The sequence below is a fragment of the Emys orbicularis genome, chromosome 15 (assembly GCF_028017835.1).
Source record: "Emys orbicularis isolate rEmyOrb1 chromosome 15, rEmyOrb1.hap1, whole genome shotgun sequence".
Lineage (NCBI taxonomy): Eukaryota > Metazoa > Chordata > Testudines > Emydidae > Emys > Emys orbicularis.
Window position 1 is genome coordinate 24,808,162 of NC_088697.1, and position 144,179 is coordinate 24,952,340.

The 144,179-nt window shown below is 47.2% G+C and overlaps 2 protein-coding genes across 2 annotated transcripts; one reads left to right on the top strand and one right to left on the bottom strand.

Moving 5' to 3' along the window:
- Positions 1–15,239: 15,239 nt before the first annotated feature.
- Positions 15,240–51,648, top strand: GLB1L2 (galactosidase beta 1 like 2). The gene is made up of 18 exons (XM_065417191.1): positions 15,240–15,364; positions 16,787–16,855; positions 19,284–19,379; positions 22,541–22,649; positions 23,125–23,217; positions 26,498–26,579; positions 30,860–30,921; positions 35,693–35,777; positions 37,919–38,056; positions 39,372–39,452; positions 40,057–40,163; positions 41,217–41,363; positions 41,810–41,881; positions 42,776–42,854; positions 44,230–44,317; positions 49,090–49,204; positions 50,950–51,066; positions 51,562–51,648. Exons 1-18 carry the CDS (start codon positions 15,255–15,257, stop codon positions 51,646–51,648), a joined length of 1,737 nt encoding a protein of 578 aa, XP_065273263.1. The 5' UTR covers positions 15,240–15,254.
- A 4,428-nt stretch (positions 51,649–56,076) lies between these two features.
- B3GAT1 (beta-1,3-glucuronyltransferase 1) lies at positions 56,077–74,752 on the bottom strand. Its single transcript, XM_065417157.1, has 4 exons — positions 74,641–74,752; positions 70,615–71,123; positions 64,108–64,404; positions 56,077–56,163 (listed from the first exon to the last, which is right to left on the bottom strand). The coding sequence occupies exons 1-4, from the start codon at positions 74,750–74,752 to the stop codon at positions 56,077–56,079; spliced, it is 1,005 nt and encodes a 334-aa protein (XP_065273229.1).
- Between the last annotated feature and the right edge of the window lie 69,427 nt (positions 74,753–144,179).

Here is a 144,179-nt window from a genome sequence, read left to right on the forward strand (position 1 = left end):
TGGGGGAGAGGGGGTGGTGCTGTGGGAAATTGTGACTCTCCACTGCAGAGGTGGGCTGGGCAGCTTGGTATCCATTGCTGCCTTGTCGCCCCCCCCCGGGGTGTCTGCTACATACAAAGCTTGGTGTGTGTCAGCAATGGGGGGGTGGGTTCTTCTGGGGCTCTGTGGGCAGGGGTGGTGGTTGTGCCCCAAGTTGGGCACTGGGGCACAAGTTTAATAATACTGTGTAGGGCTCCCTAAATCTGAAGGACGTCCCTGGATTCAGGGATTTGGCATGAGGTTTTTAGCAGATAATTGTAGCTTTTACTGAACGAACACCCGTTTTGGGAGGAGAAAAGCTTGTCTCTCCCCCCAAGAATCGACTCGGTCAAGTATCAGAGGGGTAGCCGTGTTAGTCTGAATCTGTAAAAAGCAACAGAGGGTCCTGTGGCACCTTTAAGACTAACAGAAGTATTGGGAGCATAAGCTTTCGTGGGTAAGAACCTCACTTCTTCAGATGCAAGTCAAGGACTCGGTCAAGGGCTTTCCTGGGGCCTGACTCCTGATTTCTTAATAAGTGGGTCAGGTTCTTGCCCCCTAGTCTCCAGGGCTGCGGTCCCAGTGCGTCCCCCGGGGGCGCGCCTGGGGCTTTGCAACCACCCCCCAAGGGCCGGGGGGAGGGGCTGACTCGAACCTTTGCCCCCCTGCCCCGTGCAGCAGACACGTGCCCCGCCTCTGCCAGCCGCTAATCTCCAGCACCTGCGGCGGTGGCGGGACTCGGGAGAGCGGGAGTCGTACAGCGGCACAGCTGTAGCCAATCAGGAGAGGGCTTGGCCTCTGACCCGCCTGCCCAATCGACAGGTGACCCCGCCCTGTGGGCGGCAGGCCGCGGCCAATGGGGGGCCGCGAGGGCGTGTGCTGAGGGGACGGTGCCCTAGTGGGAGGAGCAGGGCGGGGGGGGGGCCGAGGCGCCGCGCGCCCCAGAGACCCTAGGAGCGGCGTGGAGGCAGCGAAGTGGCGGCAGGGCTCGAGGCAGCGCGCGGGCCCGGGGCTGGCTGGGGAGACCCTGCGGCCGCCATGTGGGGCTGCGGCGGGCGGAGGCGGCGTCGGCTGGGAGCGTTACTGCTCCTGCTGCTGCTCGGGGGGCTGCTGCTCCGCAGGTGAGACCGGCCGGGGCCCCTCCCCCTCCGGCCCTGCCCCCCGGGAGCCCCTCCCTCTCTGCCTGGCCCCCCTGGGGACACGCCCCCTCCTACCGTTCCTCCCCGGGGGACACTCCCCCCTCCGGCCCTGCCCCCCGGGAGCCCCTCCCTCTCTGCCTGGCCCCCCTGGGGACACGCCCCCTCCTACCGTTCCTCCCCGGGGGACACTCCCCCCTCCGGCCCTGCCCCCCGGGAGCACCTCCCCCTCTGCCTGCCCCCCGGGGTATACGCCCCCTTCTACCGTGCCCCCCCCCCCCGGGACACTCCCCCCTGGACTTCTTCTCCTCCGGCCCTACCCCCCTGGGGGGCCCCTCCCCCTCGGCCTGCCCCACCCGGACACTCCGCCCCGGGAAACATGCCCTCTCCCGCCCTGCACCCTTGGGACTCCTCAGGTCCTGTCCCCAGGGGCCCCTCCTCCTCTGGGTCCGATCCCCTTGGGCTGGTTCCCCTCTGACACTCCCTCCGTGGGACACGCCCCCCGGGACTTTTCTTCCCTGGGGGACACGCCCCCTCCAGTTTCCCCCTCCCCCCCGGGGCAATCCTCCCCGTCCCCCGGCCCTCATGCCCTTCAGGGGCCTGCCCTGCCTGGGACATCCCTTCTGGACACACACACGGGAGGGTCTAAGCCTGCCCCTAGACCGCTTCTCCCACCCCAGAGCCCTGTCCCCCAAGATTCTTCCTTGGAGCACCCCACCCCCAGGACCCTCTCCCTATTCCTATGGGGTCCTGACTCTCCTGTTCCCCTCAGCCTGTTCTGCCTCTGGGATCCACTCCCCAGGGCGCCTGCCTGCCCTCAGCGCCCCCCCCCCCCCCAAGTGCCTGCCCCCCTGCCCATCTGCAGGGCCCTGTCCCCTGGGACCCTCCCCGGTGCAGTCCAGCAGCGGTTCCCAGTCAAGTTGAAATCTACTTGAGCTTGGAGCTTGTGTTGGAAGCAGCTCTAGGACCTGCACCACCACCCCTTTTCCCTGGTCACATTCTCCTACATCTAAGTTGTTCTCTTCCCCCCCGAAAGACCTCCAGGAACAATATGGGGAACTGTCTGGCTGACTACACAGGGGGAACAGCGAAACTGACTATACAGAGTGTTGGGGGATCCACAAAACCAGATGCAACAGACAAAAATGCACTCCCCCTACTCCCTGCCTGGAATTGTTGCACCTAAAAAAAGTTTTCAGCCAAAAGAGTGTGTGTTTTTCAAGTATCTTCAGGGGATTCCCAGTATGTTTTTGTGTAGCCTTTAAAAATGCCTCTCTGCTTGATAACCAAGACATGCTGATGCTTTGGTCTAATGTGAGTTTGCCAGTGAAGAGAATTGGGATTGTTATTTAGCGTGTGTCTCATCATTGTTGGTCTGCTTCTTTTCTCCCTACTACTCTTTGTCAACTGTGCTGTTTCTGCCCCATTAGGTTCGCTTGCTGCTGGATTTACTCTCTTCAGGGAAGGATTTAAACAGCTGTTCTTAGCCTTATCAGCATAGTCCTCCTCTGCTGAGCAATAGGGCCCTGAGGTCACTGAGGTCGTTCGTTTTATGACTCCTTTTAGCTTAGTGTATTGGGTCAAGATTCATTGCCATTTAAGTGAAATTGATCTCTACTGGTTTGTCCCTAAGGGATACTGTTGAGTACTGAAAGGAATGCTGTCAGGTTAAATTCATGTAATAGGCTTCTTTAGCTGGGTTACTAATAGCACTGGAAATCATTAAATCTGCAGGTATGTCGGCCTTGAACCTGTTCATTTACTGCACTTCTCTAAGCTTAGGCAGTGAAAGTAGACTGGCTAGTTTTAACCTCTGCGTTTAGTTGATTCCATTTCATGTCTCTCTCAAACTAGCTTTATGCACCTGTACTTAGGTTTCAAACACTGCCAGGGGAATGCTATTCCTCCAAAAGTAAACTTTCAGTGGAAAGTTTAATAACAAATATATTGCACTGTGTAACTGTTTACATATTCTCAATTTGGAGCCAAAACTGACTCCACATGTCCCTTTAATCCTTACTACATTCACGGTTACTATATCTCAGCAGCAGCAGCATTCAGTTTTAAACAATTCATATGCCTGTGAATGGAGACACAAAGCTGTACATTAGATGTACCAATGAATTCAACTGAAGTATTGATGATAAATTACAAAAAGACAAATCTGAATATTTCAAGATGTGAGGTTATAGGGTGCTGTGCAGTTGGAAGGGACTGGAACTCTCAGACCTTTTCACATGATTTGGATTAGCAGAGCCTGAACGTTACCACCACCATCTGCTGGCTACTCGGTAACCTGTGTGCAGTGAGTTTGATGGGTCTCAGTCAATTTTTCACTGGACAAATGTCCCTATCTCAGAACATTGTTGCAGTTGATACTCATTACCCCACAATTCCTGGCCCTCCTGCTTTGCTGGCAGTCTCAACAGAGCGACCAAGGCCTGAATTGGGACCATTCGGGCAGAACTCCTCTCTCCTCCTACAAGTGGTCTATTCATTGGTGTATGTTGGTGGGGCAGCTCGCCCATCAGTGCTGGTTTTGTACCTGTCTTTTGGATGAATAGATGATTCTAGGACTGTCAATCCAGCCTCTTCTAATTAGCACTAATATTCATGAAAAGTGAGATTAAATGGCAATACTTGAAACTGGGTTGTATGACAGTAGCGCTCACACTGTGCTGTAACTCCAGGTATGCCAGTTGCTGCTTGCCACAGGGTATGCTTGCTTGCTGCTTGCAGGTGTAATGTCAACACTGCACTTAAAAGGCAATCTTCTTCTGTTATCATTGCTGAGTAATGTTTCTGCTTAAAGGTCTACCTCTCCTCTGTGTTAACATGACTCCCATTAACCTTAGTGAGCGATTGCATTCAGATGAAGAATAGGACTCCTTTAATGTGGAAACATTTACAAACTTCATGCTCCCTCCTCACTGCTTTTAAAAAAAAAAAAAAAAAAAAAATCTGCTCTTGATTCATAAGAGCTCAGACCCGATAAAACTGAAGCAACATCTTCTTTTATTGGAATGCATAGAGAGAAATAGCACCACTTGGAATCAATCACTGACGCTGAGCATTCATCCGGTGGGGGAAGCATGGAGAGAGTAATGCCGCAACCAGATAGAAATGATTTAAAAGCTTTAAATAAATGTTACACATAATATATAGCAATTCCTTGTCTATCATAAAAAGTAATGGATAAGGAAAGACCAATTGCCGGCACTATAAATCAGCTTCTGCGTTAAGCTAACGTTATCCCCATTGACCTTGGCTCTTGGAGGGTTTACTAAAATCGCTGAAGCTCTTTGATGGATGACATGCATTTACAAATCAATCACTCTCTGTCCTGGATCTAACCCATCTTTGAAACTGCCAGGGGTAGCTCTTGCTTTTTCGTAGCAGGGCTCTATCTTGTTGTTTGTGGTTTTGGGCATATCCTGCTTATTCTGGGACTGATTATACCAACCCTGCTTTGAGTAGTACCTTGAGACCAATGGAATTACAGGTGGAGTAATGTACTGCTCAGCATGAGTAAGAGGTGGGCTTTATCTAACTTTCCATTTAGCAAAGTATTAAGCCCTTTCTTCCCCCCGCCCCTTGTCTGTCATGGGCCAAATTTTATCCCTTGTGTCACTCCCACTAAAGCCAAAGAAGTTGCACCTCAGATTAATTTGGCACTGTGTGTTTCAGAACATGTCCTTTCTGCTATTAAAGCCCTGTACTGGGTGAGTGGATTTTGTATTTCAGTGAGAGCTACAACATCACTGTGAAATAGTGTCCCGAGGGAAATTCAGGGGAGGCTCTTTACTGGGGGTATTAGAATGTAGGTGTACAAAGCACTGGCGAACATACTCAGGCTTGGGAGGATGCGCTTAGAACATATAAACCATTTGAGGTTTTTAATTGCCAGATTTTTCAAAGACTAGTGCTTTACATTGGGCTTCTAAATCCATATTAGGAGTTAAATTGAATGTGGCCCGATTTCCAAAGCTGGTGAGAACCCTTGTCTTCCATTCACTTCATTGGGAGCAGGGTTGTCCCATAGCCACTCCTGTTTTTATGCCGTGGTTTGTATTCTGAGCAGAAACCTCATGAACTGTAATACCTTGTGAAAGCATACCGGTCTCTTCCTTCTTGAGCAGTGTTTATTTTTGAACGTGTCTAAGGAGTCCAGTGTGTCTCATGATTGTCCCTCGACTATTCAGTTGAAAATAACCCGTTATAAAACTTGAGATACTGGATCAGAAAATAGAGCTTTTCCCAGTGGGGGCAAGATCTCTGTCACAACAAGAAATGATGAGCAGCATGTTGAAGTTGTGGTTGCTAGCTTTGACCATCCTCTTTGGGGGAAAGCCCAGAATGAATAGAACTGGATTTTGTGGAGTCCTCTGTAGCAGGAATGAGCAGGGTTTAAAGTTGAACCATAAAATCATCCCCCGCCCCCCAAGTGTGCCCTTCAGTGCTGCCTTGTGCAAATAGCCTCAACTACAGCCCCCACACTACTTTGTTTTTTTCATATTAGAAATATCAGGTCTTGATTTCCCTGTTCTTGCTGGGTGGTAGAGACCTGGACTGGGATCACAATAATGCAGTAGACTGAAACTTGGGCTATGATATTTCATGCCTTTAGTTGAGGCACAATGGGGACATTTAGCCAGATTTTGGCTGTTCTGGATTTGTGTTTGACAATTCTTAACATGAACCAACTACAGTAGAGCCTCAGAGTTATGAACAACTTGGGAATGAAGGTTGTTTGTAACTCTGAAACGTTTGTAACTCTGAAGAAAATGTTATGGGCAGGGTGGATTTGATTTAAATCACTAGTCAGGAAGACTCAATTTTTATCATGGATTTCTACATAAAAGTGCATCCTTGTTGGTTGTTATAACCCTAATATGTATTCTTCACAACTCAGAGATAGACGTAGGTTTCATTTTTAGAAGGTACACACTATACGTTTTTAAAGTGATTTATTTTGGAAATTTTTCAGATTAGTTTTACAGCTATATCAGAAAATGAATGATTGGTTATTTCATTTACCAAAGCAGATAATTGAAGCAGATATTTATGAAGTCATTGGGAGGTGAACTATCTCCAATTCAACAGGTTAATCATTAATATTTGGAGGATTTTCTTGCCATGCTGTATTAGGAGGAGAACATCACCAGATAGACATTGAAATTGTTTTATTTAACTAAAACAACGATGTTATGTATTCTGGATTTTTTTCTTCAACAGCAAACATATAATATTTTAACAAAACAAGCATATGTATTTTTGAGTTTAGTTAAACATTCAAGTTTTTTAAAATCGGGTTTGTTTTTGTTAAAATTGTTTTTAACTAAAATAGTTAAATGAAATATTTAAAAAAAAAAATTACATTGACTCTGTCAGCCAGATCAACATGAGAAACTTAAAATACTGGCTTCTGCAGCTAACTCAGTCGGCTTCACCTTCGTTTTCCTGCTTGTTCACAATTTGGAAAAGAAAAACAAGCTATCCTGCTTTTTCAGGTCCCAAACGATTTCTCAATTTGGAATGAATTAGTCCAAAGGAAGAAAATATTCTTTCTACACTGGCAGAAGAAGCTACTGCTATTAAAAGTGAGATTATCACTTCAACAGTCTCTGAATCCAAGTGCTTAAGTGACTTCCACTGGTGTGACTTTCTTTAAAACATCATCAGCAAACATATATTTCTTGAATGGTTCACCCTTAGCTCTGAAGTTTATTATAGTTGGCATTATGGAGGAATGATTGCTGGATGTTCATGTCATCGCCAAGTCCTCTTCTTCAGCAGTTAAGGTTTGACCCTGAATATTTGCAAGAAAATGAGCTAGAGATAGTGCTTGTCCCATTTGTTTTTTTAATGCTTGTAATTTAACTCTGTCATTGCATATTTCTCTAAGATCTCACTCAGTTTCTTCCAAATTTCAATAGCGTCAGAAATAAAACAGCTATTTTCCTGCATTTTGTTCAAGGCTACAGAAATAAGCTTCAGGGTACTCAGCATGTGCTCAACATTTCTCATAAGCCCAATGTTGAGAACTTTGGCTGTGACAGTGCCATCTGTTTTTTCACGATTTTGTTCACAAACTGTCATCAGATTAGACCAATTCTTGATATAGTGCTCAAAACAGTCCACTACTGAGTTCCATCGCACATCTTGTGGGAGAATTAGCTTGGTGCCTCCCACTTTTTTCAGAGCAACTGCTGCAAAGTGGTTGTTACGGAAGTATTTTGCAATTTCAACAACATTAGCCTCTATTACTGGAACACTGAAGTCTTTGGCTAGGAGGTGCATCAAATGAGCATTGCAACCATATGTTATTAGCTCGGGACTCTCTTCTAAATAATTTCTTCTCATCTTGGATACATTTGCAGCATTGTCTGTGACCAAGCTGCGTACTAGACATTTGAATTTTTTTTCACAGTTTGTTATAGTTTTTACTGCTACTTCTTATAAGTATTCTGCTGTGTGTGCATTTCCTGATGGATCAATTGTTTCTGTAAGGAAGACATTCCTTTCTTCTAGTGTCACCCAAGCACATACAGCAGGATCATTGTGGACATTGCTCCACCCATCAAGACTCAGGTTAACAATTTTACCCTCTAGACCTTTTTGCACACTGCTCAATTTCTCTTTCATACACTTTATCCAGCAATTTACATGCTATATCTGCTCTATTGGGTGGACTGTATCCTGGTCTTAATGACTGAACCATGTTAATGAAGTGTGGATTCTCAATCATATGGAAAAGAGAGTTTGTTGCATAAACAAACCAGGCAAATTTTTTCATCTTTTTGTAATCTGCTGTTTCTTATTACAAACTTATCTATGGTTGTTTCTGGATGATGGAGATTATTTTTTCTTTTTGCTACAGGTGATATACTGTGGCTATGTGACATACAAGATGTAACTGAAACACTATATCAGTGGCAGATAGGGTTACCATACGTCCGGTTTTTCCCGGACATGTCCGGCTTTTCGGCAATCAAACCCCCCGTCCGGGGGGAATTGCCAAAAAGCCGAACATGTCCGGGAAAATGCCGGCCGGGCACTTCCCCTCCCGCGGCTGCTCTGCTCCTCCCCTGACTCTTCGGCTCTGTTTAAGAGCCGAGCTGCCCGAGCGCTATGGGCTTCAGGCAGCCCCCTTGCCTCCGGACCCCAGCCGCCGGCCGGGCACTTCCCCTCCCGGGCTCCAGCTGCTCTGCTCTGGCGGCGCAGGGTCCGGAGGCATGGGGGCTGCCCGAAGCCGGTAGCACTCGGGCAGCTCGGCTCTTAAACAGAGCCGAAGAGTCAGGGGAGGAGCAGAGCCTCCGGCCGCGGCGGCTCTGCTCCTCCCCTGACTCTTCGGCTCTGTTTAAGAGCCGAGCGCTATGGGCTTCGGGCAGCCCCCATGCCTCCGGACCCTGCGCCGCCGGAGCCCGGGAGGGGACGTGCCCGGCCGGGGGCGCAGGGTCCGGAGGCATAGGGGCTGCCCGAAGCCCGAGCACTACCGGCTTCACGGTTTGCTGGGCAGCCTCCAGACCCTGCGCCCCCGGCTGGGCGCTTCCCCTCCCGGGCTCCAGCTGCGCTGGGGAAGCGCCGGCCGGGGGCGCAGGGTCTGGGGGCTGCCCGGCAAACCGTGAAGCCGGTAGTGCTCGGGCAGCCCTTTTCGCGTGGCTGGGAGTGGGAGGGAGGAGGGGGCGGAGTTAGGGCGGGGTTGGGGCGGAGTTGGGGCTGGGGGTGGGAAGTGGGCGGGGCCAGGGCCCTGTGGAGGGTCCTCTTTTTTTATTTGTTTAATATGGTAACCCTAGTGGCAGATAACTCTGAAACTATAGAAAATGATGGTAATCTTGAAGGTGGATAGTCTTCAAAATCCTGTATGTTGAGGATGGATTCTCCTAAACAAAATAAGTCAATGCAGTTGTTTAATTATTATTACCATACTGCTCATTTAGTATTACTCATTGCATTCACTCACACTCAGTACTACTTTAAGGGTGAAATTGTAAAAGGAAAATCTGTCTATTTCAGCTATTTATTTTTTATCACAACTGCATCTAAAATGATAGTACCATAGAGTAACAACTATATTTTTTGCTCAAACATGAGAATTCAAGAATAGTCCAGAAGGAAGACAGGCAGTCCTTATGAAAGAAGTATGAAATAAAAAAGTTTACCAACCTGAAGATCCTGCATGTTCAGACATGTTCCTTTCATCATCTTCAGCGCAGCTTCCTCCTGAGAAGGAACACTTATCGTGATGTTGTTTCATTTGGGCAACCAGGCCTTGCATTTCTTTGATGCACTGTTTGCATTTTGCACGCATGCCTGTCTTACCCACAGGTAGAGGAACTTAATTAAAATATTCCCAAACTGGATCTCTCTTACGGCCTGCTGCCATTATAGGTTTTCCCTTCTAGTGAGAGAATGGTATGGTAGATCTCAAATCAATGAAGGCTACACTCAGAAAGACCTCAAGACTTCTGGAATATGCTGCTCAAACAGTTTCACTTTTGTTTCTACTGCCTGTCCTTCCCTTCTCACATTTATCTTCAGACGACTTCTCCTTGTCCAGGTCTATTCCGCCCCCAACAATCTTCTATTCATTGAACTTTTTGAAACTTTGCACTTTTAGAGAGAGGTAAGGGATTGACTCTGTGTACGCCAATTTGCAGAGGGACAATAGGTTTGAAGTCTGTTATTTCTCACCTCTATGTATTATTTATTTATTTAAAAACATTTTTGCTGTTAACAAGCATGTTATCTCTGGAGACACAAATCCACAGTTTGAGAACTGCAAAACTAAGCATCTCTGATGGTATCTTCTAGACTGATCACTGAGTCCCATTGGATAGATAAAAAGCTTAGCCTAAATAATTTATACAGAAGCCCCTGGAACCCCATAAGATTGGGTCCCTAATCCATGAACTATTGGAACTCATTTACAAAACTTTTCTTAAACATTACATGAATATATTGTCTCATACTCTAGAATTAGAATTTATAATCCCTATTCCATGATGAGATATCCTTGAGCTATAATGTGTCTTAATTAAAACCATCTTTAGATAGGTTATTTCCTCAAAAAGCATTTTATCAAAAAAATCAGATTTTTTATTTTAAAAAAATCATTGATTTTTATCCACCCTGGCCACAGGTAGAGAATACGAAGGACTGGGGTTCACGAGTGTCCAAAGCACCTGCAATGGCAGGGATTGATTTTGAGAGACCCAGATAAACCTGCCAAACAACCGACACCCTATGCTGCAGAGGAAAATGGGTGTGTGTTTGGGGGTGGGAGAAACAAAAAATAAAACAAAACCCCTCCCACGGCCTCTGCCAATCTGACCTGGGGAAAAATTATTTTTTGACTCTGAGCATGTGAGCAAAACCCACCAGCCAAGCATGAGAGAGAGAATTCTCTGTATTACCTCAGTGTACCGGCCACCGTTCCTGGTGTCCCATCTCCACCTGTAGCCATGTCTAATGGTTCAGAAGAAAGATTAAAAAAAAAAAAAAAAAAAGACCCAGAATACGTCAGTGGGGGAAAATTTCCTTCCCGACCAGTGTTTAATTTGTAATGAAAGAGGTGCCAGGGCTCAAGCAATTTTTTTTACTTTCATAGCTGATGTGGAAGCCCAGAGGTGTCGGGGCTATGAACTGCTAAGCCTAGAGGTGCCAGGGCTCAGCCCTGGCAAGCCCTGGCACAAATCAAGCCCTGTTCCTGACCCTAGCAGGTGTCCCGCTGAAGAACTGAAGCATGAGATGCAGGACGTAAGAGAGGACCGGAAGAGAGCCCTTGGGCCACTGAACCCAACTGCCTGCTGTCACAGGCAACCACATCATACCATCCCACTCATAAACTTATTTCTATCTTAAAACTAAGTAGGTTATTTGCACCCACTACTTTTGGGAGGCTGTTCTAGAACCTTATTCCTCTGGTGGTTAGAAAACTTCTCCTAATTTCCAACCTACATGTATTCATAGCCAGATTTTACTCATTTATTCTTGTGTCAACTTTTCCCTTTAACTTAAATACCGGTAGCTCTTCTCCATCCCTGGTATTTACACACCGGATATATTTGTAAAGAGCAATCATATCACCTCTCCACCTTCTTTTTGTTAGGCTAAACAAGCCAAGCTCTTTTAGTCTCCTCTCATAAGATGGGTTTTCCATTCCTCTGATCATCTTTGTTAGTTTTCTTTGAGTATGGAAATAAGTTCTTCAACAATTCACATTTTTAGGGAGGGGAGTGGTGGCTTTTCTGCATAGGAAAGGAGAGCCCAAATGAATATAGCTATGTGGAGAGAAATTATTCTACCTAGAATCGCTTCCCAGTGAGCTGGACCCTGGAAACGTGTTTTGTTTTACAGATAATGTTGAATGGTTCTCTTTATTTATTTATTTTGGCAAGTCTGCCAAACACAGTGGCTTTGTATGGCTACAAAGCATTTGGGTGGGAGGCACTGTAGGAAGATACATAGATACTGCAGTGACAAGGGTTATAGGAAAGCCACAAGAGCAATATTGTAGTTATCTTGATCTACATTTTCAAAAGAGGTCACTGATTTTGGATGCCAAGCTTGTGACACTTTGGGCCCTGACTTTCAGAGGTGCTGAATGCCTACAGCCTCTGTTTCTTTTAAAATGGAGTGATGGGTGTCCAGTGCTTCTGAAATTCAGGCCAAAGATGTCTCATGTTAGGCACCCACAAGTCAATGCCTACTCTGAGAAACATGAGCCTAAGGGTAGGTCTATACTTACCTCCGGGTCCGGCGGTAAGCAATCGATCTTCTGGGATCGATTTATCGCGTCTTGTCTAGACGTGATAAATCGATCCCGGAAGTGCTCGCCGTCGACGCCGGTACTCCAGCTCGGCGAGAGGAGTACGCGGCATCGACGGGGGAGCCTGCCTGCCGCGTCTGGACCCGCGGTAAGTTCGAACTAAGGTACTTCGACTTCAGCTACGTTATTAACGTAGCTGAAGTTGTGTACCTTAGTTCGAAGTGGGGGGTTAGTGTGGACCAGGCCTAAGTCATGAGTGCAGCCAATGCTAGTAAAATCCTTTCTCAAGTTGACAGTTTATCAGCCTTGAGGATGAACCCAGTCTACCTCCCTTTGAAAATGATTTCTCTCATATGCAGTTGCATTGTGGAACAGAAGCAAATCTGGGGAATGCTGGGTATGAGTACTGAGCCGTCTGATCCATTTGGCATACTGGTCCAGCTGTAGATCTCCAGTGAACAGGAGATGTGAAGGTGATTAATTCTTCACACTTTGGTCTCTGGCTCTATTCACTTGCATATATGGATTGGATCTGTATCTCTGATTCTGTTTGCCTGCATGTGGGCTGTCTTTTAATGTGGCCATGTCAGACACTTCATGCTTGCTCCTCTTTTACTGTTATATGGGCTATTGTTCCTTTATTAGACTGTAGATCTATTATTATTGCACGAACGTACAGATCCTATGGATAACAGTGGTTTCTGACCCGTGGCCTGTCACATTCTCTGTTGTTCAGCTTTATTACTATTTTCTTTTAATGATTCGACAATAAATCCACTTGAGTGTTCAATGGCTAAAGACAGCAGTGTCTAATCCAGGCTTCCTTTTCCAGGTATTACCCAGGTTTGCCGTTTGTTTCTCAGGCTTGTGAGAATGCTGTGCTACAGAGGTACTGTCTGTGCTTGTCAGTCAGCCCTTGCAATGCATTGGAAGTCTTAGATTTAGCTCCCTTGTAGTGGCCTTGTCTTGTGTTCCAGGAGAGCTAATCACTGTAGATCCGCTCTGTGCAATCCCATATAAGCCATGTGTTCTGAAATGTCCTCTTTACCTTCTGCCAGCATCCTCTAGTTAAAACTTGACTCTTAGTGTAGAAGACTACTAGAGGCTTAGATAGTACCGCCTCTAAATGTGACCTTTCTTTCTAACGCGTGGGTTCTTACTCAGCACAGAATGGGAGCTATTTCTTGCATCTGACAGTGAGCTTGTTTCACAGGAACAAATTGCCATTGTGCTTGTGGGGCTGGGTTTGAAGTTGTGGAACTTGTGTGGGCTGAAGAAGGCAACATGCCCACTTCTGATTAGAAAGTCAAGGGATTTAAATTCTTTATAGTGACCTTTGAGAACTACTCATTTGAATCCTGCAGTAGGCAATTACACTTGGACTCCTAGAAGAAGCAGCTGAGGTTGGAGAAGCACTTCTGGGTGGTGTCTGGGCTTGCTTGAGGGTTACTGGATTGAGGCCCGGTAGATTAGAGGACCATGCTAATCAGTACGATATGGCTGCTTCTATGAAGGAATCAACGTGAAGGGAAATCAGATATAATTGTGACTATCTAAGCAGATAATTCAATAAAAGGCTTGTGAATGTGATGTCTGTTCTGTTTTTTGCATTGGGTGTTTCTGATGATGTATGGCAGGATTAGAACAGGGAAGAACATCATTGTCTGAGTCTTCTTGGCCACCTGCTGAAATGTCAGGTTTTTTAGATTTTAATGCAGAAAAATGAGTGAGATTTTCCTGACTTGAACCTTCCTGAGGTAGAAGAACAGAGCACAAGCTCATCTGTCTCAGTATCTCCTTATCTTTGGAAGTTTAAGCAAGTGTCTAGGCAAATAAATGCTTATTTTTGGCATCTAGATGCCAGTATGAGTCCAAATGTGGATATCCTATTAAGGTGCCGATATCTGGGAAAAATGGAGCTCACAAAGTCCAATTTCCCACTGATACATTGTTGGAAAATCACCATTTGAAAAGGAAAGGTTCCCTGCTTCAGTGCCACCCTGTAGGCTGTGATGACCTGTTCTTGCATCATTTTAGCCAGGTGGAAACTGCCTTTAACTCTTAAGTCACAGGTCCCCAAACTGTGGGGCATGCCGCCTTAGGGGGGAACCGAGGAACGTTCGAGGGGGTGCCGTGGGGCCCGGAGCAGCGCCCACGGGGGATGGGGAGGGAGCACCACCCAGCCCCGCTCTGCTTCCCGGCCCCGCCTCCCAGCCACGCCCCTGGCCGTGGCCCCATTCCTGTCCCCAAACCCGCCCCCTGGAACCATGGCCTGGCTCCAGGGAGGGCGCCAGAGGGGGCACAAACAGGGGTAAGGGGGGGGCGTGAGCCTGAAAAGTTTGGGGACCACTGTCCTAAGCATTCGATTCAGAGGTATTTCTGCACCTAGGATAATATCAGAGAAGAATTGGTGTAAAGTGACAGACTTATTTGTGTAAACTGATTGGACCTATTAAAATAATTTACAGGGAGCAAAGAAGATTTCCTGGAACAAGAAGAACTTGAAGGATGGCTAGTGGGAGACTTCCAGGCATTGGAGGTGGCTTGATAGACAGCATTATGATAGACAATGAGAGGATTGGGATAAGCGGGAAATGAGAGCAGTGATCATGTCGGAGTGAGTTTATAGGGATTATGGGCCCAATTTGTCCCTTTAGTGGAATGTATTGACGTTTAAAAAAAAAAAAAAAAATCTTGGAAATGCTCCTATCTTTCTTCTCTGACCAAAGTGAGCAGGAAAGGGACCCAACCATGACTTGAAATACACAGCATCAGGGGATGCTAATTCTTGTAAGTATGCTTAGACAGCTCAGTTCTTCTCCAGAGCTGCTAATAACTTAGGTTTGCATTGTGGCTTCTATCCCAAATGACCTCAAAGCACTCTGCACATTATACACATATGCAGCATGGTTGAAATGCAGCCACCTCTGGAATGGAGCCCAGTAAATCAACCTGCACATAAAATGCTAATACAAGAAGGGAAGTCTTAGCCCAGGACTCCAGGGGAAATCCGAAATTCTTACACAACAGGGTCCTGGGCTCTTTTTATGTCCACAGAGGACAAACAGGTTTTTAAGGGCTCATATGAAACATGGACATGCTAACAACTGCCTGGAGCACAATTTACTTGGGAAGGATTAAGGACTGAGTCGACCCTGCTGGGTGGGGTGAAATGAGCTGCATTGCCTGGGAGATCCTCTGCAGGAGTTCAGGTGTTGACGTGCTTTCCCTCCCATTCTAGGTTTAACTGGAGCAGTCTGGTCCCCCTGCAGCTGTGGGGCAGGACACTGGGCCTGCAGGCGGAGGATTCGGAGTTCCGCCTTGAAGGCATGCCCTTCCGCATCTTCGGGGGCTCCATGCACTATTTCCGAGTCCCCAAGGAATACTGGAGAGATCGCATGGTTAAGATGAAGACATGTGGCTTGAACACCCTCACCACGTAAGTGCTACCTTCACTAACTCGGTCCTGCAGAGTGGCTATTTAAGTCAGTGGGGATTTTGCCATTGACTAGAGCAAGTCCTAAAAGTGTCTTCTGTTCAAATCATGAAAAAAAGGTTGGATCCTTTCCCTGCTCCCCTGCACATGTTTTCCTGCCAGCAGGTCATCGGCCTTCCCCTGAATATGCTATCCAGCTAGCTAATTCCTTGCTCCCCTGAATGTTCTCCAGCTGATGGCTACCAGCTCCAGTCCAGCTGGTGGCTCTGAGTCCCAAGGGCACGTCCTGTTTATTCCAATCTTTCTGCTGTGTAGCAGCAGCCCCTACCAACCAGATGTCTCTTCCTTGTTGTTAGCTGCTTCTGCAGGGCTCCAGGCTTGGACGTCTGTAGGAGCAACCTGAAACAAGGAGAAGAGCTAGCACTTAAATGATGCAAGAGCTGTCCATGGAGAACCAGCAAGCACATATTTGAGAACTACTGCTCTAGACCAATATAATGCGGGGTCTTGAGCTGATGCTGGATTTGGGCCAGTTTAATCATGCTCTTAAACTGATACCCTCAATCCTGCATGGATCAGACAGATTGGGCTGTTGTCTTTGGGAGCCTGGGGGGTGTTGTACAGTGTGCCCTTTGTGTTCTGTCCACAAGGAGCAAACAAGGGCCTGCTTGACTTGTGACCTCTACTTTGTTAACCACCTTCAGTTCTGCCAGTCCACAAATCTGACTCTGACCTTCTCTAAGGTTTACAATACACCTCAAGAACCTGCTCAGTTAGTCCTGGCTTTCCAGGTATGTCTGAGGGAGTCTGATGTGACTGGTCACTTAGCACTGACACAGTGGCAAGGCAGGTCCAGGCTCTGCAGTTGCCAGTTGACATGACAATGTTTTGGAAACTGCTTCAGCCTTGGCAATGAAGAGATACCTGGACACCAAAGACTAAATTCCAAGGTGAGTCTAAACCTGTCCTTTCAGTGTGAAAGTCACAGCAACTTAGACTCCTTTTCACTTCATTACTTAGACTCCCACTCTCTTACCAACCTTTAACAGGCCTCCCTCCTTACTGATCCTCTGAACTTGATCCAGCAAGCCTAAGGGCGTCTGAGCTGGTGTAACTCACATACTGAAGGGCTGGAAGAAAGAAATGTAGGAAGAAAAGCATCTAACAGGAGAGTGTAAGAAGTGGGGTATAAAGACAGCCCCACCCTACTCGAACTACTGGCTCCTCAGTGTGAAGTAACATCAACATATAGCCCTTTACACAGGTGCACAAATAGCTGTAAACATGCCTGAATCTGTTCCTGGCGAGAAGTGTGTGTGTACAAGAAGGCAGTGTATTGGGGAAGGAGGCAAGGGCCCACAGTCCTAGCCCCACTGTTCAGTGTGTGAATTCCCAGTCCCCTGCTCTGACTGTCTGTGTTTTCAGGTATGTGCCATGGAACCTTCATGAAGCAGCGACTGGGAAGTTTGATTTCAGCGGAAACCTGGATCTAGAGTATGTGGTGCAATAAGTTGTGGGGAGGGTTTGTTTTGGTTTTTTACTCTATTGTTATCACTGGTTTGAGTATAGGGGACGGGGGGGGGGGGTTGGAACAACAGGAAGAACAATGAGCTTTGTGTGTTTGAATCTTTGTTTGCACCTGTCAAGGCTGTATCCCCACTTTGAACTTTAGGGTACAAATGTAGGGGCCTGCATGAGGACTTCTAAGCTTAACTACCAGCTTAGTTCTGGTCCGCTGCCACCATTCCCTACCCTGGGAAGCTTTTAGAAAACCTCTCACCAATTCCCTGGTGAATACAGATCCAAACTCCTTGGATCTTAAACAAGGAGAAATTGACCCTTCCCCCCTCCTTCCTTTCACCAACTTCTGGTGAATACAGATCCAAACCCCCTTGGATCTTAAAACAAGGAGAAATCAATCAGGTTCTTAAAAAGAAGGCTTTTAATTAAAGAAAAAGGTAAAAATCATCTCTGTAAAATCAGTATGGAAAATAACTTTACAGGGTAATCAAACTTAAAGAGCTCAAAGGACCCCCCTCTGTCTTAGGTTCAAAGTATAGCAAACAAAGATAAACACTCTAGTAAAAGGTACATTTACAAGTTGAGAAAACAAAGTAAATCTAGGACGCCTTGCCTGGCTTTTACTTACAATTTTGAAATAAGAGAGACTTGTTTAGAAAGATGGGGAGAACCTGGATTGATGTCTGGTCCCTCTCAGTCCCAAGAGCGAACAACCCCTTCAAACAAAGAGCACACACAAAAGCCTTCCCTCCCCCCCTCCCCCCCCAAGATTTGAAAGTATCTTGTCCCCTTATTGGTCCTTTGGGTCAGGTGTCAGCCAAGTTACCCGAGCTTCTTAACCCTTTACAGGTAAAAGGATTTTGGAGTCTCTGACCAGGAGGGATTTTAGTACGGTACACAGGAGAGCTGTTACCCTTCCCTTTATAGTTATGACAGCACCCCAGGTGGCTTGTTGGATTTGCATGTGATTGTACTTTGAATAAAAGTACATCCCTGATCCTGTCTGGTTGTAGGTTCACTGCCTCTCCCTGAGCAATATCTTTAGGATGCAGCTTCTGTTAAGGAAGGATAAATTCGACTGCTAGAGAAGTGTTTACATAGTAAGCATGTGCTGCATAGATAGTTTTATAGGGACATGTAGAGAAATGTTCAGATCGCTATCCCCTTCCCTCTCCTCACCAAATCACCACCACATCAGGCAGTCCTGGTTTGTTTAGTGCCTCCTTCCTCCTTTCTAGGCCTGCAATGAAAACTATGCTAGAAGACTGTGGTTTGACACACTCTTTGTTTTTGGTGTCAAGGATAGTGGTCAGGAACTCCTTTCACAGTTGATTCTGGCAGGTTTCAAGGCTGGTTTGCTTGTCTAGCATGGAGAAGAATGTAGGGTTTTTTCTAAGTTTCGCTATAGATAACATCTATAACAGGGATCTGACACATTCCCTGACCATATCATTGAGGCAAACTCTATTGGGACCCTGCTCACAGCAACCATGTTTAGCGACTGTTTTGTTGAGCATGGAGCTGTTCCCAACCCAGATATCATCTTGGGTAACCCCGTCAGTGTAGCCTAGTGGTTTAGAACAGGTGACCGGGAGTTGGGAGAACTGGCTTGACTCTGCCACTGACTCTGTGTGACCTTGAGCAAAGCACTCAGTCTGTTTTGTGCCTCATCTTTCTCATCTGTAAAATGGGGATGTTAGAGAAGTGCCAAGTAATAGTATCTTACTAGACACTTCTAGGTTGGAGCAGCATTTTCTAAAGTCTCAGCTATGCAAAACATCCACAAAAAGTGTGTAGTTAGTCTGTGTTTGTGTTGGGGGTTTACCTGCATGCTTGTTAAGATGTAACAGGCCCATTATAAATCTCTGTTCGCCTTCAAAAAGCCCTCCTCTCCCCATATGCTGTCTTACTCTTGCCCTTCCCCTTCCGTCCTCAGCAACAGTGAAGGTCATCCATTGTCTCTCAGCATCACCCACTGACTTTCCCGTGAGTGGGAAGTTGGGGGAGAGTGGTGATTGTGCTTGGTGCCATCTGTCAAGTGGTGAATCATTTCTCTCTTCTGGGTAGAGGCCGCTCAGTTCACTCTCTGGGCCAGTCTGCCTTCATGGTTATGTCAGAAGCTCTCTGTTGTGTGGAGTCAGGTGATGGGCAGTGCCAGTTAAATGGAATAATGGTATTGCTGCCGATCATGTGACTGCATTAAGCCTCTGCACCCACTACCCCTCTAATTTTTTGAGGCCTTTGAAACCCACTGATATGGAATCTCCTCCTATTGTTGCTACATCAAACTATTTCCTTTGACTTTGCTGCCTAGACAACATGGTCATGGGTGCTTTAGGAATGCACAGAAACCAGGTGTTTTTTTAGCGAGACAATAATTAATGTTGTCTGGATCTCCTAGGGCCTTCCTTACCTTGGCAGCTGAAGTTGGACTGTGGGTGATTCTGCGTCCAGGACCCTATATCTGCTCTGAATGGGAACTTGGTGGTCTTCCCAGGTAAGAGTATGCATGGTAGTCACGTGGATTTGGGTTCTTTGTTTGACTCAAATGCTCAGGCATTCAGCCCTTAACTCGAGACAGACTGTGTATATTTTGTAAGACCATAGGAACACACAAGCTCTCTGGGTCATGCAGCCCAGCCTCCTGCAGAGATTCAGAAATAATGTTAGGAAATGATCAAATGTTTCAGCCTGTTTATTCCAAGGAGATGGTCATGTCCCATAGCAGAAAGATTCCCACTCAGTCATTGGTCCTTTCAGAACATTACAAACAATAGACCTGGAATTAGAATTCGGCTATGAACAGTTTGTTTTTTAAAGGCTGTGGTGTGTAATGGTTAGAGCAGAGCATTAGCATTGGGAGAGCCATGTTCTATCTCTGACTCACTGTGTGACTTAGATTTACCTTCCTTATGCTTCAGTTTTCCCATCTATAAAATACAGATAGTGATAGTTGCAACTTGATGTAAGGATTCATTCACCCCTGGGCTCATTTTAATAGCCCTATGGGGACACACACATGATGTGGATGGGAGCAATAACGTCCCATGGTTCCCTCATCCCTCTTTTAAAGCTTTGTCCTCCTGAGTACCTTTTTCCCCCCAACAAAACCTTCACTTCCAAGCAACTCTCTAGATCTGTGAGGCTATCCTGGCCAGCGGCAGCTCCGGCTGGTTCATAAGGTGGAGTCAGCACATTTACCAGTTATCCGGCTGCCACTGCATAAGTGGAGTCTCATGTTTACAGCAGCCTGGTCATGGTAAGAGCCTCTGAGAGTCAAATCTAACCCGTAAGCACTGAGAATCTCTCCTGGTTACCAGATCCCAATGGGACAGCTGCCAAGAGTCAGTCCCACTTGTTTATCTTTCCTTGTCTTGCTCACCAGAGCTTTAACCTCAGTGGAGGAGCTTGGCTCAGATGAAATTTTGGGATGATCTCTCCCCATGTTTCTCATCTCACTTTTGCTGCAACTCACGCTCTCCCTACTCTCAGACAAAATGAGTTCAGAGTGTTTTGGCTATTTCATGCAATTAGCATAATCTTATCAGGAGACTGAGTTTGATTAAGGCCCCTGGGGTATCCTCCTGCAGCGATGTGAGGCTTTTGCCTTAACACTTTGCCACAACATGCAACAAACTGTTTTGTGCAAGCCTGGGGGCCCAAGTGGCAGCAGGATGTGCTGCCGCCTGGGAATCAAAATTAAAGTAGAGTTTTGAGATTGTGAATGTCTTACAGAGATTCTCTCTTGTCCCATCCTTTCACCATCACTCATGATGCCACAGCTGCTTGTGATAACAGGAAGCAGTTGGTTAGAAATAAAATTAGTCGAAAATGACAGCATTATTAGCTGATCACAGGTCACTGTTGTAACATGTTTTGCGCTCATAGAGCCCCTTTTGCCTGATTAAGTAATAGTATCCCCATTTTACAGTTCAGGAAACTGAGGCAAAGCATGGTTGTGACTTGGCCAGAGTCATACAGTTGCAGAGTGGGATGTAGAACCCAATAATTCTGACTCTCAGATCCTTGCTCTTACCATTAGCCCAGGCTTTCTCCTGTAGGGACAGGCAATGAGCAGAGTTACTGAGGTTAGATTGTAATAACTCTGCAGTATACTGCACTTGGATACACAGTGATTGTTGCTTTGTTATCCCAAACAAATCAATTAAATCCTGTAAACCTGCACTAGAAGTGAAGGGACAGATCAGCTGAAAGGATGTTGTGTGTTGGGGTGGTGATTTGGAGGTGTTGGAAGCTTGGTTTAGGATGTATTTTTATGAAGGAGCATTGGTTGTAAGAATGCAGAAAACTCAAGAATACTCCTCTTCCTCGCTGTCACTATAGACTTTGGAGATCATAGGCTGCTCTCACAATTCACCCCCACCTCTTTCTGTCAAGGGCATTTTTTTCCCCCCCCACTGATAGCTCAAGAATGATCCAGCTCAAAAACAAAGAACCTCTTTATCTTCTGAGATATAGGGCTTAGCCCATGAGATATCATGAATGTGAATTGGAATGAGACCGAGTCTCCCAAGTGCATATTCCAAAGTACAGAGTTGACAGAGGGGGTGACGGGTGATTAGAATCCAGAATCTTGATTTGGACTCGTTAACAAATGTAAGTGGAGGTTTGCATTGTAAACATACTTAATAGGATTATGGTCAGGAAAGCGATTCTTTCTTACATGAAACATGCTCAAATGTCCCATGGGATTCCTTTGCCATTCATGGCATAAATGTCTGTGTAATATTGCTCTGTGCTGCTAAATAGCTGCTGTGTTCACCTCCAGGTCTCCTCCATCCTGCAGTCATGGGTGAAGGGATTTTAAACTCTCATGCCCCTTCTGCCATAAAAGATGCTAGATAAATGTAAAGTGACTGTCATTATTCGGCACATCTGCCCCTTCTGTGTCTTTGAGTCATTGCTGCTGAACCGATGGCAGAAGCAAGCGTTTTCCTGTTAGCGCTGCAGAGAGCACACAGAGAGCAAACTGGCTTCTGTTTTGCCTCTTTTATTATCCACACTAATGTCTAAACTTCTGGTGCAGGATCTTTATTATTGGGACTGATGTCTGAAACAGAGATAATCCAGCTTGACATTGAGATCCCAAATGCTTCTGCAGAACTATTGCTAGGAAAAAGCCTTTTTGACTGGGAAACTGTGTGTTTTGATCTCGGAGTGAGTTAAAGAGAGAATAAAGCAAACTTTACAATGTGTCATTTAATGAGTCACTTGAACTGCACATTGGATGCTACAGTTAATGTGAATCCAGGACAAAATCACTAATATCTGTGTACATCTGTGTGTGAAGGCACTGGGTAAAAGTACAGGCCATGATTATGTCCTGAGTATATCTAGCTTAGAGTCTGATACTGCCGTGTGCTTTTGGAGAGATGTAGAGTACCTTCAGCTCCCATCTAGCTCGCTGGGAGCTCAACACCTCTCAAGAAGCCCTCAGCACCTTGCAGGATGGAGCTGTTGCTGAGCCAAATGACCTAAAAATGGCAATTCTTTCTGCCTGAACTCTGTGACGTGTAAGCGAGTGGCAGTAATGCACGCGGGCTGGAGCAGAAGTGGGTCCCCAATCGATTCCCTCTGCTGCTGCTTCTGCTGAACAGTTTCTGGTTACTCTAGGATTCTCCTTCTATTCTCTCCTAGCTGGCTACTCCAAGACCCAGAAATGCAACTGAGAACAACCTACAAGGGCTTCACGGAGGCTGTGGATGCCTATTTTGATCACTTGATGGCCAGAGTGGTCCCTCTTCAGGCAAGTAAGATGCATCACCCTCTCTTTCCAGGACTTGGCTGCTGTAAGCATTAGAGTCCACTCATGCAGCGGCAACAGGATAACTGGCAAACGTGCTGACTCCACCTTATGAACCAGTCTATACTGCAGCTGGCCATGGTAGTCTCACAGATCTAGTGAGTTGCTTTTAAGTGGGGGTTTGGGCAATCCTAGCTCATCTTTTACTGAGTTCTGTGGAGGAGCAAGGTGCGCAGTAGGATGACGCTCCCATTAGATTACTCTCTTCCTCTCCCCGCTCCTCCCGCCCACAGCAGCGACAGTGCAAGTTTTCCCTAGCTTGGAAGGCACAGGCTTTTCCACCTTAACTGCTGAAGTGTGAGTCCCCTCTCCTCCTCGCAGACATTCGTTTCTTGAGCCCAGGGCTGGTATAACCCCACTTTCAGCTGGGTTAGAAACCATGAACCTGGTGATCAGCTTCTCCCCTCTCTCCCTACAGTACAAGAAAGGAGGCCCCATCATCGCGGTGCAGGTGGAGAATGAATATGGTTCCTACGCCAAAGACCCTCAGTACCTGACCTACATTAAAATGGTAATGTTGGCACTCCCAATCTTTCCTGTAGCAGGCACTTCCTGAGCCTGCTCTTTAGCTTCCTCCTTTCCTGCACTCCTACAAACCTCTGCTGACACCTGAGCACACCTGGAGAACCTCAGCAGGGTCAGTGTCTGATCCAGCTAAGCTCCAATACCCGTGTCCCTGTACCAGGTGAAGTGATCCACCCTATATCTCGATGGGGGTTGGGGTGGGGAAAGAGATCATGTTTAACCCCTTCACTGCAGACACTGCTGACCGTTGCACTTCCTGAGCTCTTCCCAGAAACACAGGGTTACCCACCTGGCCCTGGGCAAGGCTGTCCCCTGGCTGTGCTCATTCCCATTCTCCAGATCAGAAGCAGTTTTGTGGTGGTTCTGAGGCATGCCAGATCCAGTGCCTTCCCTGGGGGAGAGATTTCTGTGAGCCAGAGACAAGCCTCCTCCGAAACCTCTGTAATCTGCTCAGCATTGGCCAGGCAGGCTAATTTGACTACGGCCTCCCTCATCCTCATCAAGCAGAGACTGTGCCCCAGTCTGGACTTCTGAGCTGGGCTCAAAGAGCTGGTGTGGACTTGAGGAGGCTGTGTTATCCTGGTGGATCAGATATGAGCCATGCTGACTTGCTTATGTCTGCTGCTGGCACAATACCCATGCCAGTGCAGACAATTAACTGGGGCCACTTTATAGCTCAGAGGGTCATCTTTCCGTGAGAATCTAAAAATCCTGTTATGTATAAGAGGGAAGTTACTTGCTCAGTGTCCTGCTGTGTGTGTGTGTGTTTGTTATGGGGGAGGTGTTCTGTTTTCAAATGCTTGTGCTGCAAATGTGTAAGATTCAGAGTAACTATTAAGATCTTGGGTTGGGTGGATAAAGACTGACCTCCTCCCACACATCCCTTGGCTTCAAACAGGTGGCACAGTCCTCTTTTTGCCCCTAAGACCCCGCTCCCTAGAGTATTGTGTTTACAGGCCCAGGTTTGCACCATAAACTCAATGTGTCCCCTGCTTTTCTGCCATGGCATTGGCAGTTCCTGCTTTAACCTTGCAAGTATTTCAGTCTTGTGCTAGAAGCCAGTTGGAGAGTTAACTGGATTAGTTCTGCTCAGGTCATCTTATTCCTCCCAACTAGCCTGCAAGTATTCAACTGAAGGAGTCACGTGGCGAGGTTCCTAATCCTCTTTGAATTATTCCCCTCCTACGTTAACTCAATCTTCACCTCCTTGGAGGGTTAAATATGACATGTCCTGGTTAAGAGGTTAGAAGGTTGATTTCTAGCCTGAACAAAGAATGTGAGAGCCATTTAAAAAAGTCTGTCTAGTTCACACTCCCACTTCTTATATCAAGTGATGAGCATGTAAGTAAATGGCTGTTTGGGTCCTATACCACTCTGACATGGAGGTGGCACGATTGCATTGCTCTGAGATCAGCCTTGACAATTTACCAGCACAGGTGTAAAGTCTGCTTGCTCACCTTTACCATTATGATTATGATGATGAAAGAACTAGTGATATTTCACTCACCTGTCAAAACAAATTACATGCCCCAGATGAGTGGGTGAATAGAATTTTTCAAGGCTATTTCCTTCTGGTCTGGTATTGCGTGTGACACCTCCTGTCTGAGGCTGCATTGTCTAGTGGTTAGAGAGGAGGGACTAGGAAATCAGGACTCCCGGGTTCTGCTCTTCGCTTTGGATGAGTGTGTGGTATAGTGTTGGTGCAGAGAGACTCCTGGGTTCTGTTCCTGGCTTGGTCCCTGGGTTTTGAGTGTGATGGGCTGGTTACTTCACCTCCCTTTGCCCATCTGTGACTGTAGACTGACTTGTGTTTGTTGTTAACACGGTGCAATCATAGTAAAATTCACATTTAAATTAAAAAAACAAAAACAAAAAAGCCCCTTAAGTTCTCGCTCTCCATCACACCCTGTCAGGTGCTGCCTTTACCCCTCTGTGTCCTTGTCATGACTTTCTGTACCAGCAGCTACCTTCCTCAAGGTACATGAGCATACTGCTGCTGTGATTATCTGAATACATACACCTGTGCCTGCCTTTGACTCTGTTTCTAATTCTGGTTTTCCTGTTGCACCCTGAAATCCTGTAATGCATTTCAATCTGCAGCGACTCACTGCTTTTTTTTACTTGCATCCAAGTAAAATAAATAAATAAATACAAACCTAACATTAATGCAGCACTCTAGGACTATTAAATAAGTGCAAGTGAGAGAAATTCCAAAATTCCCACAGTAACTGAATTCTGCCCCACTACAAGTGTCCATTAAGATCTAAACATGATAGCGAGTGCAGTATAATGATGAACAGAGATTGGCAAAGAAACTGGAAGCAGGCCAATGTATCTCTGAAATTTGTCTCTTTAAGTTCTCAGTCATAACATTGATTTAATGTAACCTTCCTTTGTGCAATATGTAAATGTTCATTGTGTAAGTGCTTTACAGACATTAGCTAATGAATCCTTGCAGGTAACTGGTTCAGACTGATATGTATTTATCCCTATTTTACTATGTGGTAAAAGTAGAATGGAGAACTAAGAGAAGTCACCATTCAGAGCTTACCATTCAGGGATTCCCTTGGCATAGTGACCTATGACCTTTGCCCAGAAATGAATGAGAGCTGTGTCCATTACTTGATGATTCTGCTAACCCACCCTGGTCTTCTATATTAAATGGTAGGAAGGCAGACTGTTCTTCTTTGCCTCCTTCCCCTATATTGCCCTTGGAGTTGGAAGCAGCGGAATTACCAGATATGTTCAAAATATTGCCCAACAGGGATACGTAATCCTGAAATTTGGGAGGGCCAATCCGGTCAAATAAAGAATCTCACTGGGACAAAAAAATGAAGGGAGGCAGAATAGGGGGCTGTGGTAGCTTCAAAATATATATATTTCAACCACTTCTCTTCTTGTAGTAAAGTTTGACAGCACGTCAAAGGGAAGGCGCCTGCTCCCATTGAAATGAATGGGGATTTTGCCATTCACTTCAATGAAAACAGGAATAAGATGTGGTTTGATATTTACCTAGCCCGTTTTGGCCAGAAAGTAGCACAGTGCTTTATTGTGAAGTCCACAGCTGTGGCCCCAGATGAAACTTCCTCCATTTCTTTCAGTAGATGGACGAAAAATAGTTTGGAAGCGTCCGGGTAAGAGGTCTGTCCCCTATCTTCCTCCCTCCACCCCGAAGAAAGATGATTCTGAACTGTACCTCCTTAGTGTGCTGGTGAAATGTTACATTCAGGTCCCAGCACAATGTTTTTTTTTTTTTTTTAATTTAGGCCCTGTTAGACAGAGGGATTGTGGAACTGTTAATGACTTCTGACAACAGGGATGGACTGTCCTCTGGCTACGTGGAAGGAGGTATGTGGCATTGCCATGCTTTTCAAGGGGAAAAGTTAAAGCTACTCTTCTAGTCTGGAATGGTGGAAAAGACTGATGCCTTAAATGAGGGGAGGTGCATTTCCTTAGGTACAGCTTTATTATTTATTAATTTTTGTGTTGCGTTAGCTCGTAGGAGCACAAGTCGAGGACTAGGGCCCCATTGTGCTAGATGTTGTACAAACAGAGCGAAAAGGGAGTCCCAAAGAGCTTAGTGCACACTCATTTTCAGTGTATGACTGGGATATGGATGGCAGCAGAGGTGCACCATGGCTATACAACCCGTTGAAGCACTGAGGAGCTATATAGCACTTTCCAGACAATGTGGAGGAGTCAAGGACTGATAGGGATGAACAGCTTGGATATAATGAGGTTTAGCCATATATAGCTACCTCGTCCTGTTTGGTGAGGGGCATCTGCAACTTCCATTAGAGTTCTTTGGAAGATGTAAGAGATCAGATACCAAGAGGTGTTGAGCAAAGAGGTTGAAATTGCGGTTGATGCTAAAAATACTGCCCTAGTTATTTATTTCAATTTAACACATTAAAAATGCCTACATATAAGCACTAGTTACCCTAACAATTATTAAAAGTGCGATCACCTTTTGTTAGGATTTTGGATTTTAGGTTAAAAGTCAGAAGGCCTCATTAAAAGCTAAAATGGGAGACTGAAATTTACCATTCTGAGAGGGTTGAAAATAGTTTGTGGAGGGGTAGGCTGGCTAGCCGTGGGTTACTGTGGCATCTGTGCGCTTGTCCCTAGAGCGTGGAGCTTTTGTGGTGCGAAGAGGAATGGGGAGGAACAAGTTGACTTTTGTGGTATAAATCACATAAAAAAATCAATCCTCCTAATGAGCTATAATCTCCCTGAAAATAACTCCTAGAAACCCAGTTTAGCACCTATCCATACAGAAACCCAAGTGCATGAGCTCCGGTTTCTGTGTTCTGCATTTGATGGTGTTTACAGTGTCATATTGAGATGTTGCTTTTTCCGTGCCTGATCCTGCAGCTAGCCCTTAATCACTTCACTGTTGACTTCAGCGGGGCAACCCACCTGAGTAATGATTACTCACCTGTGTAACGGTTTGCAGGTCCCAGGGCTATGTTAGTCACAAGTAAGGCAGCGAGTCTTTCACTGAGGTCACGGACTCCATGACTTTCCAGGCCCTCCGTGAGTTCTGCAGCGGCAGGTGTGGCTGACCCCAGGGCTGCCCTAGCAGCTGGGCCAGCCTGGGGCCAGCCACACTGGCCACTGCTCAGGCAGCTCCAGGCAGCTGGCCCTGGGCGCTGCCCCAGAGTAGCAGTCCAGGAGCAGCGGCAAGGCCCCGGGCCACCCCTCCACCCCCAGAGCAGCAGCAGCGGGGTCCCAGACCACTCCCCCCGCCCCCCAGCAGCAGTGGCGCGCTGGAGCCTCCCCCACCCACTCCCAGAGCAGCAGGAGCGCCCCCCCTATACCCAGCAACTATGATTTAGTCGGGGGTATTTTTAGTAAAAGTCACGGCCAGGTCACGGGCCGTGACTTTTTGTTTATTGCCCGTGACCTGTCCATGACTTTTACTAAAAATACCCGTAGCTAAATCATAGCCTTAGTCACAAATGCTGCTGATGTTCAGTCCAGAGAGAACTGCAAGGAGATCACAAAATAAGAGTGATCTTTGCTCTTACGTTTTAAATAAATATATAAGGAGGCGGGGGGGATGCATTCTTGGTGTAACTCTGAAGCTTGTAGAGTTGCACCCCGACTTAGTGTAGCCTGTTCCAGTTTTCCTTTCAACTACAGCAGTTTCCAGCCTTGTCCACACAGGGTCACTCTCTCCCTGCCAGTGAGCTCAGCATTTGGAAGGGGTGGGGGTGGAAATCCCCCTTTTAGCACTCGTTGCCTTCCCTGGGAATGTTTACTGCCTTGGAGCTTTCTCTTGTGCGGAGTTGTCTTTTCCAGAGGGCTGTGTGATGAGAGGGCTTTGATACCAATTCGCCTTTTAGATGTCATAACAATCTGCTCATTAGAGTCAACATGTCAAGTAATCAGGAATGCGGAATAACTAGGGCTTCAAGTGATGCTGCAGCAGCAGCAAGGTGGCTGAAAGCACAAAAGGGAAGGTAATAGAATCTGCTGTAGAAATAGGCAGAAAGATGAGAGGAGAAACTGCTGTCATGAGGCTGGAGAGGAATATAAAGCCATGGTCCTGAGGCCTGGTTCACTCTTCTTGTCAGTGGAGGCTTGGTTTCCTTTTAAAATGTGTGCATGATTCCCATTCATGCTAGTGGCTGACAGGTGCCTTGCAGAGAAGAATATCCATTATGGAAGGGCATCTGCCCCAGGGTGTCATAGCCAGTCTCGTAGTTCTCTCCTAGCCCCTACTCTGTGGCTGTAAAGGGCCCTGCTGGCAGCAGAATCAGTGCAGTGGTGGGAGCAAGGCTTCTCATGGTGTGCATCCCCTCCACACCCATGGACACAGCATATGCCATATGCTGCAGCTCTCTGGGGGTAGCACTGAAGCCTGTAGCTCGCTGTCTGTATGGATCCATCAGCCATCGACCTGGGCTAAGGAAGGAGGTGCAAGAGCTGCAGAGGCTCCTTGAACCCTGAGGCTGGCGTGGCAAAGCTTCAGTACTTCTCCACAGGCTGGAGTAGGGTAAAGTATCTCCCGCACAGCAATTCCCAGCATCCAACCCAGTTCATCAGGCAGGGAGATTATCTATTACAATTTCCACCAAGGGGGTAGACATGGGGCCGTGGGTGGCTGTTGTTGGGCCATCCTAGCAAAAGCTGCCTCTTGTACTCCCTGAAGATGGGAGGTGCTCTGGACAGGGAAGGAGAGTTTCCAGAGAACCTAGTTAGCTAGCTCACCATTATATCTGGGTTAGCTGTGTCGCTCCCCAGTGTCTTTGATAGCTGCTCAGCAATATATTGCTAATTCCTAGTGGACTGGTGGCCTCTTCCCATATAAACTACCGTCACACTCTGCACTAATTGGCAACCTTGTTGGCAGTCTTGACAGTGAACCTAAGGGCTAAATGGGCCACAGAATCCAAACTCCTGGTCCCTCCAGGTCAGGACTGAAGTGCACTAGGGTGGGATGTATGTAAAGCTTACCCTGCTGCTGCCCATGCTTTACTTGATCTGAGGCTTTGGGCTTGATTTTGTTCTCCCTCCAGTTTCAGTGGAGTTCTTGATTTGCACTGAAAGCAATACTGGGCACCTTGTCTCCAGGGCTTTCAACCAGTGCGTTCCACCAGCAGTAAACTCATGTTTTGTTCTTGCAAAAGAAATGACTTACTCATCTGTACCAAAGTCTCAGGGTTTGCACATTGGTTACAGAAATCTGTGAAAATCAAGGTAAAAATGGTGAAATGCTGGCTCTGGCTCTTGTAAATATTCTGTTTGAATCATTGTGCTTGACCGAACAGGGGCTGGAGCTGATGCCAGCTCTCTTTTAGATTATTGTGGAATAATGTACTTCTGTATTAACACTACTTGTACCACTGCTCCTTATATCGCCGAGCTCTTGGACTGGAGAGTCTTAAATGTCAGACAAGGGCAAGAGAAGAGTTAAGGGTTCTTCACACCACAGCCCCTGCTGTGTTGAGGAATATTGGTTACTGGGCAGTGGTGTACGCTGTTCCAAAGACAGGTCCTTGTCAAAGAGCTATGTGCACTAGTTCTCCTGGACTATGCAGTGCCTTTCACCCAGCATGCAATGAGCATAATCTAGCTGTCGGCTTGTTTCCGGTGAAACACTGGTGTGTCTCCCTGCTGAGATGTAGACTTTAATTGGGAGATCTATCCAGCTCATTCGTATTGCGGTTTCTGAATCCCTGCTCTTGTTCACCTACCCCCACAGAACCGTTAAGCTGTAAGCCTCTGCCAGGGATAGAGTATCCTGCAGCAAAAGCCTGGGAGATCAGAATTGCCTCCAGATATGATTTCTAATAATAACAGTTCTCCTTTGTGGTGCCTTTCATCCAAGGATCTCCAAGTGCTTTACGGACGCTAATTAAGCCTTGGGATACCCCATGAGGTGGGCTATTCATTGAAGTCCACAAGCTGAGAAGCTTCATGGTAGGTCAGGACTTGGATCAGAGACCTCCAAGGAGCACCCAGGTGTGCTGCAGGATGTTGTGTTAATGATTCAGTAATTGGCTTATTTTCCCTCTGAGTTGGTGATGGGTTGATGCCCCATCCTGGTATATGGAAACATTCCATCAGTTGAGGGGATTGATTACTTTTCAGCACTACTGAAGACTCTTCTTTCTCGACAGTTTTGGCCACTGTTAACTTTCAGAAGGATTCCAGCTTCCTGGACTATCTGGACACAGTACAGGTAAGATGAGAAGATTTGTCTTTGTTCAGCCTATTCTTATCATTGAAACAGTGGCATCCAAGCACTGATCCCTTGCTTTTATGGTGGATGCTCCAGGCTCTCCTTCCCTTAGGGCCAAATCCCTTTGAAGTCAATGGAAAGTTTCCCATTGATTTCAGTGAAAGTTGGATGGGATCTTAATGAGGCTGCACCCCAATGCTCACTTACTGCTTGCTTTCCCGTATGGTTGTGGAGCTTGGCTAGAGTTTGCAACCTGGGATCTATCTTTGGGAAAGCTGAGGGATAGAGTGTGTGCCATTGCATCAGAATTTCTACAGCTGAGGTCTGGCTCTGGTATGATGCAGAGAGAGAGGCTGCAGATCAAGCTCTGAATTTTGAATGCCTCAGAGATGATGGATGTTTGGATCTAAGGTTCTGGTTCAACCCATTATGGGTGAATCCTAATTTCATAATATTCATGGATACTCATGAAATTGGAGGGTTGGGCAGCTGGGAGCTTCAGAACTCTTAAGAGCTTAGTTTCAGCCTCACAGGGATTAGATGTTCAGGACAGAAGCCCACAGCTTTTCAAGAGCACAGCTGCAGTCATTGCAACCCTGAGGGGGGACAGCCAACCTCCAGGTTACTGAGAATATGGCAAACGTGGGTAGCACTGTATAAAAAGGTACAGGCTGTTTGCAAAATGCAGATTTAGATATGGGTTGGGTATTCAACAGCCAGCCCTCCGCCTTCCCTGTTAAATTATATGGTGTTTGGATAGCGGGGCACTAGTCCAGCTGCATCTCGAGGAAATGGCATGGTGGGAATGAGTGTGGTGCAAAAGCAAGATGCTGAGATGTCCCCGATAGACTTGCTACATCACAAAGCCACCAGCGACATGCGATTAAATTATCCCCCCCTGCCCGGATTGAATTTGCAGCATGAGGTCTGTGTTTGTCTGTCCTTTTTAGTGCTTAACAGATTCGAACGTCTGGTAATTCCTTTTTCTAATATTGAGTGATCGATTAAACAATTAAAGTGAACAAGTTTTGGCAGGAGAAGGCAGGACTCCACAGCAGCCTTTCTGGCAAGCGTGTCCGTCACAGCCATAACCGAGTGCCTCTTGCTTACTGGTGGGGAGAGGGGATGGCATTCTGAAGTGTTCTGCTGGTTGAGCCCTTGGGATCTGTGAGCAGATTTCCTATTTCCAGGTCCTGATCTGACTCCCCTCACCTGGGATTCCATTGTTCCATGACATACGCAGCTATTGATCCACTGAAGAGAGGCCAGAATAATTTCACTTTGGCAGCAGGGAGTTGGGCCTGACTGCTTTGGCAGCATTCCTATTCTCCGCGTTCTCTCTGCTTCTGAGTATTAATGTGCAGGTACCACTGGATCTTGGAACTGGAGACCTTATTACCTGCAGCTTGAGGGCTCTTTATGCAAGTGGAAATAGCCTGATACTTGTGGTTTCCTTTAAAGAGGATTGTGCTGTTCTGGCTGACCCACAGGAGCCTGGGCATTGGTCTGTTCCTGGCTTGAAATACCTTCTCTACTGTCCTGTAAAGGTTAATTGTAGCCAGCTATCTCAGAAAGCCAGAAATCTTATCCCCTCAAGTGTTTGTTAATGGGGAGGTGATGGGAAGGTTCTTTGGACTTGTACTAAATATCCGAGGGATTAAGGGTAATTTAAAGTTTAAATTCCCTGTGTATAAATTTTTTTTTTTGGGGGTGGACTAAGTGTTTCTTAAACCAAGTGAATTCACAAAGCTGAGTGAAGGCTCCTTCTTGTTTGCCAAGCTGCTTGGTTCACACACAGTCACAGCCATGTTGAGATCAGGATAAAAATAAGTCTTGTGCCTATGACACAGCCAGCCAAGTCAGGGTCAGGCTGAGCAACGTCTTTTCAGAAGTATTTAATCATCGGGGGGCTAGTGAGCTGCCAATCAGGCTGTGCTGCGTTGCAGTCCCTGCGGTGGGGCCAGTGCACAGTAATAGAGGTTTCGGTCTCCTCTGATAAAGCAAATTCAACACGGCAGCTCATTACAGCAGCTTCAGTGGGAAGTTTGGGTGCATGATTCCATAGTTGATGGGCTCCACCAGCCATTTAGGCATGTCTCTAAATGTTCCTGCTTGTCAGTTTGAGAACTGGACTCTCTAATTTAGCCACTCAAGCTTGAAAACCAGGTTCTCTATTTAGGTGCCTTTTAACAGCAGGTTCTGGCAGTTGAAAAAGGGATCTGGATTATAGAGTTCATGGAACGGACTCCATGAACGGGTTGGGCCTGGTATGTGTCGCCGCTGTTTGCTCTCTCCTCTATTATTCTAGCTTTGCCATCCTACCTCGCTCCTCCCCTGCTATCTCAATCTTAGCTGCTATACAGCTTTGCCAGCAAATTCCAGTCTTCACCTGCAATGTCCCCACCACCTGCTGTTCCAGTCCAGGGTCCCACCCAGCTCTGCCAATGCACCTCAGTCCTGACCTGCAGCCCTCACACCTCCATTCCAAGCCTGAACCTCTCATAAGCCTGTAATGCCAGATTTATGGATAAGCTAAGGTGGTGAACTGTATTAGATTTCTGACTCAAATCAAATTTAAGCAAAGGACACCAAGCACTGGATTAACCCATTGTGTACTGTACCTTGTCCTTTTGTAACTGATATAGTGGGGCGGTGGAGGTGATGTCTTGAGTCTGTTTCAAGCAAACAGTAGTAGCTTCGTTCCTACCCTCACCTGGGATGATTCACCATTCTAACAGTCTTTTCTCTCTAAAGACTTGGGTATCCAGGTCCAAAACTGATCAGAAGGCAATTTGACTCAATGGGATTCTGTCTCCTTGCAGATATGCCTGCGTATTAGCTTCATGGCAGCACCTTGTACAGGATCCTGTCCCAGGGCACCCCCTGCCATCCCAGCAACACTGTCTGCATGGCATTTTATTTAACACTGCTCATTTGCAGAGGAGCACTCCAGTCTAGTGTCTCACCTGAGTGCCCCAGATGCCCTGCAGTGTCAGCGATGTAAGAGATGTAAAGGGCTGGGGAATTGGTGAGTGAGCCCTTCGCTCAGATTGCAGCCTGGTTGTGAGATGCCACAGCAGCGAAATGGGACCAAGTTTTATTTTTTAAATGATGACAATCTCCTCTTTGATTGCACACTCTTCCCTCCTCCTCCTCCACCACTTTCCCTTCCTCCCCTAAATGCCAGCCTGGAAAGATTTGCAGAAATGCTTTGTGTCCCTGGGCTGTGGCCTGTCTGTTCTCTCATCTCCCCGTTTTCCAGCTGGGAACCTAATTGGGACTTCACATTCTTGGAAACTTTGCGAGGCAAATCCAACCATTTTAACCTGACCTTATGACCCACAGACTAGAGAGGTTCTGCTGTAATTGGCCTTGCCATTCTGAGCTGGCACTGGAGCAAGAACTAGCATGTTCTCCACCAACCTCATAGTCATTGCTGATCACAAGGTACAGCGTGACCCTTGGAGAACAGCACTCCCTCTGCAACACTAGTTAATTATAGGGGTTGGAGGGCTGACCGTGCGTGTTCTTAGGGAGTCTGAGGCTAGGTCTACACTACCCGCCTGAATCGGCGGGTAGAAATCGATCTCTTGGGGATCGACTTATCGCGTCTCGTCAGGACGTGACAATCGATCCCCGAATCGACGCGCTTACTCCACCAGCGGAGGTGGGAGTAAGCGCTGTCGACTGGGAGCCGCGGCAGTCGATTTTGCCGCCATCCTCACAACAGGGTAAGTCGGATCTGATACGTCGAATTCAGCTACGCTATTCACGTAGCTGAATTTGCGTATCTTAAATCGACCCCCCCCTGTAGTGTAGATGTAGCCTGAATCATATTTTTGTTTGTCCTTGATATGGTCTCTATTCCAGGTGCCGATTAAATGCCCTGTTTGACTGTTTTGTCTGAGACTGATTGATACTGTATTTTATCAAGAGCTGGTCTGAACCTGGAGCAATTAGAACATTACAGGCACCTGCGATTGTATTCTCCTAATGGAACATGATTTTCTTTAATTCTACTTACCGTATCCCTTTCACATAGCATCAGATAACCCCCACCCAACAAACACAAGGTGAAATTGCCTTGACTAGAAGTAAACATCCTGAATGGGGAGTGCTGACAAGTCTGATCGCACATGGTACTGTCTGGTGTGATGGGGCCAAGCGGAATTCCACAGGCGGTAAAGGAGCTGGCAAGCCATGACAAATGGGAAGAAATTGCTTTTTAATGAAGACCTAATTCCTGCAAAGGCTAATGCTTTCCTGCCATCGCCATATGCAGCATTAAAAAGGCATTAAGTCGCTAAGGTCTGCTGTTCCCACCTTGGCAAGCATTGGCTACAGCACACCTGCAAACTTGTAAACTGCAGTGGCGTGGCTGATAAATAGACATTTATAAATGTGAATTTCTAGTAGAAACTAAACCATGGCAGTTGGCTTGTTTTTTGTTCCAGTTGCTCAAAGCCTTGATATGTGGAACCATTTGGTGTCACCTGTTCTTTTGCGTTGCTTTGTGTTTCCCTTCTGGTGGTGTGATCGTAGGAGACTGTATATGCTGCAAGCTCTGCTTTGCCCATCTGTCCTAGGTGTTTCTATGTCTTGCTTGCCCAGGGTTTTATCTCTAGATCTTTTCTGTCAGCTTGGGAAGAAACCCTTTTAAGGGCCTTTTCCTCCAACAGCACTCAGATGATGGGCCTCTGGAAAACAAGGGTGAGCATTGGATCACCATACCACCCCATCCATGTAATTCTGTCTTTTGTTTTTATAACAGCAAAATAAGCCGAAGATGGTGATGGAGTATTGGACTGGATGGTTTGATAGCTGGGGTGGCCCTCATAATATCTTTGATGCAGATGGTGAGCACCATATATTATCATCACACACTTAGGATTTATTGCAGTATAAACTGCTGTCAACAAACGTGGCACAGTAATGCTGTCTCCATCAAGTTTCCTATCCAGCGATGTCCCTATCTCTGAGCAAGTGCCTGTAAATTTATAACCTTTTTAGTGGATTCACACATTGCTGTGTTGTTGGTTTTTTTTGGCTTTTTTATCCCTGTCAATGTCAAGTTAGCATATCAACAAGCTAGTGCAAGGAGTAGTTGCATAGATTCCAAGGCCAGAAAGGCCCATTGTGATCATCTAGTCTAACCTCCTGTATAACGCAGGCCAGAGAACTGCCCCAAAATAATTCCTAGAGCAGATTTTTCAGAAAAACAACCAATCTGGATTTAAACATTGACGTTAGCAGTTGATCTTTATATTATGGCAGTGTCTGAAAGGCCTCAACTGGATCACAACCACCCATTGTGCTAGGGGCTTTACAAACACAGAAAAGAGACAATCTCTGCCCTAAAGAATTTACAGTCTGAAGAGACAGACAAAGAGTAGGCGATGTGGATACAACATACAAGCTAATGAATATGGTGAAGAACTGATAGTTATGTGGATTGTTGAAGACTTTTTAAATTGGGGTTAGAGATAAGGTGGAAGGGAAAGGAAAGAAGGATAGTCACTGTGAGGATATTAGAAAGGACTCCTGGGTTTTATTTCACCTCCTCCACTGTTTCCTATCTCCCTACCTTTTCAGGGGTGTGGGTCATCATAGGGGCAAATCATTGCCCACTGAAATCAGTGGGAGATTCTCCATTGACTTCAGTGTGCATTGGAGCAGGCCCGTAAAGCACTTTGAGATACCAAGATGAAAGGTGCTTTAGAATAAGCTCAGTATTGTTGCTTGGGAAAAAAATAATTGATACTGGACTAGTGAAAATGGCCACCTATAGACCATCTTGCCTAAATTTTCAGTGTTGCATGGTACTTAACACCACAACCTGCCTTAAAATTAACAGGAGTCAAATGGCTTTGTTCTAGTGATCTACATTTTTATGTGGCTCCTGTCACCACAGAATCTGAGTGCCTCACTATCATTAATGAATGTATTCTTCCAACACCCATATGGATAGGGAAATAGTATTAGCCCCTTTTTAAGATGGGGAACTGAGGCACAGAGAGACAAAATGACTTAGCCTAGGTCACAGAGAGAGTCTCTGGAACATTTGGGAATAGAACGCAGATCTCCTGACTCCTAGCCCAGTTCCTTAGCTACTTCGTCCCTATCTTGTGCAAATTGGAAATTTCTAAGGGACTCAATTCTGCATATGTATGCTACAGCAGTAGTAAAAATGACATGAGGATTTTGTGATAGCTCTGTCATTACATTATATGCATAGTAAATAGATTTGTTTTCACTCCAACAAGATTATTTTATCTTTTGTGGGTGATATGGTCAACATAAACCTCATACAAGCCTAGTACTTCCAAAAGTGTCGTGTCCCACTTCAGTTCATATATTAAGGAGCAAGGTAAAAAAATAAAGGAAACTTAAATAATTTGGTCATGACATAATGCATTTAAAATAACCTGTCTCCTCCCTGTGCAATTCTCTGTGTAACTCTGTAATCAGTATAGTTGATCAAGGTCCTTGCCTAGGCAGAATTCCCACTGAAGTCAATGAAAACTTTGCCTGAGTTGGGAATGCAGGCTCTCTCAGACAGGGTGTGTATGAATGATTCCTGCAGAACATTTCAAGTGGAAAGGCTGCCCTATAGAAGGTACACCTCTACCCCGATATAACGCTGTCCTCGGGAGCCAAAAAATCTTACCGCGTTATAGGTGAAACCGCGTTATATCGAACTTGCTTTGATCCGCCGGAGCGCGCAGCCCCGCCCCCCGGAGCGCTGCTTTACCGCGTTATATCTGAATTCGTGTTATATCAGGTCGTGTTATATCGGGTAGAGGTGTAGTTGTAAGTGACTGGAGTTACCCAAGACATGAATTGGGCTCATGAAGCATTGAGAGAGGAGGGTGATTTTAAACAAAATGCTCAATTTGAAATTCTTGAATTGTTTGCATGTTCAGTCCATACTCTGTTATACTAGCTTCTTGATTCGTGGTGCTCGGAGCCCTTGTTGGGAGTTTTCCTTCCTTTACAGATATGGTGAATTCTGTAGCAGAAGTCCTCAAAACAGGAGCATCCATCAATCTCTACATGTTCCATGGGGGCACCAACTTTGGCTTCATGAATGGTGCTCTGGATAGTGATGAGTACAAGCCAGATGTCACGAGTTACGGTGAGTTTTCATTCAGTGCCTCGCTTGCGTGCCCATTGCAAGCCTGCAGCCTTTGAGCCAGCTACAGCTGATGGAAAGCTCTATGCCCATCACTTCCTTGAAGGATCTAGGATCACCCAAACAGGAAAGAAGAAAGACCCTGATCTTGGCTCATCTGGGAAGATGGTGTGACTGTGACAAAGGGTTTCCTTTAACACTCCATATTTCTAGTCCAATTTCAGTATTTGGGGGATCCCTTCACTATGAATTGAGTCAGAAACCACTGGGTAGATAAAGACATATAGTTAACATCAAGTGGTGCTGTTTTCTCTATAGTCTCTCCCCCCTTTCAATTAATGATTAAGGAAAGACCACCTGAGACCTCTGACACCAAAATAGTTGGTTGTTTGGCTTTGACTTTTAACAATTTGAATAGTGTTTTATAGCAATTTTAATCCCAAAAGTCCTCACTAAAACTATTGATTTTATCCTACATGGAGTTGAAGGCAGATGCAGAATGGGACCCTCGGTATGTGCAGCCAACACTGGGGAGGAGAGCAGCAGCCACAGTACAGTAGTGAGGGCAAAGAGGAAATGTTAGCATAGGATGCTGTGCTCATATGGAAAGGTGTCTGGGACCATGCAAGGCAGATAGGACCCCTATCCGTTTACCACATGGCACTATTCTCAACGTATTTGTGTTGCATGGAAGAAGGGCTGACTTGAGCTTGCTGTGATTTGAACCTCTGATTGCAAGAAGTGGAGAGATTTCATACCTGAAACATAGGCCTTTAACATGCATCCATATTTCTTCCCCTCCTCTTTGGCTTGCAATAACAGTTAAGTATTTTATTTGTCAATCAGTTGTATGAGGCAGGGGAAAGCCCATAAAGCGTAATGGGAAAATGGATGGGAGAGGAAGGGTATTGGTTAAGAGCCCTGTTGTGTCCTCAAACTTTCATGCACTGTTGCCCTTGACTTCAGTAGGGCATTGTAGAAGTGAACGCGGGGGGCAGAATTTGACCATACACATTTATTATACCAGGAATAGGTGTGGGTTCAAGCTGTTTCTCTTCACTTTTATTTTACGCCCATCTTCAGAATCCCTTTACTGTTAAGTAACTGTCTCTCCACACAATGGGACAGTGTCTCAGGCCCTGTCTGCATTAAGGAACTTTGTGCTTGTGTAGTTAATCAACCAGTGCAGGTTTCCTTAATGTCCACAAGGCCTGAGATAAACACGTTACCCCTTTGGCTCTGACCTCTTGCTGTGCTTTACATGAGTACTTTCCTAAAGCTGACGATGCTCTGTAACAGGTGCATGCTTGTTTTCCAGACTACGATGCGGTGCTGACAGAGGCTGGAGACTACACGTCCAAGTTCTTCAAACTCCGTCAACTCTTCACCAAGATCATAGGTGATGTTAAACCTCAGAGCTGCTTCTCTACCTCTTAAATGCTGGCCTGTGCTATACCAGAGAAGCTTTAAAATTGGCCACCAAGGGTCTCTGCTGGATCCCTGCTGCTCCCCACACAGATATGTCCCGCTGATTAGTTGGAAGCATTTTCTGAAGCATAGGAGGCCCAGGGATGTAGAGCAGCTTGTTACAGAAATGGCTGTTCAGCTGACTTCCCAGCAGCGGGAAGGACGCATGTATTTAACAGTCTCTGCATGCAGGGGAAATGTGTCACGCCAGCAAACTTAAAACAAATGCAAATCTGGGGAGGTGCTTTTGTTGTACAGATCCTGTTTGCATTCTATTCTCTCTGGAGTTGGATAGGTGGCTCTCGCCGCTGAATAAATACACCAGCCCTGGCCCAGCCTTCAGTTTTGCTTGAGCTCTCTTTGAGGTGGATACAGTGCTCTGTTTGATCCCATAGGGAGGTTGATTAAAGACATTTCCAGAGGCAGAGCTGTGGTCTAGAGGTAGAATCAGGGAGTGCCCCTAAACCCCCGACACCTTCTGTAGCATCTGTCTAGCAGAACTGAAATATAACACCTGTCTTGTTTCTGCATTGCAGGGCAGCCTCTGCCCCTCCCTCCTATGATCACAGGCAAAGCATCATATGGCGCAGTCCTGCTGCCGCAGTATGTCTCTCTCTGGGAGGTGCTGCCATCTATTGTAGAGGTAGGTACTGTCCTTGGAGCTGGAAAATGTGCCAAGAGGATGGGATGATGCAAAGAAACACATTGCACTATGAAATAATGTAATCTTATTCTGAAGGACCTCAGGTGTTTCACAAACTTTGAATATATAGCCACAGTGAAAGGCAGCCACCTCTGGGGTGGAGGAAGTCAACCCATTTGTATATCACATGCTGCACAAGAATGGGGAGGAGAGGGCACATTTTGCCCAAGGATACTAGAGCCAGTTGTCTCTAAAGTGCTACATGATCTTTAATGTCACAGGGAGAGGACCTGTGTTTTAAGGTCTTGGTACGCTGTATGGAACTTCCATTTATTTACCGAGAAGGAAGACGTGGGGCTGCTGGGATTTGGTTTCAGAGATGCTTGGTATTGCAAATATGAGGCTTCACCCACTCCATTTACTAATACTTCACGCTCATTGGAGCTCCTTCCATCTGTGAACTTCAGAGCTTTACAAAACCCTCAACCATCCCTCTGGGCCTTAGTCCCCCAGAGTGTAAAATGGGATAATGATGCTTTCCTATTCACAGGATGGGTCAATATACTAGGACGAGGTCACACAGCAAGAGAGACAAGAATAGCATGCCAGGAGTCCTGATTCCTAGTCCCTGGCCCTAGCCGTTACACCAAACCTACCTCCTACATGAAGAAAGCAGGGATCAATTACTCTAATTATTCAACCAAGAGCGCACAAGAAGTAATGGGTTTAAGATGCAGCACGGAAGAAGCTTTCAGAACCATAGGCAATGGAGCAGGTTGTTAAGGAAGCTATGAAATAGCCATAATTGAACATCTGTATTTGATGAAGGCTTAGACATCCAGCTAGCAGGGATGGGGTGTCAGCAGGATTGAAACTCGTCACTTAGCTGCAGTTCTTTGCACCCCCAGGAGCCCTTTAAGAGGCAGCTTTTGCATAGGATTTGAGTAAATGTTGGTTTGTGGGACATAGCAGCTACTTGGCTGATTGATGCTACCCATCTGTAGCCTGTCCCCTTAGAAAGGATCCCTCTAGTTACTTGTTCTTCCTTCGCAGCCCGTTAAGTCAGAGTTCCCGGTTAACATGGAGAACCTACCAGTGAATGATGGCAACGGGCAGGCCTATGGGTATACGCTCTACGAGACGGTCATATCTGGCGGAGGACAGCTGCATTCCAGGGACAATGTCCGGGACCGAGCACAGGTAAAGAGTACAGAGCAGTTGTTATTCTGACTCTACAGAAGGGAAATAGCTTGGCTGTGGTAGTTGATGTGAAATAGGCCAGCTACGAACCAAGGTGGCAGGCTTTCCCTGAGCAGAATTATGATTCCCTTGTGCTATTCATAACCAAGCCCCAGCCTACATCCTCCCTAAATCCCAGGCTCAAGGTCCAAGTCTGTTTAAACTCCAATAATATCAGCTCAAATCTATCCGCAGAAGGTAACGGTAGGAAATCACGGTGCATTTTTAGAAATGCCTTGATTTGCCCAACATTGTAGAATGAGTCAGTGGCGGAGCTGGGAATAAACCCCAGGAGTCTTGACTTCCATTAGACAATGCTTCCTCCCCCGTTATGGCCCTAATCTCTTGTCTAACTATATTCTGAAATGGTTTCGAATTCGGCTAGTCTCCTGTGCCCTCTCCTGCAGGTGTTTGTTAACACTGTGTTCGTTGGATTCCTTGATTACAACACCGTGGAGCTGTCAATTCCCGAAGGACAGGTAAGTAATGTGAAGCCACTCACGAGCGGTATGTGGGTAATAGAATTGCAGCTCAAACCGCCCCCGAAAATGCAGAGCCCAGAAGTGTGTCTGCTGCCAGCTTCATGCAAACCAGTGATGCAGCAGCATGAGACACACAGCAGTTATACTCAAACCAGAAATGACTCCCCAGTTGGAGCAGAGAGTGGCTTAAAATGCCAAGGTATCCTTTTGAGAGGGAAATAGCTAGACAAAACTCCAGTCAGCAGGTTCACTCCAGAGTAGCAGCTGATGCTCTAAGTTTAACCCCCTTCCTGCCACACCCACACACTGCAGACACCCATGAGATGGAACAGTGGGCTATAGGGACCCTGCCTATGTAGGCTGTTCGCTCATAGGCACAAAACATGCTTCAGTCTTTTTACTTCTCTTAGGTCACAAGTGAAATGAGTTGGATGGTCTCGTGTGTGTTCTGAGCTCACACTTGGCTCAAAGTGGCTGTATGAGTAACACGTCTACTAAATGTGCACTGGCAGAGCTGTGCCTAGCTCTAAAGACTGGAATTGGGTGAGTGGGAGGGAATATTGGAGGTCAGGAATGTGACTCGTGGGTAGAGCTGTGTGATGGAAACCTGTGTGGTGGTGGACATATGTTGTTTCTAGCTCTACATACCACTTCAAGCATTTAAAATGTAACAGTAAAATATTACGGTTTCATGAGAAGGTTGAGCTCAGTGATGCAGTTACTTGCAGCTGTGGCATATTCCTGTAATTCATAGTCCTGTAAACAGCTGCCAAAGCTACTGGTGCAAACTCCCTCCTTGAGTGATCCCACTGATTTCTCTCTTTGCCCAACATGGCTGACCTGGCACTTGGCTGTGCACTGATTCAGCAGAGGCTGATCCATTCTTTACAGGGCTTCAGGCAGCTCAGGCTTTTGGTAGAGAACTGCGGGCGTGTCAATTATGGACTTATGCTGAATGAGCAGCGGAAAGGTAGGTTAAGTTGTCTCTTTCCTTCCAAGCTGGTGCATTGGGCTGAGAACTCAGATAAAGGCCTCTTTTTGAGTCTCTGTTTAGCAAGGACTTTGAACACTGAGGACAGTTTTAAAAATGGCTCCCACCCTCCAGAAACAAACACTCCAGATCGAATGTTAAAATCCTGTGTGTTGGATTGAGCAGTATAAAGGCATGCAGGAATTTCACTGTGCCTGGCTAATGCTATATAGCTTTGCAGTCAGGCAGTAGAAGGCAGACAGTGCGGGAGACTGATAAAAGAATATAGTTCACCTCTTAACCATAAGTTCAAACATGTCCTGGGTGGTGATAGGCGATGAAAATAGCCCACTTCATGGGAGGTGGACATATCTTAAAGACCTTCACAAGTCGTCTCCCCCCCCCCCCCATAGTGGTTGCCAATACCCAATGGTTCATATGACGATGGGGTGCCCCTCCTCTCACTCCATGATGTCCATATGCAATTGTGTAACGTCCTACATGGGAGGAAAGAAATTGCTTCCTGATCCTTGTTTCTGCTCTGAGATTTGGAGAGCAAGAGACTCTCAGTGTACACAGGGTCCTGGGACTATGGGCTGTGTCAAGCTCAGTAGAATGCAGTAAAATGTTTATGCCAGTAGAGCTGGGGACTGGGAGTCGACTCCTCGGTTCTGTTTTTTAGGGGGGAACTGTAGGCCGCAACGTTCAGAGCAGCCTAGTGAATGTAGAGACCTGTTTCATTAGCTTTAATGGATGAGTTGTGCCTAACGCCCCTGGACTGCTTTGACCATCTCAACCATCGTCTTGTAGTTAATGGTCTGGACTGGGAGCCAGGAGAGAGGGGTTCTGTTCCAAGCTCTCTCCCAGACTTCCTGTGTGACCTTTACTCTTGTGTGCCAATTTTCTCCACCCACAAATGCCTCACAGGAGGCTGGTTAGGCTAAATTTGTTTGTGGGGTGCTTTGAGATCCTTGGGGGGAGGGGAAAGCAGTGGATCAGTGATACCAGGATGTCACATTTTCCTCTGAGTATTGGGGAAGTAACTGATCTGCTGCTTTAAAAAAAAAAAAAAAAAAAAAAAAAAAAATCCATGTATGGGCAGCCAAACAAAAAATCAATCTGCTATGTGTGCCAACAGTACGTTCTGCCAGGACAGGGTTTCTGAGCTTAGTGAGTTAAAGCAAAGGATGGAGAGGAGAGGGCAAAGTGTGGCAACGTTCCCTGCTCAATCTGGATGAGCAATGGGACCATATGGGCTTTAATGCCATTGCAGAGCATGACTACTTTCTGTATCCTGCTGTTCCTTCTATTGAAATAGGAAGATCCATCAGCTTAGTTGCTTCTCAGCTCTTTATTACCTCTATTGCTCTTGCAGGCTTAATTGGTGAAGTCTTCCTGAATAAAACTCCCTTGAGGAACTTCAAGATTTACAGTCTGGAGATGAAACCTGGCTTCATGGAAAGGTTTGGGAGATATATGTATATATATCTAAATTGTTTGTGCAGATGAGGAGGGCATATATATCTCCTTCGTTTGCACAGACAATTTGGCATAGGTGCAAAACCTAGTTAGCAGTTACATGTCCCGGAAAGGCAGCACCTGTTGAATCTTCATGCTGACAGATCTCTTCCTGATAACTCCAACTAAAATTGTACAGAAGGTTGCAACACTTATTTTTGCACCTTTATTTAGGAGCCAATTCAACCCCCCATTGAAGGGGATGGAAAGACTCCCAATGACTTTAATAGGTGTTGGATTGGGCCTGTAGAGATGTGGCCAATCCAAACCCTCTTGAATTTTGTAAAAGTTTGGGGCTTTGTCTGGATCAGAAATTTGGGATTAAGAAACACTTTAGCGAAGGACACTCCCTCCTCCTTGGATAGAGAGAGGAAGTAATTTCAGGAAGCTCCTAACACTCCAGATGGCTTCCCCCTATTTCATGTTTTTAAATTGTGTTCTTCAGTATTAAATGCTAAAGCAAAATAATCTCGGTGGATAACTAGCCAGGCTGCTGTCGTTTGAGCAACAGAGCATAGGTCACTTTATGGACTCCTGCCAAAAATCTCAAGAGGGTTTGTTGTTGCAGTGCTAGTATTGCCAAATAATGTAACACATTTGTGAGGACCGAGGACTTCACAGCGGTCATTCTGCTGCCTGTTGTGGTCACCTGGAACTTAATAGTGTCAAAAGTATAGAACTCCAGTACTTCTGCTATAAAGTTGGAAGCCCCTACCGCTTGAGCCAAAGGAGAGAGAATCTCTGTTTGTTCTGGACACTGCAGGGCCTGTGACACACACAATTGTGGTGTTATTCTGTCCAGTAGATGTTGGCCATGTGTATACTCTCTCTAGTCAACTTATTGCAGTCATCCTCTAAGGACAGTGCTAACAGGTAGTGTTAAATATTCTAAGTGAAGGTTTTGCAAGGATTCTCTTTGGCAGGGTGAGCTGTGTCAGCTTTGTGCTGTAGGATCATTAGAGAAGGATATTTACAATCAAAGGTATGAAAGCTAGTGAGCTGCCATGCAGGCATAAAAGCAAGATTAGCCAGCAGTATGATCAGTTACTAGCAACTGGCCATTAGCAATGAAACATCATAAGGTAGAAATCTCTGAGTAGGGAGCCAAAGTACACTGTATTGAAAATGGGATTGTGCCAGTCTTAGCTCAGCAATACAGTGGAATTCATATTGTACTAGGCCAATAATTCGCTTGAATCTAGGGATGCTGATGATCAGCATTGGAGAGAACATGTTCTGATAAGGTTTTGAGTCTCTTGTGGAACTTCTAAGCTCCTCACTTTCTCTCTGATTCATCACCACCCCCAACCACACCTGTGGTACCAGAAGGCAAGAAATGATGCAAACTTCGAGGATACACAATAACTTGCTAATACCCCCTGATGTGATCAAGGGTGCCCTTCCATTATATATTCCAAAATAGACTTGATGCATCTATACTGGCTCAGATAGTGATATCTGATCCCATGAGCTAAACAGGACTGGACTTTGTTAATACTTGGATGGGAGACATCCACCAAAAACCCAATGCTAATAGAAGTGATGTGTTTTGATTCAGTAGGTGGCATTCACTAACCCCTAACCCAATGTTCCAGTGTAGTTTAAGGGGGCACTGGGCCTATGGAGGAGCTGTTTGGGCTGAGTCTTTAAAATTGAGGCTCAGTCTACTTGAAGGCAATAAAGATCCTGCAATATTTCTCATAAGAGCAGAGCATTCACCGGAGTGTCCTGACCAAAGTTCCCCCCAAGTATGTAATTACATTTGGCCATCATAACATTGCACCCTACAGTACGTCTTGGGGGCTTTTTAAAGGTATTTCTAGAGCACCCATCACTATAACATCTAAATGCTAAATAGAGTGGCCTAGGTTTCCATAGCATTCTCCACAGAATGTGTCATGGTGGAATTTTCATTGCACCTCTTCTAAGGTCTAGGAACCTTCACTTGCCTTCTGTGTATGAGTAGTTCCTTGGTGGTGGTGATGGCAGGAAGGCTGTAGCAAATAGGTTTGTATTGTGCTCTCAAGGCAAATGAGTTGGTTCAAAAACTGGAGGGAAGGACCTTGTGTGCTGCAAATTATTGTTACACTTGCTGTGTTTCTCCCCAAAGGTGATTTCATTATGGTGATAGGTGATGTAGGTTGTTTAAATAAACTGGTCAAGCACTTTAGAAATTGTTGAGTTGAAGGGTGCTGCATAGATATAAAATATTACAGCCGTTAGTCTAAGAGGAATTGCAGCCACCATTATAGTTAAGGTTGCATGGCTGTCTCTATGCTCACTCCCTGTTTTCAGTTGCTCATAAGTTTATTTCTTTTTTGAAACTGTCGATTTGGCAGAATTTTCCCAGTATGTGTGTCCCCCAAAATAATCAAGATAAGGCAAAGTTTGAAGAAGGAGGAACTGAAATGGTTCAGTAGTTTTGAGTATGTGTACACTTTAAAAAAAACAAAACACTTTAATGCTGGGGAGAACTTTTAAACAGCTCTGTAATGCAAATAACGGGGTCCAAAAGGTGAAATGTAGCCTGCAGATAGTCCTCTCTGAAGTGCCCTTCCTTGTTCCAGAAGTTTTGATTTCACTGAGTTACGAGCCTTTGGAAATTGTGCAGTACTGTAGGTGGGCGGTGGTTTTTGCTTTGTTGTGTTATAAAACCTAGGCTTGTAACATGTACCTGGGGCAAATATTGGCTGCACAAGATTATTTGGCTAACCTAGCATGCTGAAGTGCTTTGCCGAACTGGAGTTCTGTCAAGAGAAGTCTAGATAAACACATGGGAAGGTTTGCCCAAAAAGGGAAGGGATTGAGGAAGGACTCTAGCAGACTCCTGAAAACTCTGCCCCTCCACAGTTTACAAAGAGACTTTGTCTCTGTACCTGAGGCCAGCTGGTAAAGTGTTCAGCATTAGGCTAGATTGTGCTGGAGACATTAAAGCCAGTCTCGTGATGCCTGTGCACAAGGGAGCAGAGCGAAGGCTGAAGTGAGGTCTGGTCTGTACGCTGGTTTTGTACTGGTTAAAACTATTTTGATTAAGGGTATGATTCTTTTACCAATAGTTATACTGGTACAACCCCAGGTGTGGAGTTTAAAAGGTGCTTTTTATACTGGCATACCTTATTCCCCTACTTGTACAGGAAGGGAAATAAGCTATACTGCTAGAAAGCACCTTTGACTGCATCCGCACTGGGGCAGGTGCCACTAAGTATAGCAGTCTAGTAAAACCAGTATTTTCTGGGTATAGACAAGCCTTGAGAGTGCAACCTCACCTCAGGCATTTTCTTTTTTCTTTTTTTTTAGCAGTGACGTCTGAGCAGCTTTTCCCAGGGAAGGGTCTATTAGATCACAGGGCCTCGTGTTTTGCTTCATATCACTAGCCTCTGGGCATCTTTATAGTCTTTTTATAAACATGCTACAACCTAGAGAGCGAAAATGGATCAAAGTCAACTTAAACTCCTAAGCTTCAGAAGAAACTCACGGCCTCTCACGCCATTCACTCAGGGTGTAGATATAAGCGTCTGAGCATACCCTGAAAGTGGCTCTAGCTTTGTCAGACCAATGGAGGAAGAGTTTCCAGAGCCTTGAGCCCATTACCATAGAGTGTGTTCTTCACTTGAGTTAGCGAACCATCATTAGCTAATGGAGTCAAAGAGAACTGAAGACATGCCAACACAGCTGCTTTGTCACATTAGGCACTCCAGTTCAGCCCCAGGCGCTCGGGCGGAGAACCCAGGTTAAACAGAGTTGCTGTGCCTCCACTGCTATTTTAACCTGAGTTAAGAACACTTTTTTGGGGGAGGGGCAGTGTAGATGTACACCAAGAGTAGGTCTATACTTACCTCTGGGTCCGGCGGTAAGCAATCGATCTTCTGGGATCGATTTATCGTGTCTTGTCTAGATGCGATAAATCGATCCCGGAAGTGCTCGCTGTCGACGCCGGTACTCCAGCTCGGCGAGAGGAGTACGCGGCATCGACGGGGGAGCCTGCCTGCCGCGTCTGGACCCGCGGTAAGTTCAAACTAAGGTACTTCGACTACGTTATTAACGTAGCTGAAGTTGCGTACCTTAGTTCAAAGTGGGGGGTTAGTGTGGACCAGGCCCAAGAAGGCACTGTCCCTAACTACTTGCCTATGCAGAGTACAAATCAGGGGTCTCAGTATCCCATCTGTTCTCTGCTGCTACGACGACACCTTGGGACTGGTGGGCACTTCAGCAACACCCGAGATAGAGCTCTCTAGTTTAGGATTAGCGCCTGGAATGCACCAGGAGACAGGTTGGCAGCCAGTGTGGTTGGTGAGATCAGAAATGGGTGAGTTTGAAGCAGGGATTTTCACTTCTAGCAAAGCAGAGAGCAGTACCAGCACGTGTGTATCTCACTGCATTCACAGTGGGGACCTTCACCTTGCTGACAGAGAAAGGTGAAGGCCAAGATCTCTCTCGCCAGGGGATTAACTTGGAAGTAAGGAAAGAGGTAAGCAGGTGCCTGCCTTGAATGAACAACCAAGTCCCCATGCTGATTATTCGTCCCTCAACCAGTGCCTGTGGGCAGCAACTGCTGCACATTTCAGGCAGCAAAGTGAATAGCTACTTCACTGTAACAAATGGTCCCCTATGATGGCCTCCTGTTTGAAATGATCCTAAGGCCAGCCCTGGACCCATGAATAGCTCCTGTCAGGAAGCTGCTTTCCTTCTGTTAACTGTGTTTGTCTTTCCCTCACAGCTTGCGAGGTGTTACTGCTTGGAGCACGATCCCGGATTACGCCGTGGGTCCTGCATTCTTCCGAGGAAACCTGCAAGTGCAATATCTGCCTCAGGACACTTTCCTGAAACTTGAGGTGAGTCGCTCAGCTATCGTCTGTTTGTTTTCATATGGCTGGAAAGAGACCCTGGCATAACAGCTCCAGCGGTGCCACCATGCCTGAGGGCAGGCCCAGGCACCACATAGCACTCTTCATGCATAGAAGTCTGCTCCTAAAACTGGCAGCTGGCATGTTCAGTTAAACACAGCCTCCACCATCGCAGGCCCTGCTGGGACAAATACGGGTGATTCTGGCCTGCCCCTCTAACAGCAGCCAGGCAGAGCTAGTAATTGACCCCAGCTTTACATAAATTTAAGCTGCTATTCCTCTTCCGGTAGCAAAGGGTTAGTAGCCGTGAGCACAAACCTGTGAGTACCTGAGTCTTGTGAGACGTTGGGCAAGTCATTTCCCTTCTCTGTGCTATCTGTAAAAGAGGACAGTGCTGTGGAACCTTTGGCCATGGGGTTTGAGGGTGGCACGATATGTGTACAGCACTGAAGATGACGTACTGTGTGTATTGTTAAAATCTTGAACTTCTTCCTCTTGTATTTTATTTCAGTCCCCCAGTGCAATCTCTGTTCTTCAGGTCTCAGTGTAATTTACAAGACAAAGTATATGGATAGTTAGAGCATGATGACTAACAGGTGTTGCGTGAAATGGTAGGGGAAGGCCTCAAAGAGGCTCTGAAGGATAGGATATTTTGCCTTGGGAAGTGTTGTTGGTTGGTTTTTTTTAATAAACCTGCTATTTGTTGCAGTCTGGCCCATTCAGAAGAGCAAAGCTAGAACAGTTCAGCATTTGCTTTTAGAAGTATTACTTTGAGCCTCAGGGCTAAGCCATCTCCAGCAGAAATGACTCGACAGGAGCCAGAGAGTAGGTGACTAGCAGAGGCAGGGGAATTGCCCCAACTCCCTTTGCACTTAGGTGGTGGCCCCCAGCACCTCATTACCATTCATGTGGTTGCACAGGGGTAACTGAGGGCAAAACTTGCCCTGCCAATGGAACCAAGCAATGATTCTCCTGTTGATGCATCAGCTTACTCTCCCTTAGTGGTGTTGGCACTGCAGTACCCACAGTAGTACAAAACCCCTGGGGAGGATGAGAGAATGAACCAGACATGTTAGCCACAGTGCTTTCATGCACTACTGGAAGGCCCTCAGATGTGACACCGATGAGGGCTGCAGGATTGACTTATTTGTAAAACTACTCAAATTGTAAGCTCTTTGAGGTAGGGCTAATTGTTTTGTGAGAGGAAGAATGGTCCAGTGATTATTACACTAACCTAGGACTTGGAAAGAGCAGGTTCATTTCCCTGCTCTGTCACAGCGTTTCTATATTACTGTGGGCAAATCATTTACTCTCTGTGCCTAGTCATGATTTTATAGATGGGGAACGAACTCTCAGGGGTGTTGAGAATAAATACACTAAAGATTGAGACTTACTGTAGTAACGGAGGCTGCGTACCACACCTAGCACCATAGGGCTCCGATTCCTGGTGAGGGCCTCTAGCTACTACTGCAAAACAAGTCATTTTTTTTGGTCACTGCCCTTGGCAGATCTGTCTTGGGGACAGACCTCCTCAGGTAAGAAGGTACATTAGTGGCAGGATTGGAGTGGAATGTGAGGGGTTTGAACAAATTGCTTTAAGACCAAAAGCGTGACGGTTAGCAGCAGGTGGCCTGAAAGAACACTAGGGTGTTAGTGGGTGAGTCCTGTGAGTGAGTGCTTTGGCTAGTGAGAGCAATTGCTTCAGTAACCCTGCTCTGCTACCTTTATTGTAGGGTTGGGAAAAAGGAGTTGTGTTTGTCAACGGAGAGAACCTAGGACGCTACTGGAAAATCGGACCCCAGGAAACACTCTACCTCCCTGCAACTTGGCTGCAGCCTGGGAACAATGAGGTGAGAGGCTCTCTATTAAACATGCTTATCAGATTCATGTCTGTCTAAGGCCAGCTAGGAATGCTCAGTGCCTTAAAAACTGACCTTAATGTGACTCTACAAAGCATGGGGGGTAGCTCTTTCTGAAGTTGAGATTCAAGTTAGAGCAACACTGTTCCTTGGCTGTCAGTAAAAGAAAGCAGCTGTGGTGAACATCAGTAGTGTATATAGAATTTGAAGGGCAGCAGAACTTAAATAAAATGCAAGACCACCTGACTTGGGATTGGTGTTTGCTGTGAAGTCTTAATACAGCCCAGGATGTTAAGTGATGGGAGTCTGAGTGGAGTGTATGGATCCAGCATTTGGGTACATACTGGGACCAGTGGGGTAGTATATTGACGACTTTCCCTTCACTGGGAGCCTCCTGCCCCCAAAATATTTCCCTGAAGGAAAGAGCAGTGATTGTCATTTTAAAGGGATTTCCCTCCTCCCATCCCCAATCTCTTTATTCCCTAGATTATCGTTTTTGAAGAGCGCACCGCAGGCCGGATCATACAATCTGTAGATATGCCTTATCTAGGAAGGACCCACTATATGGACTGAGCAGGAGAACTGCCTCCCGTTGGGTTCATCTTGGATATTCCTTGGTGTATGTGTGGGGCCACATCAGTCCAAGTACAGACTGGTTTGTTAATTTCCACTAGACCTGTGTAAAGGATTTGCTCCCTGGCAACAAGTTTAGGGGATAGACTTGGAGCACCCTGAGAGGTGAGTCCATCACTTTCTCCCAGGACATCTAGCTCTCCAAATTCAACACGACAGCTGGCTGCCAGCTTGGATCAGTGGCTGTGATGTAATGGGCAATCCAGGGATAACAAGTAAAATAGGGTGTTGTGGGGGAGAGAACCATCTGAGATGAGCCCAGCCCCTGCCTGAGATTAAGGCATTCTATGTGGGCATCTCTTGTTTGATTAAAAGGGGAGAGGATTTCTGTGATAAATAAAAAAACTGGCTGAGGAATGCTGTGCTGAGCTTTCAGGCAGAATTGAAACAGCCTTTCTGTGTAGAGAAGGGGCTTTGTTTGTTCAGTTTTTGGAATCCTGATTGGATGTTAACAGTTAATTTTTAATATTCCGAGGTTCTCTTGTGGAAAAAAGACAACATTTCTAATGTTACCTGTGTTTCTCCTCTGTCAGCCTCCGCCAGAGCAGGACTGTCGTGTCAACCTAAGGTTCCAATTCAGGCAAATTATGAACCTTCCAAAGAGCAGGTTCAGAAGGGGGAATGGATAAGTAGCCCACTGCTTCACAGTTTAATTAGTGGATTACTTAGTAAAAAGTTTGTATGGTGAGTACATGGCTATCAGCTGTAATACTCCATACCATAAGGGGCCCAAATCCCATCTACCCTCAGGGAGAAGGATGCATGAGCAAGGTTAGCCTTGAAAGGAGAAAATGTCCTCCTGTGTGTGAACAGGACCCAGACTTCAGCTGGTAGAGCTAGAGTGGTTACGTGGGAGAACACAAATCAGAGCGCCCATTGTTACTGGAACCTAACACTTTTCTCTGGGCTTCTTTTTAAACTGATGTAAACAACCAGGAATAAGGGATCCTGGGAAAGAAGCACAGTGGGGATTATGTTAACTCCCCACCCTGGCAATCTCCAGATGGGTTCCTGTTTGACAGGTTAAATATTGAAAAGAGCCATTGCTGTCTCTGAAAACCTGCTCACCTTCTTTCCCCCGCTTAAGGTACAGGGAAGATGGTTTAAATACCCTCTGGCTGTCAGTGTAGAATTGGCGGTGTCCAAGAGCTGCTCATCTCTCCTGCAACCAACATGCCCTCTGGCCTAGAGGAGTCAGGTCAGTACTTATGGGAGCAGTTAGACCTCACTACCATAACCACCTGGCAATGGCAGTGTAAATCAATTTCAAGGGAATTTTAACCATTAAAAACCATATTTAATTTTATTTAACAAATTAAATACAGTTTAATTAAAACTGAGAACAGACAGTGCAGCTGTAATACACTCCATCCTCCGTCCAATCAGTGCCTGTCTCGCCACAGCATCTGTACCTCTGCTCTCCTGGCAATAACCACCACACCAGCTGGAAAGGCCTGGCTCCTGTAGCGGACTTTCTGAGGAGAGTGGAGCATATTTGTATTTGCAGGGTTGTCTTTAGGACTTGGTCCTTTGCATTTCACCAGGAGTTGTTCCCTACAGAGGATGGAAGGCTGCAATCCAGCAGGGTTATTATAATAAACAAACAGACATGCAGCTAGGACATCAGTTGAAAACAACTTGAATATCATGAAAACTTTGTATCCCTTTTGAAAATACCTCTTTTTCCCCCTTTAAGATACACAGACTGAGCGCTGCACTTGGGAGGCTTGTAAAATAGTGGAATAAACCTGCTTTGATGCAGAGCACCACTGTTTAACATGAGCTAACAATGGCTGTTCCCAAAATGCAAGTGGATACCAGTTGCATAAAATCATTGCTATCCAGTTTGGATTTCAGCCATTGTATACAAAGGAAGGTTTTCACAGAAGCTATGTAGCAAGGCTTCCATGAATGGAAACTAAAGAACCTTATCAGCTAAAGAAGGTAACTTTTTCCCCCAGTGATTGTTTTGATAAATACAGCAGGGAAAATAAAAAATTCCACAAACAATTTTTTTGTTTTTTAAATATTAGGAAATATAGATTTGGCATTAGTCCAATGAGTGATTTCTGCCCACTGAAGCTAATACTCTGCAAGAAATATTCTATATTTATTTTAATTTTTATATGCTGTTAAGGGTTAAAAAAATAAGTGAGTCTCTTTACAGGTTTACATTTTCCCTTAATTCACATGTAAAATTGTGCTTCAGACTTTTCCAAAAGAAGGGGAGATTGATTAGATTTTTGAAGTCTGACCAGACCTAAGCAGCAATCTAGGAAATCCATTTTTTAAAAGGGGCTGGATAGGAACGGATTAACTTCCTTTTGTGTGTCAACCTGCCAGTGTGTCCAAGTCTCAGACACAGAAGCATCACCTAAGAGACTGTGCTTCCCCTTGACTCTTGATGTCTCTCTACCTTACACAGAACAGTCAAAAAAAAACCACCCATGTAACTTTCTCCTGCAGGAAGAAGCTTTGCACCACAATGGTTTCAGGTATTTGGGTTAAGGTTATTTTGTGCTGTTTTGTTCAGATTATTTCTTTTCAATCCACCCTTTGGGCAGTTAGGTGTTGGAGCACCAGTGAGACACTGTTGGGGGGAAGCTATAGAGCACTGGGCCATCTTAGTATAGGTGAGCACACCAGTAATAGCAGGTATGGAACTGCTCCAGTGGCTTTTTATGGGTACCATGAAATGGACATATTTAAAATCAACACTAAATGTACTCAAGAAGGTGGGGAGTAATAGATGGAAGTGGGTTGGTTTGTTGCTGAGTGATTCCTTCTTTACAGTGAACATTGGAAATTAGGCCTAGGGTAGGAGTTGGAGACAACAGCAGCATTCAGTGAAATGCTGAGTGGTTCCCTCCCATCTTGTTAAAAAAACGCTTCTTGAGGTAGGTGCGCACTTCAGGGAGCCCGACACCTAACACTTGACTGAGACAAGTTAGCACTAGAGATAGGCCTGAGCCAGAGGATTAGGACCTACCTCCAGTTAGTTTAGCAAGGATGGTGAACATGGTCACAGGTGCTGTAAACAAATCAATACAAGTACACAGAGGTATGTCAAATCGGTCAGACCACCCTCCAAGCCATGGAGCTGATGAAAGGGGGATGGGTTGGAAAGAACAGAGATAGTTGTTGGTTAGCTATTACCTGCCTTGCTTTTCTCCCTCCCCAAAACCCAGTCTTGTGCAGTGTAATAAATACTGAATAATCTAGGTTCAAAATTAAGGGCAAAGGTGCCATCTCCACAGCCAGAGAGCTGCTGAGGCTGTTGCACACAGACACAAGGTATATGTCACTCCTTGTGGTGCTTCTCATCCTTGCTGTGAAACCAGCTCCAGCTGGGCCTCCTCCCGAGTGCATGGTGCCCTGCACATGCTCCTTCCAATCCAAGCAGCCCACAGGCTTTGCACCTTGTACTGAAGGTGAGGTCAGTGCTACGGTTTCTGTGCTTTTCCTCCATCTCCAGAGGGCCCGGTTCTGTTCAGAGTCCAGGAGGAAGGGCGGGAGAGTCTGAGCAGTGCAGGTATGGTCGGTTGTTCTAACTTGCTTGTTTTTCATACATTTAAAACACTTGGAAGTCAGGAGCGGTCCTGGCAGCTGCTTGCGTGTCTGGCTGGCTGCTGTAGAGAGGAGCCTGCAGAATGAGAGAATCTTCTGCAAAGGAAAGACAACCGGGGGTGCGTTACCCCTCTATCTCACTGCAGCTAGCCCAAGCCTGTCTGAGAACATGGTTTTTTGACTGTTGCTGCTAGGCAACTGGGGGTTGGCGAAAGAAGTATGTGACAGCCCCAGAAAGCAATGTCCTCTCTCCAAAAAGCAGCTATACATAGCAACAGCAACAACACTGCAGGCTTCCACCACTGTGTCCCCATGGAGCATGCAGTCTCTGAAATACCCAGAGTGCAGCTTAGTGGGACTTCACTGTACTGTAGCAGGGTCCACAGGGTCCTTTACTGCATGGCAAGGTCGTGCACTATACATTAACAATGTGGCTTGCTGTGCGTACAAACCCTCATTGTAAAGTTTCCTTCTAAACCTTTCCCTCTTTCAGCACTATACTCTCCATTTCATCTAGCCTCAGGTTTCCTTTTACCGCCCCCTCAATTAACCAGACCATTATCCTCTCCAGATTTTTTCACCCTCATGTTCTAAACACTTTCCTTTTCTGGGCCCTATCATTTCCCTTTACATATCACCCCATCCTTTACACTACTCTCTCAAACTTGGCTTTCACAGAGAGCATGTTTATACTTTCCTTGAACATTTTCTCTAGTGCTTATTCTTTTCACTCAGTCCTCTCCTCCCTCTGGGTAGATACAGGAGGGTGTACCTGTTTGATCTCCGCTCAGCCATGCAGCATCAGATTTCCACGTTGGGATCTGTGAAGCCTTTCTTTCCCTCGTTCACGAGCACAGGTTTTTCCGTCCTTGTGTGCCAAACTAAAATCTGAACCAATCCCAAAGAAGTCATTAGCTGCATCTCTGCGTTATGCTAACAAATAATCTTGCACATTAAACTAATAGTGCTATTTAACCACATACCCTCGAGTGTAATGGTGCATTCACAGCCTTAGGCAGATTTGCCTATGGCCAGTGACATCTCAAATGCACCATATGCAAAAATTACCCATTTGACAGTATGCTGTCTCAGGCCATTAACCTGCTCCTTCCATCTATTTATCAACCAACCTCCACTAAAGACTTATCATCCTTTGCACTGATTTGGGGCTGTTCTATCATCACTCTGGAATCAAAATTCTTGTATGTGTTTTCAGAGACAAACACCCCCCCCCCCCCCACCCACCCCAACTCAAAGTGTTAAGGCTGCAGCTAGAGATATAATTTCCAGCTCAGGTAGGTGTGTCTGTTGTGCCTTTGATTGAGCTAGCAGGCTAAAAACAGAAGTGTAGTCACCATGCACAGGCTAGCACCAGAGCATAATCCTGTCTCAAGATCCCAGGTGTGCATTTGGGCAGCTAGCTGAAGCTGCAGCCTATGCCACTGTGGCTACTCTTATTTTTATCATGGTCACTCAATCAAAGCTACTGCATGTATGTCTACCTGAGCTAGCAATTATTACAGTCCAGCTGCACCAAATTATACCCGGGGTGGCTGCATATCAAGCCACTACAACAGCATCATCCACTCACTGTACAACAGACAGCTGGGCTGAAAATAGAAAGGTACCTTGTTGTGCTCTATACACTCATTGCTGTAACTACTAGGTATAACAGGAAGGAAACAGAGTTCATCAGTTCAGACCACCATCTATATAGACTGAAGCCATCCCAGGCCTGATTCTCAGAAGAGATCAGTACCTTTGAAAAAGCAGAACTGGAGGGGCTCTCACTTCCTAGTTGGAGCTTTTCTGTCAGCGACATCTGGAGTTCACTATCCATTTATTCTTCTAAAGCATCCCCAAGAGACTGGATGACTGTTGCTTTGGGATCTCTTCCCTTTCTTTTCTGATTCTCACACTGGCTTAAGGGTAGTTGACTGCAGGACACAGGGCTCAGTGCTGGCTATCTGCTTTGGACGTTTTGGGGTGCATGCATGGAGTAACCCTGCTGAAAATCAAATCCTCTGGAAACGTTAGGGACCAATGGGTTAAATTTCACACTCATCAGCCCCTCCTGTTCTGCGCTGTTCATTAGGTCATCAAAATCACAGCTCACCAACACACTTAGGTTACATTGCAACCCGATGTGCGAATGGGAGCTTGGGTACACGTGCCTGCTCTAGAAGTGAGTATGCCACTGCATATGCCCACCCCATCCTGACACCTCCTCCCCCAGGTATGGAGGCACTGTTGAAGCCCACCCTGCATCCTGACTATTTTTAGTGAGCTAGTTCAAGTACAGCTAATAGAGGTACATCTACGCAAGCTAGCTGGGGTCCCAGAGCAGTGAAACTGCAGCTGCCCATGCTTCGGGGGGGGGGAGGGTGTACAAGTCCACCCATAATCCTGGATAAAGTGCTCAAGGGGGTTTAGTGCACGCTGCTACCGCTTCACTGCTCTAGGGCCTGAGCTAGCTCAGGTGTGTGTCTACATGAGCTGCAATCACACCCTGTGACTACAGTGTAGACTTATGCTGAGATGCTACTACCTTGCTTGTCCAACCCCCTGGGCCATGGTACTGTGCTGTCACCATGCCAGAAAATGCTGTTCCTATACTTCTCTACACTGTTTTAGGCAGTGGGCCATTACCTACATTAGGGGTGTGTGTTTAAAGAGGCCCTATTAATCCAGTTTAATACTATTTGGCCCTACTTACATTGGCCAGACAAAGCATATTAGTCTGCTGCTGTTAAAGCCTCTAACCCAATTTGAGCCTATTCATAGTGGCCAGCTAAACAGTATTGGGAAATAGTTCTGCACTGATCTCAGTGTGGTATACAATGTAGAACTGGATAAAAAAAATTTAAGTGAACAATTTCAAAATTGTCAGATTCGGACTGGATTTCTAGAAATGAAAATGGTCATTGTTGGGGCTTTCCTCTGGAAAAGTGGCAGGGGAAGGAAAGAAATCTTTAAATCAAAACTTTCACAAATGAGAAACGTATTCAAAACACATTTTTACTTGGGGAAATGGTCTCACGCAAAAGATTTCTAGCTGCTCTATTAAAATGCCTAAGCAGACAGAGCCGGTTTACACTCTGTGCCACACTAAAATAAAGGTTACTTCTTATTGCTCTGCTCCTAGCACCTGAATGATGGTAGCAGTTAGGTCCCTTCACAGCTACAGCTACCCAGTTTGCATTGCTATTTCTTACCTTGGGAGGGCTCCCCTCTTGTTGCTATGACAATACACTGCATGTTTCATCCAAGCTTCCATGATCCATTTTGTACTCAAAAGGTGCTGGCTTGCTTTTCCTTAGACCTGCAAAAGCATGTTTTGCTTCCCAAGAATGAACTCGGCACGTTCCTCTTGTCTGTGGTTAAATACTCGGCTCCCTGTTACTCGCAGGCTTAATTCAGTTCTGGTTTAAGCAGGCACAACACTTACAGCAGAGGTGAATCTCTCTCTGTAACATTAATATAGTTGTTTGCCTCCAACAGCTGGAAAGAACCTGGACTGGGCTGCTTTCCCCACCACTTTGTCAGAGAAGGGAACCTTTTTGTAAAACGTAACCTTTTTTTTTATACCAGCTCCCTGCAATCGCAACAGCACAGAGCTTGGGGTCATTTCTATAGTACTTTTTTCATCGAGGTAAATACTGAAGTTGAGCTCCCTATCTCTGATTGCGAGGGGCTTCTAAAAAAAGGTTATTGGGCCACTAAAAATAATATACAGCCCTTTGTACAATTCTTACTTACGTCTTTACCCCATGCTCTTCAGTGGGGTCACTGCAGTTATCACCTAGTACAGAGCAACAATCAAGTACAGAAACAGCTTTTCATTTCTCAGCCAACTGTCTGTAACTTTGAGGACAATGCATTTCCTTTGCTATATACAAAGTTTGGATCATACATAAAAATACAACCTGTGTTATTAATACAGTAGTTCTACAGGCTTTTTAAGGTCTGCCCTCATGTCTCAAAACTTATTTTCACATTTGTATTACTACTATGCTCAGAGCAACAGCAAAAAGACTTGTGTCCATAACAGCGCTCGGCACAATGGGCATTTTGAACAGTACTTTACAAATCACAGGTGTCCCCCCCTTTAATCTCTCTAATGGCATCCCCTCGTGATTACGTGCAGCTGTATCTCCTCTTACACATGGCTGCAGCATTTAAACCCAGGCAATAACTGAGTTTAAGAATCAGAGGACCTGGGGAAGGAAAAGACTTAGTTGATAACCCCCATACCCTGCCACTGCAGGGTTCTTCTCATTAGAGTTTCACTGTTTTGTAGCAAGAAATTACAAAGAGAGTAAATTCCACCAGCAAATTTAATCTCTGGAGCCCGGTGCAATGTAAGGGAAAACAATCGTGGACCCAATTCTCCCATCTGTCACCTTGTGTTGCACATCTCACCAGTGCAATGCAAGTATAAGATCGTATGGCTGCTGGGAGCACATGGAGCATTCTAGTTGGGGGCATTTTCTACCCTCTCTGCACAGGTGTAGTGACAACCCCAGGTGAAAGGCAGGGGAGGATTAGGCCCATCTCCAAAGTGACCCTTTCATTCACATTGATGTGCATTTTAAAACTTTATTCCAAAGCAGACACTCCACTTGTGGCTAGAACCTTTATGCTGTTGCATGGGATGTTTTGCAAGTGGCTCAGGGCAAGGCTGGTATCCTGCACAGCCCACCTGAAGAAGCAGTTGTCTGCGTCTTGGGTTGTCTTTAGAGCTACCCTGCCTCCTCCCCACACACCAAATCAGATTTACACAGCTGTTTGCTCAGATTTTAAAGCATGCTCCCTCTGCAAACATCCAAGCCATCAGTTTGCTCTCTAAAAGCAAGTTTCCAGCTTGTAAACTTGCCCACACAAGTAGCTGCATTGAAAGGGGGATAGCTTAGTGGATGGGACGTTGCTTGACATGGGGATTCCCCAAACCCTGACCAGAGGCAAATGAACCAGGCAAAGCTCAGACAGTAGCTATTATAGCTATGACCATGCCATAGTTACTTTGACATCAAGATGTATGCTCTTCCCCAGCCAGTAAGGCTCAGAGAAGCCCTAATGTGACCAAGGGTTGAAGCTTCAAACAAATCATACGTGGCCCAGAAAAGAAAATGTGGGTTAAAATAAGGCTTTGTCTATGCTAGGGAGTTAATACCGGCCCAGCTGCTGGTGTAAGTGCACCAGCACAAACCCCCAGTGCAGTTAAGCAAAGGCACTATTTGCACCAGAGTTTTGACCTGCTAGTTACAGGGATAAGCTGCCCTGGTGCAGGTTACAGCAGTTTAACCCTGTGTGAACTAGGAGACTGCACTGGTGCTGATGGCTGAAATCTGAACATGTTCCCCATTCAGTCAAAGCCTAAATTCCTCTAAATTCTGCTTATCTGCAACCACTGCCTTAGAGTCCCAGCCTCGGGAGCTTCCTCAGGCCTTTTCCTCCTGAATATTAAGGAGGCAGGCTCAGCCAGTCTGGCACCAGAAGCGAGAGCATGTGGCGTTGTGTGACCAATGGCAGCTAGAGTATCAAATAGCCCCTTCCCTAGGAACATTTGCAATCAATCCAAATAAGTGCAGCCCTGTGTGATGCTGAGGTGGCTGGTGTCCCAGTCACTGGGGAATAACTCAAGCAGAAAGGGAGGGTAAACCTGCCCTAGCAGATACTTGCTCAGCTCACACAGGGAGAGAACGAATACAAATGGAGTTTGCCGGTCTGATCTCCCCCTCCATCTGCACTGCATTCAGCACACACACTTTATCACAGGAAATCGGACAAGAAGGAAGGAAGCTATTCCCCAGGAGCCCCTCTTGCCTCCTGCTTTCATCAGTGGAATCGCTCTGTCCTAGGGCCAGTTTGAGCTACATCAGATCTGTGACCAAAAAAAAGGAGCCAGTTCCTTTCTGCATCTTGGAAAAAAACATGGCGAGAACCAGGGTTCAGATTCTCCATCTTATCTAGGGAAGGGATTTATTTCTCTTCACAGAGTTAGTGCAAAACCCTGCAACAGCTGCAGTGTTCTTCCACAGATGCTAGTGAGGAAGCACCGCTCTTCCCCATCAACCCCATCCTTAGCCTGTAGCCTTGATGGTAGCTGATCACACTTACTGTGGCATCTCATACTAGCTCTCTCTGTCCACAAATACTCTGCCTTTCTCTAATCCCCTCAGAAGCAGCAGCAAAACATCCCTGTCCAACACTAGGCAGCAGCGCTGCTGGCTTCCTTCACCCGCATCACCCAAACACAGTTTCAAACACACAAATTTAGTCAGAGATTGGAGCCTGGTGCATAATGCAGCCGAGAAACAGGAGAAGGGGCAGAAGGCGGGCACTTAACTGCAGCCGCTATAGATATTTAATTAAATGTGACTGATAAATTGCTACCCAGGCCATTCAAAACAAAAGTCTGCCTCTCCCAGAGAAGCACATCTCCCCCTATCTCCATGGAGAAAGCGCTCTTTTCATTTTTTCCTCTCAGCATTTGCAGCTCCTGGCAGGGATTTCAAGGCTGCCTGCCTCCTTTTGTCTAGAAATTCCTGCAGTACCCAGATCATCTTCCTTTCATTCCCCCTCTTTCAGGCAGGTATTAAGCCAAGGAGAGCAACACAAGACTTATTTATTGGCCAGTAAATAAGCTTTTTGCAGGCGCTTCAGTCTGTGTGTGTGGGTCTGATGAGAGTGATAAAAATGAATACCAGCACAGCACACAGGGGACGTCTAAGGAGGCATCTGGTAAAGGGCTGTCTACCTGTGTACCTATCTAGCCCCCATTAACCATAATAGCTGAGAGAGTCACAATCTTTAGTGTATTTATCCTCAACACCTCTGTGAAGCAGAGAAAAGTACCATTTTACAGATGGGACACTGAGGCACACACACTAAGGACACGATCCTCAAAGGTCTTTAGGTGCCCAACTGCCACTGATTTTATCCCCTTCATGTTCCACGGTCACACAGGAAGTCTGTGGCAGAGCAGGCAATGGAGCCCAGATCTCTGGTCACAGGCTGGTGCCCTAACTTTTAACAAGCCTACAACCACTAGCAGTGATGCTGAGAGTCTCAGCACAGCTTAAATTACTCTCCTTCCACCCACCCTCGCAAGAGGTCACCGCAGAGCCGTTCCCATTAACAAGGTAAAGTTTCCAAGCATGCATTGCCCCTTCTTAGCTACCCTAAACCCTGCCATAATCACTCTCCGGGCAATGCCCCTGCATAGCATACAAACTGCTCAGCTCCGGTGTTTAGAAGGGGAGGCATCTCTCTGCTGCCGTGCCCTCACTTGTTGTGTAGGGAGTTGGTTGGTTTGAATTCTCTGAGCTCTGCCTCTGTTGAATTTGGTCTCTGTTTACCTCATGCTGGGCAGATGAGTTATGTGTTAATTGCTGAAGGGAGGCTGGTGGCAGCTGGAAGTAGAGAAGCAAAGCAGGACACCCGAAGTGCTGAGAGTTGGTCAGGATCACACTGTCTCCAGCTCAAAACCGAGTCCCTGTGATATCTCCACTGTCACGGCACAGAGAAAACAGCCAGCTCCTAATCTCAACCAGCGCCTCCTGCTGCCACCTCTTCAATTCCTGACCCACAGCACAGAAGTTTCCTCCTGTCTGACTCAAGGAACAAAATCTCCCCCTTGTCTGGAAACAAAGTCCTGACAGCATGTCCCACCACAGCTGGCCTTGCTCTCGCCCCAGCTTTCCAGCACAATGCCTTACTCTGACAGCTACCTTCACATCAAAAGCTGCTCTTCTATGTGTATTTCTAGAGGCCACGTAGCCATTGCTGCACCAGCTTCAGGCTCTAAGGATTTGCAAGGAAGCTTTTTCCTGACACTGGATTCCCTTGCCTGCTGCATCCTGTCCATTTACCGTGCTAAGAGGGAATCAATCTGGAGTGTGTTCCACACAACATGCCTCCTCCCCCCATTCACACCAGCATTAGTTCTTGCTTCTCACCTCCCTCCGCTCTTAGAACACATTGTCGTGTTCCTGTTAGGCAGAGCAGCACACATTCAGTTCTGCCCAGAGCAACAGAGAGGCTGAGCAGAGCAGATGGACTGTCTGATGTCAACATCTCAGTCAACTCGATTTGCTTCATGCCTCTTCAGCTCTTCCCTGGACCCCATCTCTGCCACCACACCCCACATGGATGCCTGTCTGCCTCCCAGCACAATGCAGGACATTAATTCTTTTCCTCCTCACCCCTCTAAAATCCATGTTTTCCTGTAACGTCTTTTGAGAAGCAGGAACATAGCTGCAAATTCACTTTGGTGTTCACTATTATACATGAAAATGAAATGGCAAGGCAGCACATTTCATATAAGAAATGCTCTTTCACACAATGCGTAATTCATCTGCAGAACTCACTGTTACAGAACATTATTGAGACCAAAAAAGTATTAGACATTCATGTAAACAGTAAGGATGCCATGTAGAATAACCACAACTAGCAGAGACATTTAGAGAGGGGATAAACCCTCACACTCCAGGGCATAAGCCAGCCACTAAGGGCCTGGGGTTAAGATGAAACTTCCCCACTATGCATTTTACTTCATAACTGCCCATTTATTGGGGGGGAGGGGGTTGTGTCTTTCCTTGAAGCATCTGGTACCAACAGCTGTATGAGACAGGATACTGGACTGGATGGGCATTGGGCTAACCCTGAGGGATGGGAGATCAGATACCGGCCTGGTTAGACTACAGGTCTGATCCCATATGACAGTCCCTATGCTCCCTTTTCAAGTTTCTGCATCTCCTTGCAATTGTGATTAGTGATAGATGCAGGAGAGTGGGTCCTTATGGTCCACGTACCAGGAAGAGTCCATACCTTAGTGCAATTGGCAGCTTTCGGCTCAAGGTCATTCAAGGTCACTAGTTCCCGGAGAAGGCTGCTCTCTTGGTAACCACCCTTCACTCCTCGCAGTTTGAAGTAAGCCTGAGATCGCTGGAGTATCAGCCTGAGGTTCACGGCAAAGCCCGCCATGTCAATGGCAAACGGGCGGTGGGGGTCGAAAACAGTCTTCCAGCCATACACCTTCCCCGCTGCATTCACCTTGGGTGACTCGTAACGCAAGCCGCCCACAAAGGCCACCGGCCACACCGACACCTTCCTGGTGGTGCGCATCTGGGGGCAAGGAGAGAGAAGGGCACAGTGAGTGCGTGGGGTGGGGTGGGAGGGGAGCGGACACTCGCTCTGACAGTTGCTAGCGCACACTCAACGTCCAGTCCACACATGCAACATGCAGTGACTCTGGACAGTCCCCAGCAAGACCTCTGCGTGCACTGCAGCACCAGACCTGGATGTTCTGAAGCAGGTAAAGGCCAGTGGACAGAGAGAAGCAAGGCAGTATAAATACTGTATACATGAAAGCCAGGAATGCTGGGTTCTGTTCCCAGCTCCACTCCAGGCTCTCTCTGTGACCTTGGCCATGTACTTTAACCTCTGTATGCTTCCATTTGCCCAACTGTATGAGGGGATAAGCCCTGTATTGCAGGGTGGCTAGCAAAGTGCTTTGGAGAGTCTCAGGTAAAGATGCTAGCGAATATGCAGATGCACAGTTACGCTAATTACTCCCGCTGAGACTTCAGTGTGGCAAAGGCTTCATGCAAGGAACAAAGTAGCAAATAAGAGTTACATCCAAGGTTTTAAAATGTAATTTTCATCCACAGGCCTCAACGCTTGACAAAGGTGGGTCAGAATCATCGTCCCCATTTACAGATGGGGAAATTGAGACCAGGGGGGGCCAGAGCTTGTCCAGTGTCACATGGTGAGTTAACAGCAGAGCTAGGAAGACAAGATTTCTGGAAACTAAGCTATAGAGGAGAATTAGCATCAAGTGGCATTCAGTGTAGCCCCCATTTTGTGAGTCACCGTTGATGGGAAATGGGATAACATTTGGAATGAGGTACTACGAACGTGGTTCTCAAATGAGGGGCAGGTAAGAAGTCTGGCTACCTAGTAAATGCCAAGCAAATGGGATGAGGTTTTGCAGCGATTTATCCCTGGTCTTGTCTCCACTCTGCTGGCAGGAGCATGCTCCCTCTCCAGCACCTTCTGCTTTTGACCCAGACCCTCAGACGGGATTTCCCAGAGCTAATCTCATGAATGCTAATTACAGTGAGAGAGACCTGAAGAGTTGAAGGCAGTGCCCTTTTGCATTACACACATGCTAATGGCACCCCTTATCCACAGAGACTAGTCACCCATGTTTATTGTGCTGCCCCTTTCACTGGCTGCCTGGTGCCTCTTAATGCAGGTAGGTTTCAGGGGGAGGAGGATAGGGTTGTCAACCCTCCAGGATTGTCCTGGAGTCTCCAAGAATTAAAGATATCATGTGATGACACCTCCAGGAATATTGACAATCCTAGAGGAGAGGAATCCAGAGACAACATCATGTCGGTTAACAAAGGGGCCCTCATGCCTTCTTAATAGGTAGTCATTTCAGGGTACTGCTTGGTGCTGTAGCTAAAACCTGCCACAGAGAAGGAAGTAATGAGGCAGCTGGATTGAAACAGCATTCAGCGTGGGTCTGCCTGCAGTCTTATGTACAAACCTCATTTACTGGGTTCTTTGCTATAGGATTTAGGTCTGTGCCAAATGGCCAAGACAACAATCTGCCCCCTTGACCTCAATACACCAGTTTGTGCAAATGAATGCAAGCTAAAACAGAAGACCTCAAGAAAGGGGGAGGAATAGGTGCAGTATATGTACCTCATGGTAATGGGTGCAGTATATGTACCTCAAAGAAGGGATCGTTTGGCATGGCAACTAGTGAATGAGGAGGAAGGGGATCATCATGTCTTGTACCACAAGAGCTTCCAGGAGGGCAAGGCAACAAATCATCTGAGATCAGTGACTCAGGAGAACTGTACATGTCTACAGGTATCTTCCCGGGGGGGGGGGGGGAGGCGGGAGGTTCATACGGGGTGTAGAACTAGCAGTGAAGGGGTGAAACTGAAAAACAACACTTCTGCTCAGGTTTCCAAAGCCCTTTGCAAATGTTAATCAGGCCTCATGTCATGGCAGTAAAGGAGGTGTTACGATACCCATTTAATAGTGGAGGAGACAGGCAGAGAGGGGTGAAGGAGGGTCCTGTGAGGAAAGCACTGGGTTGAGACTCGAGATGCGGTTTCATAAGAACATAAGAAAGGCCGTACTGGGTCAGACCAAAGGTCCATCTAGCCCAGTATCTGTCTACCGACAGTGGCCAATGCCAGGTGCCCCAGAGGGAGTGAACCTAACAGGCAATGATCAAGTGATCTCTCTCCTGCCATCCATCTCCATCCTCTGACGAACAGAGGCTAGGGACACCATTCTTACCCATCCTGGCTAATAGCCATTTATGGACTTAGCCACCATGAATTTATCCAGTCCCCTTTTAAACACTGTTATAGTCCTAGCCTTCACAACCTCCTCAGGTAAGGAGTTCCACAAGTTGACTGTGCGCTGCGTGAAGAAGAACTTCCTTTTATTTGTTTTAAACATGCTGCCTATTAATTTCATTTGGTGACCCCTAGTTCTTGTATTATGGGAATAAGTAAATAACTTTTCCTTATCCACTTTCTCAACATCACTCATGATTTTATATACCTCTATCATGTCCCCCCTTAGTCTTCTCTTTTCCAAACTGAAGAGTCCTAGCCTCTTTAATCTTTCCTCATATGGGACCCTCTCTAAACCCTTAATCATTTTAGTTGCTCTTTTCTGAACCTTTTCTAGTGCTAGAATATCTTTTTTGATGTGAGGAGACCACATCTGTACACAGTATTCGAGATGTGGGCGTACCATGGATTTATATAAGGGCAATAATATATTCTCAGTCTTATTCTCTATCCCCTTTTTAATGATTCCTAACATCCTGTTTGCTTTTTTGACCGCCTCTGCACACTGCTTCTTGCTTGTGCCACAGTCTCCCTGTGTGACCATCGGCAAGTCTCGTCATCTGTGCCTCAGTTTCCCTGTATATACACAATAGGGATAATGACCCTTCCCCCTACCCCCACCAGGATAATTTTGTTAATGTACGAGAAGTGCACAGGGATTGCACTGATGGGGAACAGATAAGCACCTGCACAGATAGCAGTGACTTGCCTTCTTCCAGAGGATCTGTGGCATAGATAAAACTAAAAGCCAGGAGACCTGGCTCACAGCCCTGCAGCTCTAACCACTTGAGACACTATCTCCCAAATGACATTTAAAACAATAGTGATTTAGGCTGAGTATGAAGGGATATTTCCTAAGAGCCTCCAAGGGAAGTGGTGGGAGCCTCATTGCCTGGGATATTAAAACTAGACTGAAACATAGTGCAGGGAAGAAGCCCCTCACTGTTTAGAAGGATGGAGGTGCTGATCCTTCCTGTCAAAGTCTCTGGTTCCCTGTGAAGTTATCCCTATGCCCTTGTCAATGTGGTGATGGAACCTAAAGGACCTGTCTTTTCTGGGGCTGATGCAAAGCTGCGTTGTTGGTAACATAATCCTGCCTCCCCAAAGGGCACGGACTGTCTCATGGGGACACTAAACCCCCCGAGCTGTAGGCCAGACACAAGGCAAAGACAGGAAGCCTGTTCTGAAGTAACATACACAACCTCCAAACAAATAGAATCCTTCCCTCAGGAACATGGTTGTGCTGGAATAGGGACCATCAAATACACTCCATGCAGACTTCATTCTGAGCTCCCTGGCTTCAGCCATTATCACCCACCCCAGACTCAGAAATGCAGGGCTCGAAGGGACCTTGAGAAATCAAGTCCAGCTCCCCATGCTGAGGCAGGACCAAGTAAACCCAGACCATCCCTGACAGGTGTTTGGCCAACCTGTTCTTAACAACCTCCAATGACAGGGATTCCACAACCTCCCTTGAAAGCCTATTCCAGCCCTTAACTACCAGCCTAGTTAGCAAGTTTTTTCTAATAGCTAACCTAAATCTCCCTGGCTCCAAAACAACCCCATTACTTCTTGTGTTACTTTTAGTGGACATGGAGATCAATCAATCACTGTCCTCTTTATAACAGCCCTTAGCGTATTGGAAGATACGTCCCCCACTTCAGTCTTTTTTGCTCAAGACTAAACATGCCCAGTTTTTTTTTAAACTTTTCCTCACAGGTCAGGTTTTCTAAACCTTTTATTATTTTTGATGCTCTCCTCTGGACTCTCGTGACCCTTCACTACAATGAAAGTAGCATCATTGTTGGGTGGTTTAATACACTGTGAATAAAGCCTTTTGAGGTTTGGTTCAGCAGCACCTCTTGAAAAAAAAAAAAAAAAAAAAAAAAGTAATGCCTCCCAATTGAGATTAGGTTAGCCCACCTACAGGCAAGGCCCAAAGGGAGGTGCACTACAGATCAGACCAGGTTTGATGCTTATCTTCTGTAACATCTAGATGAGCGTGCATGCACATGTACACACACACAAACATGCAGAGCAGACATGACTAGGAAGAGAAATTATGAAAGGACTCGGATAAATTCAGTCCCCTCTCAAAGCCACTTCTGGAAGGAAACAGTGGAAGACATTCAGGCTGTGATTTTAGCCGTCTCCCCGAGCTGAGTCAGAAAATCCTGGGAGCCCATTTGTCTCTGGATGCTGCAAATCAGCAGCCCCGGAGGCGAGCACTGCTTGCATGTTTACAGCCTAGGTTTGGTCAACTCAGTGGCAGAATCTGAAGGGTTACGCTCTTCAGAACAAACAAGCAAACAAGTATTGACAAACGCCTGCTTTTCATGCATGTGCGGCAGCCTGGAGAGACAATCGCACAGTGCGTCTCTGAACAAGATGTCCTGCAAGGGCAACCATTGTACTGCCTGACTTTGTTCAGAGAACGTTGAAAGGGCTCTATTTACCCTGAGGGAGGCCATGGATCTATGCAGAGCAGGCTCTTGCCAGAGACAGAATTTAAGTAATAAAGACACTGAGGTGGGGGCAAGCAAACAGTGAGGAAACGAGGGAAAGCCCAGTGATGCCTGAAGTACGATGGTACAAGCCAAATGGAGTGTGATCTGGGGAAGATGCCCTAGGTACAGGGTCAAGGTGAAATTCCCCCATGCAGCATGGGGAAGCATCCAGACCCATCTCTCATATGCGCACTCATCTATGCTTAGGCCCAAAGAGACCAGTGAAGGTTTCACAGTGGATGCATTTCCAGACAGCACTAATTAAGCAAGAAGCAACCATAGCTTATACTTCTACAGCTTTGCAAAGTGGAGAAAAAGGGGACTGGAGGAGCCAGCCAGATGGCTCTACCCTGAACAGCCAAGGTGATGCCAGGGAGCCTTCCATTTAAGACAATTAAGGACCTGATCCTGCCAGAGGATCCATTTTCCATGTGGTGCCGCCCTCAATTCCCACAGAAATCAATGAAGCCGACAGTCTAAAGGGGAATATCCAGGGTCTGCTGGGGGCAGGGAGTTCATACGAGTGGGCAGCATAGACCTGGGGCTGATTGGAAGGAAGTGGTAACTGAGGGTCACAATTAGAGCTGGGCATTTTTTTTCTTTAACTAAAACGTCTTATTGTGGCAAAAAATGCAGATTCCACAACAGCGAAATGTTTCACGGATTCATGTCTGTTTCACTGAATTTGTTTCAAACCCACCTCCCAAAAATATTTAAGAAAAAATAGAAACATTTTATTTTTACATTTTCTAAATGAAACATTTTGAGTCAAAATGACTTCTTGTTTTGAAATGTTAAAAAATGCTTCAAATCTGGATCAATTTTTTTTCTCAACTTTTGATTCACCAACATTTTTTTTTTTAAATTCAGTTTGCTCCAAAGTGAATTTTTGTTTTTGATTTTTCGATACCACCAGCAAACTGATCAGTTATTCGCCCAGTTCTGGTCACCAAATCCCGCCGAATGGCAGGACCCTCAGAAACACTGATTAAATGAATCCAAGACGATGGGCTCTGGAACTGGCACAAACAGCAATGCCCGGTACCCCCTCCCCATCCATAGACCCTTATCCTAAATGTGGGGTCTACGCTACTTTTCCCATGGTCCCTTTAACATTAGCAAATGTGCCCCATTTTCACTGCCTGGTGCCCGGACACCAGAGCATGCTGAGAGGTGGTTTAAATGACATTGCTTTAGGAGTGTATTTTACTTAAACTAAGTGGCGATGACAGGCGCTGGGCTCGGGAGAGCGCGTAACCGTGTTACCTGCTGGCTGGAGCACGTCACTGACACCAAGTGCCTTGTTACTCTGGGCTGCAAGCAGTAACGTTGTTATGGATGCTCCTGGGCTTGGCCTCCGGGGACCTGTGCGGAGGCCTGCGAGCTCAGGCAGTGGGGACGGAGGGGAGCGTAACCCAGCTGAGCAGGCCCTGCTTCCATCTTACCTCCTCGAAGAGCTCCAGGCTGTAGGTGTTATCGTCGTCAGCGAAGTAAACAATCCCAGGTTGGCTGCTGTTTTTGTTAAAGGTCTCTCTCAGCCACCGCAGGGCCAGGTTCCTCTGCATGGTCCCGCGGGGGATCCGGGGGTCCCTCATGTCTCCCCGCAGCTTGTAGTTGCGGGGTGTCTCCACATTCAGGTGGGTGTAGTTCAGCCCCGTGTCCCGCAGCAGCCGGGTGACAAGAGGAGTGCGCCGCTGCGAGTCCTCCACCAGGATCCAGTGCAGGTTGGGCACATGCAAGAGGGTGTTGGCCAGACGCGTCAGTTCCGCCTTTTGCACCGGCCGACTGTAGGTGGGGGTGATGACGTGGATGGTGGGGAGGGTGTCCGACCATGGGGGTGGGCGGGTGTAAACGTACTCTGTCCTCACCACCTCCACAATGTCGCGGTCTGACAGGCAGTACTCCTTGGAGTCCGAGCCTTGGGCCAGATCACGCCTGGAGTCGCCACCATCATCTGCACAAGGGCATGAGAGAAAGAGAACACACACAGTCAGTCCTCTTACAGTCTCCTCACCACCACTCCCTCGGAAAAGCCAGCAGGCAGCTTGCTAGCAGGGGAGATCACCCCCTTGGTCTGAGAGCAAAGCTGGAAAACAGAGGCCTTTTGCAAGAAACAAAGAACCCACAAGACAGAGATGCCAGCTGGTGAACAAGCCACATGGGCAAAATTCTGACAGCTCCAGGATAGCAGGAGGGAACTGCTCAGAACAAGCAGCTTTAAGGGCCCAAAGAAACAACAACCGAGTGTGACAAACGGGTGTAGAATAACAGATACTCTGACACTGATACAGCACCTTCCAAACCCAAAGGATCCCAAAGTACTTTGTATTCCATGCCCCATGGAGCAGCTCCTGCCACCAGGGCAGAACTCTGCAACTGTGCACGAATGCATAACAGCAGCTCCGGACAGCAAGTGAAGAATACCATAACCAGTGGGAGCTGCAGAGACAATATGGGTCAACAGAATGGAATTGGCTTATGTTGGGATTTGGCCTGGGTAACATTGTATCCCATTTATGAGATGTTCCTTAAATCCAGGCACTGAGCTGAGATCTTGAAATATGTCACCTAGTCACTTCACAAGTGTTCACACAGCTCTGACTAACCTTCCAGGGGGGCCTAGGGTCTTATGAGGCAGTCTCTTACGTGGCTGTTCCAAAGTCCTGGTCAGGAAGCTTGGAGGGATATATGCAGGACATTACAGATACGAGCACCACCACCACAACTCTTGCCAACAGTACAACGAGTACAAACGACCAGGACTTCAGAATCCTCCGCCAAGAGTTTCACTCTATATTGGCTCAGACAAGATAAACCTTCACGTGTAGACTTTGCTGATTTCGATTTGTACTTTTCTATAAATTTTGACCGATAGTACCAATGTTTATTTTTAACTTTTTTTCTGATTTTCACCTATTTAAATGTTCATAGTTGCAGGGGTCAGAATAATTATTTAATGACAGTAGATGTTGAGATTCAAAACAGCAAAGCTTTATAACTGTTAAAATACATATTGTCGGCATCACATCATAATACACAAAGTAAACATCCTTAAATCAAACTAACAATTTCTCAAGCAGCATTTTTCTTACTTTGCCTGTCTGTAAATTTTGATGATAATGGATGGAAACATTTTGTCTGTGTGTGCACAACAAAATTGACGTTTATCAATAAAAATGAAATCCTTCCAAGTCTACTCATATGTTTGCCATTTCCAGGGAACTTCAGCCCTGCCATCAGTACCATTAAGAGCATCATCTACAATTGCACTAGGGATGATCAAACTGAATGAGAATATCAACACTTATGGTCCAGGATATAGGCCAACCATTGTCTGCAGGGCATGCGATAATAGTGTAATATGGGGTTTTGACACTTCCCAATAGTGGCTAGTACCAGAGGACAAAAGGATACAGGAGTAGATGGACCATAAGTCTGACCCACTAGAACAATTCCTACATTCTTGGCATATCCTTCTATGTTATTCTGCATCACCCCTCAAGCTGGATGCTGGGGTAAACACCACAAGTGACTTAAGACCCAATATGTCAAGTAGCTGATCATCCCCAGCTGCAGTGAAAACTGATGGGCGGGTAGGGTGTTCAGCGCCTGCCAGGTTCAGGCCCTTTCTAAGATAAACTGCCTCCACTGTGCACAGCCCAGCAATCTAGAATTCTGAAACACGGGAAGCAATTCACACCCTGAATAAACTGTGAAATATATTTGATAGCACAGAGGCAGAACATAATTAGACAGAGTGGAACTTGGCCAGGACACATGGGATCGTTAATCATCACCCTGTAGGTCAAAACCTTAGCTTTAAATCCTCTGGAACTTCCACTCCTCACATACCATGCTGGCCAACACTAATTTGCTCTTCTCATCTCTGGCATCTCCCACTCAAGTCTCTCAAAGCTGCTTTACAAATATGAATGGATTTATTCTGACAACACCCTTCTCAGGCAAGCCAATGTCTTCATCCCCATTGTACAGATGGGGAAACTGAGGTACAGAGCATGGAAGCGTTTTGCCCAGGGTGTACCGGTGAGTCAGAAGTCGGGCTGGGAAACAAGACCCACTCCCAGTCCTGTGCCACACCCTCAAGGCCGCCCTTCTACCTTGCAGGTCACCGTTCATTCATAGAAGTGTCTCCTCCCTTCCAGGGCACTGAGCTGAGCCTGGAGGGGTGGGGAGATGGGACTCCATTTTCCTTTAATAGCATCAACACACTCGCCTTGCAATTCCAGCATTCTCCTCTTTGTTGCACTGCACTCCTCCAGGCTCGGGGGGCGAGCTCTTGCCCCTCTCGGGGGCGGGGGGCGGGGGCAGGGGGAGGAGACTATAACTTCTCTCAGAGCTGTCCTGAGCCAATTGTGTGGCAGAGTCATACAGCAGCGCCCTTCTCCTACAGTTCATCTAGGGGAAGAGGTGAAGCCACTCAAAAGGCCTTGGAGCTGCTGCCAGATTTAAATAGCACATCAGACTACAGGTAGAGAGTAAGGCAAAGCCACACCAAATTGAGAGGGGAGAAGGGGACCTGGTGGACAGTGAGAGGTAAGGGGAAGAGAGTTTAGAGCATGGGCAAGAGATGGGGAAACAGAGCTTAGCTTCCTCCCTACAAATACACCAGTGCTCCTTTCCATCATGGAACCCAGGAGACAGTGGGGCCCAGGGAAAAAGCAGAGAAGGGATACTGGCAAGTGTCCTGGGCGAGGCGGCGTCTTCCCGACACTGCTTGTGCTCCTTGGACATTGCTACCTCTCTGAAAACAGAGCAAAAATTCACCCCCTCAGAACCATCCACCCGCATCTGATCTTGGTTACTCCAGACCGGAATTTGATTCTATGGCTTGGGTGCTAGGTAATTTAGAGGCTGCCTCTCTCCTGAAGTTCTGATCCAGATGGGGAGACGAGCAGGAAGTCCTGAGCTCCCTCTCCCCAGGCTTGACTCTGGAATGCACTACCCAGCCTCCCGCTTCAAGTCCACTGCTCTTTACCCAGCTTGTTTGGCGGCTCTGGGAGATATTTTCTGTTGCATTTGTCAGCATTGCTTCGGCTACTGTTTTTATTGCAAAATGTGTCATTAACTTCTACAGGATGAACTTCTGCAGGGCCCATCAGAAGGGATTTCCTCTTTCCCCTCTAGAGCAGGACACACACTGATGGCTTCCTGTGAGTAAGAGAAACAGCCATTGGGCAGTGGTCCACATCTTCTTTCAAGGCTCTGTCTTAAGAGACTGTATATTTATGACCACAGGAGCTATCCAGTTCCCAACAGTAAACTGCCCAGCTTCCAAGCCACAGGATCTGAAGCTTAGGAAGAACCCCCCCCAAGCTCTGGGCTTTCCCTGTAAGAGAGCAGGGGAGGCTGCTGCCTGAGCATGGGCCACAAGTGGAGATATGAACATGGTTGTCATGAAAGGGATGGAATGAGACATGGGGATGTGGCATGGGCTGGTCAGTTTCTCTCACCCTTGTGCACTGCAAGCAGCGGAGCAATGGTGCTCTGGTGCCAGACGGTGATTAACAGCGTCCAAGGCAGAACTATCAGCACGATAGCCAGGATGTCTCTTCTCTTCGGCATCTCCAAGACTGACTGGACCCACAGCTCCTCATTACCTGACAGCGAAAACCCCAGAGACAGAACAGCAGAGCACATGGAGAACAGAAATAAATGGGCAAGAAGGAACAAGGACAGAGAGAGAGCAGCAAAGGCGACACGGCTCGCAGGTCTTACCAGCGCTTACAACCCACCCATTGCAGAAGTAGGTTCGGAGATGCAACAGCTGCACAGGCTGGAGGCCACGCAGGGAGTGCTTTCACGGGGTGTTGCCAGAGCCACTGGTGGGAGCTTCAGGGACCCATCAGGAAGGAAGCCTGAAACACAAAGCAAAGGAGAATAGGCAGAGAGCAGCTCTGGGAACAGCTGCCCTTCAGGGAGACACCCTGGTGCTAACAAGCCCTCCCTGGTAGGAAGGAGCCCGAGGAGCTGCCAGGGAGGCAGGAGAAGAGCTGTCTGGGTGTTCAGGGCTTTGCATTTCCGGTGTCCCAGAGCAGCCAAGCAAGCTCTGGCTTGCAAGAAGATAGTGTAGTGCCTCTGAGCCCTCCCCCAGGTGAGAAATGGGCACCCAGGCATGAGCTCTAGGCAAATAGCCACGTGTATGGATCCCAGAGCATATCCAGCACACAGCCCCTGCCATTGTGGCCTGCATTAGCCTCTTGCTCCCCCGCAGGAGCCCTGCAGCAGTACATCAGCCTCCATGAGCTGTAAACAGCCACATCACATTCTGACCTCTGCAGATTTTCAATCTGCTTTGCTACTGGCAAACTGCAAATGGCCCAAGCAGCAGAGCCTGGTCAGTGAGAAAAAGGCCAACCTTCCTCACCCCCGAATGGTATCTGTTCCCAGCTTTGCACAGAAGAAAGAAATCCATAGCGGTGCCACTGGTCTGGAGGTATATATTGTCAGCAAATTTGAAATAATTGTGCGTGAGGATAAAGTCACAGAGCTCAGCAATAAGTTGTGCTGTGTCTCCGTGACACCACAGATTTCCTGAGAAAACTACAGTGCATTGGTGACCTCCCAGAAAACACCATCCTAGCCACCATGGATGTAGAGGCTCTCTACACAAACATCCCACACACAGATGGAATACAAGCTGTCAGGAACAGTATCCCTGATGATGACACAGCACAACTTATTGCTGAGCTCTGTGACTTTATCCTCACGCACAATTATTTCAAATTTGCTGACAATATATACCTCCAGACCAGTGGCACCGCTATGGGCACCCGCATGGCCCCACAATATGCCAACATTTTTATGGCTGACCTGGAACAACGCTTCCTCAGCTCTCGTCCACTCACGCCCCTTCTCTACCTACGCTACATTGATGACATCTTCATCATCTGGACCCATGGGAAGGAGACCCTGGAAGAATTCCACCATGATTTCAACAGCTTCCACCCCACCATCAACCTCAGCCTGGACCAATCTACACGGGAGGTCCACTTCCTAGACACCACCATACAAATAAGCGATGGCCACGTTAACACCACCCTATACCGAAAACCCACCGACCGCTACGCCTACCTTCATGCCTCCAGCTTCCACCCCGGACACACCACACGATCCATCGTCTACAGCCAAGCACTGAGGTACAATCGCATCTGCTCCAACCCCTCAGACAGAGACCAACACCTACAAGATCTTCACCAAGCATTCTCAAAACTTCGATACCCACACAAGGAAATAAAGAAACAAATCAACAGAGCCAGACGTGTACCCAGAAGCCTCCTGCTACAAGACAGGCCCAAAAAAAGAAACCAACAGAACTCCACTGGCCATCACCTACAGTCCTCAGCTTAAACCTCTCCAACGCATCATCAGTGATCTACAACCCATCCTGGACAATGATCCCTCACTTTCACAGACCTTGGGAGGCAGGCCAGTCCTCGCCCACAGACAACCCGCCAACCTTAAGCATATTCTCACCAGCAACCACGCACCGCACCATAACAACTCTAACTCAGGAACCAACCCATGCAACAAACCTCGATGCCAACTCTGCCCACATATCTACACCAGCAACACCATCACAGGACCTAACCAGATCAGCTACAACATCACCGGCTCATTCACCAATGTTATATATGCCATCATGTGCCAGCAATGCCCCTCTGCTATGTACATTGGCCAAACTGGACAGTCACTACGCAAGAGGATAAATGGACACAAGTCAGATATCAGGAATGGCAATATACAAAAACCTGTAGGAGAACACTTCAACCTCCCTGGACACACAATAGCAGAGGTAAAGGTAGCCATCTTACAGCAAAAAAACTTCAGGACCAGACTCCAAAGAGAAACTGCTGAGCTCCAGTTCATTTGCAAATTTGACACCATCAGATCAGGATTAAACAAAGACTGTGAATGGCTATCCAACTACAGAAGCAGTTTCTCCTCCCTTGGTGTTCACACCTCAACTGCTAGCACAGCACCTCACCCTCCCTGACTGAACTAACCTCGTTATCTCCATACTGATTTATACCTGCCTCTGGAGATTTCCATTACTTGCATCTGAAGAAGTGAGGTTCTTACCCACGAAAGCTTATGCTCCCAATACTTCTGTTAGTCTTAAAGGTGCCACAGGACCCTCTGTTGCTTTTTACAGATTCAGACTAACACGGCTACCCCTCTGATACTTGACACTCCCAATTGTGCCTTCAGCTTAGATTTCTCAGCACCAGAGAGCAGCTTTGTCCAGACAACATACACCAGGGACAAAGGGAGACTCCTTGCCAGCAAGGATCTCCCTTTCACACAAGCAGAGGCTGGCTCCTAAGCCAGACTGGGTCATGGCAGTCCCACCGTGCACACAGCACCTTGGGGAGGTCAAGTCTTATCACAGCTGGCCTCGTCCTCTTGCCCTGGTGGTTTCCTGAACACAGGGCAGAGAGCTCTGGGGTCATTTACCCTAAGACCTGCACCCGCTTACATAGCCATAGCATCTGCTCTTCAAAATACAACCTTAAAGTCTCTCCACGGGATGTATACAATGGACAGCTCTTGTGGCGTGCAGCTCTAAAGGGACCGAACTCCTTGCTCAGTAGAGTACCTATGCTGTGAATGCACTGAGAAACAGCTGGTACCATTGGAAAGCGGGAGGAGAAACGGACATGCTAAGGAGCTTCTGAGAGCAGATGTACAGCAGCTGGCAAAAGATCACAATGGATGGCGCACAGTGCATGCTTCTGACCCAGGGCAGGCACCTCAGAATTCAGTGCTCTAGCCTTAGAAGGTGCATCTATATGGAAGCAGGGAGGTATATTTCCCAGAGCAGGTGGCTCTGCTTGAGCTAGCTGCCCAAGTACGTACCTGGAAGTTAATGAGCTACTAGTGCATGTATGTGTCTACCTGAGCTGGGAATCGCACATCCCAGATGCTCTGTGGATGTACCTACAATGCTTTCTCCACTTGCTGCTCCGGAGCCAATTCACCAGCATCCTACCCAAGGACAGACAAACCCATACAGCGGGCAGGAAAGGGAGCGGGACGCTGTACTGGTTTCCCTCCCATTGACACAGAGGAGAGCACGTGCCAGCTATTTCTGCATGGCCTTATTCAGCATTGATTCCCTATAACTGGCTGCAGAGTACTTAACTGCTCCCGTGTCAACTGTCTACCACTCTGGCTCTCCAGCTGCCAGAGGTCAATGCAGCCCAGTAGGGATAGCTGGTGGGTTTGGCTTGCCCTCATTCCCCCAATGGCAGCAGAGGGCAGAGAGTTCACAGGCACTCTGCCACGGAAACACTTCCTTCCCTAATAATCCTCAACTCCCTTGGAATCCAGAGCTCCTGTCAAGCCATAAAGGCCTCTGGGACCCCATGCAAATTTAGATAGTCAGTGCCCCTTAGCTGTGACTAATGTTCTCATCACAAGACCTTTCCTTCCCTGTGAGTTACACTCCTCTTCCTCACAGAGACACGTTTCTAGCATAGGCAGGCCATTTGTCTGGTGTTAAGCTAGGCAGTCCTGTTTTTGTTAACAGTTCTCCCTGTCTGGTACCAGAATGGTTTTGTCCGGTATCAGAACGTGCTGCTCCACCCCCGCTGGCATGACCTCACACGCACAGTACACAGAGGTCCCCATTTTGCAGAGCACCCCACCCCACCCGGCCAGCATGACGTGTGAGGTCACGCCATTCCGGAAGTACCTGGATGTGTCAGCAGCCACCCTATTTTAGCATGGCTGGAACAATAGCTTATGAAACTTTTGGAACTTTATGAAACTATGGAAAGGAGGCTTCTTATATGAGACCGATGGTGCTGGCCACAATCATCCACTTGTCCACCCCTCTCCTCAATCCCCTCTGTTTTCTCCCATCCTGACCCCCACCATACATGAAAAAACTCCACCCAAATTCATAAAGTTTCTACCTTAGCCTCTTTTAAACCCCGCCCTGAGACCTCTCTCTACTGCAGTGCCAACTAGTCACCTTCGTCTGGCATGAATTAAGGAACCAGGTAGAGCAGAGCTGTTTTCCTGCTCAACTGTTCATTTCATCAGTACCTCACTCCCAAATCATCCTCACTTCGTTTGTCTGTTTTGCCCACCTGCTGCCTCCCATCTGAAACCTAGATTGCTCGCTCTCAGAAGTGGATACCCTCTTCCTTGGTCTCTTGTCAGGACAGTACCTGCCACAATGGGGCCCTGATCCTTGATTGAGATTCCTAGGCACCACCACAATAATAATGGGACTACAGGCTGAAAAGGGCATAACAGGACCAGAGGATAGTGATGAAATGGTCAGCCTAGAATCGGATAGCCGCAGAGCAAGGAGAATGCACCACTGCTCTGGTTGGGTAACTAGAGCTAGGGAAGGGCACCTCTAGGCCAGCCTTACTGTGAAAAATGAAGAGAAAATATTGCTCTTTGGGTTTTTGAAAACTGAAACAAAACAAATTTTCAACTCAGAACAAAACAAAAAATTTGCCTTTTTTTTTTTTGCAAAAAATTTCTTTTAGGCTGAAAAGCCTTTCTTTCCCAGAAATGTATTTTGATTCACTCACTGCAAGCATGACTATGACACACAGTGGAGTAGTTCTTATTCCATCCAGTAGGGAGCAGCAGTGCACAGTCAGTACATTTCAATACTGAAGGATAAACAAACACTGAAAGAATTTTTTTTTTTTTTAATATTGAGTTTACCTGACATCAGCTGTGTCACTTGTTAACTTTTGAAACAAGGCTGCTTTGATTTGCAATCTGGCTTATAGTCAGTTTCACCATCCCTTTTTCATGCACAGCCCTCATGCTGTTGTGTTTGGGTTTCCTGGTTTGCATGGGGGAATGTTTATAGGAAATTAATATAAAAACATTTTAACTGAATGTATGTAAATATTCAAATTACTTATTGCTGCAAGACATCACTGAAACCAAGAGCTTGGCAGGACTGAAAAACTGACTGGATATTTATCTGGATAACAGGATGAGCCAGAATTACAATAATACATATCTTTAAAAACAAAAACAAACAACTTTGAAAGTGATACAAACCCTAATCCTTCAGGGCATGAACCAAACGTCCAACAACTAGGAGTCAGAAAGGAACTTGCCCTGGGGTCAGGTTATCCCATAAGTAACATTGCAGGGTTCTCGCCACCGTTACAGACAGAATTTTGGCCTAGAAGGTGCACCATACAGTGCTAGCCACTATATTCCACTCAAACCACGTCTATTCACAGGACAGTCTGAAAGATAACTTTTCTTACAAAACTTGTATTTGGGGCCAAACGTGAGCTGAATTCCCTGCCACCAAATAACATTTTAAGTTACACTGACTTTTTTGAGTCTCCTGTCTTGTATGGAAAATGACTTTGGGGATGAATTAGGCAAATTGGAAGGTAATTCCCAGTTCTAATTTCCAGGGGCCACATTCACGGCTTGGTGTAACTGCAAATGGGCCAGTTTCACTAGTAAAACTCCCCTTGGTTTCAGTGGGAGCTGCACAATAGGAACTGACCCATAAACTTCAGTGGAGTTGAACATCACACGACATCATACAACTTTGGCACTAAAGTGCTGCAACTCATCAGGACCGGAAGGAGCCCAGAGATATAAGCTTTAACCCCAAAGATCCAGCTTTAGTCCAGAAGATGAGATGAGAATAAATTCTTCCCTTTCAATAGTATCATTTATCCAAGGATCTCAAAAGCACTTCATAAACATTAGCAAACTGAGCTTCACAACACCTGCTGCTCTAGAGAAGCACTATTATTCCCATTTTATAAATGGGATAACCGAGGCACATAGCAGTTAAGAGATTTGCCCAAGGTCACACAGCAAGTCAGTAACAGAGCTGCAAACAGCCCCGATGCCCAGCTCATTGCTTTAACTACTGGACAACACACAGGAAATATAGATATTTGGCTATCAAACAGGTAGTTCCTGATGAGTCCAGGTTTGGTTATTGGGGAGAACTGGGAAAAGGGGAGCAGGGGACGTCGCTGGAAGACGTTTCATTTGAGATTTTGGCATTTGGCAGAGATGGCCCGTAAAACACAATCTAAAAATAAAGGTAGCAATAAAACCTCTTGCTCATTAATTACTCTGTAAGCCATTACTGCCTAAACCCCCATAACGTTAATGGTGGCTATTATAAATATAGTAGCAGAATTGCGAAGCTAATTACTGTGCAGTTATTAAGCACAACAGAATGGGCATGCTTTCTTTTAAAGGACTCAGAGACAGTGCATAATAATAAGCACATGGGGGGTTAATCAGAGCTACCAGCTTTAACCTCTGACTCCCCTGCGTGTGGGATAGGGGATGGGGAACTCAATACTACAATGATCCCAGGAGGATGTGTAATGGAGCACCCAGGCTTGAGCTGATGTACCAGGATGCATGAAGCAAAGCTCAAATCAAATCAAGGATTAGAGGCAGGTCAAGCGATTCAAATGATCTATTACTCACAGATTGCTACTCTGCTCTGCTGTCCAGCAGAAAAACAAACTCAACCATGATAGCTAAACAGCTACAACTTATTCCAATGGGCCAGAAGTCTATGGTGTTCAACCAGCGGCCCCAAGATCAATGGCGAGGTTTTCCATCATCATCTCTATAAACCTGAACATTCACCTCAGACAACTGGTAGCACAACGAGGGGCGCACGTGCACGCACACACACACACACACACACCCTGATTCAGCTAAGCACATGCTTGAGTCTATACATATTCACCAAAGCACTTAAGCCAATGTTTAAAGTAAGTGCAGTGCTGATATGGGGCCTAGCAAGCAGTACCTTAAGCCATGCGTAAGCCCACTGATTTCACTGCAACTGCTTCCAGAGTAACATACCAGGCAGCATGAAGAAGGGAGCCCTGGCCCTGAGCAAGATAAGACAAGACATGGCACTGACATATTTAACTGACAGGATAATATTGTGACGGTGCTAATCACCACTACTCTGTCCTTGGCTTTCTGTTATAGCCCCTCAACTATCTATGTGGCCCATTTCGATTTGATGCTCCTCAGGACAGGGATCACGTCTATCATCTTGCCCGAAGGTGGCCTGGGCACTATATAAAGAGTTGTCATAATTCTGTGCCTTTTGCACAACCTCTCTCGCATCCCAAATAAAACCTCTGTGGGGAGCTCTACCTGCTTGCTCTCGTATTGTCCACATCACAAAACCCACAGAGGTGGCCATGAATTTGTAGACGCTGCTCAGGAGGGGTCCCATGCTGGATTAGCAGAGGTTTCTGTAGGGCAGGACTGAGGAGCACCAGCTGAGTTGTGGAACGGAGCCCAAGACGGGAATAGCAGGAGAGGCTGTTGGCCAGGGATGAAGTGGATCAGAGCTGTGCTGGGAGACCAGGACTGGAGAAGTAGGGTGGATTGCAGGTCAGAACTGAGATACCATGTCTGAGCTATGCAGAGGGACCCAGGCTCAAACAGCAGAGAGGCTGGGGATTGAGGAGCAGCCCCAGAGCTGTATTGGGAGCCCAGAAGTAGAATATTAAGGGGTGCTGCAGGCGGAGACTGCGGTGCATTGGGTATGTGAGGCCATATATTGGGTGCTCTTGTCACAATAAAAATTGCCCCCCCATGGGGTCCCTTGAGTTAAAAAACAGGTTAACTCGACAATCCAGCTAGGCTCAAAAATAAAAAACAAAACTGCAGCCCAAAAACCACACACACAAACAAAGCTCTCTGCTGCCAAACAGCCAGAAGCTTGTACAAAACAAAACAAAAACTAAGCTGAACAAACCTAACAAGGTTGCAAAACTAAACCAATTGCAAAGGCCAGTAAGTTAAAAAACAACAGCCTCTCGACCCTAAAACCGGTGTGTTTTGAAAAACCTAAGAGAGTCACAAAAGGCCGGTTCAAACTGGTACCGAGAGCACGGGGGGCAAAGGTCCCTAAACAAAAACGCCCCCGGAAAAACCCAGGGCTTAAAACCATCCCAAAAACTAAAGCAAGTCAAAGATCAACAGCAAACCCTAAACGGCCTGTGCACAAAACAACACTCTCGTCTACCCTTCCCCCCTCTTCTTCTTATGTTACACCCAGGCTTGGCCAGCCTTGGGTTGTGCGTGTGTAAGTATAAAAGTAGGTTAGGGCTCGGGCCCTAACGCTTTCTTCCTTCCTCCAAGTAACGTGGGGCGCACCCAGCACTCACCACTGTTATTTAAATAATAAAGCTTTAAAACAAGTCACTTGGTGTGCTTCTTCATCTCCTCCCCTAAAAATCCTGCAGCCTCAGCTTCATCACCTAAAGCCCCAGGCAAATTGGTAACATAAATCTGTGACGCTCTATCTGGCTTAGTTTCTGGGAGTGCACTGCGCTTCTGCACACCAGCCAGAAGGGCCACCATAGGGATGGGGGCAGGGGCAGAGTCCCCATCTCCAGGTAACCAAGAGTTCTGGGGTACTGAAGATGGGAAATCCCAGGCTGTCCCTTAGAATTCATGCAGTGACACATGCAGTCTTTTGCTCCCCAACAGAGTGGGGATTTGGCTAAAAGCAGTAAGGAACTAGGCTGGAGCACTGCCCGCACTGGATCAGCTGGGCTGAGAGGAGAGCGCCCCCCTCTCCCCCATTGGTTGTTATTCTGCAGTGCCACTGAGGCTCCTAAGATGGCAGCAGCATCTCTCCTGCCAGGGAGCCCATCAGTCTTGACTGGTATCCAGCAATTTCCAAGAAAGGATAAGGAAAGGCCAGGCTCAGCACAGGCCTTATGTCCCACAGGCCATCACAGTCTGGAGTGGATTACAGTACACTGTGCACAGGGATTAGAGACTCCAGGGCATCTCTGCCCAGCTCAGACTCCTTGAGCATGGGCAAAGCCTAGCACAATCTCTTTGCCACACCCCTGTGAGTGAAATACAGCCAGAGAACCTGTATACAGATGGTGAAGCCAAGGCACAGAGAGGTGAAGGGACGTGATTAAGTTTGTTCAATGAGTCAGTAGGAGGACTAGAAATAGAACCCAGGAGTCTTGATTGTTAGTCCCTCTGCTCTCCCTACTAGGTAATACTTCCTCCAAGCGTATAAAGGAGAACCTCCTTGGATACATGATTAAATCTCCACCCCTAAATATGTCTGCACAGGCACATACATACATACATACATACGCACACACCCCTATGCTTGCTTGAAAAATGGAAAACATTTTTTCATACCACAGGTTTCAAAGAGGACCTGTTTGTTTGAAAGTTTTAATGAAGATTTTTATACATTTTCAATAGTTTGGCTTTCTAGGGCTACTTGTCCTCCCCCTCCCTCCCTTTTTGCTATTGAAAAGTGGTCTGGGGGGGTGAGGTGAGGGGGAAGATGGGGAAGGGTGAGAAAAAGTGAGTACATTTTTAGTTTTCAAATGTCATCAAAAAATTGAAAACTGAAGAAAAAAAGGGAAAGCTTCAGATTTTGAAAAAAGGCCATTTCTCACAAATTAATTTCTGATTTCAAAAGTTTTAACCAGAGCTACTTGGAAATCTTGCCCGTCTGCCACATTTGAACCTTGGTTACACAGAACACAGCCCCCTTCCAAGGGCTCTAAAGATGCGTTAACACTTTTCACCCATAGAGCTCAAAGTGCTTTTGTTAAGTATCATTATTGCCAGTTTATACACGGGAAAACTGAGGCACATGGCGATTGAGTAATTTACCCAAAGTCACACAGAGAGTCAGTGTCTAAGACAAGAATGGATCCAGATCTCCCAACTCCCAGCCCTGTGCTGTGATGACTAGGATAGACAAGGTGGATTGGGAACTTCAATTCACCCCATTCTCTCATTATAAGACAAAGGGGATATTCAATGAAATGTAAAGGTGACAAATTCAAAATTGATCAATGGAAACACCTGTTCACACATTGCACAATTAGCTTGTGGAATCTCATTGCCACAGGATACCACTGAGACCAAGAATTTAGCAGGATTCAAAAAGGATTAGTTGCATATATGGATAAGAAAACTATCCAGATTTATAAAACATTTTTTTAAAAAGCAAAAGAATTTTAGGAGGGATATCAACCCTTAAGCTTCAGGGCTTAGGCCAACCTCTAATTTACAGGGATCAGGAAGGAACTTTCCCAGGGCCCAGGTTATCCCATAAACTGGTACTGCAGGGTTTCTTGCACCTTCCTCAGAAGCAGCTGGTACTGGCCACTGTTGGAGACAGGATGCTAGACTATATAGACCCCTCCCTCTCACCCAGTCCGGCCATGCTATATATTTAGGCTTGGATTTTTCTCTGTAAATGTCAATAAATTTCGATTTCACTGTACACACGCAAACCAACAAAAAAGATTTCTATCAATAGTAATCAAAATGTATAGATAGGCAAAGTCAGAAGTCTACATGAGAACTTATTAGAGTTTGATTCAAGGATATTTACTTGGTATATTTTGACATGAGATGGACCACTGGACCACACTACCTGTTCCTATAATTCCACTGTGAGTGAGAAACAGCATATACAGGAATACAGACTTTAGATAAATGTTAAAATATTTCACGTTTTAAATGAGTTTCATTTTGATGGGGTTTAAAGTAACTTTTCTCTATCAAGATGAAAATTCCAGAAGATAAGTTGTTTGATTTATAGCCCACTTCCAAATAGAAAAATTACAGTAAATTGTCTCATTGGGAAAAGAACAATGACTTTAATCATAAGTTGGTCAACTTATTTTTAATGTTGCTGATGGGTGAATGTTGAGTGACTGGTTGTTGGAAAAAACCTTAGCAATCCGCTATATTTATATGATATTTTTATGTCAAACTTTCTGAAACCGGTGACAATGCTTCTGAATCCCCAAGACCCGGACATCTTGGGGAAGAGGAGTCAAGACATGAACTAACAGGTTCTGCCAGCCTCTCACCAGTCTCCCGACACCTGAAGGTTTGTTAGCAAGGAGTGCTGTTCTAGCACAACAGTACTGTCTGGCTCCTTGCCTACAGTTCCAGCTCCTACTCTCAGAGTCCAGAAGACTGCTAGCTGAAGAGTTTGCAAAACCCCATTTATCTTCAGTATCTTTTTTTTTCCACTGCTGTCCTTTGTTTTTATTAGCTGGGAGTCGCCCCAGTCTGGTTAGATTCTCTACGGTTAGGGTGTGGAAGTGTAGCAATGCACTTTTCATCCAGATCTCAGTGCACCCTACAAAGGAGGTCATTATCCCCATTTTACAGATGGGAAAACGGAGGCACAGAAATGAAGAGACTTGCCCACCCCTGAAGTCCACATGGGGCAGGCCCCAGGAGAAATTCCCCGGCCAAAACGGCCCTAGATATTGTCCCACAGAACTATTAGTTTCAGTGTGTTCTGTGTTCTATGTTTAAAAGTCCTGAGGGATTTGAAACTGTGGCCTGGAATTTCTGGTAAACAAGAGTTGTCAAAGTGATGCTCCTCAAAAGTGTTCTATTCAGGTCTGTATTGCTAATAGCTCTCTTGGTGGGAGGAAATGGTTAGCCACAGCACAGGAATAGAACTCCAAGAAGGCAGCTCTATAATTGGCTCTGAGATGGTGGTTCAGACATGAGATAAAAATTTGTTTCAGTATTAAGACATTTAATCAGCTCCAAGTTACAGATTTGACTGACATTGATCAAATTCTTTTTCTGGGATTTATAACCAAACTGACAGCCACTTTCTTAGAATCCTCTTTAAAAATCTATAAGGGTTGATTATTTTGAGTATTAATTTGATGATTTAACTTATTTCATGATGAGTCTAACTCATTTATTTGACCTTGATTTGATAGCTGTTGGCCTTTATTCTTGGTTCAAAGTAACTAACTAACATTTTAGCTTTGGCGATATGTTTTCTTGATTTTAGTTTATTTAACGAGTTTTAATTAAATTTATAAATTGATACCAAGACACATTTCTTGCATAAGCAAGTGGGTCAAGAGTCTTAAAGGAACTGGGTGGATACCAGCCAGACAAGCTAAAAGCTTGACTAGCTCCCCCTAATTAGCCTTTGGTTCTCACAACCGTTGTATTCACTTTGGGGTGGGGGAAGTGGATAGAGCAGTAAACTGGGACTCAGAAGACCTAGACTCTATTCCTAGCTTTGCCACGAGCCACTGATGACCTTGGGCAAGTCTCTTCATCTCTGTGCCTCAGTTTTTCCATCTGTAAAATGGGGATAATGACCTCCTTTGTAGAGTGCACTGAGATCTGTGGATGAAAAGTGCAATTGTCATACAGATTTACCCATGACAGGATCACTGCTGATACCTTGCATTGTATTATTGAGACTGACCTCCAGCTAAGCTCCAGCCCCTGAAAACTTGCTGTGCCTTTCCTTGTGAGACAAGCCTTGCACAGACCCAAGAGAGCAGGAGACATAAGGACACTAAGCCGAGTAGTCACTGCTGAGCCAACAACCTGCTGCTGGCATGGCTCTGCCAGAGGTGCTTGGGCCTCCCACTCCATCACGATGTCAGGGCCTCAGCAAGTCACCAGTGAGGAGTAGGAGAGATCCATGGAGGGAACAGGGCGGCAACAGCCTTTCTCCAACCTCCCCAAGTGAAGAAGCGGTCCTGAGCTCTCTGCCTCCCCCCACAGTGGGCAAACAAGACCCGAGAACCCTTCCTTCTTGCTGTTGGGTTCCAGACTCCTCAGCAATTTCAAGGATAGCAGACAATCCCAGGAGCCACTGCCCACCCTAAAGACACTGGGGACTATGAGCCGATCAGCAGGAGATGGGAGCTGCACCCAGAGCTCCACATTCCCCAGTTTTATCTCCCAGATGGATCTGCATTATGTTCTCAGTTATAGACGTGGAGATGAAATTCCTCACTTCCCACACAGCCTTGCCATTTGACTCGGTGGCTGGGAGAGGCAGAGGGAAGTCTGCAGGGCCTGTTTCCCGGCTCAGCAATCAATCAGAGCCATTTGAACATCTCCCCCACACACGCCTTTCCCTACTGTGAACGTCAGCTGGAAAACATCCTGCTAACTGAGTGTGCGAGCCTCTGCTTCTGAGGTGTCAGCACTTATTTTTAATTGTTGAAACCAGACGGAAAAGGAGTCCTGCTCTATTTTAAAAATTATTAATAACCCGATTCTAATATAATATTTAAAAGGAAAAAGCATGAAACTTTGCAGCACTTTGACTGTAACATGAGAATAGTGAGAAACCTGCCTTTCTCCTATTGTGAGTAGGGGACAGACAGAGGGACAGGAGCAATTTATCTTTGCATTTTATCTGGTGCCTTCATCCTGAAGGATCCCAGAGCTGTGTTACAAACCTTGGCCAAGGATTTTCCAAAAGAGACTAGTGATTGTGGGTGGCCAACCTGGGACCCCTTAGAAGAGGCCTGATTTTCAAAAGGCAGGTGGCTCAGCACTCTGAAAACTCAGACCCTTTTGAGGGGTGTCAGGTTGGGCACTGAAAAACCGAGGCACCCAAAATCAAGTCACTTTTGAAAGTGTTGGGCTTTGTATGCCGGTACCACTGAAATGTGGCTGCATCTGGGGACAGTTGGAGAGTTGTTAACAACTCACCCAACAGCTCAGGGCAGGAAGCAAAGAGGAAGGCCATATCCAACTGAAAATGCAGGTGGAATTCTGGGAGGCAGGATATCTCCAAAATGAGCATATTGTCAATCCTTAATCAGCAACTAGAACCCTTGGGTTAAAACTACTGCATCCTACTCATGCAGCTAGAGCCACTGGGTCTTGAATCCCACCACCACCACCACCATGTCTGAGCAACACCAACTCCAGCATCAAAGCACCCCCTGATGCCATGCTGGGGGCATATAGTATCAGCACCACTTCAGAGGAACCAGCGCTGCCTACTGAGTCACAAACACCAATTCTTGCAGTCTGGCTGGGATTGAGGGACAGGCTGAAGTTTGGAGAACAGCAGAATACCCAACAGGCAGGTGGGCACCAGCCAATGCCAACCAGAGCTTATGGCCAGAGAAGATCCCTGGCTTATACTCCTGTTGGATGGTTTCTTTAAAGGTATGGCTCAGCTTCCAAGCCCTGCTTAGTCCGGGGGTAGAGGAGGGATAGAGATTGCCAGGAGGTGACCTCTGTACAAGTCACTAATGGGACCAAGGGATTAGCATCGATTTTTTTTAAACGCCACAGTGAAGGGAGGGGGTAAAAAAAAAAAAAAAGGCACAACATTCAACAATAACTCAGCAACTTACAGTGCGATCAATCCCTGCTCGCAGTCCCACAGTCCATTAGTGCAGCCATAAACCCACCCACCCTTCTGCTTGGAAACAGGGGAGGGGTCATTTTAAACTGTCTGTCATGTCTCTCCTCACCCGTTTCTCCATGGTGGTTGTGATGGACCCCACCTCCCTGGGAGCCTATGGGGTTCCAACACACAGGGAGACCATGCCCCCTGCACACCAAGAAGCCATGCTCCACAGAACCCACCTCTGCAAACTTGGCCCCAAGGGGGACCAGGCCAGGCTGTTTCCCCCACCCCACCTGAGCAGGGCCACACCAGCAGCTATTATTACAGTCCCAAGCAGAGTGGCTCATTTGCCATTCGGGGGCCTGAAAAAAAGAGGACTCCTCCTCCCCCACCCCACATAAACCCCTTGTGCCCAGCTATGCAGGCTTGGCTCAGGGAGGGAAAATTTGGGTCCTAGTCAAACTCTAGGTCAGAGTGCCTGGCACTGGATGTACCAGCTATGCAGCTCGCCCAGCTTCCAGAGATGGACTGACCATTTTCAATTGAGGTGCCTACCCTAGTTCTACACCTGGCTCTGACACGGTCTCCTTCCATGGCCCTAGGACCCTACCAAATTCATGGTCCATTTTGGTCAATTTCACAGTCATAGGAATTTAAAAATCATACTTTTCATGGTTTCAGCTATTTAAATCTGAAATTTCACAGTGTTGTAATTGTAGGGATCCTGACCCAAAAAGGAGTTTGGGGGGGTTTGCAAGGTTATTGGAGGGGGGGATTATTGGAGACTAATTAGCTACCTTGTGGACCAGGATTGCAAGGCTCAAATAGTTAGTGGGCCCAGTTCAGCAGTTGCACAGATACGAATGCAAACTGGTCCTGAAACGGATGTCAGTGACAGAGCAATGTGACTTGTATCAATCTGGACAAGTCGCATGATGAGGGTAATTTACCCCAAACTGATACTGACTGAGAACCAACCTCAGTCCTGATTTTCTCTTTTGGGTCCAGGGTTCTCTCTAGGATTCTGTCCAGGAGGACAAGGAAAGGTAAGCCCGAGAGAAGGCGGGAGACAGAGTTAAGCCAACATTTCCGCTGTCTGAGCTGCGAAAGCCAGTGAGCACATGCACCATCCAGCACCCCAACTCAGAAGCAACGTGAGCTCTAACCAGCAGCATGACGACTCACCTATCCCTGCTTATGGCTATACAAACCCATTCACTGTACCCAACCACGGCTCCCACCTCCAACAACATCCTTTTCACATGTTGTGTGCAGAGCCCACCCTGTGACTAAGCTTAGAGGCAGACAGAATGATGGGAGATGGTTACACAGGTCTGGGTGGATATTTGAGAAGCCATGGGCATGCCAGGCAGGAGCATCACTAAGTCACATCAGTGAGAGACAGGCAGGCAGAGCATCTGACAGATGCTAAGGGAGCAGATCAAATTCTGTGGGTCGTGTGAGGTAAGTAGGAGCAAGAGGAGCCCTTGGGGAGTGTAAGGGACTGCAAGGGGTGGTGTAAGAATATTGTAATCGTGCAGTAATTATGGGACATCTCAAATCAACAGGCAAATTACATCACTATTATTATGGCTGTCACCGTCCTAGCACGGCTGGACAGGCAGGCAACAGGCCATTACTCACCCAAGGGGGGGCACTGCTGGGAGAGGACAATGGCCTGGAAAGGGAAGATACCCCTTCTCCTCCCACCACTAAAGGTGCTTCTCCATCACTGCCACATCCATAACTTCAGGGTAGGAGACAGAACAAACCCAGCACTGCTCGCTTCCCAGCTTGGAGCCACCACAGGTTTCCCCACATGCAGACCTGACCCTCCTTGAATAGAAATACCAGAGAGAAGCCAGACCTTTTGGTCAGAACCTGACCCAGATATAAATATAGGGGGCAACTGCTCAAGGGGAGAGAGACAACAGGCTGAACAGCCCCATACGGACCACTCTGACTGCACCAGCCAGAAGTTAAATGGAGTAGGGCATGGGTTCTCAGCTGAGAGGTTATGATCCCTCTCGGTGGGATCAGAAGCAGGTTCCAGGGGGTCACAACCACTCTCCCTTTCTTTATGGCTCCATGGTAGGGACGGTCCCAAATCTTTTTCTCTTGTAACAGTCCCAAAACCGGAAATGCTGGAGCCCTAGAGTAGATGAACCAGGCTAGACGAGTTCCCACTCAGCATGGCTGGAAGAGGGAGAAGGGCAGGTTCTAACGTAACAAATTCAATAACCAGAAGAGACCAGCTAGCCAATAATAATAATAATAATAAAATATATTGCATAGTGCTTTTTATCTATGGATATCAAAGTGCTTTGCAGACACCTCATCCCCATTTCACAGGTGGGGAAACTGAGGCAGAGGGAAGGGAAGTGACTTGCTAAAGTCACCCAGCAAACCATTGCCAAAGCCAGGAATAGAACCTAGGTCTTCTGAGTCCCAGTCTAGTTTTCTATCCACTAGGCACCATTGCCTCCTATGGTAGTCAGCAGACTCTCAGAGTGGCTAATGCTGGAAAGTGTACACGCCTGCATAATGCACCTCAATGTACAATACTAACCCTGGGTGGGCAATTTCTTTTTACCTCAGCAAATGTCCTGAAGCATGAGAGATGACAGCACTTACCCTTCATCACTGCAGATGTTATTCCTATAAGTGACTGAACTTTAAAAGCAAAACGAAACATACTAAGCTATCTGTCTCCATTTATAATAAGCCAGAGCACAGGAGGCAGCTGGGAATAGAGGGAGAATCACTGTCCTCTACTGGTGGAATCAGAAGCGCTCACAGGCACCAGGCTGCAAATGGAGATTTTCTTTTAGGTCAAGTGGCAGGGGCAGGAGTTTTTGGAAAAGGAGGATCTGAGTGCCATCCATGCTGCTGTGATGAAGTCCCCCCAGTGACCATAGTGTGCAACATAGAGAGAGCCATAAAATCCCTCCATGCCCACAGATTTATTTCAAAATTCTGCAAAAGCCAAGTCTCCCAAGTCACTTACATATTGTATTAAAAAAAAAAAAAAAAAAGGATTTCCTTTCACCTGTTCTAGACATGCTGCCTTTTCAGTGGAGAGGGCACCAGGATAGGAGTTGGAAGGCCTGGGTTTCATCACAGCCCTGCCACTGACTCACATTTGAGCAAGTGGCTTCCCCCTCTCTGTGCCTCAGTTTCTCCACCTCTAAACAACACTGGCAGCTTTGGGAAGTGCTCTGAAATCCACAGGTGAAAGCACTAAAGGTGAAGTATTGACATTATGGGAGTGCCCATGACCCAGACCCAAATCAGAACCAACACTCTTAACCCTCAGAATGGGGGTCCCAGCTCTGGCTTGCTGCACAGTTTGCAATTCCCACATAGCAGGAATGACTCAGTCTGTAACATAAGTTATTAACTGCAGCAGACGGTGTCTCTTCCCATTAGAGCGTTGTTGTGCGAGCAGTCCGGGTGAGACAGAAAGGACTGCCAGGCGAAGCGTGGAGCGAGCGTGGCATGTGAGGCAGAGATGAAAAATAATGTTGGCAGCGTTATTAAAAGATAAATTGGAGGGGGAAGAGGGGCTGAAGGCATTAAATTATTGTAACAAATCTGTTGTCACCTAGGGCTTCACGGCTGTCAGTATACTGCATGCTGTGGACAGGGCAACAGCAAACTCTGATCCTCCTACTTCCAGAGCTACAGGACCCCCAGCAATTTGAGCTCCATGAGAATCCCCATCAGCTGCTCACAGTGTAGAGCCTATTGCATCTGGCAGAGGGCAATGGCATGCACACAGCAGCTCATTATGGTTCTTTTGCAGCAGTCGCCACAACAACTTATGGGCACCACAGGCAACTGCTCCAGCAGCAAGTGGTCCTAACTGAGCCTGCTGACACCCACCCTACTGGCTTTTTGCTTTTATTTTATGTATGGAAAGGCACCTTTTATTGTGGTTTTCCTTCTCCCTGCCAGGCTGCTGGCAGAAGCAGGTGCTGCATCTACTGGGCCCCAGAAAGCTCCTTCCCAGTGCTGGGGAGCTAGCATGTATCATTATACTCAGATATTTCTGCCTGACACCCCTCCCCGGATAGATACTTGCTGCTTGTGCTTGTGCAGGGGACCAGCAGTGAGAACCCCAATAATTAGTTATACAGGAACCAGTTGCATCTCAGAGTCGCTCAGGAATGGTAATTGGAAAGGAATGGAATTGGAATTCCCATCAGAATCACCCCTGAGACACTTGTGCAGCTGAAGAGTGCGTCTCCAGTACCTATCATAGAACCATAGAAATGTAGGGCTGGAGAGGACCTTGAGAAGTCATCCAAGTCCATCCCCCGGCGCTGAGGCAGGACCAAGTAAACCTAGACCAGAGGTAGGCAACCTATGGCACGCATGCCAAAGGCAGAACGCAAGCTTATTTTCAGTGGCACTCACACTGCCCAGGTCCTGGCTACCAGTCCAGGGGGCTCTGCATTTTAAGTTAATTTTAAATGAAGCTTCTTAAACATTTTAAAAACCTTATTTACTTTACATACAACAATAGTTTAGTTATATATTATAGACATATAGAAAGAGACCTTCTAAAAACATTAAAATGTATTACTGGCACGCGAAACCTTAAATTAGAGTGAATAAATGAAGACTCGGCACACCACTTCTGACCTAGACCATCCCTGACAGATGTTTGTCCAACCCGTTCTTAACAACCTCCAATAATGGGAATTCTACAATCCCCCTTGGAAGCCTATTCCAGAGTCTCACTACCCTTAGAGTTAAAAAGCTTTTCCTAATATCTAAGATAAATCTCCCTCTGGGCAGATTATGTGCATTACTTTTTGTCCTCTCTTCAGTGGACATGGAGAACAATTGATCACCTTCTTCTTTATAACAGCCCTTAACATATTTGAAGACTATCATTTTGAATTCTAATCCTGTCCTCCAAAGCGCTTGCAACCCCTCCCAGCTTGGTGTCATCCGCAAATTTGAAAAGCATACTCTCCACTCTATTATCCAAGTCATTAATGAACATATTGCATAGTAGTGGACCCAGGACTGACTCCTGAGGGAGCCCATTACATACATCCTCCTAGTTTGACAGCAAACCATTGATTACTCTGAGTACAGTCTTTCAACCAGTTGCACGCACACCCACCTTATACGAATTTCATTTAGACTGCATTTCCCTAATTTGCTTATGAGAATGTCATGTGGTGCTGTGTCAAAAACCTATTTTTTTAGCTTTCAATTTTTCCATGCAAGAATCTGCCAAAATGTTGGATTTTCTGTAACTTGAAAAGTCTTTAAATCAAGATTTGAGGACTTCAGTAACTCAGCCAGAGGTTACAGGCTGTTGCAAGAGTGGGTGTTTGAAGTGCTGTGGCCTGTGATGTGCATGAGGTCAGACACATATCTCCTCAATATATGGTTCACTCTATATGCATCCGAAGAAGTGGGTTGTAGCCCACGAAAGCTTATGCTCTAATAAATTTGTTAGTCTCTAAGGTGCCACAAGTACTCCTGTTATTTTTGCGGATACAGACTAACACGGCTGCTACTCTGAAAAGAGGTCAGACTAGATGATCATAATGAGTCCCTTCTGGCCTTAATCTAATGAGTCTAATGAAATATGCTGCATGCTCATCTAAACATGGAAAAAGAAACAAAACCATCCAATCCACAAGAATAAAAAATTCAGAGACATGTGTCCAATAAACTCAAGTAATTCAGAGAAAATCATGACTGGATATTCCACCAGAAGAGGAAAATGTTGAAAGAATTATGCTTTGCAGATTACTTCCTTAGCGCTGATTTCTATAACCCCCTGCCAGGAAATGGAACCCAACATGTATACATCTAAGCCTCTTGATATTGGTATCACATCACTGAAGTGCAGCCACTTCTGTGTAGGGAGGCACAACAGCACTCTATGCAGGGCCGGCTCCAGGGTTTTGGCCACCCCAAGCAGCCAAAAAAAAAAAAAAAAAAAAGCCGCGATCGCGATCTGCGGCAGCAATTCGGCGGGAGGTCCTTTGCTCCCAGCGGGAGTGAGGGACCGTCCGCCGAATTGCCGCCGAATACCTGGACGTGCCGCCCCTCTCCAGAGCGGCCGCCCCAAGCACCTGCTTGCCAGGCTGGTGCCTGGAGCCGGCCCTGACTCTATGACAGTTTAGGACAACAAGGGAAGAAGAATCCCGTATCCCGTTGAAACCACCAGAGGAATATAGAAAGACAGAATGCAATACATTTCCCTGGAATTTAGCCTTAGTGTTCTTACCAATACCTCCACACACTCGAGCAAAGTCTCAGACAAACAAGTGGTCAGTACCTTGATTTTACATCTCATCCAAAAAAACTGTGACTTCATCAACCCCTGACATCATGCTGGGGTATAGTCTCAATACAGACTTAAGGAGGAGGAGGTCATCTGAAATCACCAGATTCACTCCCTGTATTTAGTTTGCCAACTTTCTAGTCACACAAAACCAAACACCCTTGCCTCACCCTCCGCCTCGAGGCCCTACCTCCCACTCACTCCATCCCCCCTCCCTCTATTGCTCTCTCTCCCCCACCCTCACTCACTTTCACCGGGCTGGGGCAGGGGGTTGAGGTCTGGGAGGGGATGAGAGGTCTGGCTGGGGGTGAAGGCTCTGGGGTGGGATCAGGGCCGAGGGGCTTGGGGTGCAGGAGGTGGCTCCGGGCTCTGGGAGGGAGTTCTCACCTGGGGCAGGGAGTTGGGGTGCAGGCTCCGGCTAGGCGGCGATTACCTCAGGCAACTCCCGGAAGCGGCTGGATGTCCGGCTCCTAGGGAGGGGCCAGGGGGCTCTGCACACTGCCCGCGCCCACAGGCACTGCCCCAGCAGCTCCCATTGGCTGTGGTTCCTGCTGTGCCCCTGCACCTAGGAGCCGGACATGCCGGACGCTTCTGGGAGCCATGCAGAGCCACAGCAGACAGGGAGCCTGCCTTAGCCCCACTGCGCCGCTGACCATACTTTTAGCAGCCTGACTGGTGCTGCTAGGGTCCCTTTTCGACCGGGCGTTCTGGTCGAAAACCTGGACGCCCAGCAACCCTACCTGTATTGCTTGGTTTTCTGTTCAGGTCTCCCTTCCACACACTGACCCAGCCCAACCTTGCTTAGCTTCTGAGATGTGACAAGATCAAAGCTCAATTTAAGAGGACTGCAGGGTTAGTCTGTGGGGGGGGATCCTCTCCCCCCAACCACCATCCACAGAAGCTCATCCCACCAGGACTTCCGCCCCTAAGAACGTTCAAATCTCTCCTCTATCATTTGGAAGTAAACCTCAAACTCTTGATGGGCCAACATGGGTTCCTGGCTTTGAAGCCAGCCTGTAACAAAGTTCCTGTTGTGCAGACACCACTTCCTCTTCCTGGTCTGGAAGGGGAACTTTATAGCATTTCTCCCCTGGTTTAATCCCACTAGTGGGTTTTATGGCTTCATTAAGGTGAAGGATGAGAGTTAATAACCCTAGCAAACCTCCTCCTTATCGTTTGGTTAATGTACCTCACTAACGGCTACAGTGCAGCATCACTTACTTCCCATACACTCCACAAATTCCAACCCTTCCTGTGGGTTTTCAATTACAGCTCCCTGCACTCTGTGATGGAGAGATCATGGACCGGGGAAAACAGGAGGGAAGCGATGCAGCTCCCTGCAGAACGAGAGATTGATGAGGAGGAAAGAGAAGAAGAGAACTAGGTGTTACTTAAGGCCCTTTGCCCCAAGCACCCACAGAGTCACAGGCTAAGAAGGAATCCAATATGGGGTCACAAGCTCAGGTATGCTGCAAATCCCCATCAGTGGAGTTGCAGCTGCTTTCACCAGGTCTGAACATGCCCTAGCTGACTGGCCAGGACAGTGTAGCGGCTTGTCCTGTGTCTCCTGGAAGATCAACAGTTTTATTGAGAGAGGGAGTGTTACGGTTGCTTCTGGTTTACACCTGCAGAAAATCCACCAGTAGGCTCAACCTCTCCAGGGTTAGTGTGAGCAATGCTGGCTTGGGAGGGTGTGGCAAAGGAACCTGGAGGGGGTGGAAATATGCTGCTTCAGTGCATCCCCCCTGCTGCAGCAATGGCAGCATCTAAAGCAGCCTTTATCTAGCACTGAAAGCACCACCGTCGACCATGCCCCTCCCTGGGGATGGACCCCTTCCCCTTGGGCCACAGCAGCCCCGGCTGACACAGGGAAGTGATTTGCACTAGTGTGTGGGGGCGGGGGGATGCAAGGGAAAGTCTGGCCCAGAATGTTGCACATGACAATATGTAATGTCCTCCCCTTGCATAGACTGCAGAGATGGGCAAAAGGGACTTTGGCTGAAGTCCTCATTGGAAGAGCAGTGGCTCCAGTAGTGCCAACTCCTCCTCCTCCAGGCCAGTACTGCAATGCAGTCAGCACTGGATGGGCCTAGTTCCTGCTGTTGCACGAGACAAGGTTTAAGTGGGGGGGAAATCCACTGGATCCCTCCTGCCAATAGCAGCACTGGGGAATGGGGATGTCGGTGGTTCAGCATAGCTGGTCTCGCTTCCTATTTCTTGCTGCACCACCTTCGACAGACGTTAGATAGAAAATCCTTGTCTGTCCTCCACTGGCCAAAGCAGGAGCATTCCCCACAATCTATTCTCTAGGGCTCTGCACCCATTTCTCCCCCTTCCATTCCCACAGCAACTGGATTCTTCCCTGCATCTGCACATGCAGAGTCACCTCTGGTATTTATAACCTGGCCTCTAACAGGGTCACTGGTGTTTGGATAAATATATGCATGTGTTTCTTTTGCACGTTGGAGGCTTTAGAGAGAAGCGGATGAGGAAGGAGAGAGCAAATGAGAAAGCTAAGAGTTTAGCTGGACTATCTTAGAGCCATTCTGATATTTATAGCCAAGCCCAGGGTGAGATACTCCAGGCACCCAGTCCGCTGTCACTTTGTGTTTCCATACAATAGGCTGCAAAGGGCTGCTCAGAGTCAGAGTTACTCTTACAGCTTGCTCAGCCCCTCCACATCCACACACACGTGATCACATGCGCGCACACACACAGACACACACACACACACACACAGTTGTGCATACAAATTCTTTTGCCCTGGCTTGCTCAGATGCACTTGTACAATCAGAGAGAGAGAGTGCGGAAAATCAAGAATTACATTGATTAGATGGATCATGGTTCATTGAAGGCAATAGGAGTTTTGCCTTTGACTTCACTGAGAGCGGGATTGGGCCCTGAATTGTTCTGGTTTCATCTTTGGTCTCTTTCCAGGTTGATGGAAGGCAAGGAAACTGGTTGAGTCAAGCTTTTTCCTTCCCTGAACTAGCACGCTTAGCGCTTTCAGGTGCGAGTCCAGGGAGGAAGGGAAGAGACCGTGTTGCTTGCAGAGATGCTTAAGAACCAACATCCTGCAGAACAACTGAAATAAGGACAGGGGTGTCAAACTCCTGTAACTAAGGGTAAAGGTAATGCAAAGTATTATACAATTGTACACTAATGAAATGGTTGGAGCACAGGGTTAGGGGCCAGGATTCCTAGGTTCTATTCCTGACTCAAGTCTCAGTTTCCTATCTTTAAAATGGGATAATAATAGTAATTAATGTGATTGCAAAGCCATCCGTGTTCCTCTGGCGAGGGGCGCTTTAGGACAGCAAAGGATTATTGCAGCCCAGCTCTATACATGAAACTGTATGGGCTGGGCACTGGGGGCAGGACTTTAAACTCAAGTTTCCACATTCCATGAAATAGAAAACTGGTTGCTGGTATTTCAGAGGAGATGACAGAGTTTAAGGGGTAACAAGTGGAGGGGATTTTTATAAGGGACTGAGTGAGAACTCTGCCCACCTGCACTCTGTAGCACACTGCCCTGTAACAGCCCAGGGTTAAATAGGGATTATTCCCAATTAAAATTTGAAGCAGTACATTCCAGTGGCGGAAGCCGACGAGTGCACGGCCTTTTAAACATTTATCAGCACTGCTCCAGTCAATCCAGCTGCGACTGTGCTCTGGTTGCCTATTGACACACTACAGCCTGGAAGTAGGAGAAAATTCCTAGAAATGAACCTTCCTTTCACTGGTCTCATCCTCAAGTCACACCTGTGGGACAGCTGCTCCGCTCAGCTATACGAAACCCTGCTCTGCACGTTGAGAGGAAGGAGGTCTTGTGAGTAAAACACTTGACTGGGACTGAGGAGGCTTGGGTCAATTCCTGGCTCTGTTATAGACTCCTGGCGTGACGTCAGACAAGACACCTCTCTGGGCCTCAGTTACCCATCTGTAAAATGGCACAATGATGCTTTCTTTGTCTGTCTTGTCTATGAACACCAAGCTCGTTGATGCAGGAACCGTGTGTATGTACAGCACCTAGCACCCTAATTGCTGCTGGGGCCTTGATGCACTACTGTAAAACAAACAATAACTATCATTACAGACTGGAGTTAGAGCTTGCAGTGGGTCAGCAGTGACCAATTAACCCTTTCCTGTTGAGAATAAACACATCAGCTGTTCTTAAAATACTCATAGCAGCTCAGGATCCTTCCTATAAAAGCTTTGGTCTTGCCCATCTACAGGGGAACTGTCCATAGCAAAGTAGCAGGCCTGCCTGAGCAGAGGATTTAATCTGCAACCCAACACGAATGCCCTCGCATGGGGCTAACTTCACCCGAGCTGCAATTTTACCCTGTATTCCAGTCTGAGACCCACTAGACTTATTTTCCCCAAGATTTCCAAAGTTGCAAGGCGGCAGAGTGAGTCGACCAGGCTGCCTCAGCCACTAGGTTTGTAGGAAAGGGGGCTCATTTTCCTTCTAACAAACACCAAACCAGATTTGATTGTCCCACCAAAACCCCCGAATTCCTGCCTTTGGTGGAGTTCGGTACCAGAGGGGAAAGGGTAACCACCTCTTCTAGGGTTAGTCTGTCCTGCTGGCTGGGGGGTTATACACGAACAGCACAACTGCGCTTCCATCCTAGAACCAGATTGTTTCTTCTCCTTTGGCCGAGTTGGCACGTGCTGGTGGATTTCCAGTTCTTTCCCACCTGGAGTGAGCATTGCTTCCACCCTCATTACCATGGCACATCACCCAGGGGAGATGCCCAGAGCGGGTTTGGGGATTGGGAGCTTCCCCGCCTTGTAATCAGGGTCTACGGAGCACAGTGCAGACGCTCTCATCACTGACCCGAGAGCTATAAAGCCTTGTTTCCCTGTAGCAGTCAGAGACCTTAAATACCTCCTGTTTATCCCTTTGGGAAGGCTGTGTTCACTAGCTCTGCATTAGCCTGGCTGTGAACAAGGGCCTGGGGTGCAGCAGCTGGCAAATTGCTGAAAGACATTCTGGTTCCCAACACCCAGCCGGTGGTGGAATTTTAAGAGTCTAGAAATCCTCCATTAGCAGAGAGGTAGGATGAGGCCTCTGGAGAGGAGACGGGTGGATTCTGTGTCTGCATTTCTTGGTGAGAGAGCTGCAGATCACAGACTGGACATGCAGGCCACAATGTACACTTGTGTGTCTATATATCAAGTGCATGTGCACAGGGCCGGCTCCAGGCACCAGCCGACCAAGCACCTGCTTGGGGCGGCACCTTATAAGGGGCGGCGGCCAATGTTGGGGTGGCGGGGGGTGCTCGCGGTGTTTTTGTTTTTGTTTGTGGGGCGGCGCTCGAGGGTTTTGTTTGTTTGTTTCGGTGGCGTGGCGCTGGGGGGGGGGCGGGGGTTTGGGCAGCCCGGCCCGGCCCAGCGCTCCGGGGGTTTGGGCGGCCCGGCCCGGCGCTGGGGGGCGGCGCGGTGCTGGGGGGGGGGAGGGGGCGGGGGTTTGGCCGGTGCAGTGCGGCGCGGCGCTCTGGGGGTTTGGCCGGCACGGCACGGCGCTCGGGAGGGGCTGGGGTTTGGCCGGCCTGGCGCGGCAATCGGGGGGGGGCAGGGGTTTCGGCAGCCCGGCGCAGCGCTGGGGGGGGAGGCGGGTCGGCGGCGCGGCACTCAGGGGGGAGTGTTATGGCAGGGCAGCGCTCTTCTTTTTTGCCTGGGGCGGCAAAAAAGTTAGAGCCGGCCCTGCATGTGCAAACACATACATGGGGTGCACTGCAGTGTGCGCATGCATGTTGAACCACTAGTACAAGTACATATACATGTCACAGGGTGCACATGTAAATGTATCTGCGGGGATGCACGTTGCAAGGGCATATGTCAATGTTTTTATGTATGTGGATTTGTGTGGGAGGTGCACGTCACTATGTGTGTTTGTGATCACACATGGGCTTATGTTTGCTTGTATATAAACCTTTGGGTGAACAACTGACTAGTGACATCTAGCGCAATTCTTGAATTCCTCCTGATGGAGGGAAGGAAGAAACAAGAAAGTCTAAATTTGCTGAGGTTATGGACCAAAGACATCAGAGATACAGAAAAGCCTGCTATCTAATGACAACCTGTCAGAATTGCTGATCTTCCATAGACATACTGAATGAATTATTAAATTAACCATACTGCTCAGAAGACACTATATTAATGACTTCTGGAAATCCCTGTCCATATACTTAAGGTACCAATAGGATGACTGAGCAGTCTTACCCCTGCCAGGGTCTTACTCCAGCTCTCTCCATGGTGGGTTTTGTCCAGATTAGATAAAACTTCTTTACAGAAGGGATCAATTCATACATATTTTGTCCTTCTATGGCATCTTTCATCCGAGGCTCTCAAATGATTTACAGACATTAAATTAATTCTCCCACCCCACCTTAGGAGGTAGGGAAACAGTATCCTTGTTTCACATATAGGGAAACTGAGGCAGGGAGAGGAAAGTTACTTGCCCATGATCACATAGTAAGTCAGTGGCACAGCTGGCAGTAGAATCCAGGAGCCCTGTCGGTGTCTTTCTCTAGCCACTAGATAATTGCTTCCTCCACCACCTCACGTTTCTTCCACTCCCTTTCAAAACGGATTTGAAAACCTTGCCCCCAGTGAGTGGATAATGCAGCTTTCACACTTATGGTTATCAGGGGCTCTGCTACCTGAGGATCTCTAGAAGGGGTGCAATGATGACACAGCTCCAGGAGAAGGACTGGGCCTGAGGAATTTTGTGCAACCATTTAGCAGCAAGTTAGAACCAGTGGGAGAAAAAAAAAACACCCCCACTTAACATCAGCATATAAACTAGAGACAAATGGAGCAATATGCAGGCTTTTCTGACCAGGGATTTGGGGGAGTGACACCTAACTAGTGGGCACAGAGGCTCATCTGGGTGGCAGCAGAGAGCTGTTGTGGCCCCAAGGAAGTTTAATTGAAAATCCATTGCGTGTAAGTGATTCACACCCTGGTGAACATATTAGAGCATTAAGAATGCACTAGACTGGACACTGCAGAGTGCTGCAGACGTAGACGCGAACACACACACACACACACACAGTCCCTCTGCTGCAGTTTAGAGCCCTAGGCTGAGAACAGGTCTATCCCCTACTCACCCCAGGCAGCAACACTGCAAGCTGTGCGGAAAGCACGGAGGCACTCCAGAGAGGATGTTGGACACAGTGAAGTACATCAACATGTCACAGAGTCCTGGTCAGCAAAGGTTCTGAGGCTCAGAGCCTTGGGATGTTGGGTACCACATCCTGCTCTGGAGGTGGAGTGTGGAGAAACTGGGGGGAGGGATTGCAGAGAATGAGCCGCTCACTCCCAAGTTCTGGACCAGACTAACGCAGAGCAGCAGGTTCATTGTGCCCACAGGAAGTCATCTTTGCTGAATTCCTCATTACAGAACCTTTTATTTAGAGCCCAAATGGCCAGGATAGCCTCAGCCAAGAAGAGGATATGTGGACCGCCAGTTAGAACCTCACTGGGAAGAGCAAGAATCCCAAGAGTTATTAAGGACACGGGATTTGCTCTTCTGAATCAGACCACTGGGCTAGCTCATCTGGTATCTTGCCTGCAGCAGTGGCCAATATCTGATGCTTCTCAGATGCCCCTTCCCTTGTCCAGTTGTACAATGCAAGGAAATTACTTGCTATATTCAGATGATGCTTTGAAGCATGAGATTAGAATCCATCCTACTATATCACTGCTTGTAAATTAGCCAGCCCCTTTAAAAATCCCAGCTGCTTGTGTTTGAGTTGGCAAATTCCACAGACCGCTGACTATACACTGTGTAAAGCACTGTTTGCTTTTAAGAAATGGATCTGATTTAGGCTGACTGTTGGAAAAATATTTCCTGCAAATGAGGTCTAGGAGCCTGCGGAAGACTCACCCCTGGGGAAGGGGTGAAATCTCCCTTGATTGGCACATTTCAAACTTAGATTGGATAGAATGCATAGGGAATAATCCTGCATTGGTTAATTAATATTAACCTGCCAAAGGAGGGAGTGAAGCATGATGTTATTGCACATGAATTAACAGGGAGAGCAAGGATGGTCTTGTGGCTAAGGCACAGGACAGGGACTCAGGAGAATTGGGTTTAGTTCCCAGCTCCGTCACTCCCTGTGTGACCTGGTGCAAGTCACTCCATCTGTCTGTGCCTCAATACCCCTGGGGTGTGTAGCTCCCACTAAGGAATGCGGGGAGATAGAGTCATTAGCTATGGCGAAGCACTGTGATGCTACCGTGATGGGGACAGAGTGGGTAGCTAGATTGGGATGCGGAGATTATAGGTCCCACCCTCCAATCTTTGCTCAAGCAAAATTCCTATTGGGTTCAGAGGATGAATTTGACCTAGATGCTTTGGGATGTTTCATTTGCAGCCTTCCCTTGGCAAAGATCATCCCCCTTCTCTGTCCCAGATGTATATTCTGGACGCCTGATCCCTGGGAGTGAGGAGAGGATGGGGGTCCAAGACAACTAAGTGATTCAGGGTCTATGCAGAAAGACAAACTGCACACATTACAGAGAAAGGGGACCAACGAAGCTCCCATGCTGGTGATCTTTCTGCTCAGTTGCTCCCAGCAGACACACAGATCTAGAGGGAAGCCCTGCCAGATGCTCCTGCATCGCTGGGGCATCTAGCCCTCTCTGGACTTGCTGCAGACGCTACTCCCTTCCCCACCTGCTGGAACACAAACCCTGCCAGACTGGATCAGACCAATGCCCCATCTAGTCCAGTAGCTTGTCTCCAACAGCAGCCAGCAACAGACATTTAACAGGAAGATCCTGGAGTTCCAAGATAACCAGGCTACCTCACCAGCCATTTGCTTGCCCTGGATAATGGGCTTTTTCTGTGCTATTAAATACCCCCTTCAAATGCAAGGCTCCTATAGCGTTAGCCCCTCCTGACTCCCAGAGCAAATGCTTGATACTCTGTGAAGGAGGACTCTGGATGAAGGGGTCGAGAGAGAATGCCTCAGAGGCCTTTACCCTGAAAGAAGGGGATGCAGATAGAGGGATGAAGTGTCCAAAAGAAAAAGAAAATAAAAAAGACCTCTGGCAAGTCCACAGGAAAAGAAACCCTGGAACCCAGCCAGGCTCTGGGACTTGATTCATCACCACAGGACAAATGGGCAGCGACACAGGGTGAGCTACTATACCGCACCTTCTCTTCTCTCCGATTTTAACCTCCCAACTGAAGGAGGCTTTGGGAGAGAAACTAGCTTTTGTCCAACTTCTCTGGAGCTGGCAGTGAAGGGACAGGAGTTACAGAGCGCAAGGGCCTTGCAAAAGGTCCAGAACAAATACAAAATACCAAGAGCTCCTCAGAATGCAGTATTTGCCCTAGTGTCCCTTTGATGCCAGCTCCTTCCACTTCCCTAGGCTTCCGCTGTTGCAATTAAAATGAGGATTCAAAGGACAGCTGAGAAAAATCCATTTTCCCCTTCAAAACCATCCCCCTCTTTATTTAACAGTGAGCTCTCCACAATGCAAATGTGCCCTGTTGATCTCTCTGTCACACTCGCATTCTCTCTCCTCTCCCCACAAGGGAGTTGCATCAGTCATTATGGGAACTGCAGCTCTCCCCAGTTATTGCTACTATTTGTCACAAATAATCATTTCTTGTACTGCCCCATAAACGGCCCTTTGCATAGAGCGTGTGAGGTGTTCTCTTTGCTCCAAAGAGCTGGTAGCCTCAGATCAAACAAAAGACAAAGACAAGACAGGGAAGAACGCGGAGGTAAAAGCAGGTTGTGGAGGCAGGAGGACAAAGCAGAGTACGGAGGATTTCTTGCTAAAGGAGAGAGTGTTTGACACCTGACCCAGAGCTTATGGTAGCCTTACCTGCTACTACAGCTGGACAAGAACAGAACTGAATCACCGGATGAGGCCTGGGGTGCACAAGAAGCGGGAGACTATTCTAAGTGTTGGGATGCTCCTACACATGCACTTTTGGGGACAGGAATGGCACTTCCCATCCTGGTATTGGTCACCTGCAAGACCAACTCTAACAGAGGGAGTTGCAATTTTTTTTTTGCCTTGGGAATGCATAAGCACAAAGCGACGTCAAACATACCCTCCCAGCCCCACAGCATGCAGAATCCAAACAGTCGGTGGTATGGGGCGAGGATCTTCACCGTTGCCTTGTGAGGTTTTGAGAAATGCTGCCCCCACCCCAAATCTTCCTGCATGGGCACTAGCTTCCTTGCGCCCTCCTTCATGTTTGTGAGGGGCTTCTCTTTGTTGTAATTATGAATTGAAGGCACCCATCTCCTTCCCTACACACGGGGCCTGATCCAAAAAAAATCAATGGCAAGCCTTCCATTGACTTCTGAGAGCTTTGGATCAGGCCCTTGAAAAAGCTCTTCTCAGATCCTAATAAACCCTGCAGTTCCCCTGCTGGCAGTAAGTGCTTGCCTGGAAACATCACACGGAAAGGAATGGATGCGCGGACAAAACGTGGGAGTCGGTGCACCCCCAGCCTGGCTCACATCAGCCTTGCCCCCATACCCTGGTATTGAGAAAGCCAGCTGTCATTAGGATGGCTGCTGGGTTGCTAATGACTCCAGTTCACACCACTACCTTGGAAGGGCTGACAGCGTTTCATTAGGAACTCCTATTTTTAGAGGGATTTGTAACTCAACTGGGTGGAAAAATGAAGAAGTGTTCTGAGCCACCAGCCACAGTATGAATTTACACACACGCATGCACAGACACACTCCCCCTCACATGTGTGTGTTCAACCAATAATCAGGGTTCAAGAAGTATAAGAGAGGAAAATAAAATGACAGGTCAACTGCCTTTACCCTCTAGTTCAAGTCCCCCCTTTGGCACTCCAATGACTGCGTCCCGGGCCCTCAGTCCAGGGCTGGCGGTCGCCTAGGGCACTACAATTTGGGGGGCGGCGACCGCGGCGGTATTTCGGCAGCGGGACCTTCCGCCGCCTAGGGCAGCAGAAAAGCTGGCAGCACTCCTGCCTCAGTTCATATCAAGGACTGGACCCTTGTGGTAGAATTGTCTCATTTGCACAGCTCAGTTATTTAACCCCTTCACTGCCAGACCCTCCTCCCCCCTGGTGCTTCAGCGCTGCTCAGTGAAAATGGAGCTTCCATTGGGTTTAACTGGCATCTGTTTGAAGGATGAACCAGAGCCACCAGGCAGTAGTTTTAATTCGTCCGTGTTTGAAAACTGGTTGCTATGGAAAGTGCAAGAACTTTTTTCAATGAGGATTTCCCCTACCCCCTTTCGGCCCAATCCTGCCTACGCTTAGTCACATAAGTAATCTTTACTCATACAGCCCCTGAGCCAAATCTTACCCACCTCACTCATGCCAGTGAGTAAACGGGACTACTTGCATGAGCAAAGCAGACAAGATGTGGCCCATTGACTTAAAAGAACCTACTTGTGTGAGCAAAGATTAGTCACTGTGCATTTATCCCATCCTAGCCTCACATTTCGACAGCACTCCTTCTGCATTTATACAAGCTGGTGACGCTCACTGCACAGACACAAGTGATTACGGATGAATACAATAGACTGGTATGGTCCCTTTGAGTCTAAAGAGTGTCGGACTAAGCTCCCTATATTTGTCTTGAAGCAATTATCGCAATCAACACCACTTCCGAGTTGGTGAAATATTACACCCACTATGCTGGGCCCTTAGTATCAAGTCATGTGCAAGAAACTAACTGCAAGCGCCCCCCCAAACTGGAGTCCTATTGAACTGCACTTGGGGGCAGCATACAACATGATGTACCCCTTGCTGCTGCAATAATCTCTGCACGGAAAATCGAGTTAGGGACTCCCAGACAAAATGGGGAGTTCCTGGGCTTTTGTCCAGTCGGGTTTCATACCCATAAACGTTATGCCCATTTCAATGCTTCTCCTAGAAACTGCTGGACTGAGTGACCTCCTCCCCCTTCTCCACCCCCACTGCTATTTCAAGTTGCACTTTCTGCTCTGCTGAGGATAAAATATGACTTCCAGGAGCAGGGATCCAGGGAATGAGTCACACAGAGAGAGGGGCCCCAAAGGAAAAAGAGAGAGATCTATTTATCCATTACCAGGCTCCCCCCCCCCATCCCAAACATAACTTGCTCTGCAGATTCCTCAACAGAGGAGGGCTCATCCATTCCCCCCCCTCCCCCCGGTCTTCCTCCAAGGAAGAGAGCTCTGAAAGCTTTTCCTTTAAGCCAGTCCAGAAGTTGGCTCGCACCAGAGCCGGCAAGAATGAAAGAGATTCCTCCTCCCTCCCCCCAATTAACAGGAGGTCAACGACTAAGGAAAGAGCCAAAGGATGCGCCCACTGCCCCGGCTTCCTTCTCCCAGCCATATCTAACACACACAGTCACTGTGCACCGGGGGGGGGGAGGGAGGGGGCAGAGGCTTAGCCCACTGCACTCCCCTCGCACCTTCCCAGCCAGCCAGGCACAGCGCTACAGGAGACCTAGGAGCAGGTGTGCCAATGGAGACGTAGCCTGGGCAAGCCAGGGAGATTCTCAGCTTCCCAGCAATGCCCCTTGGTACTTCCGAGGCGCTGGCTCCCCGCATCGGGGTCGAGTCCCGCCGCACCCCTGCACAGCGGGCAGCCTTATGGCCATGTTGCACCATCCGAAGGCGGCTGGTGAACCTCGGGCTTTGCGGCTCACCCCCTCCCCGGACGCTGACCGCGGCGCACAAAGGAACTCTGTCCAGCTCAGCCATGCAAACCCGAGCAGAGGGAGTTACCTTATCCTGGCAGCCTGAATCGCCTCCTCTCTCCATGGTGAGCTGGGAAGCGGCTCCCATTCATTCCTTAATCCTTGGGAACAGAGGCACGATTGAGAGCGGCGCCTCTCCCTGGCATATGCCTCCTCCCCCCCCCCAACTCCTCTCCTCTGCCTTCTTTGTCTGGGGTCGTGTTTTAATCCAAGCACAAACCGAGAGCCCCCCGCCTCCCCCTTCACCCAAGCCAGATGACAGCAGAGCGACCCTCCTCCTCCAGCTGCTGGCTGCTGCGCGCTCCGCTTCCCCAGGTCTGGCTCTCTGCAGCGCGGCGGTGGGAGAGAGGGGGAGAAGGTGGGTGGGTGGGGGGAGGAAGGGTTTGTGTCTAAAGCAGCACTGACAGCCCCCCTCCCCCTCGGAGAGGAGGGCCCGCACTGCTAATGGTCGGTACCAATTTATTCCACGGAGGCAGGGGGCACTTCTCCCTGCAAGGCGGGGACAGAGCCTGGGAACGCTCCGAGATGTTCCCTCGAGGAATTGGTTTCAGCTCCCCCGCGCCCCTGGCTCAGCCTCTCCCACGGAGTTTCAGCCCAACGTGCAACCAAATACAGAGAGAACTGGGGAGGAAGGGGACTCCAGGGCAGCTGTCCCTTGCCGATGGGCTGCAGCAGCAGCGGCTTCTGGGCCCCCTCCCTCCCCTGGGATTCTGAGGTGGGGACTCAGCCCTTTAGAGGCACAGGGGACCATGAGCACAATTCAGATCCAACTATGGGGGCTGGGGAGCAGAAACCCCCTGGCTTGAAGTGGTTTCCATCACATACAGGGTTTGCAATTTGGTTCAATGGCTCTCAGCACCTCCACTGTACAAATTGTTCCAGCATCCCTGGTTTGAGGGTGTTGGGATCCAAAGGAGTGGGTTGAGTCCAGCACTCCTCTCTGCATGTCGACTTTTCAGCACCCCCTCCCCCCCATCTTCCCCACGCCTGCTATTGCTGGATCCTTAGTAGGGTCAGCCTCTAAGTTTTGCAGGGGGTGGGTCACACGGGCCAGACCTCGTCCCCCGACTCCCTTTCTATCTAGGACCTGTTCTCCATGCCATTTCCTCCTTCTCCCTGAGCTTCCCAGGATCTTCCCAGAGGATCTTCCCCTCTGCACGGATCCCAGCATCTGATCGCCCCCTCCCTCGTACATGGGCCAGGAAGCCAGAAGGTGGAGCTGAAGCGTAATTTTCCAAGCGGGGAGCACAGGACAGAAGTTCGGGAACGGATGTTCTGCTGCAGCCGGAGTCACAGGACCATGGAGAGGGAACGGGAGAGCAGAGAGCTGCCCCATGTGGCTGCATGGATACAAGACTGCCCTCATTTTGTACAAAGAGAGACATTGACCCAGGCCAGCTCAGAGGGGCAGGCTGGGGGAGCTCCAGACCCAATAGGCAGGCAGGGAACTTATCCCCTCACCCATAAGCCAGCAGGGCCACCAGGCTTCGGTGCCCTGCACGGGCATCACAGAGGAGACCAGTCTTCAGCGGGCAGCATCCTAGCAACATCACCAGAAGGGTCCTAGCCTCTCTCTGGAAAGCCCACCTCCACCTTCTTAACCAGCTGGCCCTGCCTCAGTGGAAAGATCCATGTGGTACCAAGCGCCTCAGGGACAGGACAACACCCCAGTGCACTGCTCCAGCCATTGGGAGAGGGGAAGAGTGCCAGCAAGCAAAAGGCACCCATCATAAATAGAGATTAAAGAAAAAAAATCTAATACCTTTCCAAGACCTGAAGAAGAGCTCTGTGTGGCTGAAAAGCGTGTCTCTTTCATCAACAGAAGTTGGTCCAATAAAATGTATTACCTCACCCTCCCTGGTCTCTATAAAAACCATCTGGCAAAATTCAGAATATCCCTGTGATTGTAATAATAGCATCTACAGGCCCGCATTGTGCTGACTGCTGAACAAACACATGGAAAGAGACAGTTGCTGCCCTTTATAGCTTATGCCTAAATAGACAAGACAAAGGTTGGGGGAAGAGGCAGCCAGAGAGGAATGATTTGCTAACGGTCAAAAAGCAGGTCATTGTGGCAGAGTCGTGAATAGAACCCAGGTCTCCTGATGCCCAGTCTAGTGCCCTACACACTAGATCCCACTGTCTTTCAATAATGGGGAGGATTAGGTACCCTGGACATCATATACACCAGGGGAGCCTGCACCTGAATAACTGGGACACTAACACTTCACTTGGGAGCCAAGGGTCTTCCCTAGGTCCCGGCCTTGGTTGTCCATTGGTTGAAGTAGCACAAGGACACCCAGGACAATGAATTCTTTTCACACGCCAATCAATGTGGACTTCCAAGTCAAACTTGGGCTAATTTACCCTTTACCTGCCACCTCCCCCTCCCGCTGCCAGCGTAAGCAACCTCTAGTCCCGATAGAAATGCCCCTTATCTCCCACCTTCAACATACACCCTCCTGTAGCTGCAGCTATGCCCTCCACCCCCAAGGCAGATCACAGTGTCATCACTAATCCTGCCAGCGTGGTGAGAAAGATCTAGCTACAGGATCACAAAACGGACCAGTGAAAAACAATAGCTACCTGACAGTTGCTGTAAGAAGCATCAGCCATGGAAGAACTGAGACCCAGGCCATTTGCACAGCCCCACTGACAGCTGCATTCTCAGGACTTTGCCTTTAAGGCAGCAATATGAGCGCCCCGGTTTTCAGACTCATATGTAAGCCACCCTGTCTCCAATGGAGTTCAGAGAGTTCTAGGCCTTCTCTACAAAATACCAAGGACCCACGCACAGGCAAAAGGTAGCAGGCATGCACCTCCCAGCTCTCTGCACTATAGCAAGACTGGAACTTTTAGCACGTAACCTTTATCCGCTTCTCTTCCCCCCCTTTCATCTTTCTGGAGTTCAGATGCAGTTTCCGCCACCTCCATGAATTGGATCCCTAACCGAGAAGGTGTCATGGACTCAGCAGCCTGCTAACTGTCCAAACCGAGTCTGTTCAGGCACCATTCAGACAGATTAATAAGCACGTTAGCTTTCACCTTCCTCTCTGTGGGCCAAATTCTGAGGCACTTACTGAGGCAAAACTCTCAGTGAAGTCAGTGAGAGTCTTTCCTGAATCCACTGGGGTTTTGTATTAGGGCGGAACAGAGACTATGTTGAAGTGCCAACGAAGGTCAGACATGAGCATTGCAAGCTCCGTTCCAGACAAGACATGGGGGACCCGGATGGCTCTGGACTAGATAATGGAATACAGAGCATTCTACATCTAGATCACTGGTTCAGCGTGTGCCCAGCCCAGGAGTGGCTGAAAGTCACCTCTGTGGGTTCTACGTGAAGTGAGTTGATAGTCTCCATCCAGTCCTCAGCGGACAGGTGTCCACCATGGTCACAAAAAGCACTAACGGGGTCCCTTGTTGCCAGTCTCAGCAAAGGAGCCTGGATTAAATAAACCACCAAGTGTGATGTGTCCTTTCTCTTTAGAGGCAAGGTCACCAGGGCCAGTGGAAGTATAATGGCAGGAGGGTGGTGTGCCAGGGAATTTTGCCCAGTGGCTGCCCCTCATGTGGTACCTGCTCCATGGGTAAGTAGAAGACAACTTCAGTCTCCAGGGCTGTCAATCCAGCATCTTTCCCCACTTCTGAAGTGTTACACAGAAAAGAAAACCCAGCCAGGCCAGCCTTTCCCCTGCTGCTTTTCCCACAAAGGATCCAGTTCCGGCATGGGAAGAGAACATGGCCCTTTTGTCACTGGGCTTTATCATTTTCAGCAAGGTACCTAGGGAGAGCTCAGCTCCAAATACTCTACTCGTTTGGCAATTTTGTGCCAATTCAGCTGGTAATAAGGGTTTCACTGAGCTCTACGTCTATTAAAAATTCATGATGTCCAATTACATCGAAAGGGTGGACGCTGCCCATGGAGCCAGGGGCATGTTTAAAAAGCAATTGGGGGGGTCACCCTTATTAGGACAGGGATCTGTGGGGAATTCCACACAATGCATAGTGCAGGCTTTATAATAATAATAGGAGATATCCTCTCTCCTAGAACTGGAAGGGACCTTGAAAGGCCATCAAGCCCAGCCCCCTGCCTTCACTAGCAGGACCAAGTACTGATTTTGCCCCAGATTCCTAAGTGGCCCCCTCAAGGATTGAACTCATAACCCTGGGTTTAGCAAGCCAATGCTCAAACCACTGAGCTATCCCTCCCCGCCTATGCATGTGTGTGTGTGTGTTGGGGGGGGGGGGATTAGACTTTCTATGGGGGAAGCAATAAAGAAATTGAAAATGGACTCATGCCACAAAGTCCAGCTGTATATTTTGAACACTCAAAACTCGAACGCTCCTTGGATCTGGTCATAACAGGAAATAGCAGGGAGCTGCAAATTCAGGCTCAGCTCTGAACGGGAGTCTCAGAAGACCCATCCAAGTGAGGGGTATTGGGACATGGGCGTGTGTGTGTGGAGGTTGTTTACCTAGAAGGAGTAAGAGCATTCTACACTGGACATGACTCTAAACCAGGCAGTGTAGCAGTTAACAGCCAAGTATTTAAACTGAGCAGCATTATTTCCGTCCCCCCTCCCAAACCCCGTTCTTGTTGCAGCACAAATACCCTCAACAAAATATACATCAAGAATATACTTGGGGTGGATGCAATGTAAATTCAACATCTTAAATGTCATTTTTTAAATATTAATGCTGTGCTTCTGGCTAGGATTATGTAAGGTTTATTACCACAGGATGGGAGGCACAAGAAACCCTCCACTAGACACAATCGCTGGAGCAATCAGGCTCCCAGCCTGACAAACTGCCTACTCGCCAGAGTGGTCGGGTGGCCCAGTTCCTTCGCAGTGCTCTTTACAGTCACGTCCCAGGCCCAATACCCACTTGAGGCAGGGCTAGAGTAGACTGAATCTTGACTGGATTTTCCCCAGGAGGGGGCAAAGCTGCAGCTCGACTCCTTTTCCTCCCTTTCCCCAGTGCACACAGCTCACCGTCTGGCATTGTCAGGAGGATCTCTGTTCGAAATTTGGCTGCGACTAGAGACAAAAAAAAAACAGGAGAGGATGCTTCTCTCCATTGCTAAACAATAACCTCATTAGCAGAGGTGCAGTGGGGGAGATAATGATGGCAGGTATTTAGAAAATAATGGCATGTTTCAGCTGTGCGCGCGAGCATATAGAATCACAGAATATCAGGGTTGGAAGGGACCTCAGGAGGTCATCTAGTCCAACCCCCTGCTCAAAGCAGGACCAATTCCCAACTAAATCATCCCAGCCAGGGCTTTGTCAAGCCTGACCTTAAAAACCTCTAAGGAAGGAGATTCCACCACCTCCCTAGGTAACCCATTCCAGTGCTTCACCACCCTCCTAGTGAAAAAGTTTTTCCTAATATCCAACCTAAACCTCCCCCACTGCAACTTGAGACCATTACTCCTTGTTCTGTCATCAGGTACCACTGAGAACAGTCTAGATCCATCCTCTTTGGAACCCCCTTTCAGGTAGTTGAAAGCAGCTATCAAATCCCCCCTCATTCTTCTCTTCTGCAGACTAAACAATCCCAGTTCCCTCAACCTCTCCTCATAAGTCATGTGCTCCAGCCCCCTAATCAGTTTTGTTGCCCTCCGCTGGACTCTTTCCAATTTTTCCACATCTTTCTTGTAGTGTGGGGCCCAAAACTGGACACAGTACTCCAGATGAGGCCTCACCAATGTCGAATAGAGGGGAACGATCACGTCCCTCGATCTGCTGGCAATGCCCCTACTTATACAGCCCAAAATGCCATTAGCCTTCTTGGCAACAAGGGCACACTGTTGACTCATATCCAGCTTCTCGTCCACTGTAACCCCTAGGTCCTTTTCTGCAGAACTGCTTCCTAGCTATTCGGTCCCTAGTCTGTAACAGTGAATGGGATTCTTCCGTCCTAAGTGCAGGACTCTGCACTTGTCCTTGTTGAACCTCATCAGGTTTCTTTTGGCCCAATCCTCTAATTTGTCTAGGTCCCTCTGTATCCTGTCCCTACCCTCCAGTGTATCTACCACGCCCCCAGTTTAGTGTCATCTGCAAACTTGCTGAGAGTGCAGTCCACGCCATCCTCCAGATCATTAATGAAGATATTGAACAAAACCGGCCCCAGTACCGACCCCTGGGGCACTCCACTTGAAACCGGCTGCCAACTAGACATGGAGCCGTTGATCGCTACCCGTTGAGCCCGACAATCTAGCCAGCTTTCTATACACCTTATAGTCCATTCATCCAGCCCATACTTTAACTTGCTGGCAAGAATACTGTGGGGGACTGTATCAAAAGCTTTGCTAAAGTCAAGGAATAACACATCCACTGCTTTCCCCTCATCCACAGACCCAGTTATCTCCTCATAGAAGGCAATTAGGTTAGTCAGGCATGACTTGCCCTTGGTGAATCCATGCTGACTGTTCCTGATCACTTTCCTCTCCTCTAAGTGCTTCAGAATTGATTCCTTGAGGACCTGCTCCATAAAGTTTCCAGGGACTGAGGTGAGGCTGACTGGCCTGTAGTTCCCCGGATCCTCCTTCTTCCCTTTTTTAAAGATGGGCACTACATTAGCCTTTTTCCAGTCATCTGGGACCTCCCCCGATCGCCATGAGTTTTCAAAGATAATGGCCAATGGCTCTGCAATCACATCCGCCAACTCCTTTAGCACCCTCGGATGCAGCGCATCTGGCCCCATGGACTTGTGCTCATCCAGTTTTTCTAAATAGCCCCGAACCACTTCTTTCTCCACAGAGGACTGGTCACCTTCTCCCCATACTGTGCTGCCCAGTGCAGCAGTCTGGGAGTTGACCTTGTTCGTGAAGACAGAGGCAAAAAAATCATTGATTACATTAGCTTTTTCCACATTCTCTGTTCATTAGCTTTTTCCACATCCTCTGTGGATGCACAATAATATGCACAATTATAAAGAAGCAGGAGTATTGCAAGGAGCTAGCATTGCATATATTTCTCCTGGACAATGCATCTCTTCCCTGACTTGCAGCCCTCACCTGCTATGCCAGCCACAGCTCTGCCAATGCACCTCCATCCTCATTAGCAGCAACTCCTCCTGTTCGGGCCCTGGGTAGCCCCATCATTGTAACCATCTACTCTCAGTTTTTTGTGGCATTTCTCAGGCCATCAGGCCTGCCTACATAATACCCAGCCTTTCACTGCCACGACTCTGGAAGCCACATGGACTGGAACAGAGTTGACAAAGAGAGATGGGTCCTGCTTAGGCATGGTGCAAATACAACAGCCATATACCCTAAAGAGCTACCTCTGCCCAAAGTCACTTGAAGCCAGGGAATATATTTGTTTTCCTGATTTAATGCCATTTTTGTCACACGGCAAACAGGAATCATGGGATCTGGGAGCAGCCGAGATGAAAATCACAAGCTTCTGGCCCCCACTCGGCTTTGCCAATGCACCTTACTCAGGGCCGGCTCTGGCTTTTTTGCCGCCCCAGGCAAAAAAGCCTCCGGCCGCCGCCCCCCCCCCCCCCACGGGGGGGGGGGGGGGAGGGAGGGCGGCCGGAGCCCCGGGGGGAGGGCACCGGGGGGGAGGGCGGCTGGAGCCCCGGGGGAGAGCATCAAGCCCCGGCGGGGGCTCCACTCTCCCCCCGGCGGCCGGGGGGGAGGGTGGCGAGCCCCGGCGGGGGCTCCGCTCTCCCCCCGGCGGCCAGAGCGCCGGGGGCAGGGCGGCGAGAGGGCGGCGAGCCCCGGCTGGGGCTCGGCTCTCTCCCCAGCGGCCAGAGCGCCGGGGGCAGGGCGGCGAGAGGGCGGCGAGCCCCGGCTGGGGCTCGGCTCTCTCCCCAGCGGCCAGAGCGCTGGGGGCAGGGCGGCGAGAGGGCGGCGAGCCCCGGCTGGGGCTCGGCTCTCTCCCCAGCGGCCAGAGCGCCGGGGGCAGGGCGGCGAGAGGGCGGCGAGCCCCGGCTGGGGCTCGGCTCTCCCCCCGGCGGCCAGAGCGCAGGGGGGAGGGCGGCGAGCCCGGCTGTGGCCCCGCTCTCCACGGCGGCCCGAGCGCCGCGCCGCCCCCCTCCAGGTGCCGCCCCAAGCACCAGCTTGGTTGCCTGGTGCCGGCCCTGACCTTACTGCTGACCTGAGGCTCCTTTACTTCTTCCCACCTGGGGACTTCCCCCAAGTGCAGGCTGCCAAGACCCAGATATCAAGTTATTACTAGCACTCCCATTACTCTCTAATCAATAAAAACCTCATTCTGTTTTGAAGCCTTACAAGGAGGCAAAACAAAACCCGTCCTCTCACTCTTGTAAATGCATAATTTCCTCCTCCAGCATGAATGCACCATGGACTAGCGTTTGTGACACATGCTTGCTATGCATGCAGTGTTCCCCTCCAGTGATTGGTCCACATGGAGGATAAGAGCCTACTACTGCAACCAACTGTGTGGAGAGGCCTGTGGTTTGGGGGCTGAAGCTCAGTCTACTAAGATGGGTAGTGTGATGCCTTCTGAATACCGATGCCTGCAGCTGGCAGCAGTGGTGCTGGAACAATTTTTATAGTGGGGGTGCTGATGGAAACCATGTATTTGGGTTGTTATTGCTACTTTAAGTCAGGGGGGGTGGCAGCACCCCCAGCACTTCTAGTTCCAACTGCACTGGCTGGCAGAGTTCACTTCCAGAGGGGACTTCTTCCTAACGCTCCTGTTTGGACCCCTGTGCTACATGGACCATGGACCCCAAATGCCTCCCAGCTTTCAAGTCCCTGGGCTGGCAGTGCTCTGGGACATCATGGATGAGACCTAGACAGGTTGCAGGTGGACAGCGATTCTTTAATAAATCCACACCCACATGCACTTAGCATGGCCCTTAACTACATCTTTCATCCTGTAGTGCAGAGGACAGAAAGTTCAGGTTTCCACTTAAAAAAAATACCTCTTCCACTTCAGCTAATGGACAAGCTTCTTCAGCACTGTCCGCTGTCAGAGGGCATATGAACTAGCCAGTACTTCACAACGTGCCAGTGCCCTCAGGCGGACGCTAGCACTCGGCCTTCTTTACTGTGCCTAGGAAGACGGGCAATGACACGGACACTTCCAACAAGGAGAGAGAAAAGAGAATCAGTGGTGGTTGAGGGAAGGGAAAGACTCCCAGCATGAAAGGGCAGAGAATCCTCATGAGTCCATCTAACTAGCCCAGCTAACAAGGACGACACCCGCATTTGAACATTGCTAGAAGTCTGCAGCTGTGTTGCCTCTGGCTGCCATCCCGGGGGCTCTCATAAGCCAAGCAGGTGGATTAGAGTGCGGATGGGAGGCCTTCGAGAAAAACCCAGGGTGCTGCTGCAAGAAGTGGAGTTCGGACATCGGACTCCTCTTTGAGTGAGCGACAAAGTTAAGCCCTGTAGGCCTTGCATGAACAATGCAAGATGGAGGAAGAAATCCCAGCAAGCCCTAGCCTGGCATTTCACTACTGGGTTCTCTCTTCCAGTGGTGGAACCTCCACACCGAGCCAGCAAGAAAGTCCCCTTTCCCCGGGAGAAGGGCTCAGTCTATATTAACACAGAAGCAAGGAAAGCAATGGAATAAGTCACACAGAGCTCCCATCTCACAGCAGTGCTTCTTAAAGGATTGCAGGAAACCAGTTGCTATTAGTCTCTATCCCTGCATGGGCTAAAGATCCATTGTGGGTAGAGTTAAATCAGGAAAATGTCTAAAAGCAAATGGTTTAGTGAGTTGCTGGGAGCTGGAAGGAGTGATTCAATAACCCCTGGACTCCTTGTCCTGCTACAGCCGTTCTCCGATCATTACTTTGGCCAGGGTCCAAGGCAGAGATTGTTCAGAGACTAGTGCAACCTGCTTGGTGCTAAATCACAAGCCTTTAAACTGTTCTCAGTGGGATTTTAATTCAGTAGAAAGCTCCCCACCTAAAAACAAACAGAGTCAGCGTTCCAGCTCTTTGTGCTTTGCTCTGTAATTAAGCTCTGTGTTTCCAAACCAACAGCTCACCGAACAGGCAGCAGTCAGGTCAGCTGCTCTTGCCTTTGCTTTGGAACTTGAGAACCTAAGGGAGGGAGACAGAAAGAGCGTGCACCCTGCTGAAGCTAACTCTGGGAGTCTTAGCCTCTCCAGGAGACATCCCAGGCCAAATTCACCCCTGGAATTCATAACCTCCCCCCCTCCCCGATTTTAGGGCCAAGAAACCTTGCAAGGAAGTTCCAGAAAGTCGCATCCTTTTTTCTCTCTGCACAAGTGCTTTAATTGCTTTGCTGACATGCCCTCCCGCTGCTATTGTTGGTCACACTCTTCTCCAGCTGTTCCCCAGCCACCTGTGGGCTTGGCCAGTGGAGAATCTTCCTGCAGGCACAAGCTTGTGACAAGGTGGGACAATTTTTATCCCTTCCCCCTTGTGGGACTGCAACAATGAAGTGGAACAGCAAAAAAAAAAAAAAAAAAAAAAAAAACCACAGGCACAAAATAACGTTCCACATGCCCCAAGCACCCATGTGCAATTTAGACAAAGACTTTTATGTCTCATTTATAAATATTAAGTTTTAGGGCCATCTTAAACCAATAACGGCGAAATGGAACTCGGTGATTGAGAAGCTCCGTGAAAGTCCAAGCAGCCTGCTGTTATTGCACAGCAAATAACATACCACGGTGCAAAATCTGACTCTCATTTATGTCCCTACTCAATCCTGTTGACAGCAGAGAGATTGCACAGGTGGCAAGCCAGTGCTGCGTTTGGCCCAACTGCACCACAACCTCACACAGCACAATCCACATGGCGCACAGTAGAAAGGACCGCAAATGCATCTCTCTCTCTCACACACACACACACACACACACACACACACACACACACACACACACACACACCCTTTGTGTGCATGGACCCATATCACTCAAGCACTGTCCAGGTCCCTGGTGTATGCATGGCTTTATCTCCCTCCCAAGCATACTCACACGTACATGGCCTCATCATATATGGCAAATATTGGAATCATGCCACCTCAACTATATCCACACAACTGCTGCTAACTAGAGTCATTCGGATCTATAAAAGCCTCCAGTGCGAATGCCTGAAAAAATTAATATGCAAACATGGAGATAAATCCTCTGATGTGCACATTTATGTTTTTATCATGTAGTTAATCAGGGCAGGGAACGTTCAAGTTTAGCTACAACTCCACACTCTGGTTCTATAATCCAAATCCCAGAAGGGCCCTATAAAACCATAATCTGCAATTCAAAATTGCAAAGCATATGGGAGTGTCTATAGATTTTCCAAATCACCTGTGCCCTAATTTAATATGAATAACAATTAGTTTACTCTTATCAGTTAATTGTGCCCCTTGTGGATTCAGCAACACTGTATCTCGTCACCAAATGCCTCTGTCTGTGCAAACTTTAATTACACTTCGCTCTTCAGACCAGCCTGGCTTGCTGCTTTGACAACAAAGGCAAAGTCACTGTTCGACAAAACAGAGGAGCCTCTCTCTTTTTGATGGGATCAGAGGAATAAACAAAAGCATCTGGGGGTTAACACTGGGGAGCATTGCTCAACTCTAGTCCCTCCAAACCTGACAGAGCAACTGATGCATTCCTGGATGCACCGCTGGATGAGTTTCACCATCCTTGGGTGGGGCTAGGAGAGTCCTCTGCACTTCAGCTCCAGCTGTTCAGAGAGGCAGGAAAACTTCCTTCTAGGCCTGGGCCTTAGCGGTAGCCCATCAGAAAGCTGTTCATGTCTGGTTTTGTGATTAGCACATAGAAGTGAGAATCAGGACTCCTGGGTTCTATTCCCAGCTCTGCCACTGACTGTGTATGACCTTGAGCAAGTCACTTCACTACTCTGCACCTCACTTTCTCTATCTGTCGAACGGGGATAATATTTACCTACCTCAGGAAGAGCAATGAGGCTAAATTCACTGTGTTTGTACAGTGCTTTGGGATCCTTTGAGAAGGTATTATGAGAGCAGGGTTACTACTAGAGATGTAGATATGGCACTTCCTTTAAAGGTCCAGAAGTCCTCTCCCAAACCAGACAGAAAGCAAACCCCTTGCAAATGAAGGTTACATGGATGGAAGTGTTTCCACTTCCATCTCAAACACTACAGGGTTTTGCATGCACAGGGTCTAATTCTCAGTTACATTAAGGCCCCTACACACTGCTCTGGCAGTGTAACAGAGCCTTCGCATAGCTGAGAACGCCGGCTACAAACTCCATTTGCAATGCTGAAGGAGCGAGTCTGCAGAGTGGCAGATAAAACCTCTGGTGTTAAGAATGTTTCCAGCCCACAGGATTTAAGCCAGGAAAGGAGGAATTGCAACAGCAGAATTCGACATGGAATTTAGAGGGGATGTGTATGGTCATACTAAGGATTGTGAAAGCTCTGACGCAGCCATGGATAGCTGTCGCCTGGAAGAGAGGCTCCCCAGCAGGGGTCTGGCGCATATGGCTGCACATCAGTTACAATACTCTGTACACACAGTCTTCCCCTCAGAACCACCTGAGACTCCAGCAGCCTCTCATCTGCCAGCCTCAGAAAAAACACCCGATTCTTCTGTTTAAAACAGAGGCCTGGAATGACGTCCTTGCTGCTCATTTTATTGCCCGACAACATATGGGATGGCCTGGACTCTTGCTACTGGCTCCAAACTGCAGCAACCAAGCACAAAAACATCTCCCCAGCGCACCCATCTTCACACACCGTGAGCCCTTAGAGCAGTGGTTCTCAAACTTTGGTATTGGTGACCCCTTTCACACAGCATGCCTCTTTGTGCGACCCCCTCCCCTTATCAATTCAAACCATATTTAACATTATTATAACTGCTGGAGGCGAAGCGGGGTTTGGGGGTGGAGGCTGACAGCTCGCGACCCCCACATAACCTCACAATCCTCTGAGGGGTCCCGACCCCCAGTTCGAGAAGCCCTGTCTTAGGGAGACTGTTTGTAATTGGGCTGCATGAGGATCTAAGCCTCCACCAAGTTTCATATAAGCTCAGAACTTCCTCCATAACACCACAGTTTACAGACACTACAGACATCTCAAAAGGCCTCACATACCACAAGAAAGCCCCAGCTAGAGATTCCCATCTCAGTTTGGAGGGTCCAAGTGGTTCTGGGTTTTGGTTTGATCAGTTCTAGAGCCAGGGGCACAGATCTGGACCCAGACTCCATTGTAGTGCACCATGGCAGGATGCGTGTGCTGGATCCAGGGTTTTTGCTCAGGCTTATCTCCGCTCCCTATAGATCTCAAAACTCAGGTCTGAATGTTGCATCCTGCTTGTTTGGGCTTTTGTTCACCTTTGCACCTCGTTTGAAGGCTCTAATTATTATCGCTATTGACAGGACAAGCTGCATAATGGGCAACCTCAGCAGGATGGCCAAAGAGTGACCAAGTCATTGAGACTGAAATTACCTTTCGGTCCTAGAGCTGAGTCCCGTTGGCAGGGCAGGCTTGCACCCTAATATAGCCTGGATTACAGCAGCTGAAGAGGAAATCAGTCTCCAGCATAACAAGGAGACACTTCCACTGACCCTGATGACTGATTTTGGCAGGTGCAGCTCATTAACTACAGCCCTCCTATAAAAGGGAGGCTGGGCAGGTCCCTAAGGGGAACTAGGACAGAGGATATCCTAGCAGGGGCATCACAAGTTCCAGGAGGAAGCCTGGGCTGAGGTTTACAGCACACTGCTGTGGTGCAGTCCAACCACACGCCAGGGAGAGAAGAGGTGAGTTTGGACACACGTTCAGGGTCTGTGAGCTCTCTTGAAGATATGGTCGGAGTCTGGCTGGCTCCTAGCACTAAATTCTCCAGAGGCTCAGCTCTAAATAAGATACTTTTGTGTAAGAGACTCTTACAGAAGCATTTAGGTAAGGAATTTAAATAAAGCAATCGTGGGCTCAATCACCTTTCCCTTTCCACACAATCAAGTCCTCTCAACAGCACAACCTCTGCTGCCCTGCCCAGCAATTCTGTCTCATATCCCTCCACATTTAATTGCTTTTATTATTCTCCTCTAATTGCTATCACATCCCTCCCACTCTCTCTCTCTGTGCACTTCTCACCGAAGCATTATTGCTGAATCACAGGCACTATTAAAAAAATCAATTGCTCCGTGCTTCCCCCATCAGATGGGACCACAAGCCCATTCTTCTCTCATGTTGGCATCAGTAGGGCCGCCCCCCTGAGAAAAAGTGACCTGGTTGGGCCCTGACTCTGGAACCTTCACAACTTGGTAAATGACCTATTACTTTGTCAACGAGTCCTTTTATCTCTTTCCTCTTCTCAGCGAGCAGTGGGAAATAGAAGAATTATGATAAAAGGAGGCCAAATGTCATTCACTTGAATAACGGGAGCAAAATATTGAATGAGAAGTTCAAGCTTCAGCGCACAAGGATAAACCCAGCAGGTAGCGTCAGTTCTTAGAACAGCAGAATACGTTGTTATTTTTGCCTTTTTAATGGAATTAGCTAAAACAATCCAAATCTAATCCATAGTTAAAAGTCCAAATAGAAGTATCTTTACAATACTCATTTCTATTGGGAGACTATTATTGTAAAGTCATAAGAGTCAGGGCAGGAGCCGCCATTCTGTAATTTAGATGAGTCATAAAACCAAAGCCTGACCACAACTGGCAATTAGAGATCCCACGACAGAAGGGAAATTAGCTCTAATATCCTGGTGAGTAATCTTATTCTGCCTCTTCTAAATTTCCCCCATGTCGTTGCAACTGGATTCAGGGTGCTGCTTCACTTCCTGTCCCATACTGTTGCACAACACTGCTGTGCACTGTTCAGTAGCTGCTGAGGCCCGGAGGCATTGGAAACCTGCTATATACTCCTGTGGGAGCATGCAGGGATCAGGGCCCATTGCCTCCAAAGGCTAGTGTCACAGCTGTCACATCCCGTGGCTGGGTGGCATGAGCAAAGTGATTCTTGTTTTTTAAGTTTGCTTTGCAATCCTTTGGAAGGAGTGGTGTGACAAATATATGGCAAAGTATGATCATTAAACAGGCGGGCAGGATCAGCTAAAGTATCCCCTACCTCCACCAGAACAAATCAAGCAGTAATTATTGGGCTGAGCAACTTGTATCAACTGCCCCCGTCCAGTTCTGCACCCCACAAGGATTTCTGCCCTGCCTGGGGTTTTATTTATTTGCCCCCCCCCCCCGCTTACTCTAGGGATTTTCCTCATCCAGCATTCTCACCTTCTCAGTCAAGCCAAAGGTCACAGGCTTAGTCTGGATTCAAACCCCACAAACTCTGAGTCTTGGCAAAAACCTCTCTTCTTCCCAGCCTCTGGACCTTGTCAGCTTTGAGGAATCCTTGCACCTCTCTCTGTGGCTGAAGTGCATGCCCTCTGGGGGGAGGGGGGGGGGGAAGCTGCCTAAATAATTCCAGAAGGAGAACAGCTACAGCCCTGGATCTAAAGCTGAGTGAGCATGATGTGACATGCAGACCAGTGGAAGGTACACCACTGCTCCGATGGCATTAGGAGGTGCAGTTGCTCCACACTCCAGACAACAAAAAAAGTCAAGGAACGTTCAGGTGGCTAATTATGCTTAACTTTAGATTCTCCCTCCCCCCCTCCTCCCCTCCCCCAAATGGGCTTTAACATCGTGGGCAAGATGTTCAAAAGACACAAATGGCACTTACGCACCCAACTCCAACTGCTCTTAATGTGCCTTGGAAAACCTTCCCCTTTCGGCCTTCACCCCCACGTGTCTCTGTTTCCCCCATCAGTGCAGTGGAGAGAGAATGACACTGACCCACCTTCGTGAAGCCCTTTAGATCTGTACCTGGATAACGCTATAAGAGTAGCATTCTCTCAGCCTTCTCTCCCTCTGCCTTTCCATGCCTGTGGTGGGTAGGAGTTTGTATACGTGCTGTCATCTATAGCCAGCTGTAGTGAGCTCCCCCAAAGTTGGAGCAGGCCTACAGCACACAGAACTCTTAATCATACAGGGTTATTATTTGCCTGCTACTGACGCCGGCCCAGCATTTCTTTGGCAGCAAAGAGCTGTTTCCTCTGGGAAGATCTTGCAGGGCGAAGGGCAGCTCAGCCCAGGGAAAACATGAGAAAAAGAACATTTATTTTCCTTTTCTCAATGGGCCATTCTCCCTTAGGACTCAACAGAAGCTAACGCAGCGTTTGTCACATACTGACTATTCAGCTGGGTCCTCGGCCAGACGCTAGTGTAGGTGGCAATTGTGGTATTGGGGATGGGCCTTTAAGGACCAAGCTTCTCAACCCCACAGAAATGACCCAGAGAGAAGAAAACATGAACTGACAGTCACAGGCACATAATGAAAGGCAGACAGTGGCGAGTGTTTTAAGGGGTCAAAACTCAGAGTTTGAGTAAGCTGAGGAAGCATATGTAAGTAAATCTTCCACTGGCTATTCTCTAGCTCTAGGCTGCTGAGCTAGATGGAGCACAGATCTGGTCCTAGGTGCAGCACGGGAATCTCCAACACAGCCACCTGCTGCGTGTGCATTAGAGGGGGCATAAAAGTGACTAGAAACAGAAAGTGAAACCCATCGACCTCCAAACTGAGTGGAGTGAGGGGAAACCAGCAGAGATAGCAAATCAGCATTTTTACAGAGTGGCTTTGGCGCTGGTGGACTGAGGACCCTGGAGGCTGCTTCTCCACTGAGCAGCTATAGCCTGGCCAAGCGGCAGGGCAAGCTTGCCTCACCAACATGGCTCAAATCTGGGCTGCGGGAGCACCCCAAGGATGGGAGAAGTGTTCAGACTCCACAGCCCATTCAGCATTAGGCCTCTCTACTCAGACTGCCAGCAAGGGGATGATTTAGTGCCAGCTGTTGGGATGGGTTTGCACTGTGGACACAGATTTATTGGGAACTGGACACACACACACAAATGTTAAGATACTACATTAATGTGCTGTAGCTAATGTGCTGCATGCCCCTGTGAGACCCATTATTATCCCCCGCTTCACAGACATGGCAACAGGGTGCAGAGGGGTTATGTGGCTTGCCCAGACAGTTGATTGCAAAGTTGGAAGTATAACCCAGGTCTTCTGGGTCCCAGTCCCATGCATATTCCTCAGAGCCATGCTGCCCTGAATGTGTATGTATGTATATATCGGCATATCCTGGTCCTACAGACTTCAGCAGAACCGGGATTTACCTGATACGAGAAGTGCTGTGACAAAGAGAGAGTCCAACCTAGGCTCAGTATCGCCTAGCCTTGCATTGATTCCAGTGCAATGGGATCAGGCTATATAGGAACCAAATTAAGTTCACAGTCACTTCACATCCAAGTCACAGGTTCAGATTCCAAATAAACTCACTTCTTCTCCGCAGCATAGGGCAGGGGTCGCAGGCTGGAAGATTCTGTTGTGGGTGAGTCAGCTTTTGTGGCCTGCATCATGCGGGAGGTCAGACTAGATGACCATATTGGTCCCTTCTGACCTTAAAGTCTATGAGTCTATGAGTCCAGTTCCTCCAAGAAGGGAGTTTAGTAAACTACATGTTTTATACCACCACCTTGAAGATATTCCTTGTTCTGTATTTCCCATGGCTTCCTATCTCCTAGCACCTTTCTCAGACTGTAAACTCGTCGGGGCAGGGACGGTCTTCATTTTTGTGTTTTGAACACATTGTCAATCCCCATTCTAACAATAAAATAGCAAATCTTTCCACTCCAGATGAACAAGGTATTGTTCCCTGGCCATTTGCTTCACAGCTTGGTCTAAACACATTTCCCCTGCATTGCTATTGATACAGAGTAATGTACTTAGTTTCTGTTCATTTAATAATGTAAGGGGGAGATATTTGGCAACATCTGAAAGCCGCGTGGTGGCGTCTGGGCCTCCTGTGCTCTGATTTAATTTCACTCCCACGTCGCCAGCTGCGTCAATAGTGAAGTCACTACATCCCAGAGACGTTAAGTGAAGAAGGGACCACAGACATACGTTTGCCAAATATATATATATATAGATATATAGATATATATATATATATATATATAGATATATATAGATATATATATATATATATATAGATATAGGCTGGGAGAGTTTACACCTTCCTCTAAAGTGGCAGGAAGCAGGATTTGATGGAATCAGTGGTCTGATCAGCTATGGCAATTTTTTGATTGTTCTTAAATTAGTTTCTTGTTGTGGATTTTGATAACTAACAATATAAAAATGTCCAGGGGATATTAGTTAGCCAGATCATTAGACACAGATAGCCCGTGACAAGGGCTCTCTTATGTACCCCTCCTGTTGGTCGGTATTATCTGGGTAATTACAATGATCCAAACCCTAAAGCTGCCTACGCGCCCTTCAAAGTTAATGCCTGAGTAAGGGGCTTCTAGCTCTAGCCCTAAATGCAGATCAATAAAGCAGTGAGCTTCCCAAATCAAACACATGAATTGAGGGGAACGATCATGTGAGGATGGGAATGAGTTCCATGAGGCATGTTAGTGGCGTGTCTGTTCAGGCAAATTAGAACCTGCCCTGATGAGCCCTTCCACAAATGAATATTTCCTACTTGCAGCTGAGAGGGGACCAGGAGTGAAATTCTTTCCTAGCTTCAAGGAATCACCAGTGCTCTCATCCTGGTGAGAGGAACAAATGCATCACATCAGTGGAGCATGGCTTCTGGAAAGTCACTTTTAATACATATGTTGTAGCTGAGTTATCACTAGAGCCAGTGTGCTGTAATATCTTACGGAACAAACAGATTTACACAGATTAGCCACACACAGGGTAAGCCTTGGAGAAAGTCCACCTTACAGCATAGCTGAGTGTGTGGTGGTGGGTCCCACCCTCCTCCGATGCTGAAGCTGGCTCTCCTTTCCCCCCCCCCCCAACACACACACAGTTCCAGGTAACAAGATGGGTTGTTACCAGATTACTCAGCCATATTCACCCATCCCTACAACTAACCCTTCCCACACCCCCAAGCAGCAACCTCAGTTAGGAAGACTGATGGATTCCCTCAGGCATTTATCGGTGGAGGAACGGTTGTCTGTTAGAACTCATCTGGCATGAGAGCTGTCACTTGCAATCAGCTCTGTTCTCCTAGCTACGTTTCTGCTCCGAACAAACACACTTAATGCTGGCTTTCAAGGGAGCATCTTCCCCCAGGCGGTACTGATGGGTTTCTTCTAAATGGTAGATTTATTATTTTACATTAAGGTGGCCAGATTCAGAACTTTGCAAAGCTGCTTGTCAGACAGCATATCCACTTGAAGGACTCCATGATGAACCAGAAAGGGAGGGAGATGATTTTGAAGGATCTAGGGGAGTTGGAATGCAGCGGACTCCTCCCCATTTTCTCTCTTCTGTACCCACAGTCTAGAAGAGAGGGTTGCTTCTTTCATAATCCCTTAAAATAGCCCATCCAAGCAATTGTTATGAGTTGCAAAACATTAATTAAGGCCCCAAGACCACCCTGTGTAAAGCAATATTTGATGTATTTGTAAACTGGCTATAGGTGGGGATATATCATTTACCCAAGTTCACACAGCAAGTTAGTAATAGAACCCAAGTCTCCAGTCCTCTACTGTCCATTAGCTAACATTCTCCAGAGTAATATTTACAGTTTTACAGGCAACATATACACGGATATGAATAAATAAATATACACACACATACACACACACAGTCCTATCGCTTTAGAATGTCACCTTGTCCTGTAGGGTGAATTTCAACAAGCTCCTGTTTTAAAAAGAGAGAGAGAGAGAGAGAGAGAGAGAGAGACATTCCCTGCCTCATGCAGTGGCTGAATTTTCAGACTGCAAGTCTATATTTAGAGCAAGACACATCTAATATATAAATAATGGAGTCATCACTGGCAACTCCATGTTTAAGTTTGCACTGACATTTGCGCTTAAAGCAGGACTAAAAATCCCTCTCTTTCACACTTCACTGATTGAACTGGGCTTCCAAACTTGACACAGTAACTCAAAGGACAATTGCACTTTCCACGTAACAAGTAAAGTAGTTACTAACTTTTTGCAGAAGAAATATTTCAAAATGTTCCTTTCTGAAGCATTGTCTTGTTTTTTCTGGTCTCTTTGGGCTCTCCTCTAACTAAAAATGTCCACAGAACAATCCCCATAAACTGCATACCATGCACACACAGCTTTCGGAGTAGTCCGAGAAGCTCACAAGGAGTCATTCCCCTCATTTAACATAATGGATTTGATCAATACCAAGCATAGCTGACGGAACTGCTCAGAACCCTCCCCCACTTTGATTTTCCAACACTACCTCTACAGTTCTGCTCCTCACAAAGACCCTGGGGAGCCAAAGGAAGCAAGCTGGGTTGGAGGGGATATGGGGGAGCACAAGCGGGGCTTTCAGGAAGCAGATGAGTTCGCAGGTGGTGTGTTGAGAGCCCTCAGGATACAGGTGGTGTCTGCAGATGTGTAGCGGTCAAGTGGAGGAGCCTCGTTGCCTATGCACTTGGAGGTTTCCCTGACTATGGGGCCTGGGTGCTCCGGGGAGCAGAGACAGCAGTGCCACAGAAGTCCATCGTACACCAGTATCCTGGTGCAGAGATAAGGACTCCCACCCACAGCCCCAGTCACCACCCCACACAAATCCCTGATCACTCACTTCAATTGCCCTGACTTGTGTTGGTGTGACAAAACAGACTCTTAGCTTTGGGTCAAGGTTGTTTAATTCCCCCCTCCCCCCCAGGGTTATACACAGGGTAGGGATTATATTACTGACATATGCAGTACAGATGTATAATATGTGCATGCATTCATACGGACCCTCCGCTCCCCCCCTCCCCGCACACACACACTCAGTAGTCAGGACGGCTGTATCATGAATGTTTCCCTAAACCTTGGGCTCACAAGACTGCAGATCTTTTCTCCTGCCAGTCTAGGAAGCCTGCCTGATGCCCTGACAGAGCTCTCCAAAATTCCTTTCCCCCTTTCTAGTGTTAGAGCAGTTCAGGAGGGTCATCACCTGGACACAGTCTCATAACAAGAACTTGTTCACCGCCCGCATACAAGATCTGCAGGGCATATGGAAAGAGAGAGGCCAGAACCACGCTCCAGCCCCTGTGTTTGATAAAGGCCCCACTGCACTTTCTTCAAAAAAATAAAGTGGTTCCATTCTGCCTCCCTAAATTTCAGCAGCAGTTCCAAGTAGATCTGTTACTTTTGACTCCCTTCCTGGCCTAACCTGTCGTATGCGCACAAGGCCTGGGCTGTACCCTGGTATAATAGAGTTGTCGGGCCAAGTGAAGGCGGGGGACCACCTGACGGGCAGTGATGCCGCTCAGCACAGTTTGGTGAGCAGCCCCTTCCAGTGTGTTCCCTTATTCACATGCTCTGCCTGCCGCTTGCTAATTGCTTTCTGAAATGGGAGAGACAGCTGATGAGCAGAATGCTGCTGCTGATAAATTCCCCAGCACTGTAAATACAATTCACCTTGCTGTGAACAAGGGAACAGTAAATGGAAATGTTTGTTTGTGCTGAGAAGTTTAAAAACAAAAACAAAAGCCATCTCCAGTGTGGTTATGAATATTTATCTATTTTGCTTATTTATGTGCCGAGGGACTTCTGCTCTCTAGGGCTTGCACAGGTCTGTTGAGAGCCGATGCTAACAGGGCAAATGCAAACTATTTTGCAAGTACTATTAATGCTCATCGAACCCTCTTTGCATTGGAGAGGATGCCAGTGACTGTGTGTGCATCAGCATTCCTTGTATGCTGCAGAATTAATTCCATTGAAAAGCATTGAGCTCCTGTTTGAAAAGGGGGGTGGGGGGAGAACACCTCCTTCCTTCCTTTCAGGTGGAATATTAAGACTTTAAACACTAGCCTCTCACTCTTCCAAAGTTAGACAAGCTGAGGCCCACGCATTTCATTTTATGTGGGTCTTCCAGATGCAATCCTGAGAACCAAGGGCTGTCTTTCTGAGCCTTGTGGTGATCAGATTGCTCCTTATAAACAAAATGTCAAAGGATCCAGTTTGTCCCAATGGCCTAGGAAAATATTCCCCAGCCCAGTGCTGTGCTGCCCAATGCTGTGCTGCCCAATGCTGAGCCTTTCACCCAGGAGGTGGGGTTATTCCATTTGTGCTGCGTGTCTATAATTGTGAAGCAGTTGGGGACCCCTTAGGATGAAAGATACCCAGTATTGCTAACCCCAAGCATTCAAAAATCATGAGATTTAAAAATAAATACATTTTCAGTTCTTTTTTACTTGCCTTATGGTTTGGGAACCTTTAGGTTACACAAGCCACATTTTCAAACTTTTCTCTGCAGCCATGAGGGTTAGAAACTTTTATTAAAAACAAAACAAAAAAGCAGAGAGTCCCATGGCTTCAGGAGCTGAGACTTTAAGATAGACACCAAATACCATGACACCCAAATCCAGCTGCAAGAGTTGGCAATACTGCTGTGTAGGTGTAGAGTAATATTATTCACTTATTGTCCTAAACCTACTGTGTAGCATTACTGTTCAACCGTCACTGTTGTTCCACCCCAGGGTCAGCTGTATTTCAATGGCAGATTGAGGAGCCACGTACAGCAGGATGCATATTAAGAGTGGCTAAGTTTGCGATCCGAAGGGGATGGAAGGTGCTGGAGGTGTCTAGCTATTATGGTCATAGAAAACTCCAAGTGATAGATAGGTGAATTCTTAGTTACTGATACATCTTCCTGTAAATGGCAACTAGGTGAGCAGAGAGCCAGCGGCTGTGGGAATTAAGATACAGAACCGTCTGGGGCACTGAGGGGGATCAACTATGATGGAAGATACCAAATAAAAAAAGTCAAGGAGGTTAGAAAAAATGACCAGTTCAGAGGATCCGTCTCTGCAGACAGATGGTCCTTTCAGGCTTTCTATTCTCTAATCCCTTGCTCTGCAAAGCAAACAAACATTCTAAATCCCAGATAATGTAGGTTTTACCATCTCATATATATCCCAGAGCATTAAGGCTGGCTCCAGCGATAGGATACATATGCTTAAACATCTGAATGCCTAAGTAATTTATGGCGGCAGGAAGCAATTACCTGCATTTTGCACAGAGGTGAACTTGACAGCCTCGCCTCCCGCCTCAGAAGCCAGCAGTGGCCTCTCTCCGAGCAGGTCATCTTGTCCAGTGGAGCATCACAGTTATTAAACCATTGGCTGAGTCAAACCACTAATGCAGGATTGTTGGGTTCATGTCAGAATTCTTCTCTATTCCCCACCTGGCGATCTCTATTAGGATGGGGACAGGAGGCTCAAGCATATATGACTGATGGAAGGTCTTCTCCATCACTCTATAATAGATCTTGTTAGCACAATGCAATTTCCTTCCTGTGGGGCAGCCCCTCTACGGCATGGGTAAGTTCTCTGAAGGTGAAGAAAACTAAGTGCATCCCACAAACTACAGTAATTTCACTATTAAAAAGTCCATGGACACCTAGGACTTCACAGCCTTTATTATGCTGCACACACTGGCCACTTGGAACTCCCTGGAGACAGCAGGGCTAGAACTTGGGATCTTCCTACTCCAAAAAACACAAGTCCCTGCCACTTGAGCTAATGGAGAATCTCCATCAGCTATTGCAATATAGGGTCTATGAAACAGAATTGAATCATCTGGATTCCATCCAGCAGCATATACACACTCCAGTAAATTCATTACAATATTTGGCCTTTATCCTTTGGTGGCAGGCACTGTACATCAATGTGCTTACAGACATTTATGAATCCAACACCAAGCCAGGGAAGGGGTAATCCTCTTCGTTCTGTAGTGGAGAAGCTGTGGAACAGAGAGGATTAGCAATTCTGTGATAGGGCTGGGAACAGAATTCAGGTCTCCTGACCCCCCAGACCTGGGCCTCAGCCACAAGATCACCCTTTCTCTGACTCTGGGTAGTGGGGAGTGAGGAGCTTTCACATCCTGGCCTGTGCTCTGGGCCACTTTGGGTTCAGGGTTCCTCTCCAGTGTCAGATGCGAGAGCCAGATCCTGGAGGGAAAGGGAGCAAGACAAGGAGGTGGCTGGCTGGCAGAGGCTTAAAGCTGGGTAATTCATTATCAGTCTCACAGCCTCCCTGTTAAGTCAGCTCAAATGACTTAACAAGGAGCAGTTAGCGTTTCTAAGCCTCACGGAGTGCGCTCACAATTAAACAGACATGGAAATGCATTTCATGAAATATGTATATTGTTTGCCTCCTAAAGAGCTGGTTAAATCAGACCATGAAAAGACCAGAAATTAATGCTTAGAATAACAGTCACTCTCAATTTCCCTTCTAATGTGTCCCAGACGAATGCAGAAAAAGAGGATGGGGCCAGTGAGATCTGTGCAATTCTTAGAGGTCTCAGGGAGCAGTGGACATATTCCCAGGTGATGTAAATCAGCATAGTTCTGTGGAAGTCAGTGGCACTTCACACAAGCTAAGGATCTGTCCCCACCTCTCTTTTCATGTTTGGAAACCCCCCTCGTCCATAATGGGCACTACTGAAAACAAATCATAGCTGCAGTGTTAACGATAATTGCCATTGTGGTGTAATCAGCAGCCCCTTCCACAACCGTGTAATTCAGGCCAGGATTTAGGAAGCCCTTGAGCGAGGACGCTAGGCAGCACAGGCTGTGTTGATCAGCCAGAGAGAACCTCCAGGTCTGTCTGTGTCCAGGATCCTCAATAAAGAATCCATGGATTGTTCAAAAAGCCCCGTCTTGTCCCTTCCCTTCTGTGACGGATGCTCTGCAGGGCTATTTCCCCCTGATTGCAGGTGGGGCCAGGTGGTAGCTTCCCATGTGGGTGCAGCGCTGCTAAAGAGCAGAGAAAATACAGCAGCCCTTCCTCTGGGTCTGTGGCAGGATTCAGATTCCCAGCATTGGCCAGAAGAAGGGCCCCCCAGCCTCAAATTAGAAAGGCTCCGCACAGCAGAATATTAGTGACAGGATTTGAATCCCCAGCCTTCAAGTGCATAAGGGCCCTTGTGGCAGGATTTTCACTTCTAGCCTCCAAGCACCATAGGATCCCCGTACTTGGGGCTTTGAACAAAACTGCGAGTACACAGCAGGATTCCCCACACATGGCAGGATCCCCGCACACAACAGCCCAACACCCCAGGGCATTTTCTTGTTGCCGTTAAATGCAGCATTTAGTATCGTGGGCCGTTTGCTTATGACAGACGCTCTCGTCTCCCATGACTAATGGCTCATTGTTTGTATCTGTGCTGGAGGAGTAAATTCTTCATTATTGGAGAGATCTGACATGTACGAACAATTGGAGCAAATTGATTGTATTTTCCAAATCATCACACAGACTCTAATTCTATCCACAAGAGGCACTAATTTGAGCTAGAATTACCTTCTAAATTAGAAATTAGAGCTCTTGATGGAGAAGAGCAATGATTCCCGATGCGCTGCATGGCCAGTTGGGGAGGGGAGCAGAGTCCACCCTGATTCACACTCCAGACAAGGTTCCTTTTGTCTCCCTGCATATCCTGCTGTGATGTGGTGCCTTCTGCAGGGAGGGTACGTCTTCACTGAGGTATTAGCATGGGTGATTGGCAACTGGGTAAGCCTCGCCTGGGCGTGACCAGCCACACTACAAAGCCAGGCCTGTGTTATTGGGTCCTCTCTGGTGCACTCACCCATGTGCGTCGCTAGGAATTCTGGAGGCATGGTTCTTTATGCCGAAATAAGATGAGCTGCTCTGTGATTCTTTCCCAGTGAAGAGTGGGAGACCTTGTCCGTCCTTCCCAGTGAGCAGTGGGAAGGCACTAAGGAAGATAGGAGAAACAACACAGCTGACTAAACGGGGCCCGGGATCACCAAAGCTATAAGGCTTCATTGGTCTTCACAGGCCAAGATATGAGGTTGGTTTGCTCTAATCCCAGAGACTGGGTGTGCTGCATTGTCCTACTGGCAATCGACTAGATTTTTAGAAGGGGCCTAAGTTAAGACATCTCAAAGGGTCCTGATTTCCAGAGTGTAAGTGCTCAGCACTTTCTGAGCATCAGCCCTCTTTGAGGTCTCAAAAGTTAAGCCTCCCCACATTGAGGCATTCAAAATTACTAGTTACTTTTGAGGATTAAATATTAATTTTAGGATTATTCCATCAATATTATGAATATTTATTATTTTTTGATTGCCCCAAGTGTTCCAAGCACCCCACAGAAACATGTACAGATACAGCCCCAGCCCAGATAATGTTCCCAATATAAACTAGACACAGCAAAACAGGGGAGGGTCATAGACAAATAGGGGGATGAAGTAGTGAAGGCCATACTTCCAGTCTCAAGCAGCCAAAAATCATGAGGCAGGCCTGAAAAACAGTCATGAGATCAGCTTAAATCATGAGATATTCATAACTGGTCTGGAAAAGGGGGTAAACAGTGAGTTGGCAAAGTTTGCAGATGGTACAAAATTATTCAAGATAGTTAAGTCCAAAACAGACTGTGAAGAGTTACAAAGGACCTCAAAACTGGGTGATCGGGCAACAAAATGGCAGATGAAATTCAAATGTTGATAAATGCAAAGTGATGCACACTGGAAAACAAAATCCCAACCATATGTAGAAAATGATGGGGTCTAAATTAACTGTTACCACCCAAGAAAAAATTTGGAGTCATTGTGGATAGTTCTTTGAAAACATCTGCTCAATGTGCAGTGGTAATTAAAAAAAAAAGCTAACAATGATAGGAAAGGGGTAGATAAGATGACAGTAAATATCATAATTCCATTATATAAAGCCATGGTACATCCACACCTTGAATATGATGTGCAATCCTGGTCAACCCATCTCAAAAAAGATACATTAGAATTGGAAATGGTTCAGAGAAGGGTAACAAAAATGATTAGGGATATGGAACAGGTTCCATATGAGAAGAGATTAAAGAGACTGGGACTGTTCATCTTGGAAAAAAGATGACTAAAGAGGGATATGATAGAGGTCTATGAAATCATGAATGATGTGGAGAAAGTTAATAAGAAAGTGTTATTTACCTCTTCCAATAACACAAGAATCAGAGGTCACCCACTGAAATTAATAGGCAACAAATTTGAAAGAAATAGAAGGAAGTATTTCTTCAAACAATGCACACTCAACTTGTGGAACTCATTGCCAGGGGATGTTGTGAAGGCCAAAAGCATAACTGGGTTCAAAAAAGAATTAGATAAGTTCATAGAGGATAAGTCCATGAATGGCTATTATCTAAGATGGTCAGGGATGCAATCTCATGATCTGGGTGTCCCTAACCCTCTGACTGCCAGATACTGAGACTGGTTGATAGGGAATGGATCACTCAATAATTGCCCTGTTCTGTTCATTCCCTGTGAAGCATATGGCACCAGCCACTGTTGGGAGACACGATACTGGGCTAGATGGACAATTGGTCTGACCCAGTATGAACATTCTTATGTTCTTAGATTTTTTTTTTTAAAAATAATACATTTGATTTCTCTTTCTTTACCTTCAGGTTTCTGCTTGATGGCTTCAAATTTGTCTCTGCAACCATGAGGGCTAGAAACTCACTTTTTTATTTGAAGCGAAAGCTGAGATCCTAACATAATCACATGACTCCAGGTGCTGCAGCTTTAAGGGGGGAGGTATGAAATAAAAAAATCACAAGACCCCCGATAAAGTTGTGAGAGCTGGCAACACTTGGTAGGGTAGAGGAAGCATAGACCATATCACACAGTTTGCGCCGGTCATTACAGCACGTACACATTCAGGGGCTGTATTTCTTTGCAAGCATGTGTGAACTTTGCCTCCCCAGTTCCTTGTAGGCAAGCAGTTAGGTGTGACTTTTTAGGAAGGATCAGTGACAGATTATTGTGCTGCTATAGCCCCATATGCAAAGTATTGATGGGATGGATGCATGCTGTCCATACAGATTGTGCTGGGGTGGTCATGGACATACCCCATTCTGTTGGCCCAGTACCCGAGTCACATGCTGGCTGGATGCTAGAAAGTGTCTTTCTAAAAGATGTAAAACTCATTGGGACATTAAGAGTGTGGTGGTTCAGCTCAGATACACATTCGCTTTGTCAAATCAAGATAGGACAGTAATTTTTTAATGAATATTAAATTCTTTGCTCAGTAAAGTAAATGAGTTTCCTTTTATGAATAAGAGAACAAAGGTAATATCCTCTTAGGTCACCCTCCTGTCTTATATAGGGCTACTTCTCGGGCAGAGTCTCTGTACAATACATACCAAGCCATTATCATGCAGGGAAGAGGGGTCTGGGTAATGCGATAGCAGGGTGGTCTATCTCTGAAAGCCCGAATTTAAATGTGTCTTCAGTCACACGCGAGTCAGAGCTGGCATTCAGCTAGTCCTGAGTGAACATGGAACCATACCACACCACACAGATCTGAACTACTGGTGCTTGGATACCACTGTGATAGGCATTAACACATTGTGTATGTTTGGGGTAGGCAAATCATGACTCAGCACCCCCTGAAAAAAGGTCACAGGATTAGCGTAACAATCACAAGATATTAAAAATAATATTTTTTTGAATATTTATTTGCCTTCTTTGACCCTTTCGGGGTGGGGAATGACAATTTTAAGCTTTTTTCCTCAGCCATGAGGAGTGGAAACTGTCATTTAGACAAATACAAAGCAAGCTGAGATTCTCAGGAAAAAACATGACTCCGGGAGCTGGGGCTTTAAGAAGAAAACACGGGATATCACAAGAGTTTCCAACACACTTATGTAGGAATAGGATAGCTATTGGCATGCTACATAAGAAATCCAGCAGTGGAATAGGATGCTTGTGGATCTGGAGGACTAGCAGTCTCCAGCAATAGAATTGTGGGTCAGGACTGAGATTACACTTTGTCGTGTCAGGGGAGGGACATGGGGCATAAGTGGCTTGGAACAGCAGGGGCTGTCAGGGATATTCTGGCAAAGCTTCAAAGGTGGAATAGGAGTGTGTTCCAAATGCCTGCCTCCAAATGTGCTAAGGTAGCCATAGCCTCTCATTTTCAAGATCACAGAAATTCATCACATTCAACCAAAATGTATCCATAGGCACTGTGCACTTGTATAAATATAAAGGTAATTGATTAGGTGCTTTATGGGGTGTGCGTGTTAGTGCCCTGGCTTTATGGCCCATTAGTCGTTAGGCTCAGTTATGAGCCTGCATTCTTTTGATTATGCAGAAACAATCTATCATATTGTTCCAGAAACTTGGTTAAAGCTGCACTCAGTGGTGGCTGCAGCTGTAGTTTGCTCTTTCAGAGACACACATCATCGCTCTCTTTTATGAGAGATAAAATTGGCCATTGCTGTTCCTGCAAAAGCAGCTGTTATTTGTTGTTTTCCTTTTTTTAAACTATTATGATGAGTTTGCCTTCCCTTCCCTCTTAACTGAATTACACCGTGTTTATCTTCCCAGTGCTCTCACGGAAACATACCGGCAGGCATGCCAAGCTGCGGCTGCTTCTGCTTGGAAGTGATAAGGCTTTTCCAGGAAGGATGGATTTGTGGTTGAACCACAAGATCGGGAGTCAGGACTCTTGAGCTCTGCCATGGGCCTGCTGTATCTCTTCACCAATCTGTGCCATCAGCAAAGCAGGGGTTAATAAGGCTAAATTAGAAGGGCCCAGGCCAGGTCTTCTGGTGGAAGATGGTGGAAAACTCCATAAGGAGTGGGAAGGGAAGACCCCACCATGGAAAGTGGATAGGGATCTACTATGAGCGCCTATCGTGATGGACAGGGACATCCATGCAGAGCCCTTGACTCTACCCTGGCTCTCAGGGACCTTGCTACCCCAACTCCAGGGCAGCATGGCTCAAATGGAACCACGCTGCAACATCTGTTACAGAACCTGCCTCTCTGCCCGACAGGAGATTGCGTAGCACAATGGAAGGGCCATGGAAGCAACAATCCTGCTTTAGGCTGCACTAGTTCCCCCTTCCCCGCCTGATTTCTCGTGAGGGCGGAGGGAAAGGGAATTATGCCTCCCACCCACTTTCTGCTCACTCACCGCACATGGATTTGTGACATCACAGAGGACATTGGCCTTTGGCTGTGCTTCTGTGGCAGACCTGCATGCAAAGGGGCTGTACTATCAAAGCTAGCAACTGGTCAGGACCCATTGCTAATCTCCAGACTGCTTCTACAACCTACTAAGGGGCACATAGAGTGTAGGGGAGGTTCAAGAGTTATTTTATCTGAAAACAAATCTGCCCAGATGGAGGAATGGGGGGGAGGGGGAGGCTGGTACTAGAGGCAGCTGTTCACCCTGGCACTGAAGAGAGACAGAGCAAAGCAGAGATGTACAAATAAGGGGAAATATGAAATAATAGCACCACAGAGGCTCTGCGAATATCAGGATCCAACTCCAATTCAGAAGTTAATCATCACAGTTTGGGCCCATTTCTCATATATTAGGTCCCAATCCTTCTGGTGGAATACCCCCATTGAAAACAATAAAGTCCATGAAGCGGCAGGACTCTGCTTTTGCAGAGGTCATTGCAGGACCAGAGCCCAAGCCACAGTCTAGTCTCTAGGGACAGGAGAACCCAGCATGGTTCATGTGGAGAGGAGCACCCTGAAGTTTTCAGGGGCAGATCTGGCATTTCAGACACCACTCCTCCCCCACCCTGAAGGAAGCAATCACAATAAGCACAAATGACTCCCTGCTATTAACAGGTTTTCATGAAGTCAACACTCATCCGAAAGCCAAAAGAGCGCTTTACTTTTCCCCTACATCCTGCCACTCACCCTGTCATACCGGGAAGACACAGATAAAACACCTCATCTTTCCAAACAAACAATATCCAAGGATAAGAACCTGCTCCACTTTCCAAAGGGAGAACTCAATTCAAACACAAAACAAAACACAGCAATTGTCAAAAAGGCGGTGCCATTTTTTTTTACCCTTAAACAAGATTTTTAAATATACCAACTTATCAATTTCATAAAAGCAACTATGTTTGCATTAAAAAGGTTCCCCCCCTCACAAAACACCATAGCTATATATTTTTCCTGTAACTCATGTTCTCGGGGGGGGGGGAGGGGGCTCAATTTATTTTTAAAATATTTTAAAGAAACAAAATTTCTATTTAAATGCAATCTTTCCAATCTCCCTTCCCCAAAATGTGAGACTATGGCCTCAACCTTGCAAATGTAACTCGCCTGTCAGTATGCATTACACATTTCCCCCCTGAACTGATCCACAGAGGATCTGGGGCTACTGTAGCACTAGTAACAGTTTGTAGTTATTTAGCTCAAGCTATCAAAGCTCATTGTTTCAACAATGGAGTTCCCCAGTTCAATCCCTTGGTGCATCAGCCAAGACGGAGGCCATCACACTAACATTTATGGATGTGCTTAATGTACAAACAAGTAGCCCCACTGAACTCAGGAAACGTTACTCATGAGTAAGCGTTGGCAAGATCAGAGCCTACGGTCCCAATCCTGCAATCAGATCCAAGCAGGTGAATCCTTGCACCTACACTGAACTTCAATATGCTACACAAGCACGTAGGGTTCATGACACCCTCTCACATTCAATTGACAAATCAGGGGGGTGTTGTTTTCTTTCTTAAGAAGCAGGGCCTTTCATTAACAAAAAGCATCTCATTAAACAAATAAATAAATAGAGCCGAGATGCCCAAACATCATTTTGGTCATTTTTTAAAACAGTATTGCAATTACTTAAATGCACTAGAAAACAGTAGCACAAAATAAATGTTAAAAGAAAAGACTTACTCTTTGCTGCCTGCTGACTCCAAACCCGGCTGCCTCCAACAGCACTGATAGATACTGGTCATGTCTGCATTGATGGTAAGGGGGCAGGCCCTGTGTTGGAGAAAATTATGTTCAATGCCCTTGCAGAGATCTCTCTTTGCTTAGTTTGGGGTCTCTAAGATCAAGTCCCCCTCCCAGCCCCTTGAATGCCAGACACTTCCTCCCACATCCCCCTCCAGCCTCCTAGGGGAGCCCATGTGCTGGTCTAATTCTGCCCCCAACCCTTTTGCTTCTAACCTGTTGTATCTGTGGCTTGTTCTTGGAACTTCCTCCTCTGTAGTTAAATCCTCTGGCCCCTGCCACCTTGTTGTTTGTGCTCTTGACGCTAGCTCTCCCCAAATGGAAGCTTTGCTCCCAGGCTCAACACTCCAGCAGCCCTGTGGCTCCACCATTCCTCTTCCCTCAGAATCTAGTCCAAGCCTTAGCTACTCTATTCCCACTGGGTTTGGCTTGGCGGAGAAGTGCTCTAGCTGGCGATTCTCTAAGACTCGCAGCAGTTGTGGAACCATTGCAACTACTGGCAACTCAGCCTCCACAGAGAATAAAACCAAAAGCCAGGTAGCCTGTGGTCTTAGGTCCAAAGGGCTCTCTGCCTTTTCAGTCTGTAAATCCAGGCTGGGAAGCTAAGAAGCACGTAGCTATCCCTCATGAGTTTTCCAGTATTTCCAGCCAGCCAGAAATGCAGCCAGAACAACCCCCTTTGCAGTATTTTGACTCTTCTGCTTTTGAGCAGAACCCACGGGAATGTGAGAATGCAAAGCCGGGATCAAAATTAACTGAGCTACTTTGAACCTAAAAATCACAACATTTGATGGCTGAGATTCAGGGGAGAAAAGCTCTCAGTTTACCTAAACCCCCGGGGACATTTTGATACACCCCACGGATTAGCAGTCCCTGCTCAAGAGAGGCCCAGAACTGGAAAAGGATGGTAGAGTTCTGTGGAGAAACGGAGGAGAACACATGTGAGGGGATATAGTTTGTTAACACAGAGTGGCCAGTTTGCCCTGGGTCTGCAGCTGTAACTGATTACCCTGCAATTACTATGCTGCTGCAGGAGGACTCAAGCCTGCTTGTGCCTATAGCCCAATGCAAAAGAAAAGGCTTCTCAACACCAGAGCGTACACAAAATAAAAACGAACCCCAGTGAAGCTGTCTGTGACCATAGCCAGCCAAGGCTCTGTTGTCCCAGGAAGCCTTTACCCAACACTCCACAGTCTGAGAGGCTGAAGAACTTCTCATGCAGCTTCTCCTTCCTGCTTAGGGAATTAGCCCCAGCTGATACCAGACCCATTGGTTACCTGTTGTGGAATGCCTCTGCAACCCTGTCTGAACACAGGGATAGGGATTTAACCCTTTCCCACCATGCCTGGGGCAGGAGGATAGATAAAATTCCCCTCCACATAACCATAATTTTGAAGCACTTCTTACCCGTTGATCTCAAAGTGGTTTTCAAAGGGGGTTGGGTATTGTGATGCTCATTTTACAGATGGGGAGAAACAGAGGCAGAAAGAAGTGAAGTAACTTGCCCAAGGTAGCAGAGGAAATCAGTGGCAGAGCCAGGAACAGAGGCACAGATTTTCCAAGATATTTAGGGGCCTATTTAGGAGTTAGGTGTCTTAGTTCCTCTGAGGATGTGAGCCAGAGTCCTTATCTCTGGACTGCTCTGCCACTTGCCTGTCCCATGCCACATTTAAGCTCCAGTGCTTTCTCATGTACTGAATTCACACAGCAATTAAAAGGGGGGGAAAAGGATTATAGAGAGAGGAATATGGTATTTACCAAACAAGGCTGCTGAATTAACCAGGCAGGGGTGCAAGCTTAGCAGGCAGGGGTGCAGAGTTTATCAGACACAGATAACTATTGTAGGAGCTGGAGAAGAAGTGTTCATTAGCTGGTGGTATGTATTTCCATGCAGCAGAATTTTTTTCCTGACGATTAGTAAATTGCATCCCTTTGCAGCAGGATTAGTTGATGCTTTTAATGATAATGTAAGAAGATTATTTTTCTCCTCTTTCCCTTCATGACTCAAACCTTTTAAATACACAGAACAAGCTTTCCTGAAATAGTGCTACAGATTTCTCTCTCTCCCCATACAAAAAGTAGAGAGGCCATCAGAGTGGAGCAGGGGTATTTGCCTTAAACACATTCTCACAACAGCTCAGTGAGAGAAAATAGCAGCAGATGAACCCTTCAGATAGTATCTCCATCGCGGTTTTGTCAATTGCCATATGCTCTGATCCAATTGCATTGCTCATGAGAGCAACAGATGTTCTCAGCTTTCAGCTGGAAAGACCAAGCTATAAGCCAATCCAAATGCTGAGCAGTACTGGCCAGTTGCATTCTTTGGGGCCGTTTGAGAGGCAGCCAAGGCTAAGGAAAATGGCCATTGATTCATTGGAATTGGCAAGCAATGGAGAACTGTTCTGCATTACGCACTCTTTCTCCCCAGCAGCTTCATCATATGAAAGAGTTTGTGGCTCTGAGCATTGGCAGCCAGAGGACATTTATGTTGGAAGGTGTAGAATAAAAGGGCATTTCTCTAACACAGAAATGTCTAATTAGCAACCTGTCTGGATTCCAGGACCGAATCAACTCTGCTAACCTGCCGCGTCAGCAGGTAAATAAACTGGCCCGGCCCGCCAGGGTGCTTCCCTGGCGAGCCGCGTGCCAGAGGTTGCCGACCCCTGATCTAGATAAAGCATGATAGTAACAGTATCTAATCAGGGCACTGGCATTATCATTATGTCCTTGTCTGTGACATGCAACAATGATGGACATTTGAGAGAGAGAAATACCAGTCCACATAAATAATAAATACAGCCCCGGAGCTTTGTGGGGGTCGAAGCCCTAGAGCTTCTGTTTCTCTAGTCTGCATGGTTCTAGAATTCCATTTAGTCAAGTCAATGGAGGCAGATGAGCAGGGTGGACAGAGATGGACATGACACTGCCAAACTGGATGAAGAAAAGGGAGATGGAATGAGGTTTATTATTTATCATGTGTATAGTGCCTAGAGTGTGCAAAGCGTTTTGCAGACATGCAGAAAGACACAGCCCCTACCCCCAGTTAGCTAGAGACTGGAGCAGCTCAGGACATGAAGAGACGAGGGGCCAGATTCTCCTGCACTCACACAAGTGTAATAATCCATTTGCTTCAACTTCATTGTCTCTAAGCTCCTTGGGACATCAATGGAGTTACTCCCTAATTACACTGGTGAACATGAGACAATTACAGGGCCCATCGGCTTCATTGGCCAGGTGAGCCAAGTGACTGTGGGAAGTGGAAAAAGTAAGGAGGAGACTGAGGAGAGTTAGAGGGGCAGAGGTTCTGCTGTTCGCAGGAGAGCATATGGAACATGCCCAAGCTCAACAAGGGGATTTCCTTACAGTCGGGAAGCCATGTTGCGTTATTTGTCTTCATATCCTCCACCTATCCTGCGGCAATACCTCCACCCATTCCATCCCCTACACACATGGATATCAGCGGTGTGTCTGCTTCTCCCCCCACCAATGAAATGAATAAAAATCCCAGACTGAATCATTATTAGTGTATGCGATGTGAGCCAAGCTGCTCTGAAAGTCCTCTCGTTGGGTATTAATGCAGCATGCCATCCATTACACAAGTATTTTGCTGTGGCAGACAGAAAGTGACATTTATGGGTCTATCATGAGAATGAATTTCACCATCCATTAAAATGATGTACAGGTAAACACTCCATTCATTTTTAATCTATGAGCTTTGGTTCTTTCTCTGGTCTGGTAGATGGGCCCATCAATATATCCACTATTAGCAAAACTATTTAACAAGAAGTAAGAGCTGCTGAATAACATTACATACTTGTAATTAAAGAGACTGCTGCACAAATGGGGAATACGGGAATTAAAGTCATAGCCGCACAGGACTCCCCTCTTATGGATTTGCATGTGATGAGTAGCCATAGTCTATCTACAAAGCTCTGTTGTTGGAAAGGTCACATCTCATTCAGACACAATTAAACACCTCACCAGACTAAGTTATCTCCTGTGATTGAACTCAAGGCATCTGAATCTAAAAGTATGAGCTACTAGGACCAACATACAATCAAGCTATTAGCTTGCTGGCAGCAGTAGACTCATAAAACAGTTTATGT

Bases quoted from the DNA above. Each gene is read 5' to 3' on its own strand.
- B3GAT1 (XM_065417157.1), bottom strand. From the start codon at position 74,752: ATGCCGAAGAGAAGAGACATCCTGGCTATCGTGCTGATAGTTCTGCCT. The intron at 64,405-70,614 runs GTAAGATGGAAG...CCTTGCCCCCAG, and splicing joins GCCTGGAGCTCTTCGAGGAG to ATGCGCACCACCAGGAAGGT. The intron at 56,164-64,107 runs GTATGGACTCTT...GGATTGGTTCAG, and splicing joins AAGCTGCCAATTGCACTAAG to ATTTTAGTTTGGCACACAAG.
- GLB1L2 (XM_065417191.1), top strand. From the start codon at position 15,255: ATGCCCTTCCGCATCTTCGGGGGCTCCATGCACTATTTCCGAGTCCCC. The intron at 41,364-41,809 runs GTAAAGAGTACA...CCTCTCCTGCAG, and splicing joins ATGTCCGGGACCGAGCACAG to GTGTTTGTTAACACTGTGTT. The intron at 44,318-49,089 runs GTTTGGGAGATA...TTTCCCTCACAG, and splicing joins AAACCTGGCTTCATGGAAAG to CTTGCGAGGTGTTACTGCTT.